Source organism: Apodemus sylvaticus, unplaced genomic scaffold (genome assembly GCF_947179515.1).
Source record: "Apodemus sylvaticus unplaced genomic scaffold, mApoSyl1.1 scaffold_66, whole genome shotgun sequence".
NCBI classification, from domain to species: Eukaryota; Metazoa; Chordata; class Mammalia; order Rodentia; family Muridae; genus Apodemus; species Apodemus sylvaticus.
In genome coordinates, this window is record NW_026263217.1 from 364,772 (window position 1) to 508,950 (window position 144,179).

Consider the following 144,179-nt stretch of genomic DNA (forward strand, 5'->3'; position numbering starts at 1 on the left):
CTCCTATGGGTTCTCATTTGAGACTACACGTTTAGACGTACAGGCCACACCAAATCTTTTTAAGTTACAACATGTTGTTTAGGAGATACAAGCTAATTTTTTTACGATGCATTATTTCTTCTCGTAAAGTTTAAGTTTTTCCAATAAGTATGTATTTGCCTCTACTCTGCAACACTGTATTTCCTTATAACGTGGTATTCTTACATATTATTTCAAGAGAAAACTCTCCTGTGCGTTCTCGGATTTCCTTAAACCGTTGTGTTCTGACAAATTTTGAAGAAAGAAAATTCTCCTGTGGGTTCTCTTATGATGCTACACGTTTAGACATGCACGCCACACCAAATCCTTTCGAGTTACCACGTGTTGTTTAGGAGATACAGGCTAATTTTGTACGATGTGTTATTTCTTCTCGTAAATTGTTTCCAATACGTACGTATTTGTCTTTCTCTGCAACACTGTATTTCCTTATAACGTGGTATTCTTACATATTCTTTCGAGGGAAAACTCTCCTGAGCGTTCTCTTTTGAGGCTACATGTTTAGACATACAAGCAACACCAAAGCTTTTCGAGTTACAACGTGTTGTTTAGGAAAAACTAGATAATTTCGCACGATGCGAGATTTCCATAAACGTGGTTTTGTGAAAAATTTGACAATAGAAAGTTCTCCTGTGGGTTCTCTTTTGAGGCTACATGTTTAGACGTACACGCCACACCAAATCTGTTCGAGTTACAACGTGTTGTTTAGGAGATACAAGCTAATATTTTACAATGTGTTAATTCTTCTCATAAAGTGTTTCCAATACGTACGTATTTGTCTTTACTCTGCAACATTGTATTTCCTTATAACGTGGTATTCTTACATATTCTTTCGATAGAAAACTGTCCTGTGCGTTCCCTTTTGTGGCTACACACTTAGACATACAGGCAACACCAAAGCTATTCAAGTTACAACATGTAGTTTAGGAAAAATTTTGTACGATGCATTATTTCTTCTCGTAAAGTGTTTCCAATACGTACTTATTTGTCTTTACTCTGCAACACTGTATTTCCTTATAACGTGGTATTCTTACATATTCTTTTGAGAGAAAACTCTCCTGTGCATTCTCTTTTGAGGCTACACGCTTAGACAAACACGCAACACCAAAGCTTTTCGAGTTACAACGTGTTGTTTAGGAAAAACAAGATAATTTCACACGATGTGAGATTTCCTTAAAACGTGGTTTCTGACAAATTTTGATGAAAGAAAATTCTCCTGTGGGTTCACTTTGGAGGCTACACGTTTAGACGTACGAGCCACACCAAATCTTTTCGAGTTACAACGTGCTGTTTAGGAAAAACAAGATAATTTCTCAGGATGCGAGATTTCCATAAAACGTGGTTTTCTGAAAAAATTTTGACGTAAGAAAGTTCTCCTGTGGGTTCTCTTATGAGGCTACACGATTACACGTACACGCCGCACCAAATTCTTTCGAGTTACAAGGTGTTGTTTAGGAGATACAAGCTAATTTTGTACCATGCGTTATTTCTTCTCATAAAGTATTTACAATACGTACCTATTTATCTTTAATCTGCAACACTTTATTTCCTTATAACGTGGTATTCTTACATATTCTTTCTTTTTTTTCTTTTTTTTTCTTTTTCTTCTTTTTTTAGGCTTGATACAATTTATTTGCTTTTCTTTAGAATTTTTTTTATTGTTATTTTTTTTATTCGTACGATGCGGGATTTCCTTAAGACGTGGTTTTCTGACAAGTTCTAAGGAAAGAAAATTCTCCTGTGGGTTCTCTTATGAGGCTAAGCATTTAGACCTACACGCCACACCAAATCCTTTCGAGTTACAAGGTGTTGTTTAGGAGATACAAGCTAATTTTGTAACATGCATTAATTCTTCTCATAAAGTATTTACAATCTGTACCTATTTATCTTTACTCTGCAACACTGTATTTACTTATAACGTGGTATTCTTACATATTCTTTCGAGAGAAAACTCTCCTCTGCATTCTCTTTTGAGGCTACACGCGTAGACATACACGCCACACCAAAGCTTTTCGTGTTACAACATTTTGTTTGTGAAAAACAAGATAATTTCGCAGGATGCGAGATTTCCTTAAAACGTGGTTTCTGACAAATTTTGATGAAAGAAAATTCTCCTGTGGGTTCTCTTTTGAGGCTACACGAAGAAATAATGTATCGTTCAAAATTAGCTTGTATCTCCTAAACAACACGTTGTAACTCAAAAAGATTTGGTGTGGCGTGTACATCTAAACGTGTAGCCTCAAAAGAGAACCCACAGGAGAGTTTTCTCTCGAGAGAACATGTAAGAATACCACGTTATAAGGAAATACAGTGTTGCAGAATAAAGACAAATATGTACACATTGTAAACACTTTAGGAGAAGAAATAACGCATCGTACAAAATTAGCTTGTATCTCCTAAACAACACGTTGTAACTCGAAAAGATTTGGTGTGGCATGTACGTCTAAATGTGTAGCCTCAAAAGAGAACCCACAGGAGAATTTTTGTTCGTCAAAATATGTCAGAAAACCACGTTTTAAGGAAATCCCGCATCGTGTGAAATTATCTTGTTTTTCTTAAACAACACGTTGTAACTTGAAAAGATTTGGTGTTGCGTGTATGTCTAAGCATGTAGCATCAAAAGCGAATGCACAGGAGAGTTTTCTCTCGAAAGAAGATGTAAGAATACCACGTTCTAGGAAATACAGTGTTGTAGACTAAAGACAAATACGTACGTATTGGAAACACTTTTAGAGATGAAATAATGCATCGTTCAAAATTAGCTTGTATCTCCTTAACAACACGTTGTAACTCGAAACGATTTGGTGTGGCGTGTACGACTAAACGTGTAGTCTCAAAAGAGAACCCAGAGGAGAATTTTCTTTCTTCAAAATGTTTCAGAAATCACGTTTTTAGGAAATCCCGCATTGTGCGAAATTATCTTGATTTTCCTCAACAACACGTTGTAACTCGAAAAGCTTTGGTGTTACGTGTATGTCTAAGCGTGTAGTCTCAAAAGAGAACGCAGAGGAGAGTTATCTCTCGAAAGAATATGTAAGAATACCACGTTATAAGGAAATACAGTATTGCGGAATAAAGACAAATACGTATGTATTGGAAACACTTTACGAGAAGAAATAAAACATCGTTCAAAATTAGTTTGTATCTCCTAAACAACACGTTGTAACTCGAAAAGATTTGGTGTGGCGTGTATGTCTAAGCGTGTAGCCTCAAAAGAGAACGCACAGGAGAGTTTTCTCTCGAAAGAATATTTAAGAATACCACGTTATAAGGAAATACAGTGTTGCAGAATAAAGACAAATACGTACATATTGGAAACACTTTATGAGAAGAAATAACGCATCGTACAAAATTAGCTTGTATCTCCTAAACAACATATTGTAACTCGAAAAGAGTTGGTGTGGCATGTACGTCTAAATGTGTAGCCTCAAAAGAGAACCCACAGGAGAATTTTCTTTCTTCAAAATATGTCAGAAAACCACGTTTTACGGTAATCCCGCATCGTGTGAAATTATCTTGTTTTTCCTAAACAACACGTTGTAACTTGAAAAGCTTTGGTGTTGCGTGTATGTCTAAGCGTGTATCCTCAAAAGCGAACGTACAGGAGTGTTTTCTCTCGAAATAAGATGTAAGAATACCACGTTCTAAGGAAATACAGCGTTGCAGACTAAAGACAAATAGGTACTTATTGGAAACACTTTTAGAGATGAAATAATGCATCGTTCAAAATTAGCTTGTATCTCCTAAACAACACGTTGTAACTCGAAAAGATTTGGTGTGGCGTGTACGTCTAAATGTGTAGCCTCAAAAGAGAACCCACAGGAGAATTTTCTTTCGTCAAAATTTTTCAGAAATCACGTTTTTAGGAAATCCCGCATTGTGCGAAATTATCTTGTTTTTCCTAAACAACACGTTGTAACTCGAAAAGCTTTGGTGTTACATGTATGTCTAAGCATGTAGCCTCAAAAGAGAACCCACAGGAGAGTTTTCTCTCGAAAGAATATGTAAGAATACCACGTAATAAGGATACGGTGTTGCAGAGAAAAGAGAAATACTTATGTATTGGAAACACTTAATGAGAAGAAATAACGCATGGTACAAAATTAGCTTGTATCTCCTAAACAACACGTTGTAACTCGAAAAGATTTGGTGTGATGTTTACATCTAAACGTGTAGCCTCAAAAGAGAACCCACAAGAGAATTTTCTTTCGTCAAATTTTTTTCAGAAAACCACGTTTTAAGGAAGTCCTGCATCGTGCGAAATCATCTTGTTTTTCCTAAACAACACGTTGTAACTCGAAAAGCTTTGGTGTTGCGTGTATGTCTAAGCGTGTAGCCTCAAAAGAGAAGGCACAGTAGTGTATTCTCTCGAAAGAATATGTAAGAATACCACGTTATAAGGAAATACAGTGTTGCAGACTAAAGACAGATACTTACTTATTGGAAACACTTTACGAGAAGGAATAATACATAGTACAAAATTAGCTTGTATTTCCTAAACAACACGTTGTAACTCGAAGGATTTGGTGTGGCATGTAATTTGAAACTTGTAGCCTCAAAAGAGAACCCACAGGAGAATTTTCTTTTGTCAATATTTGTCAGAAAACCACGTTTTAAGGAAATCCCGCATTGTGCGAAATTATCTTGTTTTTCCTAAACAACACGTTATAACTCGAAAAGCTTTGGTGTTGCGTGTATGTCTAAATGTGTGGCCTCAAAAGAGAACGGACAGGAGAGTTTTCTCTCGAAAGAATATATAAGAATACCACGTTATAAGGAAATACAGTGTTGCAGAGTAAAGACAAATACGTATGTATGGGAAACACTTTACGAGAAGAAATAACACATCGTAAAAAATTAGCTTGTATCTCCTAAACAACACGTGGTAACTCGAAAAGATTCAGTGTGGCGTGTACGTCTAAACCTGTAGCCTCAAATGAGAAGACACAGTAGAATTTTCTTTCGTCAAAATTTGTCAGAAAACCACGTTTTAAGGAAATCCCGCATCGTGCGAAATTATCTTGTTTTTCCTAAACAACACGTTGTAACTCGAAAAGCTTTGGTGTTGCGTGTATGTCTAAGCGTGTAGCCTCTAAAGAGAACTCCCAGGAGAGTTTTCTCTTGAAAGAACATGTAAGAATACAATGTTATAAGGAAATAGAGTGTTGCAGAGTAAAGACAAATGCGTACTTATTGGAAACACTTTAAGAGAAGAAATAACACATAGTACAAAATTAGCTTGTATCTCCTAAACACTTGGTAACTGGAAAGGATTTGGTGTGGCGTGCACGTCTAAACGTGTAGCATCAAAAGAGAACCCACAGGAGAATTTTCTTTCCTCAAAATTTGTCAGAACACAATGGTTTAAGGAAATCCCGCATTGTGCGAAATTATCTTGTTTTTCATAAACAACACGTTGTAATTCGAAAAGCATTGGTGTTGCCTGTATGTCTAAATGTGTAGCCTCAAAAGGGAATGCAAAGGATAGTTTTCTCTCGAAAGAATATGTAAGAATACCATGTTATAAGGAAATACAGTGTTGCAGAGTAAAGACAAATACGTACGTTTTGGAAACACTTTACGAGAAGAATTAACGCATCGTACAAAATTAGCTTGTATCTCCTAAACAACACGTTGTAACTCGAAAAGGTTTGGCGTGGCGTGTACTTCTAAACATGTAGCCTCAAAAGAGAACCCACAGGAGAATTTTCTTTCGTCCAAATTTTTCAGAAAACCACGTTTTAAGGAAATCCTCCATCGTGCGAATTCATCTTCTTTTTCCTAAACAACATGTTGTAACTCGAAAAGCTTTGGTGTTGCGTGTATGTGTAAGCGTGGAGCCTCAAAAGAGAAGGCACAGGAGAGTTTTCTCTCGAAAGAATATGTAAGAATCCCACGTTATAAGGAAATACAATTTTGCAGATTAAAGACAAATAAGTACAGATTGGAAACACTTTACGAGAAGAAAGAATGCATCGTAAAAAATTAGCTTGTATCTCCTAAACAAAATGTTGTAACTCGAAAAGATTTGGTGTGACGTGTACGTCTAAACGTGCAGCCTCAAAAGAGAACCCACAGGAGAATTTTCTTTCTTTCTTTTTTTTTTCCGTTTTTTAAATTAAATATTTTCTTTATTTACATTTTAAATATTATCTGCATTCCTGGTTTCCCCTCTGGAAACACACTATCCCATAACCCCTTCTCCCTGCTCACCAACCCATCCACTCCCACTCCTTTTTTTTTTTTTTTGTCTTATTTTTTTTGTGTTGACTTCTTTTTTATTCGATATAATTTATTTACATTTCAAATGATTTCCCCTTTTCTAGCCCCCCCACTCCCCGAAAGTCCCGAAAGCCCCCTTCTCTTCCCCTGTCCTCCCATCCACCCCTTCCCACTTCCCCGTTCTGGTTTTGCTAAATACTGTTTCACTGAGTCTTTCCATAACCAGGGGCCACTCCTCCTTTCTTCTTGTACCTCATTTGATGTGTGGATTATGTTTTGGGTATTCCAGTTTTCTAGGTTAATATCCACTTATTAATGAGTGCATACCATGATTCACCTTTTGAGTCTGGGTTACCTCACTTAGTATGATATTCTCTAGCTCCATCCATTTGCCTAAGAATTTCATGAATTCATTGTTTCTAATGGCTGAATAGTGCTCCATTGTGTAGATATACCACATTTTTTGCATCCACTCTTCTGTTGAGGGATACCTGGGTTCTTTCCAGCATCTGGCAATTATAAATAGGGCTGCTATGAACATAGTAGAACATGTATCCTTATTACATGGAGGGGAGTCTTCTGGGTATATGCCCAGGAGTGGTATAGCAGGATCTTCTGGAAGTGAGGTGCCCAGTTTTCGGAGGAACCGCCAGACTGATTTCCAGAGTGGTTTTACCAATTTGCAACCCCACCAGCAGTGGAGGAGTGTTCCTCTTTCTCCACACCCTCTCCAACAGCTGCTGTCTCCTGAATTTTTAATCTTAGCCATTCTGACTGGTGTAAGATGAAATCTTAGGGTTGTTTTGATTTGCATTTCCCTGATGACTAATGAAGTTGAGCATTTTTTAAGATGCTTCTCCGCCATCCGAAGTTCTTCAGGTGAGAATTCTTTGTTTAACTCTGTACCCCATTTTTTAATAGGGTTGTTTGGTTTTCTGGAGTCTAACTTCTTGAGTTCTTTATATATATTGGATATTAGCCCTCTATCTGATGTAGGATTGGTGAAGATCTTTTCCCAATTTGTTGGTTGCCGATTTTTCCTCTTGATGGTGTCCTTTGCCTTACAGAAACTGTAATTTCATGAGGTCCCATTTGTCAATTCTTGCTCTTAGAGCATACGCTATTGGTGTTCTGTTCAGAAACTTTCTCCCTGTACCGATGTCCTCAAGGTTCTTCCCCAGTTTCTTTTCTATTAGCTTCAGAGTGTCTGGCTTTATGTGGAGGTCCTTGATCCATTTGGATTTGAGCTTAGTACAAGGAGACAAGGATGGATCAATTCGCATTCTTCTGCATGCTGACCTCCAGTTGAACCAGCACCATTTGTTGAAAAGGCTATCTTTCTTCCATTGGATGTTTTCAGCCTCTTTGTCAAGGATCAAGTGGCCATAGGTGTGTGGGTTCATTTCTAGATCTTCAATCCTGTTCCATTGATCCTCCTGTCTGTCACTGTACCAACACCATGCAGTTTTTAACACTATTGCTCTGTAGTATTGCTTGAGGTCAGGGATACTGATTCCCCCAGATTTTCTTTTGTTGCTGAGAATAGTTTTAGGTATCCTGGGTTTTTTGTTGTTCCAGATGAATTTGATAATTGCTCTTTCTAACTCTGTGAAGAATTGAGTTGGGATTTTGATGGATATTGCATTGAATCTGTATAGTGCTTTAGGCAGAATGGCCATTTTAACTATATTGGTTCTACCGATCCATGAGCATGGGAGGATTTCCCATTTTTTGAGGTCTTCTTCCATTTCCTTCTTCAGAGTCTTGAAGTTCTTGTCATACAGATCTTTCACATGTTTGGTAAGGGTCACCCCAAGATACTTTATACTGTTTGAGGCTATTGTGAAGGGGGTCATTTCCCTAATTTCTTTCTCAGCCTGCTTATCCTTTGAGTATAGGAAGGCCACTGATTTGCTTGAGTTGATTTTATAACCTGCCACTTTGCTGAAGTTGTTTATCAGCTGTAGGAGCTCTCTAGTGGAGTTCTTTGGGTCACTTAGGTAGACGATCATGTCGTCTGTAAATAATGATAGTTTGACTTCTTCCTTTCCAATTTGTATCCCTTTGACCTCCTTATGTTGTCGAATTGCCCGAGCTAGTACCTCAAGTACAATATTGAAAAGATAAGGAGAAAGGGGGCAGCCTTGTCTGGTCCTTGATTTCAGTGGGATTGCTTCAAGTTTCTCTCCATTTAGTTTGATGCTGGCTACCGGTTTGCTGTATATTGCTTTTACTATGTTTAGGTATGGGCCTTGAATTCCTGTTCTCTCCAAGACTTTAAGCATGAAGGGATGCTGAATTTTGTCAAATGCTTTTTCAGCATCCAATGAAATGACCATGTGGTTTTGTTATTTGAGTTTGTTTATGTAGTGGATTGTATTGATGGATTTCCGTATATTGAACCAACCCTGCATTCCCGGGATAAAGCCTACTTGATCATGGTGGATGATCGTTTTGATGTGTTTTGGATTCGGTTAGCAAGAATTTTATTGAGTATTTTTGCATCGATGTTCATAAGGGAAATTGGTCTGAAGTTCTCTTTCTTTGTTGGATCTTTTTGTGGCTTTGGTATCAGCGGAATTGTGGCTTCGTAGAAGGAATTGGGTAGTGTTCCTTCTGTTTCTATTTTGTGGAATAGTTTGAAGAGTATTGGTGTTAACTCTTCTTTGAAGGTCTGGTAGAATTCTTCACTGAAGCCATCTGGTCCTGTGCTTTTTTTGGTTGGAAGACTTTCTATGACTCCTTCTATTTCTTTAGGCATTATGGGATTGTTTAGATGGTCTAGTTGGTCCTGATTTAATTTTGGTATTTGGTATCTGTCAAGGAAATTGTCCATTTCCTCCAGATTCTCCAGTTGTGTTGAGTACAGGCTCTTGTAGTAGGATCTGATGATTTTTTGGATTTCCTCAGTTTCCGTTGTTATATCTCCCTTTTCATTTCTAAGTTTGTTAATTTGGATACTTTCTCTGTGCCCTTTGGTCAGTCTGGCTAAGGGTTTATCTATCTTGTTGATTTTCTCAAAGAACCAGCTCCTGGTTTTGTTGATTTTTTGTATGGTTCTCTTTGTTTCTACTTGATTGATTTCGGCCCTGAGTTTGATGATTTCCTGCCTTCTACTCCTCCTGGGTGAAATAGCTTCTTTTTGTTCTAGGGCTTTCAGGTGTGTCATTAAGCTGGTAATGTATGCTCTCTCCATTTTCTTTTTGGAGGCACTCAGGGCTATGAGTTTTCCTCTTAGCACTGCTTTCATTGTGTCCCATAGATTTGGGTATGTTGTGTTTTCATTTTTATTGTGTTCTAAAAAGTCTTTAATTTCTTTCTTTATTTCTTCCTTGACCAAGGTATCATTGAGTAGAGTATTGTTCAGTTTCCACGTGTATGTGGGTTTTCTGTTGTTTCTGTTGCTATTGAAGACCACTTTTACTCCATAGTGATCAGATAGGAGGCATGGTATTAGTTCTATCTTCTTATATTTGTTGAGGTCTGTCTTGTGACCAATTATATGGTCGATTTTGGAGAAGGTACCATGAGGTGCTGAGAAAAAGGTATATTCTTTTGTTTTAGGATAGAATGTTCTATATATATCTGTTAAATCTAATTGGTCCAAAGCTTCAATTAGTTTCATTGTGTCCCTGTTTAGTTTCTGTTTTCCTGATCGGTCCATTGAGGAAAGTGCAGTGTTGAAGTCACCCACAATTATTGTGTTAGGTGCAATGTGTGCTTTTAGTTTTAATAAAGTTTCTTTTACGAAAGAGGGTGCCCTTGCATTTGGGGCATAGATGTTCAGGATTGACAGTTCTTCTTTTTGTATTTTTCCTTTGACCAGCAAGAAGTGTCCCTCAGGGTCTCTTTTGATGACTTTGGGTTGAAAGTCAATTTTATCTGATATTAAAATGGCTACTCCAGCTTGTTTCCTGAGACCATTTGCTTGTAAAATTGTCTTCCAGCCTTTTACTCTAAGGTAGTGTTTGTCTTTGACCCTGAGGTGTGTTTCCTGTAAGCAGCAAAATGTAGGGTCCTGTTTACGTATCCATTCAGTTAGTCTGTGTCTTTTTGTTGGGGCATTAAGTCCATTGATGTTAAGAGATATTAAGGAATAGTGATTGTTACTTCCTATCATTTTTGACGTTATTTTTTAAATTTGAATGCTTAACTTCTTTTGGGTTTGATGAAAGGTTACTATCTTGCTTTTTCCAGGGTGAAGTTTCCCTCCTTGTATTGGTGTTGTCTTCTTATTATCCTTTTTAGGGCCGGGTTTGTGGATAGATATTGGGTAAACTTGGTTTTGTCATGAAATATCTTAGTTTCTGCATCTATGGTGATTGAGAGTTTTGCTGGATATAGTAGTTTTGGTTGGCATTTGTGTTCCCTTAGAGTCTGCATGAGATCTGCCCAGGACCTTCTAGCCTTCATAGTCTCCGGTGAAAAGTCTGCTGTGATTCTGATAGGTCTTCCTTTATATGTTACTTGGCCTTTTTCTCTTACTGCCTTTAGTATTCTTTCTTTGTTTAGAACATTTGGTGTTTTGATTATTATGTGACGGGAAGTATTTCTGTTCTGGTCCAGTCTGTTTGGAGTTCTGTAGGCTTCTTGTATATTCATGGGCATCTCTCTCTTTAGGTTAGGGAAGTTTTCTTCCATAATTTTATTGAAGATATTTGCTGGCCCTTTAAGTTGTAAATCTTCACTCTCATCTATGCCTATAATCCTTAGGTTTGGTCTTCTCATTGTGTCCTGGATTTCCTGGATATTTTGGGTTACAAGCTTTTTGCATTTTGCATTTTCTTTAACTGTTGAGTCCATGGTTTCTATGGAATCTTCAGCATCTGAGATTCTTTCTTCTATCTCTTGTATACTGTTGTTGATATTTGCATCTCTGTCCCCTGATTTCTTCCCAAGGCTTTCTATCTCAAAAGTTGTCTCCCTTTGAGTTTTCTTAGTTGTTTCTACTTCTGATTTTAGATCCTGGATGGTTTTGCTTAGCTCCTTCACTTGCATGTTTGTGTTTTCCTGTAATTCTTTAAGAGATTTTTGTGTTTCCTCTTTCATGAGCTCAGCCTGTTGACCAAAGTTCTCCTGTATTTCTTTAAGAGATTTTTGTGTTTCGTCTTTCATGACCTCAGCCTGTTGACCAAAGTTCTCCTGTATTTCTTTCAGTGTTTTTTGCATTTCCTCCTTGTTGGCTTTTGTATTCTCCTGGATTTCTTTCAATGATTTTTGTGTTTCCCTTGCAAGGGCTTCTAACTTTTGATCCATTTTCTCCTGAATTTCTTTAAGTATGTCCTTCATGTGTTCCTGTACCAGCATCATGACCAGTGATTTTAAATCCAAATCATGTTTTACTGGTGTGATGGGGTATCCAGGACATGTTGGTAGAGGAGAATTGGGTTCAGATGTTGCCATATTGCCTTGATTTCTGTTAGTGACGTTCCTGCGTTTGCATTTTGCCATCTAGTTCTCACTGGTGTTAGTTTGTCTTGTCAGTGCTGGACTCACCAGTGCAAGCTGCCCCTTCCCCGTTGGCCTCTGGTGCACAGCTTACCTCCTGCACTGCTTGTAGACAGGGTGCTGCTGCCCAGGCTGTTCAGATCCCAAAGCAGGCACCCGAAGGCTCCTGCTGGGGCCCGCTGGATTCACTGGAGCACACTGACTTCTCCCAGCTGGCCGCCCGGAAACCCAGCTAGCCACTTGCAGGACTTGGAGATGTGGTGCTGCCGCCCAGGCTGATCTGGGCAGCAGAACTCCCAACCGGGTTGGTGCACACAAGGCTATCCTAGCTGCTCAGGCCCTGAGTCTAGGCAAAAGCCTGTCAGGCCAATGTCGGTGCAAAGTTCCCCTCAGCTGTGGGTGTTAATTGGGTGTGTCAGGTGGCTAGGATGGTGGCGTGTGCGAGTTCCCTGAGAGTGCTGGGAGAGTCTGCTGGGCTAACAACCTCCTGGCTGGGTCAGCACACAGATGGCCCAACGAGCAGCCCAGGGCCTGGGGGTCAGTCCAGGGCCTGACCGTCTGAGACCCCTGCTATGTCCGCCTCGGGCTATGCCTGTTAGCTGGTTTGGTTTTGCCTGCTAGGTCTCTCTGGCTTCCCGTAGGCAAAATGGTGGTGGTGCGCAAACTGGCCCGGATAAACAACCTCCTGGCCGGGTCGGCACACAGATGGCCCACCGAGCAGCCCAGGGCCTGGGGGCAGTCCAGGGACTGACCGTCTGAGACCCCTGCTATGCCTGTTAGCCGGTTTGGTTTTGCCTGCTAGGTCTCCCTGGCTTCCCCCAGGCAAAATGGTGGTGGTGCGCGCGCCGGCCCTGGAGGAAAAAAACCTCCTGGCCGGGTTTGCACCCCGGTGGACCCCCGATCAGCTCAGGGCCTGGGTGCAGGCCAACGCCCTTCGGGCTTAGACCCCCGCGATGTTGTTCTCGGGTTATATTTGCGTACCTCAGTCTGATTTCTTTGGCGACCGAGAACCAATATGGAGCCCTCGTAACTGACTGGCGGGAGGCAGAGTTCTGATGTGGCTTCCGTGTGGTGAAAGGCACCGTAAATCCGCCGCTGCTTGCAGCCTGGCTGGCCAGCGATGGCCAGTGGTCGTGGGCACCGGGTCTGCCTGGACCCTGTCCGCTTGGTTCTACTGCTGATGGCCCTTCCTCTGGACCAGCCACTGCTGCTGCTACTGCTGCTGCTGCCGCTCCCAGGCCCAAGAATTTTCTTTCATCAAAATTTGTCAGAAACCACGTTTTAAGGAAATCTCGCATCGTGTGAAATTATCTTGTTTTTCATAAACAACACGTTGTAAATCGAAAAGCTTTGGTGTTGCGTGTATGTCTAAGCGTGTAGCCTCAAAAGAGAACGCACAGGAGAGTTTTCTCTCGAAAGAAAATGTAGGAATACCACGTTATAAGGAAATAAAGTGTTGCAGAGTAAAGACAAATACGTACATATTGGAAACACTTTAAGAGAAGAAATAACGCATCGTACAAAATTAGCTTGTATCTCCTAAACAAAGCTTTGTAACTCGAAAAGATTTGGTGTGGCTCATACCTCTACAAGTGTAGCCTCAAAAGAGAACCCACAGGAGGAAATTCGTCCGTTAAAAATTTTCAGAAAACCACGATTTATGGAAATCTCGCATCATGCGAAATTATCTTGTTTTTTCCTAAACAACACGTTGTAACTCGAAAAGCTTTGGTGTTGCGTGTTTGTCTAAGCGTGTAGCCTCGAAAGAGAACGCACAGGAGAGTTTTCCCTCGAAAGAATATGTAAGAATACCACGTTATAAGGAAATACAGTGTTGCAGAGTAAAGACAAATTCGTACGTATTGGAAACACTTTATGAGAAGAATTAACGCATCTTACAAAATTAGCTTGTATCTCCTAAACAAAACGTTGTAACTCGAAAGGATTTGGTGTGGCGTGTACATCTAAACATGTAGCCTCAAAAGAGAACCCACAGGAGAATTTTCTTTCGTCAAAATTTTTCAGAAAACCACGTTTTAAGGAAATCCCGCATCGTGCGAAATTATCTTGTTTTTCCTAAACAACACGTTGTAACTCGAAAAGCTTTGGTGTTGCGTGTATGTCTAAGCGTGTAGCCTCAAAAGAGAAGGCACAGGAGAGTATTCTCTTGAAAGAATATGTAAGAATACCACGTTATAAGGAAATACAGTGTTGCAGAGTAAAGACAGATACTTACTTATTGGAAACACTTTACGAGAAGGAATAATACATCGTAAAAAATTAGCTTGTATTTCCTAAACAACACGTTGTAACTCGAAGGATTTGGTGTGGCGTGTAAGTTGAAACGTGTAGCCTCAAAAGAGAACCCACAGGAGAATTTTCTTTCGTAAAAATTTGTCAGAAAACCACGTTTTAAGGAAATCCCGCATTGTGCGAAATTATCTTGTTTTTCCTAAACAACACGTTGTAATTCGAAAAGCTTTGGTGTTGCGTGTATGTCTAAACGTGTGGCCTCAAAGGAGAACGCACAGGACAGTTTTCTATTGAAAGAATATATAAGAATACCACGTTATAAGGAAATACAATGTTGCAGGGTAAAGACAAATATGTATTTATTGGAAACACTTTATGAGAAGAATTAACGCATTGTAAAAAATTAACTTGTATCTCCTAAACAATACGTTGTAACTCGAACAGATTTGGTGTGGCGTGTACGTCTAAACATGTAGCCTCAAAAGAGAACCCACAGGAGAATTTTCTTTCGTCAAAATTTTTCAGAAAACCACGTGTTAAGGAAATCCCCCATCGTGCGAAATCATCTTCTTTTTCCTAAACAACATGTTGTAACTTGAAAAGCTTTGGTGTTGCGTGTATGTGTAAGCATGGAGCCTCAAAAGAGAAGGCACAGGAGAGTTTTCTCTCGAAAGAATATGTAAGAATACCACGTTATAAGGAAATACAATTTTGCAGAGTAAAGACAAATAAGTACATATTGGAAACACTTTATGAGAAGGAAGAATGGATCGTAAAAAATTAGCTTGTATCTCCTAAACAACACGTTGTAACTCGAAAAGATTTGGTGTGACGTGTATGTCTAAACGTTTAGCCTCAAAAGAGAACCCACAAGAGAATTTTCTTTCATCAAAATTTGTCAGAAACCACGTTTAAAGGATATCTCGCATCGTGCGAAATTATCTTGTTTTTCCTAAACAACACGTTGTAAATCGAAAAGCTTTGGTGTTGCGTGTATGTCTAAGCTTGTAGCCTCAAAAGAGAACGCACAGGAGAGTTTTCTCTTGAAAGAATATGTAGGAAAACCACGTTATAAGGAAATACAGTGTTGCAGAGTAAAGACAACTACGTACGTATTGGAAACACTTTAAGAGAAGAAATAACGCATCGTACAAAATTAGCTTGTATCTCCTAAAGAACACTTTGTAACTCGAAAAGATTTGGTGTGGCTCGTACCTCTAGAAGTGTAGCCTCAAAAGAGAACCCACAGGAGAACTTTCTTTCATCAAAATTTTTCAGAAAACCACGTTTTATGGAAATCTCGCATCGTGCGAAATTATCTTGTTTTTCCTAAACAACACGTTGTAACTCGAAAAGCTTTGGCGTTGCGTGTATGTCTACACGTGTAGCCTCAAAAGAGCACGCACAGGAGCGTTTTCCCTCGAAAGAATATGTAAGAATACCACGTTATATGGAAATACAATGTTGCAGAGTAAAGGCAAATAAGTACATATTGGAAACACTTAGGAGAAGAAATAACGCATCTTACAAAATTTGCTTGTATCTCCTAAACAACACGTTGTAACTCGAAAAGATTTGGTGTGGCTCGTACGTCTACACGTGTACCCTCAAAAGAGAAACCACAGGATAACTTTCTTTCGTCAAAATTTGTCAGAAAACCACGTTTTAAGGAAATCCCGCATCGTGCAAAATTATCTTGTTTTTCATAAACAACATGTTGTAACTCAAAAAGCTTTGGTGTTTCGTGTATGTCTAAGCCTGTAGCCTCTAAAGAGAACGCACAGGAGAGTTTTCTCTCGAAATAACATGTAAGAATACAACGTTATAAGGAAATACAGTGTTGCAGAGTAAAGACAAATACGTAATTATTGGAAACACTTTACGAGAAGAAATAACGCATCGTAGAAAATTAGCTTGTTTCTCCTAAGAAACACGTGGTAACTCGAAAGGATTTGGTGTGGCATGTATGTCTAAACGTGGAGCCTCAAAAGAGAACCCACAGGAGAATTTTCATTCGTCAAAATTTGTCATAAAACCACGTTTTAAAGAAATCCCGCATCCTGCGAAATAATCTTGTTTTTCATAAACAACACGTTGTAACTCTAAAAGCATTGATGTTGCCTGTATGTCTAAGTGTGCAGCCTCAAAAGGGAACGCACAGGATACTTTTCTCTCGAAAGAATATGTAAGAATACCACGTTATAAGGAAATACAGTGTTGCAGAGTAAAGACAAATACGTATGTATTGGAAACACTTTATGAGAAGAATTAACGCATCGTACAAAATTAGCTTGTATCTCCAAAACAACACGTTGTAACTCGAAAAGATTTGGTGTGGCGTGTACATCTAAACATGTAGCCTCAAAAGAGAACCCACAGGAGAATTTTCTTTTGTCAAAATTTTTCAGAAAACCACGTTTTAAGGAAATCCCGCATCGTGCGAAATCATCTTCTTTTTCCTAAACAACATGTTGTAACTCGAAAAGCGTTGGTGTTGCGTGTATGTGTAAGCGTGGAGACTCAAAAGAGAAGGCACAGGAGAGTGTTCTCTTGAAAGAATATGTAAGAATACCACGTTAAAAGGAAATACAATTTTGCAGAGTAAAGACAAATAAGTACATATTGGAAACACTTTACGAGAAGAAATAATGCATCGTAAAAAATGAGCTTGTATCTCCTAAACAACACGTTGTAAATCGAAAAGATTTGGTGTGTCATGTACGTCTAAAAGTGTAGCCTCAAACGAGAACCCACAGGAGAATTTTCTTTCATCAAAATTTGTCTGAAACCACTTTTTAAGGAAATAGCGCATCGTGCGAAATTATCTTGTTTTTCCTAAACAACACGTTGTAACTCGAAAAGCTTTGGTGTTGCATGTATGTCTAAGCATGTAGCCTCAAAAGAGAATGCACAGGAGAGTTTTCTCTCGAAAGAATATGTAAGAATACCACGTTATAAGGAAATACAGTGTTGCAGAATAAAGACAACTACGTACGTATTGGAAACACTTTAAGAGAAGAAATAACGCATTGTACAAAATTAGCTTGTATCTCCTAAACAACACATTGTAACTCGAAAAGATTTGGTGTGGCTCGTACCTCTACACGTGTAGCCTCAAAAGAGAACCCAGAGGAGAACTTTCTTCCGTCAAAATTTGTCTGAAAACCACGTTTTATGGAAATCTCGCATCGTGCGAAATTATCTTCTTTTTCCTAAACAACACGTTGTAACTCGAAAAGCTTTGGCGTGCGTGTTCGTCTAAGCGTGTAGCCTCAAAAGAGCATGCACAGGAGAGTTTTCCCTCGAAAGAATATGTAAGAATACCACGTTATAAGAAAATACAGTGTTGCAGAGTAAAGATAAATAACGACATATTGGAAACAATTTAGGGAAGAAATAACGCATCGTACAAAATTTGCTTGTATCTCCTAAACAACACGTTATAACTCGAAAATATTTGGTGTGGCTCGTACTTCTACACTTGTAGCCTCAAAAGAGAACCAACAGGAGAACTTTTTTTCGTCAAAATTTGTCAAAGAACCACGTTTTAAGGAAATCCCGCATCGTGCAAAATTATCTTGTTTTTCCTAAACAACACGTTGTAACTCGAAAAGCTTTGGTGTTGCGTGTATGTCTGAGCATGTTGCCTCTAAAGACAATGCACAGGAGAGTTTTCTCTCAAAAGAACATGTAATAATACAACGTTAAAAGGAAATACAGTGTTGCAGAGTAAAGACAAATACGTACGTATTGGAAACACTTTACGAGAAGAAATAACGCATCATACAAAATTAGCTTGTATCTCCTAAACAACACGTGGTAACTCTAAAGGATTTGGTGTGGCGTGTACGTCTAAATGTGTAGCCCCAAAAGTGAACTGACAGGAGAATTTTCTTTCGTCAAAATTTGTCAGAAAACCACGTTTTAAGGAAATCCTGCATCGTGCGAAATTATCTTGTTTTTCCTAAACAACATGTTGTAACTCGAAAAGCTTTGGTGTTGCCTGTATGTCTAAGTGTGTAGCCTCAAAAGAGAACGCACAGGATAGTTTTCTCTCGAAATAATATGTAAGAATACCACGTTATAGGAAACACAGTGTTGCAGAGCAGACAAATATGTACATATTGGAAACACTTTACGAGAAGAAGTAACGCATCGTAGAAAATTAGCTTGTATCTCCTAAACAAAACGTTGTAACTCGAAAAGATTTGGTGCGTCGTGTACGTCTAAACGTGTAGCCTCAAAAGAGAACCCACAAGAGAATTTTCTTTCGTAAAAATTTTTCAGAAAACCACGTTTTAAGGAAATCCCGCATCGTGCCAAATCATCTTCTTTTTCCTGAAAAACATGTTGTAACTCGAAAAGCTTTGGAGTTGGGTGTATGTCTAAGCTTGTAGCCTCAAAAGAGAATGCACAGGAGAGTTTTCTCTCGAAAGAATTTGTAAGAATACCATTTTATGAGAAAATACAGTGTTGCAGAATAAAGACAAATACGTACGTATTGGAAACACTTTAAGAGAGGAAATAACACATCGTACAAAATTATCTTGTATCTCCTAAACAACAATTGGAACTCGAAAAGATTTGTTGTGGCTCGTACTTCTACACGTGTAGCCTCAAAAGAGAACCCACAGGAAAACTTTCTTTCGTCAAAATTTTTCAGAAAACCACGTTTTATGGAAATCTCGCATCGTGCGAAATTATCTTGCTTTTCCTAAACAACACATTGTAACTCGAAAATCTTTGCCGTTGCGTGTATGTCTAAGTGTGTAGCCTCTAAAGAGTACGCACAGGAGAGTTTTCTCTCAAAAGAACATGTAAGAATACAACGTTATAAGGGAATACAGTGTTGCAGAGTAAAGACAAATACATACTTGATGGAAACACTTTACGAGAAGAAATAACGCATTGTAAAAAATTAGCTTGTATCTCCTAAACAACACGTGGTAACTCGAAAGGACTTGGTGTGGCGTGTACGTCTAAACGTGTAGCCTGAAAAGAGAACCCATAGGAGAATTTTCTTTCTTCAAAATTTTTCAGAAAATCACGTTTTAACGAAATCCCGCATCCTGCGAAATTATCTTGTTTTTCCTAAACAACAAGTTGTAACTCGAAAAGCTTTGGTGTTGCGTGTATGACTAAGTGTGTAGCCACAAAAGGGAATGCACAGGAGAGTTTTCTCTCGAAAGAATATGTAAGAATACCACGTTATAAGGAAATACAGTGTTGCAGAGTAAAGACAAATACGTACATATTGGAAACACTTTAAAAGAAGAAATATCGCATCATACAAAATTAGCTTGTGTCTCCTAAACAACTCGTTGTAACTCGAAAAGTTTTGGTGTGACGTGTACGTCTCAACGTGTAGCCTCAAAAGAGAACCCACAGGAGAATTTTCTTTCATCAAAATTTGTCAGAAACCACGTTTTAAGGAAATCTCGCATTGTGCGAAATTATCTAGTTTTTCCTAAACAACACGTTGTAACTCGAAAATCTTTGGTGTTGTGTGTATGTCTAAGCATGTAGCCTCAAAAGAGAACACACAGGAGAGTTTTCCCTCAAAAGAATATGTAAGAATATCACATTATAAGGAAATACAGTGTTGCAGAGTAAAGACAAATACGTATGTATTGGAAACACTTTACGAGAAGAACTAATGCATCATACAAAATTAGCTCGTATCTCCTAAACAACCGGTTGTAACTCGAAAGGATTTGGTGTGGCGTGTACGGCTAAACGTGTAGCCTCAAAAGAGAACCCACAGGAGAATTTTCTTTCGTCAAAATATGTGAGAAAACCACGTTTTAAGGAAATCCCTCATCGTGCAAAATTATCTTGTTTTTCCTAAACAACAAGTTGTAACTCGAAAAGCTTTGGTGTTGCGTGTATGTCTAAGCGTGTAGCCTCAAAAAAGAATGTAAAGGAGAGTTTTTTCTCGAAAGAATATTTAAGAATACAACATTATAAGGAAATACATTGTTGCAGTGTAAAGACAAATACGTACATATTGGAAACTCTCTACGAGAAGAAATAACGCATCGTAAAAAATTAACTTGTTTCTCCTAAACAACACGTTGTAACTCGAAAAGATTTGGTGTGGCGTGTACGTCTAAACGTGTAGCCTCAAAAGAGAACCCACAGGACAATTTTCTTTCGTTAAATTTTTTTCAGAAAACCGCGTTTTAAGGAAATCCAGCATCGTGCGAAATCATCTTCTTTTTCCTAAACAACATGTTGTAACTCAAAAAGCTTTGGTGGTGCGTGTATGTCTAAGCGTGGAGCCTCAAAAGCGAAGGCACAGGAGAGTTTTCTCTCGAAAGAATATGTAAGAATAGACGTTATAAAGAAATACAATTTTGCCGAGTAAAGGCAAATAAGTACATATTGGAAACACTTTAGGAGAAGAAATAACGCATCGGACAAAATTAGCTTGTATCTCCTAAACAACACGTGGTAACTCGAAAAGGTTTGGTTTGGCGTGTACGTCTAAACGTGTAGCCGCAAAAGAGAACACAAAGGAGAATTTTCTTTCGTCAAAATTTGTCAGAAAACCACGTTTTAAGGAAATCCCCCATCGTGCAAAATTATCTTGTTTTTCCTAAACAACAACTTGTAACACGAAAAGCATTGGTGTTGCATGTATGTCTCAGTGTGTAGCCTCAAAAGAGAATGCACAGGAGAGTTTTCTCTCGAAAGAACATGTAAGAATACAACGTTATAAGGAAATACAGTGTTGGAGAGTAAAGACAAATACGTACATATTGGAAACACTTTACGAGAAGAAATGACACATCATAAAATATAAGCTTGTATCTCCTAAACAACAAGTGGTAACTCGAAAAGATTTGGTTTGGCGTGTACGTCTAAAAGTGTAGCCTCAAAAGAGACCCCACAGGAGAATTTTCTTTCTTCAAAATTTGTCAGGAAACCACGATATAAAGAAATCCCTCATCATGCAAAATTATCTTGTTTTTCCTAAACAACATGTTGTAACTCGAAAAACTTTGGTGTTGTTTGTATGTCTAAGCGTGTAGCCTCAAAAGAGGATGTAAAGGAGAGTTTTTTCTAGAAAGAATATGTAAGAATACCACGTTATAAGGAAATAGAGTGTTGCAGAGTAAAGACAGATACGTACATATTGGAAACACTTTACGAGAAGAAATAACGCATCGTAAAAAATTAACTTGTATCTCCTAAACAACACGTTGTAACTCGAAAAAATTCGGTGTGGCGTGTACGTCTAAACGTGTTGCCTCAAAAGAGAACCCACAGGACAATTTTCTTTCGTTAAAAATTTTCAGAAAACCACGTTTTAAGGAAATCCCGCATCGTGCGAAATCATCTTCTTTTTCCTAAACAACATGTTGTAACTCAAAAAGCTTTGGTGTTGCGTGTATGTCTAAGCGTGGAGCCTCAAAAGCGAAGTTACAGGAGAGTTTTCTCTCGAAAGAATATGTAAGAATACCACGTTATAAAGAAATACAATTTTGCAGAGTAAAGGCAAATAAGTACATATTGGAAACACTTTAGGAGAAGAAATAACGCATCATAACGCATCGTACAAAATTAGCTTGCATCTCCTAAACAACACGTGGTATCTCGAAAAGATTTGGTTTGGCGTGTACGTCTAAACGTGTAGCCTCAAAAGAGAACCCACAGGACAATTTTCTTTCGTTAATACTTTTCAGAAAACCACGTTTTAAGGAAATCCCGCATCGTGCGAAATTATCTTGTTTTTCCTAAACAACACCATGTAACTCGAAAAGCTTTGGTGTTGCGTGTATGTCTCAGCGTGTAGCCTCAAAAGAGAATGCACAGGAGAGTTTTCTCTCGAAAGATCATGTAAGAATACAACGTTATAAGGAAATACAGTGTTGCAGAGTAAAGACAAATACGTACTTATTGGAAACACTTTACAAGAAGAAATTACGCATCATACAATATTAGCTTGTATGTCCTAAACAAAAAGTGGAAACTCGAAAACATTTGGTTTGGCGTGTACGTCTAAAAGTGTAGCCTCAAAAGAGAACCCACTGGAGAATTTTCTTTCTTCAAAATTTGTCAGAAAACCACGTTTTAACGAAATCCCGCATCCTGCGAAATTATCTTGTTTTTCCTAAACAACAAGTTGTAACTCGAAAAGCTTTGGTGTTGCGTGTATGTCTAAGTGTGTAGCCTCAAAAGGGAATGCACAGGAGAGTTTTCTCTCGAAAGAATATGTAAGAATACCCCGTTATTAGGAAATACAGTGTTGCAGAGTAAAGACAAATACGTACATATTGGAAACACTTTACGAGAAGAATTAACGCATCGTACAAAATTAGCTTGAATCTCCTAAACAACACGTTGTTACTCGAAAAGATTTGGTGTGGCCTGTACGTCTAAACGTGTAGCCTCAAAAGAGATCCCACAGGAGAATTTTCTTTCATCAAAATTTGTCAGAAACCACGTTTTAAGGAAATCTCGCATTGTGCGAAATTATCTAGTTTTTCCTAAACAACACGTTGTAACTCGAAAAGCTCTGGTGTTGCGTGTATGTCTAAGCGTGTAGCCTCAAAAGAGAAAGCACAGGAGAGTTTTCTCTCGAAAGAATATGTAAGAATGCCACGTTATAAGGAAATACAATGTTGCAGAGTAAAGACAAACACATACGTATTGGAAACACTTTACGAGAAGAATTAACGCGTAGTACAAAATTAGCTTGTATCTCCTAAACAACAAGTTGTAACTCGAAAAGATTTGGTGTGGCCTGTACGTCTAAACGTGTAGCCTCAAAGGAGAACCCACAGGAGAATTTTCTTTCATCAAAATTTTTCACAGAACCAAGTTTTAAGGAAATCCCGCATCGTGTGAAACCATCTTCTTTTTCCTAAACAACATATTGTAACTCGAAAACCTTTAGTGTTGCGTGTATGTCTAAGCGTGGAGCCTCAAAAGAGAAGGCACAGGATAGTTTTCTCTCGAGAGAATATGTAAGAATACCACGTTATTAGGAAATACAATTTTGCAGAGTAAAGACAAATAAGTACATATTGGAAACACTTTACGAGAAGAAATAATACATCATACAAACTTACCTTGTATCTCCTAACAACACGTGGTAACTCGAAAAGATTTGGTTTGGCGTGTACGTCTAAACGTGTAGCCTCAAAAGAGAACCAACAGGAGAATTTTCTTTCATCAAAATTAGATAACCACGTTTTAAGGAAATCCCGCATCGTGCAAAATTATCTTGTTTTTCCTAAACAACACGTTGTAACTCGAAAAGCTTTGGTGTTGCGTGTATATCTAAGCGTGTAGCCTCAAAAGAGAATGCACAGGAGAGTTTTCTCTCAAAGGAACATGTAAGACTACAACGTTATAAGGAAATACAGTGTTGCAGAGTAAAGACAAAAACATAAATATTGGAAACACTTTACGAGAAGAAATGACGCATCATAAAATATAAGCTTGTATCTCCTAAACAACAAGTGGTAACTCGAAAAGATTTGGTTTGGCGTGTACATCTAAAAGTGTAGCCTCAAAAAAGACCCCACAGGAGAATTTTCTTTCTTCAAAATTTGTCAGAAAACCACGTTATAAGGAAATCCCGCATCCTGGGAAATTATCTTGTTTTTCCTAAACAACAAGTTGTAACTCGAAAAGCTTTGGTGTTTCATGTATGTTTAAGTGTGGAGCCTCTAAAGGGAATGCCCAGGAGAGTTTTCTATCGAACGAATATGTAAGAATACCACGTTATAAGGAAATACAGTGTTGCAGAGTAAAGACAAATACGTACATATTGGAAACACTTTATGAGAAGAAATAACGCATCGTTCAAAATTAGCTTGTATCTCCTAAACAACACGTTGTAACTCGAAAAGATTTGGTGTGGCCCGTATGTCTACACGTGTAGCCTCAAAAGAGAACCCACAGGAGAATTTTCTTTCGTCAAAATTTGTCAGAAAACCACGTTTTAAGGAAATCCCGCATCGTGAGAAATTATCTTGTTTTTCCTAAACAACACGTTGTAACTCGAAAAGCTTTGGTGTTGCGAGTATGTCTAAGCGTGTAGCCTCTAAAGAGTACACACAGGAGTGTTTTCTCTCGAAAGAACATGTAAGAATACAACGTTATAAGGAATACAGTGTTGCAGAGTAAAGACAAAAACATACTTGTTGGAAACACTTTACGAGAAGAAATAACGCATTGTAAAAAATTAGCTTGTATCTCCTAAACAACACGTGGTAACTCGAAAGGACTTGGTGTGGCGTGTACGTCTAAATGTGTAGCCTCAAAAGAGAACCCATAGGAGAATTTTCTTTCATCAAAATTTGTCAGAAAACACGTTGTATGGAAATCTCGCTTCGTGTGAAATTTTCTAGTTTTTCCTAAACAACACATTGTAACTCGAAAAGCTTTGGTGTTGCGTGTATGTCTAAGCGTGTAGCCTCAAAAGAGAACGCACAGGAGAGTTTTCTCTTGAACGAATATGTAAGAATACCACGTTATAAGGAAATACAGTGTTGCACAGAAAAGACAATTACGTACCATTGGAAACACTTTAAGAGAAGAAATAATGCATCGTACAAAATTAGCTTGTATCTCCTAAACAACACGTTGTAACTCGAAAAGATTTGGTGTGGCTCGTACGTCTACACGTGTAGCCTCAAAAGAGAACCCACAGGATAACTTTCTTTCTTCAAATTTTTTCAGAAAACCACGTTTTAAGTAAATCCCGCATCGTGAAAATTATCTTGTTTTTCCTTAAAAACACGTTGTAACTCGAAAAGCTTTGTTGTTGCGTGTATGTCTAAGCGTGTAGCCTCTAAAGAGTATGCACAGGAGAGTTTTCTCTAGAAAGAACATGTAAGAATACAACGTTATAAGGAAATACAGTGTTGCAGAGTAAAGACAAATACATACTTGTTGGAAACACTTTACAAGAAGAAATAATGCATCGTAAAAAATTAGCTTGTATCTCCTAAACAACACGTGGTAACTCGAAAGGACTTCATGTGGCATGTACGTCTAAACGTGTAGCCTCAAAAGAGAACCAATAGGAGAATTTTCTTTCTTCAAAATTTGTCAGAAAATCACGTTTTAACGAAATCCCGCATCCTGCGAAATTATCTTGTTTTTCCTAAACAACAAGTTGTAACTCGAAAAGCTTTGGTGTTGCGTGTATGTCTACGTGTGTAGCCACAAAAGCGAATGCACAGGAGAGTTTTCTCTCGAAAGAATATGTAAGAATACCACGTTGTAGGAAATACAGTGTTGCAGAGTAAAGACAAATACGTACATATTGGAAACACTTTAAGAGAAGAAATAACGCATCGTACAAAATTAGATTGTATCTCCTAAACATCACGTTGTAACTCGAAAAGATTTGGTGTGATGTATACGTCTAAACGTGTAGCCTTAAAAGAGAACCCACAGGAGAATTTTCTTTCAACAAAATTTGTCAGAAACCACGTTTTAAGGAAATCTCGCATCGTGCGAAATTATCTTGTTTTCCCTAAACAACACGTTGTAACTCGAAAAGCTTTGGTGTTGCATGTATATCTAAGCATGTAGCCTCAAAAGAGAACACACAGGAGAGTTTTCCCTCGAAAGAATATGTAAGAATATCACATTATAAGGAAATACAGAGTTGCAGAGTAAAGACAAATACGTATGTATTGGAAACACTTTACGAGAAGAAATAACGCAACACACATTATTAGCTTGTATCTCCTAAACAACAGGTTGTAACTCGAAAGGATTTGGTGTGGCGTGTACAGCTAAACGTGTAGCCTCAAAAGAGAACCCACAGAAGAATTTTCTTTCGTCAAAATATGTGAGAAAACCACGTTTTAAGGAAATCCCTCATCGTGCAAAATTATCTTGTTTTTCCTAAACAACAAGTTGTAACTCGAAAAGCTTTGGTGTTGCGTGCATGTCTAAGCGTGTAGCCTCAAAAGAGAATGTAAAGGAGAGTTTTTTCTCGAAAGAATATGTAAGAATACCACGTTATAAGGAAAATCAGTGTTGCAGAGTAAAGACAAATACGTACATATTGGAAATACTTTATGAGAAGAAATAACGCATCGTAAAAAATTAACTTGTATCTCCTAAACAACACGTTGTAACTGGAAAAGATTTGGTGTGGCGTGTACGTCTAAACGTGTAGCCTCAAAAGTGAACCCACCGGACAATTTTCTTTCGTTAAATTTTTTCAGAAAACCACGTTTTAAGGAAATCCCGCATCATGCAAAATCATCTTGTTTTTCCTAAACAACATGTTGTAACTCAAAAAGCTTTGGTGTTGCGTGTATGTTTAAGCGTGGAGCCTCAAAAGCGAAGGCACAGGTGAGTTTTCTCTCGAAAGAATATGTAAGAATACCACGTTATAAAGAAATACAATTTTGCAGAGTAAAGGCAAATAAGTACATATTGGAAACACATTAGGAAAAGAAATAACGCATCGTACAAAATTAGCTTGTATCTCCTAAACAACACGTTGTAACATGAAAAGTTTTGGTTTGGCGTGTATGTCTAAACGTGTAGCCTCAAAAGAGAACACAAAGGAGAATTTTCTTTCGTCAAAATTTGTCAGAAAACCACGTTTTAAGGAAATCCCGCATAATGCGAAATTATCTTGTTTTTCCTAAACAACACGTTGTAACTCGAAAAGCTTTGATGTTGCGTGTATGTCTAAGCGTGTAGCCTCAAAAGAGAATGCACAGGAGAATTTTCTCTCAAAAGAACATGTAAGAATACAACGTTATATGGAAATACAGTGTTGCAGAGTAAAGACAAATACGTACATATTGGAAACACTTTACGAGAAGAAATTACGCATCATGAAATATTAGCTTGTATCTCCTAAACAAAAAGTAGAAACTCACAAACATTTCGTTTGGTGTGTATGTCTAAACGTGTAGCCTCAAAAGAGAGCGCACTGGAGAATTTTCTTTCTTCAAAATTTGTCAGAAAACCACGTTTTAACGAAATCCCGCATCCTGCAAAATTATCTTGTTTTTCCTAAACAACAAGTTGTAACTCGAAAAGCTTTGGTGTTGCGTGTATGTCTAAGTGTGTAGCCTCAAAAGGATATGCAAGGAGAGTTTTCTCTCGAAAGAATATGTAAGAATACCACGTTATAAGGAAATACAGTGTTGCAGAGTAAAGACAAATACGTACATATTGGAAACACTTTAAGAGAAGAAATAAAAAATCGTACAAAATTAGCTTGTATCTCCTAAACAACAGGTTGTAACTCGAAAATATTTGGTGTGCCGTGTACGTCTAAACGTGTAGCCTCAAAAGAGAACCGACAGGAGAATTTTTTATCGTCAAAATATGTGAGAAAACCACGTTTTAAGGAAATCCCTCATCGTGCAATATTATCTTGTTTTTCCTAAACAACAAGTTGTAACTCGAAATCTTTGGTGTTGTGTGTATGTCTAAGCGTGTAGCCTCAAAAGAGAATGCAAAGGAGAGTTTTTTCTCGAAAGAATATGTAAGAATACCACGTTATAAGGAAATACAGAGTTGCAGAGTAAAGACAAATACGTACATATTGGAAACACTTTAGAGAAGAAATAACGCATCATACAAAATTAGCTTGTATCTCCTAAACAACACGTTGTAACTCGAAAAGATTTGATGTCGCATGTACGTATAAAAGTGTAGCCTCAAAAGAGAACCCACAGGAGAATTTTCTTTGGTCAAATTTGTCAGAAAACCACATATGAAGGAAATCCTGCATCGTGGGAAATTATCTTGTTTTTCCTAAACAACACGTTGTAACTCGAAAAGATTTGGTGTTGCGTGTTTGTCTCAGTGTGTAGCCTCAAAAGAGAACACACAGTAGAGTTTTCACTAGAAAAAATATGTAAGAATACCAGGTTATAAGGAAATACAGTGTTGCAGAGTAAAGACAAATACGTACTTATTGGAAACACTTTACAAGAAGAAATAACGCATCATACAAAATTAGCTTGTATCTCCTAAACAACAGGTTGTAACTCGAAAGGATTTGGTGTGGCATGTACGTCTAAACGTGTAGCGTCAAAAGAGAACCCACAGGAGAATTTTCTATCGTCAAAATTTGTGAGAAAACCACGTTTTAAGGAAATCCCTCATCGTGAAAAATTATCTTGTTTTTCTTAAACAACATGTTGTAACTCGAAAAGCTTTGGTGTTGCGTGTATGTCTAAGCATGTAGCCTCAAAAGAGAACGCAAAGGAGAGTTCTTTCTCGAAAGAATATATAAGAATACCACGTTATAAGGAAATACAGTGTTGTAGAGTAAAGACAAATACGTACATATTGGAAACACTTTACGAGAAGAAAAAACACATCGTACAAAATTAGCTTGTATCTCCTAAACACACGTTTTAACTCTAAATGATTTGGTGTGGCGTGTACGTCTAAATGTGTAGCCTCAAAAGAGAACCCACAGGAGAATTTTCTTTGGTCAAATTTGTCAGAAAACCACGTATTAAGGAAATCCCGCATCGTGCGAAATTATCTTGTTTTTCCTAAACAACGCGTTGTAACTCGAAAAGCTTTGGTGTTGCGTGTATGTCTAAGCGTGTAGCCTCAAAAGAGAACACACAGGAGAGTTTTCTCTCGAAAGAATATGTAAGAATACCACGTTATAAGGAAGTACACTGTTGCAGAATAATGACAAATACTTACGTATTGGAAACCCTTAAACTTTACGAGATTAAATAAAGCATCGTACAAAATTAGCTTGTATCTCCTAAACAACACGTTGTAACTCGAAAAGATTTGGTGTGGCGTGTACATCTAAACGTGTAGCCTCAAAAGAGAACCACAGAACAATTTTCTTTCGTCAAAATTTGTCAGAAAACCACGTTTTAAGGAAATCCCGCATCGTGAGAAATTATCTTGTTCTTCCTAAAAAACACGTTGTAACTCGAAAAGCTTTGGTGTTGCGTGTATGTCTAAGCATGTAGCCTCAAAAGAGAACGCACAGGAGAGTTTTCTCTCGAAAGAATATGGAAGAATACCACGTTATAAGGAAATACAGTGTTGCAGAGTAAAGACAAATACATACTTATTGGAAACACTTTAAGAGAAGAAATAACGCATCGTTCAAAATTAGCTTGTATCTCCTAAACAACAGGTTGTAACTCGAAAAGATTTGATGTGGCGTGTACGGCTAAACGTGTAGCCTCAAAAGAGAAACCACAAGGAGAATTTTCTTTGGTCAAAATTTGTCAGAAAACCACGTATTAAGGAAACCCCGCATCGTGTGAAATTATCTTGTTCTTCCAAAACAACAAGTTGTAACTCGAAAAGCTTTGGTGTTGCTTGTATGTCTAAGCGTGTAGCCTCAAAAGAGAATGCACAAGAGAGTTTTCTCTCGAAAGAATATGCAAGAATACCACGTTATAAGGAAAACAGTGTTGCAGAGTAAAGGCAAATACGTACGAATTGGAAACACTTAAACTTTACGAGAAGAAATAACGCATCTTAAAAAATTAGCTTGTATCTCCTAAACAACACGTTGTAACTCAAAAAGATTTGGTGTGGCGTGTACGTCTACACGTGTAGCCTCAAAAGAGAACCCACAGAATAACTTTCTTTCTTCAAAATTTTTCAGAAAACCACGTTTTAAGTAAATCCCGCATCGTGAAAATTATCTTGTTTTTCCTTAAAAACACGTTGTAACTCGAAAAGCTTTGTTGTTGCGTGTATGTCTAAGCGTGTAGCCTCAAAAGAGAACGCACAGGGGAGTTTTCTCTCGAAAGAATATGTAAGAATACCACGTTATTAGGAAATAGAGAGTTGCAGAGTAAAGACAAAAACGTATGTATTGGAAACACTTAAACTTTACGAGAAGAAATAACGCATCGTAAAAAAAATTAGCTTGTATCTCCTAAACAGCACGGTGTAACTCAAAAAGATTTGGTGTGGTGTGTACGTCTAAAGGTGTAGCCTCAAAAGAGAACCCACAGGAGTATTTTCTTTCGTCAAAATTTGTCAGAACACCACGTTTAAGGAAATCCTGCATCGTGGGAAATTATCTTGTTCTTCCTAAACAACACGTTGTAACTAGAAAAGCTTTGCTGTTGCGTGTATGTCTAAGCTTGTAGCCTCAAAAGAGAACGCACAGGAGAGTTTTCTCTCAAAAGAATATGAAAGAATACCACGTTATAAGGAAATACAGTGTTGCAGAGTAAAGACAAACACGTATGTATTGGAAACCCTTAAACTTTACGAGATGAAATAAAGCATCGTACAAAATTAGATTGTATCTCCTAAACAACACGTTGTAACTCGAAAAGATTTGGTGTGGCATGTACGTCTAAACGTGTAGCCTCAAAAGAGAACCCACAGGACAATTTTCTTTCGTCAAAATTTTTCAGAAAACCACGTTTTAAGGAAATACCGCATCGTGAGAAATTATCTTGTTCTTCCTAAACAACACGTTTTAACTCGAAAAGCTTTGGTGTTGGGTGTATGTCTAAGCGTGTAGCCCCAAAAGAGAATGCATAGGAGAGTTTTCTCTCGAAAGAATATGTAAGAATACCACGTTATAAGGAAATACAGTGTGGCAGAGTAAAGAAAAATACATACGTACTGGAAACACTTTATGAGAGAAATAACGCATCTTGCAAAATTAGCTTGTATGTCCTAAACAACATGTTGTAACTCGAAAAGATTTGGTGTGGCGTGTACGTCTAAACGTGTATCCTCAAAAGAGAACCCACAGGAGAGTTTTCTTTCGTCAAAATTTGTCAGAAAACCACGTTTTAAGGAAATCCCGCAACGTGCGAAATTATCTTGTTTTTCCTAAACAACACGTTGTAACTCGAAAAGCTTTGGGGTTGCGTGTATGTCTAAGTGTGTAGCCTCTAAAGGGAATGCAAGGAGAGTTTTCTCTCGAAAGAATATGTAAGAATACCACGTTATAAGGAAATACAGTGTTGCAGCGTAAAGACAAATACGTACATATTGTAAACACTTTAAGAGAAGAAATAAAAATTCGTACAAAATTAGCTTGTATCTCATAAACAACACGTTGTAACTCGAAAATATTTGGTGTGACGTGTACGTCTAAACGTGTAGCCTCAAAAGAGAACCGACAGGAGAATTTTTTATCGTCAAAATATGTACGAAAACCACGTTTATTGAAATCCCTCAGCGTGCAAAATTATCTTGTTTTTCCTAAACAACAAGTTGTAACTCGAAAAGTTTTGGTGTTTCGTGTATGTCTAAGCGTGTAGCCTCAAAAGAGAATGCAAAGGAGAGTTTTTTCTCGAAAGAATATGTAAGAATACCACGTTATAAGGAAATACAGTGTTGCAGAGTAAAGACAAATACGTACATATTGGAAACACTTTACGAGAAGAAATAATGCATCATACAAAATTAGCTTGTATCTCCTAAACAACACGTTGTAACTCGAAAAGATTTGATGTGGTGTGTACGTCTAAACGTGTAGCCTCAAAAGAGAACACACAGGAGAATTTTCTTTGGTCAAATTTGTCAGAAAACCACGTATTAAGGAAATCCTGCATTGTGGGAAATTATCTTGTTTTTCCTAAACAACACGTTGTAACTCGAAAAGGTTTGGTGTTGCGTGTTTGTCTCAGTGTGTAGCCTCAAAAGAGAACACACAGGAGAGTTTTCATTAGAAAGAATATGTAAGAATACCAGGTTATAAGGAAATACAGTGTTGCAGAGTAAAGACAAATACGTACTTATTGGAAACACTTTACGAGAAGCAATAACGCACCATACAAAATTAGCTTGTATCTCCTAAACAACAGGTTGTAACTCGAAAGGATTTGGTGGGGCATGTACGTCTAAACGTGTAGCCTCAAAAGCGAACCCACAGGAGAATTTTCTATCGTCAAAATTTGTGAGAAAACTACGTTTTAAGGAAATCCCTCATCGTGCAAAATTATCTTGTTTTTCTTAAACAACACGTTGTAACTCGAAAAGCTTTGGTGTTGCGTGTATGTCTAAGCATGTAGCCTCAAAAGAGAAGGCAAAGGATAGTTCTTTCTCGAAAGAATATATAAGAATACCACGTTATAAGTAAATACAGTGTTGCAGAGTAAAGACAAATACGTACATATTGGAAACACTTTACGAGAAGAAATAATGCATCGTACAAAATTAGCTTGTATCTCGTAAACAACACGTTGTAACTCTAAATGATTTGGTGTGGCATGTACGTCTAAACGTGTAGCCTCAAAAGAGAACCCACAGGAGAAATTTCTTTGGTCAAATTTGTCAGAAAACCACGTATTAAGGAAATCCCGCATCGTGCGAAATTATCTTGTTTTTCCTAAACAACACGTTTTAACTCAAAAAGCTTTGGTGTTGCGTGTATGTCTCAGCATGTAGCCTCAAAAGAGAACACACAGGAGAGTTTTCTCTCAAAAGAATATGTAAGAATACCACGTTATAAGGAAATACAGTGTTTCAGAGTAAAGACAAATAGGTACGTATTGGAAACCCTTAAACTTTACGAGATGAAATAAAGCATCGTACAAAATTAGCTCGTATCTCCTAAACAACACGTTGTAACTCGAAAAGACTTTGTGTGGCGTGTACGTCTAAACGTGTAGCCTCAAGAGAGAACCCATAGGAGAATTTTCTTTCGTCAAATATTCAGAAAACCACGTTTATGAAATCCCGCATCGTGCGAAATTATCTTGTTTTTCCTAAACAAAACCTTGTAACTCGAAAAGCTTAGGTGTTGCATGTATGTTTAAGCGTGTAGACTCAAAAGAGAGCACAGAGGAGAGTTTTCTCTCGAAAGAATGTGTAAGAATACCACGTTATAAGAAAATACAGTGTTGCAGATTAAAGACAAATACGTACTTATTGGAAATACTTTATGAGAAGAAATAACATATCGTAAAAAATTAGCTTGTATCTCCGAAACAACACGTTGAAACTCCAAAAGATTTGGTGTGGCGTGTACGTCTAAACGTGTAGCCTCAAAAGAGAACCCACAGGAGAATTTTCTTTGGTCAAAATTTGTCAGAAAACCACGTATTAAGGAAATCCCGCATCGTGTGAAATTATCTTGTTTTTCCTAAACAACGCGTTGTAACTCGAAAAGCTTTGGTGTTGGGTGTATGTCTAAGCGTGTAGCCTCAAAAGAGAACACACAGGAGAGTTTTCTCTCGAAAGAATATGTAAGAATACCACGTTATAAGGAAGTACACTGTTGCAGAATAATGACAAATACTTTCGTATTGGAAACCCTTAAACTTTACGAGATGAAATAAAGCATCGTACAAAATTAGCTTGTATCTCCTAAACAACACGTTGTAACTCGAAAAGATTTGGTGTGGCGTGTACATCTAAACGTGTAGCCTCAAAGAGAACCACAGGACAAATTTCTTTCGTCAAAATTTGTCAGAAAACCACGTCTTAAGGAAATCCCGCATCGTGAGAAATTATCTTGTTCTTCCTAAAAAACATGTTGTAACTCGAAAAGCTTTGGTGTTGCGTGTATGTCTAAGCATGTAGCCTCAAAAGAGAACGCACAGGAGAGTTTTCTCTCGAAAGAATATGTAAGAATACCACGTTATAAGGAAACACAGTGTTGCAGAGTAAAGACAAATATGTACTTATTGGAAACACTTTACGAGAAGAAATAACGCATCGTAAAAAAATTAGCTTGTATCTCCTAAACAACAGGTTGTAACTCGAAAAGATTTGGTGTGGCGTGTACGGCTAAACGTGTAGCCTCAAAAGAGAACGCACAGGAGAATTTTCTTTGGTCAAAATTTGTCAGAAAACCACGTACTAAGGAAACCCCGCATCGTGCGAAATTATCTTGTTTTTCCTAAACAACACATTGTAACTCGAAAAGCTTTGGTGTTGCGTGTATGTCTAAGCATGTAGCCTCAAGAGAGAACGCACAGGAGAGTTTTCTCTCGAAAGAATAGTTAAGAATACCACTTTATATGGAACTACAGTGTTGCTGAGTAAAGACAAAAGCGTACATATTGGAAACACTTAAACTTTACGAGATGTATTAAAGCATCGTACAAAATTAGCTTGTATCTCCTAAACAACACGTTCTTACTGGAAAAGATTTGGTGTGGCTTGTACGTCTAAACGTGTAGCCCCAAAAGAGAACCCACAGGACAATTTTCTTTCGTCAAAATTTGTCAGCAAACCTCGTTTTAAGGAAATCCCGCATCGTGAGAAATTATCTTGTTCTTCCTAAACAACACGTTGTAACTCGAAAAGTTTTGGTGTTGCATGTATGTCTAAGCGTGTAGCCTCAAAAGAGAACGCACTGGAGAGTTTTCTCTCGAAAGAATATGTAAGAATACCACGTTATTAGGAAAACAGTGTTGCAGAGTAAAGGCAAATACGTACGTATTGGAAACACTTAAACTTTACGAGAAGAAATAACGCATCTTAAAAAATTAGCTTGTATCTCCTAAACAACACGTTGTAACTCGAAAAGATTTGGTGTGGCGTGTACGTCTAAACGTGTAGCCTCAAAAGAGAAACCTCGGGAGTATTTTCTTTCGTCAAAATTTGTCAGAAAACCACGTTTTAAGGAAATCCAGCATCGTGCTAAATTATCTTGTTTTTCCTAAACAACACATTGTAACTCGAAAAGCTGTGGTGTTTCCTGTATGTCTAAGCGTGTAGCCTCAAAAGAGAATGCACAGGGGAGTTTTCTCTCGAAAGAATATGTAAGAATACCACGTTATAAGGAAATACAGAGTTGCAGTGTAAAGACAAAAACGTATGTATTGGAAACACTTAAACTTTATGAGAAGAAATAATGCATCGTAAAAAAAATTAGCTTGTATCTCCTAAACAGCACGGTGTAACTCAAAAAGATTTGGTGTGGTGTGTACGTCTAAAGGTGTAGCCTCAAAAGAGAACCCACAGGAGTATTTTCTTTCATCAAAATTTGTCAGAACACCACGTTTTAAGGAAATCCCGCATCGTGGGAAATTATCTTGTTCTTCCTAAACAACATGTTGTAACTCGAAAGGCTTTGCTGTTGCGTGTATGTCTAAGCTTGTAGCCTCAAAAGAGAATGCACAGGAGAGTTTTCTCTCGAAAGAATATGAAAGAATACCACGTTATAAGGAAATACAGTGTTACAGAGTAAAGACAAACACGTATGTATTGGAAACCCTTAAACTTTACGAGATGAATTAAAGCATCGTACAAAATTAGCTTGTATCTCCTAAACAACACGTTGTAACTCGAAAAGATTTGGTGTGCCATGTACGTCTAAACGTGTAGCCTCAAAAGAGAACCCACAGGACAATTTTCTTTCGTCAAAATTTTTCAGAAAACCACGTTTTAAGGAAATCGCGCATCGTGAGAAATTATCTTGTTCTTCCTAAACAACACGTTTTAACTCGAAAAGCTTTGGTGTTGGGTGTATGTCTAAGCATGTAGCCCCAAAAGAGAACGCATAGGAGAGTTTTCTCTCGAAAGAATATATAAGAATACCACGTTATAAGGAAATACAGTGTGGCAGAGTAAAGACAAATACGTACATACTGGAAACACTTTATGAGAGAAATAACGCATCTTGCAAAATTTGCTTGTATGTCCTAAACAACATGTTGTAACTCGAAAAGATTTGGTGTGGCGTGTACGTCTAAACGTGTATCCTCAAAAGAGAACCCAGAGGAGAGTTTTCTTTCATCAAAATTTGTCAGAAAACCACGTTTTAAGGAAATCCCGCATCGTGTGAAATTATCTTGTTTTTCCTAAACAACACGTTGTAACTCGAAAAGCTTTGGTGTTGCGTGTATGTCTAAGTGTGTAGCCTCTAAAAGGAATGCAAGGAGAGTTTTCTCTCGAAAGAATATGTAAGAATACCACGTTATAAGGAAATACAGTGTTGAAGAGTAAAGACAAATACGTACATATTCTAAAACTTTAAGAGAAGAAATAAAAAATCATACAAAATTAGCTTGTATCTCCTAAACAACACGTTGTAACTCGAAAATATTTGGTGTGATGTGTACTTCTAAATGTGTAGCCTAAAAAGAGAACCGACAGGAGACTTTTTTATCGTCAAAATATGTAAGAAAACCACGTTTTAAGGAAATCCCTTATCGTGCAAAATTATCTTGTTTTTCCTAAACAGTGCGTTGTAACTCGAAAAGCTTTGGAGTTGCGTGTATGTCTAAGCGTGTAGACTCAAAAGAGAGCACACAGGAGAGTTTTCTCTAAAAAGAATATGTAAGAATACCACCTTATAAGGAAATACAGTGTTGCAGAGTAAAGACAAATATGTACTTATTGGAAACACTTTATGAGAAGAAAAAACGCATCGTAAAAAAATTAGCTTGTATCTCCTAAACAACACGTTGTAACTCGAAAAGATTTGGTGTGACCTGTACGTCTAAACGTGTAGCCTCAAAAGAGAACACACAGGAGAATTTTCTTTGGTCAAAATTTGTCAGAAAACCACGTATTAAGGAAATTCCGCATCGTGCGAAATTATCTTGTTTTTCCTAAACAACGCGTTGTAACTCGAAAAGCTTTAGTGTTGCGTGTATGTCTAAGCGTGTAGCCTCAAAAGAGAACACACAGGAGAGTTTTCTCCCGAAAGAATATGTAAGAATACCACATTATAAGGAAGTACACTGTTGCAGAATAATGACAACTACTTTCGTATTGGAAACCCTTAAACTTTACGAGATGAAATAAAGCATCGTACAAAATTAGCTTGTATCTCCTAAACAACACGTTGTAACTCGAAAAGATTTGGTGTGGCGTGTACATCTAAACGTGTAGCCTCAAAGAGAACCACAGGACAAATTTCTTTCGTCAAAATTTGTCAGAAAACCACGTTTTAAGGAAATCCCGCATCGTGAGAAATTACCTTGTTCTTCCTAAAAAACACGTTGTAACTCGAAAAGCTTTGGTGTTGCGTGTATGTCTAAGCATGTAGCCTCAAAAGAGAACGCACAGGAGAGTTTTCTCTCGAAAGAATATGTAAGAATACCACGTTATAAGGAAACACAGTGTTGCAGAGTAAAGACGAATACGTACTTATTGGAAACACTTTACGAGAAGAAATAACGCATCGTAAAAAAATTAGCTTGTATCTCCTAAACAACACGTTGTAACTCGAAAAGATTTGGTGTGGCGTGTACGGCTAAACGTGTAGCCTCAAAAGAGAACCCACAGGAGTATTTTCTTTCATCAAAATTTGTCAGAAAACCACGTTTTAAGGAAATCCCGCATCGTGAGAAATTACCTTGTTCTTCCTAAAAAACACGTTGTAACTCGAAAAGCTTTGGTGTTGCGTGTATGTCTAAGCATGTAGCCTCAAAAGAGAACGCACAGGAGAGTTTTCTCTTGAAAGAATATGTAAGAATACCACGTTATAAGGAAACACAGTGTTGCAGAGTAAAGACAAATACGTACTTATTGGAAACACTTTACGAGAAGAAATAACGCATCGTAAAAAAATTAGCTTGTATCTCCTAAACAACAGGTTGTAACTCGAAAAGATTTGGTGTGGCGTGTACGGCTAAACGTGTAGCCTCAAAAGAGAACCCACAGGAGTATTTTCTTTCATCAAAATTTGTCAGAAAACCACGTTTTAAGGAAATCCCGCATCGTGCTAAATTATCTTGTTTTTCCTAAACAACACATTGTAACTCGAAAAGCTGTGGTGTTGCCTGTATGTCTAAGCGTGTAGCCTCAAAAGAGAACGCACAGGAGAGTTTTCTCTCGAAAGAGTATGTAAGAATACCACGTTATAAGGAAATACAGAGTTGCAGTGTAAAGACAAAAACGTATGTATTGGAAACACTTAAACTTTACAGGAAGAAATAATGCATCGTAAAAAAAATTAGCTTGTATCTCCTAAACAGCACGGTGTAACTCAAAAAGATTTGGTGTGGTGTGTACGTCTAAAGGTGTAGCCTCAAAAGAGAACCCACAGGAGAATTTTCTTTCATCAAATTTTGTCAGAACACCACGTTTTAAGGAAATCCCGCATCGTGGGAAATTACCTTGTTCTTCCTAAACAACATGTTGTAACTCGAAAAGCTTTGCTGTTGCGTGTATGTCTAAGCGTGTAGCCTCAAAAGAGAATGCACAGGAGAGTTTTCTCTCGAAAGAATATGAAAGAATACCACGTTATAAGGAAATACAGTGTTGCAGAGTAAAGACAAACACGTATGTATTGGAAACCCTTAAACTTTATGAGATGAAATAAAGCATAGTACAAAATTAGCTTGTATCTCCTAAACAACACGTTGTAACTCGAAAAGATTTGGTGTGGCATGTACGTCTAAACCTGTAGCCTCAAAAGAGAACCCACAGGACAATTTTCTTTCGTCAAAATTTTTCAGAAATCCACGTTTTAAGGAAATCGCGCATCTTGAGAAATTATCTTGTTCTTTCTAAACAACACGTTTTAACTCGAAAAGCTTTGGTGTTGCGTGTATGTCTAAGCATGTAGCCCCAAAAGAGAATGCATAGGAGAGTTTTCTCTCGAAAGAATATGTAAGAATACCACGTTATAAGGAAATACAGTGTGGCAGAGTAAAGACAAATACGTACATACTGGAAACACTTTATGAGAGAAATAACGCATCTTGCAAAATTAGCTTGTATGTCCTAAACAACATGTTGTAACTCGAAAAGATTTGGTGTGGCGTGTTCGTCTAAACGTGTATCCTCAAAAGAGAACCCACAGGAGAGTTTTCCTTCGTCAAAATTTGTCAGAAAACCACGTTTTAAGGAAATCCCGCATCGTGCGAAATTATCTTGTTTTTCCTAAACAACACGTTGTAACTCGAAAAGCTTTGGGGTTGCGTGTATGTCTAAGTGTGTAGCCTCTAAAGGGAATGCAAGGAGAGTTTTCTCTCGAAAGAATATGTAAGAATACCACGTTATAAGGAAATACAGTGTTGCAGATTAAAGACAAATACGTACATATTGTAAAACTTTAAGTGAAGAAATAAAAAATCGTACAAAATTAGCTTGTATCTCCTAAACAACACGTTGTAACTCGTAAATATTTGGTGTGACGTGTACGTCTAAACGTGAAGCCTCAAAAGAGAACCGACAGGAGAATTTTTTATCGTCAAAATATGTAAGAAAACCACGTTATAAGGAAATCCCTTATCGTGCAAAATTATCTTGTTTTTCCTAAACAGTGCGTTGTAACTCGAAAAGCTTTGGTGTTGCGTGTATGTCTAAGCGTGTAGACTCAAAAGAGAGCGCACAGGAGAGTTTTCTCTAAAAAGAATATGTAAGAATACCACGTTATAAGGAAATACAGTGTTGCAGAGTAAAGACAAATACGTACTTATTGGAAACACTTTATGAGAAGAAATAACGCATCGTAAAAAATTAGCTTGTATCTCCTAAACAACACGTTGTAACTCGAAAAGATTTGGTGTGACCTGTACGTCTAAACGTGTAGCCTCAAAAGAGAACCCACAGGAGAATTTTCTTTGGTCAAAATTTGTCAGAAAACCACATATTAAGGAAATCCCGCATCGTGCGAAATTATCTTGTTTTTCCTAAACAACGCGTTGTAACTCGAAAAGCTTTGGTGTTGCGTGTATGTCTAAGCGTGTAGCCTCAAAAGAGAACACACAGGAGAGTTTTCTCTCGAAAGAATATGTAAGAATACCACGTTATATGGAAGTACACTGTTGCAGAATAATGACAAATACTTTCATATTGGAAACCCTTAAACTTTACGAGATGAAATAAAGCATCGTAAAAAATTAGCTTGTATCTCCTAAACAACACGTTGTAACTCGAAAGGATTTGGTGTGGCGTGTACATCTAAACGTGTAGCCTCAAAGCGAACCACAGGACAAATTTCTTTCGTCAAAATTTGTCAGAAAACCACGTTTTAAGGAAATCCTGCATCGTGAGAAATTATCTTGTTCTTCCTAAAAAAAACGTTGTAACACGAAAAGCTTTGGTGTTGCGTGTATGTCTAAGCGTGTAGCCTCAAAAGAGAACGCACAGGAGAGTTTTCTCTCGAAAGAATATGCAAGAATACCACGTTATAAGGAAAACAGTGTTGCAGAGTAAAGGCAAATACATACGTATTGGAAACACTTAAACTTTACGAGAAGAAATAACGCATCTTAAAAAATTAGCTTGTATCTCCTAAACAACACGTTGTAACTCGAAAAGATTTGGTGTGGCATGTACGTCTAAACGTGTAGCCTCAAAAGAGAACCCTCAGGAGTATTTTCTTTTGTCAATATTTGTCAGAAACCACGTTTTAAGGAAATACTGCATCGTGCGTTATTATCTTGTTTTTCCTAAAAAACACGTTGTAACTCGAAAAGCTGTGGTGTTGCGTTTTTGTCTAAGCGTGTAGCCTCAAAAGAGAACGCACAGGAGAATTTTCTCTCGAAAGAATATGTAAGAATACCACGTTATAAGGAAATACAGAGTTGCAGAGTAAAAACAAAAACGTATGTATTGGGAAAACTTAAACTTTACGAGAAGAAATAACGCATCATAAAAAAAATTTGCTTGTATCTTCTAAACAGCACGGTGTAACTCAAAAAGATTTGGTGTGGTGTGTACGTCTAAAGGTGTAGCCTCAAAAGAGAACCCACAGGTGAATTTTCTTTAATCAAAATTTGTCAGAAACCACGTTTTAAGGAAAACTAGCATCGTGCGAAATTATCTTGTTTTTTCTAAACAACAAGTTGTAACTCGAAAAGCTCTGGAGTTGCGTGTATGTCTAAGCATGTAGCCTCAAAAGAGAATGCACAGGAGAGTTTTCTCTCGAAAGAATATGTAAGAATACCACGTTATAAGGAAATACAGTGTTGCAGAGTAAAGACAAACACGTATGTATTCGAAACACTTTACGTAAAGAATTAACGCATAGTAAAAAATTAGCTTGTATCTCCTAAACAACATGTTGTAACTCGAAAAGATTTGGTGTGGCATGTACGTCTAAACATGTAGCCTTAAAAGAGAACCCACAGGAGAATTTTCTTTCGTTAAAATTTTTCAGAAAACCACGTGTTAAGGAAATCCCGCATCGTGCAAAATCATCTTCTTTTTCCTAAACAACATGTTGTAACTCGAAAAGCTTTGGTGTTACACGTATGTCTAAGCGTGGAGCCTCAAAAGAGAAGGCACAGGAGAGTTTTCTCTCGAAAGAAAATGTAAGAATACCACGTTATAAAGAAATACAATTTTGCAGAGTAAAGGCAAATAAGTACATATTGGAAACACTTTACAAGAAAAAATAACGCATCGTACAAAATAAGCTTGTATCTCCTAAACAACACGTGGTAACTCGAAAAGATTTGATGTGACGTGTACGTCTAAACGTGTAGCCTCAAAAGATAACCCACAGGAGAATTTTCTTTTGTCAAAATTTGTCAGAAAACCACGTTTTAAGGAAATCCCGCATCGTGCGAAATTATCTTTTAATTCATAAACAACATGTTGTAACTTGAAAAGCTTTGGTGTTGCGTGTATGTCTCCGCGTGTAGCCTCAAAAGGGAACGCACAGGATAGTTTTCTCTCGAAAGAATATATAAGAATACCACGTTATAAGGAAATACAGTGTTTCAGAGTAAAGACAAATACTTACGTATTGGAAACACCTTACAAGAAGAATTAACGCATCGTACAAAATTAGCTTGTATCTCCTAAAAAGCACGTTGTAACTCGAAAACATTTGGTGTGGCGTGTACGACTAAATGTGTAGCCTCAAAAGAGAACCCACAGGAGAATTTTCTTTCCTCAAAATTTTTCAGAAAACCACGTCTTAAGGAAATCCCGCATCGTGCGAAATCATCTTCTTTTTCCTAAACAACATGTTGTGACTCGAAAAGCTTTAGTGTTGCGTGTATGTGTAAGCCTGGAGCCTCAAAAGAGAAGGCACAGGAGAGTTTTCTCTTGAAAGAATATGTAAGAATACCACGTTATTAGGAAATACAATTTTGCAGAGTAAATACAAATAAGTATATATTGGGAACACTTTACGAGAAGAAATAACGCATCAAACAAAATTAGCTTATATCTCCTAAACAACACGTGGTAACTCGAAAAGATTTGGTTTGACGTGTATATCTAAAGGTGTAGCCTCAAAGAAGAACAAAAAGGAGAATTTTCTTTCGTCAAAAATTTGTCAGAAAACCACGTTTTAAGGAAATACCGCATCTTGCGAAATTATCTTGTTTTTCCTAAACAACACGTGGTAACTCGAAAAGCTTTGGTGTTGCGTGTTTGTCTAAGCGTGTAGCCTCAAAAGAGAATGCACAGGAGAGTTTTCTCTCGATAGAACATGTAAGAATTCAACGTTATAAGGAAATACAGTGTTGCAGAGTAAAGACAAATACGTACATATTGGAAACACTTTACGAGAAGAAATTAAGCATCATACAATATTAGCTTGTATCTCCTAAACAACAAGTGGAAACTCGAAAATATTTGGTTTGGCGTGTACGTGTAAAAGTTTAGCCTCAAAAGAGAACCCACTGGAGAATTTTCTTTCGTCAAAATTTGTCAGAAAACCACGTTTTAAAGAAATCCCGCATCCTGCGAAATTATCTTGTTTTTCCTAAACAACACGTTGTAACTCGAAAAGCTTTGGTGTTGCGTGTATGTCTCAGTGTGTAGCCTCAAAAGAGACCGTACAGGAGAGTTTTCACTCGAAAGAATATGTAAGAGTACCAGGTTGTAAGGAAATACAGTGTTGCAGAATAAAGACAAATACGTACGTATTGGAAACACTTTACGAGAAGAAATAACGCATCATACAAAATTAGCTGTATCTCCTAAAAAACACGTTGTAACTCGAAAAGATTTGGTGTGGCGTGTACGTCTAAACGTGTAGCCTCAAAAAGAGAACCCACAGGAGAATTTTCTTTGGTCAAATTTGTCAGAAAACCACGTATTAAGGAAATCCTGCATCATGCGAAATTATCTTGTTTTTCCTAAACAACACGTTGTAACTTGAAAAGCTTTGGTGTTGCGTGTATGTCTCAGCGTGTAGCCTCAAAAGAGAACACACAGGAGAGTTTTCTCTCAAAAGAATATGTAAGAATACAACGTTATAAGGAAATACAGTGTTGCAGAGTAAAGACAAATACGTTCATATTGGAAACCCTTAAACTTTACGAGATGAAAGAAAGCATCGTACAAAATGAGCTCGTATCTCCTAAACAACACGTTGTAACTCGAAAGGATTTGGTGTGGCGTGTACGTCTAAATGTGTAGCCTCAAAAGAGAACAGATAGGAGAATTACTTTCGTCAAAATTTTCAGAAAACCACGTTTTAAGGAAATCCCGCATCGTGCGAAATTATCTTGTTTTTCTTAAACAACACGTTGTAATTCGAAAAGCTTTTGTGTTGCGTGTATGTCTCAGCGTGTAGCCTCAAAAGAGAACACACAGGAGAGTTTTCTCTCGAAAGAATATGTAAGAATACCACGTTATAAGGAAATACAATTTTTCAGAATAAAGACAAATGAGTACACATTGGAAACACTTTACGAGAAGAAATAATGCATCATACAAAATTAGCTTGTATCTCCTAAACAACACGTTGTAACTCAAAAGGATTTGGTGTGTCGTATACGTCTAAACATATAGCCTCAAAAGAGAACCCACAGGAGAATTTTCTTAAGTCAAAATTTGTCAAAAAACCACGTTTTAAGGAAATCCCGCATCCTGCGAAATTATCTTGTTTTTCCTAAACAACACGTTTTAACTCGAAAAGCTTTGGTGTTGCGTGTATGTCTAAGCATGTAGCCTCAAAAGAGAATGCACAGGAGAGTTTTCTCTCGAAAGAATATGTACGAATACCATGTTATAAGGAAATACAGTGTTGCAGAGTAAAGACAAATACGTACGTATTGGAAACCCTTAAACTTTATGGGATGAAATAAAGCATCGTACAAAATGAGCTCGTATCTCCTAAACAACATGTTGTAACTCGAAAAGATTTGGTGTGGCATGTACGTCTAAACATGTAACCTCAAAAGGGAACCCACAGGAGAATTTTCTTTCGTCAAAATTTGTCAGAACACCAAGTTTTGAGGAAATCCCGCATCGTGCGAAATTATCTTGTTTTTCATAAACAACACGTTGTAACTTGAAAAGCTTTGGTGTTGCCTGTATGTCTAAGTGTGTAGCCTCAAAAGGGAACGCACAGGATAGTTTTCTCTCGAAAGAATATGTAAGAATACCACGTTATAAGGAAATACAGTGTTGCAGAGTAAAGACAAATACGTACGTATTGGAAACACTTTACGGGAAGAAATAAAGCATCGTACAAAATTAGCCTGTATTTCCTAAACAACACGTGGCAACTCGAAAGGATTAGGTGTGACATGCACGTCGAAACGTGAAGCCTCAAAAGAGAACCAACCGAATAATTTCCTTTCGTCAAAATTTGTCAGAAAACCATGTTTTAAAGAAATCCGGCATCGTGCGAAAGTATCTTGTTTTTTATAAACAAAACGTAGTAACTCAAAAAGCTTTGGTGTTGCCTGTATGTCTAAGTGTTTAGCCTCAAAAGGGAATGCACAGGATAGTTTTCTCTCGAAAGAATATGTAAGAATGCCACGTTGTAAGGAAATACAGTGTTGCAGAGTAAAGACAAATAAGTACGTATTGGAAACACTTTACGAGAATTAACGCATTATAAAAAATTAGCTTGTATCTCCTAAACAACACGTTGTAACTCGAAAAGATTTGGTGTGACGTGTACGTCTAAATATGTAGCCTCAAAAGAGAACCCACAGGAGAATTTTCTTTCGTCAAAATTTTTCAGAAAACCAGGTTTTTAGGAAATCCCGCGTCGTGCGAAATCATCTTCTTTTTCCTAAACAACACGTTGTAACTCGAAAAGCTTTCGTGTTGCGTGTTTGTCTAATCATGTAGCCTCAAAAGAGAATGCACAGGAGAGTTTTCCCTCAAAAGAATATGTAAGAATACCATGTTATAAGGAAATACAGTGTTGCAGAGTAAAGACAAATATGTACGTATTGGAAACACTTTACGAGAAGAAATAACGCATCGTACAATATTTGCTTGTGTCTCCTAAACAACACGTTGTAACTGAAAAATATTTGGTGTGGCTCGTACGTCTACACGTCTAGCCTCAAAAGAGAACCTACAGGAGAACTTTCTTTCGTCAAAATTTGTCAGAAAACCACGTTTTAAGGAAATCCCGCATCGTGCAAAATTATCTTGTTTTTCCTAAACAACACGTTGTAACTCGAAAAGCTTTGGTGTTGCGTGTATGTCTGAGCATGTAGCCTCTAAAGAGAATGCACAGGAGAGTTTTCTCTCGAAAGAACATGTAAGAATACAACGTTATAAGGAAATACAGTGTTGCAGAGTAAAGACAAATACATACGTATTGGAACCACTTTACGAAAAGAAATAACGCATCATACAAAATTAGCTTGTATCTCTTAAACAACACGTTGTAACTCGAAAGGATTTGGTGTGGCGTGCACGTCTAAACGTGTAGCCTCAAAAGAGAAGCCACAGGAGAATTTTCTTTCGTCAAAATTTTTCAGAAAACCACGTTTTAAGGAAATCCCGCATCGTGCAAAATTATCTTGTTTTCCATAAACAACACGTTGTAACTCGAAAAGCTTTGGTGTTGCCTGTATGTCTAAGTGTGTAGCCTCAAAAGGGAACGAACAGGATAGTTTTCTCTCGAAGGAATATGTAAGAATACCACGTTATAAGGAAATATAATGTTGCAGTGTAAAGACAAATATGTACTTATTGGAAACACTTTACGAGAAGAATTAACGCATAGTAAAAAATTAGCTTATATCTCCTAAACAACACGTTGTAATTCGAAAAGATTTGGTGTGACTCGTACCTCTACACGTGTAGCCTCAAAAGAGAACCCACAGGAGAACTTTCTTTCGTCAAAATTTTTCAGAAAACCACGTTTTATGGAAATCTCGCATCGTGCTAAATTATCTTGTTTTTCCTAAACAACACATTGTAACTCGAAAAGCTTTGGCGATGCATGTTTGCTTAAGCGTGTCCCCTCAAAAGAGAACGCACAGGAGAGTTTTCCCTCGAAATAATATGTAAGATTACCATGTTATAAGGAAATACAGTGTTGCAGATTAAAGACAAATAAGTACGTATTGGAAACACTTTACGAGAAGAAATAATGCATCGTACAAAATTAGCTTGTATCTCCTAAACAACACGTGGTAACTTCAAAGGATTTGGGGGGTCGTGTACGTCTAAACGTGTAGCCTCAAAAGAGAACCCACAGGAGAATTTTCTTTATTCAAAATTTTTCAGAAAACCACGTTTTAAGGAAATCCCGCATCGTGCGAAATCATCTTCTTTTTCCTAAACAACATGTTGTAACTCGAAAAGCTATGGTGTTGCGTGTATGTGTAAGCGTGGAGCCTCAAAAGAGAAGGCACTGGAGAGTTTTCTCTCCAAAGAATATGTAAGAATACCACGTTATAAGGAAATACAATTTTGCAGAGTAAAGACAAATAAGTACATATTGGAAAAAAATTTACGAGAAGAAATAACGCATCTTATAAAATTAGCTTGTATCTCCTAAACAACAGGTTGTAACTCGAAAGGATTTGGTGTGACGTGTACGTCTAAAAGTGTAGCCTCAAACGAGAACCCACAGGAGAATTTTCTTTCATAAAAATTTGTCAGAAACCACGTTTTAAGGAAATCTCGCATCGTGGGAAATTATCTTGTTTTTCCTAAACAACACATTGTAACTCGAAAAGCTTTGGTGTTGCGTGTATTTCTAAGCGTGTAGCCTCAAAAGAGAACGCACAGGAGAGGTTTCTCTCGAAAGAATATGTAAGAATACCACGTTATAAGGAAATAAAGTGTTGCAGAGTAAAGACAACTACATACATATTGGAAACACTTTAAGAGAAGAAATAACACATCGTACAAAATTAGCTTGTATCTCCTAAACAACACGTTTTAACTCGAAAAGATTTGGTGTGGCTCGTACCTCTACACGTGTAGCCTCAAAAGAGAACCCACAGGATAACTTTCTTTCGTCAAAATTTTTCAGACAACCACGTTTTATGGAAATCTCGCATTGTGCGAAATTATCTTGTTTCTCCTAAATGACACATTGTAACTCGAAAAGCTTTGGCGTTGCGTGTATGTCTAAGCGTGTAGCCTCTAAAGAGAACACACAGGAGAGTTTTCTCTCGGAAGAATATGTAAGAATACAACGTTATAAGGAAATACAGTGTTGTAGAGAAAAGACAAATAAGTACGTATTGGAAATCTTTACGAGCAGAAGTAACGCATCTTACAAAATTAGCTTGTATCTCCGAAACAACACGTGGTAACTCGAAAAGATTTGGTGTGCCGTGTACGTCTAAACGTGTAGCCTCAAAAGAGAACCCACAGGAGAATTTTCGTTCGTCAAAATTTGTCAGAAAACCACGTTTTAAGGAAATCCCGCATCGTGCAAAATTATCTAGTTTTTCCTAAACAACACGTTGTAACTAGAAAAGCTTTGGTGTTGCGTGTATGTCTAAGCGTGCAGCCTCAAAAGAGAATGCACAGGAGAGTTTTCTCTCGAAAGAATATGTAAGAATACCATGTTATAAGGAAACATATTGCTGCAGAGTAAAGACATACGTACTTATTGGAAACACATTATGAGAAGAAATAACGCATGGTACAAAATTAGCTTGTATCTCCAAAACAACACGTGGTAACTCAAAAAGATTTGGTGTGGCGTGTACGTCTGAACGTGTAGCCTCAAAAGAGAACCCACAGGAGAATTTTCTTACGTCAAAATTTGTCAGAAAACCACGTTTTAAGGAAATCCCGCATCGGTCGAAATTATCTTGTTTTTCCTAATCAACACGTTGTAACTCGAAAAGTTTTGGTGTTGCGTGTATGTCTAAGCATGTAGCCTCCAAAGAGAACGAACAGGATAGTTTTCTCTCAAAAGAATATGTAAGAATACCACGTGATAAGGAAATACAGTGTTGCAGAGTAAAGACAAATACGTACTTATTGGAAACACTTTACGAGAAGAAATAATGCATCATGCAAAATTAGCTTGTATCTCCTAAACAACACGCTGTAACTCCAAAAGATTTGGTGTGGCGTGTACGTCTAAACATGTAGCCTCAATGAGAACCCACAGGAGAATTTTCTTTCGTCAAAATTTGTCAAAAACCACGTTTTAAGGAAATCCCGCATCGTGCGTAATTATCTTGTTTTTCCTAAACAACATGTTGTAACTCGAAAATCTTTGGTGTTGCGTGTATGTCTAAGCGTGTAGCCTTAAAAGAGAATGCACAGGAGAGTTTTTTCCCGAAAGAATATGTAAGAATACCACGTTATAAGTAAATACAGTGTTGCAGAGTAAAGACAAATACATACTTTTTGGAAACACTTAAACTTTACGAGTAGAAATAACACATAGTACAAAATTAGCTTGTATCTCCTAAACAACACGTTATAACTCGAAAGGATTTGGTGTGGCTTGTACATCTAAAGGTGGACCCTCAAAAGAGAACCCACAGGACAATATTCTTTCGTCAAAATTTGTCAGATAACCACGTTTTAAGGAAATCCCGCATCATGCGTAATTATCTTGTTTTTCCTAAACAACACGTTGTAACTCGAAAAGCTTTGGTTTTGCGTGTATGTCTAAGCATGTAGCCTCCAAAGAGAACGCACAGGAGAGTTTTCTCTCGAAAGAATATGTAAGAATACCACGTTATAAAGAAATACAGTGTTGCAGAGTAAAGGCAACTACATACGTATTGGAGACACTTAAACTTTACGAGAAGAAATAACGCATCATAAAAATATTAGCTTGTATCTCCTAAACAACACGTTGAAATTCAAGAAGATTTGGTGTGGCGTGTACAACTAAACGTGTAGCCTCAAAAGAGAACCCACAGGAGAATTTTCTTTGGTCAAAATTTGTCAGAAAACCACGTTTTAAGGAAATCCCGCATCGTGGGAAATTATCTTGTTCTTCCTAAACAACACGTTGTAACTCGAAAAGCGTTGGTGTTGCGTATATCTCTAAGCGTGTAGCCTCAAATGAGAACGCACAGGAGAGTTTTCTCTTGAAAGAATATGTAAGAATACCACGTTATAAGGAAATACAGTGTTGCAGAATAAAGACATATACTAACTTATTGGAAAAACTTTAGGAGAAGAAATAACGCATCGTACAAAATTAGCTTGTATCTCCTAAACAACACGTTGTAACTTAAAAAGATTTGGTGTGGCCTGTACGTCTAAACGTGTAGCCTCAAAAGAGAACCCATAGAGGAATTTTCCTTAATCAAAATTTGTCAGGAAACCACTTATTAAGGAAATCCCGCATCGTGCGTAATTATCTTGTTTTTCCTAAACAACGCGTTGTAACTCGAAAAGCTTTGGTGTTGCGTGTCCGTCTAAGTGCGTAGCCTCAAAGGGGAACGCACAGGAGAGTTTTCTCTTGAAAGAATATGTAAGAATACCACGTTATAAGGAAATACAGTGTTGCAGAGTATAGACAAATACGTACTTATTGGAAACACTTTAGGAGAAGAAATAAAGCATCATGCAAAATTAGCTTGTATCTCCTAAACAACACGTTGTAACTGGAAAAGATTTGGTGTGGTGTGTATGTCTAAACGTGTAGCCTCAAAAGAGAACCCACAGGAGAGTTTTCTTTGGTCATAATTTGTCAAAAACCACGTTTTACGGAAATCCCGCATCGTGCGAAAATATCTTGTTTTTCCTAAACAACACGTTGTAACTCGAAAAGCTTTGGTGTTGCGTGTATTTCTAATCATGTAGCCTCAAAAGAGAATGCACAGGAGAGTTTTCTCCCGAAAGAATATGTAGGAATACCACGTTATAAGGAAATACAGTGTTGCAGAGTAAAGACAAATACATACTTATTGGAAACACTTAAACTTTACGAGAAGAAATAACACATAGTACAAAATTAGCTTGTATCTCCTAAACAACACGTTATAACTCGAAAGGATTTGGTGTGGCGTGTACGTCTAAACGTGTACCCTCAAAAGAGAACCCACAGGAGAATTTTATCCTGTGCGTTCTCTTTTGAGGTTACACCCTTAGACATACACGCAACACCAATGCTTTTTGAGTTACAACGTGTTGTTTAGGAAAAACAAGATAATTTCGCACGATGCGAGATTCCCTTAAAACCTGGTTTCTGACAAATTTTGATGAAAGAAAATTCTCTTGTGGGTTCTCTGTTGAGCCTACACGTTTAGACGTACATGTCACAGCAAATCTTTTCGAGTTACAACGTGTTGTTTAGGAGATACAATCTAATTTTGTACGATGTGTTATTTCTTCTTGTAAAGTGTTTCCAATATGTACCTATTTGTCTTTACTCTGCAAAATTGTATTTCCTTATAACGTGGTATTCTTACATAATCTTTCAAGAGAAAACTCTCCTGTGCCTTCTCTTTTGAGGCTACACGCTTACACATACACGCAACACCAAAGCTTTTCGAGTTATGACATGTTGTTTAGGAAAAAGAAGATGATTTCGCACGATGCGGGATTTCCTTGAAACTTGGTTTTCTGAAAATTTTTGACGAAAGAAAATTCTCCTGTGGGGGCTCTTTTGAGGCTACATGTTTAGACGAACATGCCACACCAAATCTTTTCGAGTTACAACGTGTTGTTTCGGAGATACAAGCTAATTTTGTAGGATGCGTTACTTATTCTCGTAAAGTGTTTCTAATACGTACGTATTTGTCTTTACTCTGCAACACTGTATTGCCTTATAACGTTGTATTCTTACATATTCTTTCCAGAGAAAACTGTCTCGTGCTTTCCCTTTTGCAGCTACACACTTAGACAAACAGGCAACACCAAAGATTTTCGAGTTACAACGTGTTGTTTATGAAAAACAAGATAATTTCGCGCGATGCGGGATTTCCTTAAAATGTAGTTTTCTGAAAAATTTTGACCAAAGAAAATTCTTCAGTGGGTTTTCTTTTGAGGCTACATGTTTAGACGTACACGCCACACCAAATACTTTCGAGTTACCACGTGTTATTTAGGAGATACAAGCTAATTTTGTATGATGCATTATTTCTTCTCGTAAAGTGTTTCCAATATGTACGTATTTGTCTTTACTCTGAAACACTTTATTTCCTCATAACGTTGTATTCTTACATATTCTTTCTAGAAAGAACTCTACTGTGTGTTCTCTTTAGAGGCTACACGCTTAGACATACACGCAACGCCAAAGCTTTTCGAGTTACAATGTGTTGTTTAGGAAAAACAAGATAATTTCGCACGATGCGAGATTTCCATAAAACGTGGTTGTCTGAAAAATGTTGACGAAAGAAAGTTCTCCTGTGGGTTCTCTTTTGAGGCTACACATGTAGAGGTACGAGCCACACCAAATCTTTTCGAGTTACAATGTGTTGTTTAGGAGATACAAGCTAATTTTGTACGATGCATTATTTCTTCTCTTAAAGTGTTTCCAATAGTATTTGTCTTTACTCTGCAACACTGTATTTCCTTATAACGTGGTATTCTTACATATTCTTTCGAGAGAAAACTCTCCTGTGCGTTCTCTTTTGAGGCTACACGCTTAGACATACATGCAACACCAAAGCTTTTCGAGTTACAACGTGTTGTTTAGGAGATACAAGCTAATTTTTTACGATGCGTTAATTCTTCTCGTAAAGTGTTTCCAATACATACGTATTTGTCTTTACTCTGCAACATTGTATTTCCTTATAACGTGGTATTCTTACCTATTCTTTCAAGAGAAAACTATCCTGTGCATTCTCTTTTGAGGTTACACACTTAGACATACACGCAACACCAAAGCTTTTTGAGTTATAACGTGTTATTTAGGAAAAACAAGATAATTTCGCACGATGCGAGATTTCCTTAAAACGTGGTTTCTGACAAATTTTGATGAAAGAAAATTCTCTTGTGGGTTCCCTTTTGAGGCTACACGCTTAGACGTACACGTCACACCAAATCTTTTCGAGTTACAACGTGTTGTTTAGGAGATACAAGCTACTTTTTTACGATGCGTTATTTCTTCTTGTAAAGTGATTCCAATATGTACATATTTGTCTTTATTCTGCAAAATTGTATTTCCTTATAACGTGGTATTCTTATATAATCTTTCGAGAGAAAACTCTCCTGTGCCTTCTCTTTTGAGGCTCCATGGTTACACATACACGCAACACCAAAGCTTTTCGAGTTACAACATGTTGTTTAGAAAAAAGAAGATGATTTCGCACGATGCAGGATTTCCTTAAAACGTGGTTTTCTGAAAAATTTTGACGAAAGAAAATTCTCCTGTGGGTTCTCTTTTGAGGCTACACGTTTAGACGTACACGGCACACCAAATCTTTTCGAGTTACCACGTGTTGTTTCGGAGATACAAGCTAATTTTGTAAGATGCGTTACTTCTGCTCGTAAAGTTTTCCAATACGTACTTATTTGTCTTTTCTCTACAACACTGTATTTCCTTATAACGTTGTATTCTTACATATTCTTTCGAGAGAAAACTCTCCTGTGCGTTCTCTTTAGAGGCTACACGCTTAGACATACACGCAACGCCAAAGATTTTCGAGTTACAATGTGTCGTTTAGGAAAAACAAGATAATTTCGCACAATGCGAGATTTCCATAAAGCGTGGTTTTCTGAAAAATTTTGACGAAAGAAAGTTATCCTGTGGGTTCTCTTTTGAGGCTACACGTGTAGAGGTACGAGCCACACCAAATCTTTTCGAGTTAAAACGTGTTGTTTAGGAGATACAAGCTAATTTTGTACGATGTGTTATTTCTTCTCTTAAAGTGTTTCCAATATGTATGTAGTTGTCTTTACTCTGCAACACTTTATTTCCTTATAACGTGGTATTCTTACATATTCTTTCGAGAGAAACCTCTCCTGTGCATTCTCTTTTGAGGCTACACGCTTAGAAATACACGCAACACCAAAGCTTTTCGAGTTACCACGTGTTGTTTAGGAAAAACAAGATAATTTCCCACGATGCGAGATTTCCTTAAAACGTGGTTTCTGACAAATTTTTATGAAAGAAAATTCTCCTGTGGGTTCTCGTTTGAGGCTACACTTTTAGACGTACACGTCACACCAAATCCTTTCGAGTTACAACCTGTTGTTTAGGAGATACAAGCTAATTTTATAAGATGTGTTATTTCTTCTCGTAAATTTTTTTCCAATATGTACTTATTTGTCTTTACTCTGCAAAATTGTATTTCCTTATAACGTGGTATTCTTACATATTCTTTGGAGAGAAAACTCTCCAGTGCCTTCTCTTTTGAGGCTCCACGCTTACACATACACGCAACACCATAGCTTTTCGAGTTACAACATGTTGTTTAGGAAAAAGAAGATGATTCACACGATGCGGGATTTCCTTAAAACGTGGTTTTCTGAAAAATTTTGAATAAAGAAAATTCTCCTGTGGGTTCTCTTTTGAGGCTACACGTTTAGACGTACACGCCACACCAAATCCTTTCAAGTTACCACGTGTTGTTTAGGAGATACAAGCTAATTTTGTACGATGCATTATTTCTTCTCGTAAAGTGTTTCCAATACGTACTTATTTGTCTTTAATCTGCAACACTGTATTTCCTTATAACATGGTAATCTTACATATTATTTCGAGGGAAAACTCTCCTGTGCGTTCTCTTTTGAGGGGACACGCTTAAGCAAACATGCATCGCCAAAGCTTTTCGAGTTACAATGTGTTGTTTAGGAAAAACAAGATAATTTAGCACGATGCGAGATTTCCATAAAACGTGGTTTTCTGAAAAATTTTGACGAAAGAAAGTTCTCCTGTGGGTTCTCTTTTGAGGCTACACGTGTAGAGGTACGAGCCACACCAAATCTTTTCGAATTACAACGTGTTGTTTAGGAGATATAAGCTAATTTTTTACTATGCGTTAATTCTTCTCGTAAAGTGTTTCCAATAAGTACATATTTGTCTTTACACTGCAACATTATATTTCCTTATAACGTGGTATTCTTACATATTCCTTCGAGAGAAAACTATCCTGTGCGTTCCCTTTTGAGGCTACACACTTAGACATACAGGCAACACCAAAGCTTTTCGAGTTACAACGTGTTGTTTATGGAAAACAAGATAATTTTGCACGATGCGGGATTTCCTTAAAACGTGGTTTTCTGAAAAATTTTGACGAAAGAAAATTCTCCTGTGGCTTCTCTTTTGAGGCTACACGTTTAGACATGCACACCACACCAAATCTTTTCGAGTTACAACGTGTTGTTTAAGAGATACAAGCTAATTTTGTATGATGCGTTATTTCTTTTCGTAAAGTGGTTCCAATACGTATGTATTTGTCTTTACTCTGCAACACTGTATTTCCTTATAACGTTGTATTCTTACATGTTCTTTCGAGAGAAAACTCTCCTGTGCATTCTCTTTAGAGGCTACATGCTCAGACATACACGCAACACCAAAGCTTTTCGAGTTACAATGTGTTGTTTAGGAAAAACAAGATAATTTTGCACGATGCGAGATTTCCTTAAAACGTGGTTTTCTGACAAATTTTGACGAAAGAAAGTTCTCCTGTAGGTTCTCTTTTGAGGCTAGACGTGTAGACGTACGAGCCACACCAAATATTTTTCAGTTACAACGTGTTGTTTAGGAGACACAAGCAAATATTGTACGATGCGTTATTTCTTCTCGTAAAGTGTTTCCAATACGTACATATTTGTCTTTACTCTGCAACACTGTATTTCCTTATAACGTGGTATTCTTACATATTCTTTCGAGAGAAAACTATCCTGTGCGTTCCCTTTTGAGGCTGCACACTTAGACATACAGGCAACACCAAAGCTTTTTGAGTTACAACGTGTTGTTTATAAAAAACAAGATACTTTCGCACGATGCCGGATTTCCTTAAAACATGGTTTTCTGACAAATTTTGACGAAAGGAAATTATTCGGTTGGTTCTCTTTTGAGGCTTCATGTTTCGACGTGCATGTCACACCTAATCCTTTCGAGTTGCCACGTGTTGTTTAGGAAATACAGGCTAATTTTGTACGATGCTTTATTTCTTCTCGTAAAGTGTTTCCAATACGTACGTATTTGTCTTTACTCTGCAACACTGTATTTCCTTATAACGTGGTATTCTTACATATTCTTTCGAGAGAAAAACTATCCTGTGCGTTCCCTTTTGAGGCTACACACTTAGACATACAGGCAACACCAAAGCTTTTCAAGTTACAACGTGTTGTTTATGAAAAACAAGATAATTTCGCACGATGCGGGATTTCCTCAAAACTTGGTGTTCTGACAAATTTTGACGAAAGAAAATTCTCCTGTGGGTTCCCTTTTGAGGCTACACGTTTAGACGTACATGCCACACCAAATCTTTTCGAGTTACAACATGTTGTTTAGGAGATACGAGCTCATTTTGTACGATGCTTTATTTCATCCCATAAAGTTTAAGGGTTTCCAATACGTACGTATTTGTCTTTACTCTGCAACACTGTATTTCCTTATAACATGGTATTCGTACATATTCTTTCGAGAGAAAACTCTCCTGTGCATTCTCTTTTGAGGCTACATGCTTAGACATACACGCAACACCAAAGCTTTTCGAGTTAAAACGTGTTGTTTAGGAAAAACAAGATAATTTCGCAGGATGCGGGATTTCCTTAAAACGTGGTTTTTTGACAAATTTTGACTTAAGAAAATTCTCCTGTGGGTTCCCTTTTGAGGCTATACGTTTAGACATATACGACACACCAAATCCTTTTGAGTTACAACGTGTTGTTTAGGAGATACAAGCTAATTTTGTATGATGCATTATTTCTTCTCGTAAAGTGTTTCCAATGTGTACTCATTTGTCTTTATTCTGAAAAATTGTATTTCCTTATAACGTGGTATTCTTACATATTCTTTCGAGAGAAAACTCTCCTGTGTGTTCTCTTTTGAGGCTACACGCTGAGACATACACGCAACACAAAAGCTTTTCGAATTACAACGTGTTGTTTAAGAAAAACAAGATAATTTTGCACGATGCGGGATTTCCTTAAAACGTGGTTTTCTGAAAATTTTGACGAAAGTAATTCTCCTATCTGTTCTCTTTTGAGGCTACACATTTAGACGTACACGCCACACCAAATCTTTTCGAGTTACAACGTGTTGTTTAGGAGATACGAGCTCATTTTGTACGATGCTTTATTTCATCTCGTAAAGTTTAAGGGTTTCCAATATGTACGTATTTGTCTTTACTCTGCAACACTGTATTTCCTTATAACGTGGTATTCTTACATATTCTTTTGAGAGAAAACTCTCCTGTGTATTCTCTTTTGAGGCTACACGCTGAGACATACACGCAACACCAAAGCTTTTCGAGTTACAACGTGTTGTTTAGGAAAAACAAGATAATTTCGCATGATGCAGGATTTCCTTAATACGTGGTTTTCTGACAAATTTGACCAAAGAAAATTCTCCTGTGGGTTCTCTTTTTGAGGCTACACGTTTAGACGTACACGCCACACCAAATCTTTCGAGTTACAACGTGTATTTTAGGAGATACAGCTAATTTTGTATGATGCGTTATTTCTTCTCGTAAAGTGTTTCCAATACGTATGTATTTGTCTTTATTCTGCAACACTGTATTTCCTTATAACTTGGTACTCTTACATATTCTTTCGAGTGAAAACTCTCCTGTGCGGTCTCTTTTGAGGCTACACACTGAGACATACACGCAACACCAAAGCTTTTCGAGTTACAACGTGTTGTTTAGGAAAAACAAGATAATTTCGCAGGATGCGGGATTTCTTTAAAACGTGGTTTTCTGACAAATTTTGACGAAAGAAAATTCTCCAGTGGGTTCTCTTTTGAGGCTAAACTTTTACACGTACACGCCAAACCAAATATCTTCGAGTTTCCACTTGTTGTTTAGGAGATACAAGCTAATATTGTATGATGCTTAATTTCTTCTCGTAAAGTGTTTCCAATATGTACGTATTTGTCTTTACTCTGCAACACTGTATTTCCTTATAACGTTGAATTCTTACATGTTCTATCGAGAGAAAACTCTCCTGTGCATTCTCTTTTGAGGCTACACGCTTAGACAAACACGCAACACCAAAGCGTTTCGAGTTACCACGTGTTGTTTAGGAAAAACAAGATAATTTCGCAAGATGCGGTGTTTCCTTAAAACGTGGTTTTCTGACAAATTTTTGACGAAAGAAAATTCTCCTTTTTGTTCTTCTTTGAGGCTACACCTTTAGATATACACGTCAAACCAAATCTTTTCGAGTTACCACGTGTTGTTTAGGAGATATAAGCTAATTTTGTTCGATGCGTTATTTCTTCTCGTAAAGTGTTCCCAATATATACTTATTTGTATTTACTCTGCAAATTTGTATTTCCTAATAACGTGGTATTCTTACATATTCTTTCAAGAGAAAACTCTCCTGTGCCTTCTCTTTTGAGGCTCCAGGCTTACACATACACGCAACACTAAAGCTTTTCGAGTCACAACATGTTGTTTAGGAAAAAGAAGATGATTTCGCACGATGCGGGATTTCCTTAAGACGTGGTTTTCTGAAAAATTTTGAGGAAAGAAAATTCTCCTGTGGGTTCTCTTTTGAGGCTACACATTTAGTCGTACACGCCACACCAAATGTTTTCGAGTTACAACGTGCTTTTTAGGAGATACAAGCTAATTTTGTACGATGCGTTAATTCTTCTTGTAAGGTGTTTCCAATACGTAAGTATTTGTCTTTACTCTGAAACACTGTATTTCCTTATAACGTGGTATTCTTATATATTCTTTCGAGAGAAAACTATCCTGTGCGTTCCCTTTTGAGGCTACACGCGGAGACATACACGCAACACCAAAGCTTTTCAAGTTACAACATGTTGTTTATGAATAAAAAGATAATTTCGCACGATGCGGGATTTCCTTAAAACGTGGTTTTCTGACAAATTTTGACAAAAGAAAATTCTCCTGTGGGTTATCTTTTGAGGCTACACGTTTAGACGTACACGTCACATCAAATCTTTTCGAGTTACCACGTGTTGTTTAGGAGATACAAGCTTATTTTGTACGATGCGTTATTTTTTCTTGTAAAGTGTTTCCAATATGTACTTATTTGCCTTTACTCTGCAAAATTGTATTTCTTTATAACGTGGTATTCTTACATTTTCTTTCGAGAGAAAACTCTCTTGTGCCTTCTCTTTTGAGGCTCCACGCTTAGACATACGCGCAACACCAAAGCTTTTCGAGTTACAACATGTTGTTTAGGAAAAAGAAGATGATTTTGCACGATGCGGGATTTCCTTAATACGTGGTTTTCTGAAAAATTTTAACGAAAGAAAATTCTCCTGTGGGTTCTCTTTTAAAGCTACACGTTTAGACGTACATGCCACACCAAATCTTTTTGAGTTACAACATGTTGTTTAGGAGATACAAGCTAATTTTGTACTATGCGTTAATTCTTTACGTAAAGTGTTTCAAATACATACGTGTTTGTCTTTACTCTGCAACACTGTATTTCCTTATAACGTGGTATTCTTACATATTCTTTCGAGAAAAAACTCTCCTGTGCATTCTCTTTTGAGGCTACATGCTTAGACATACACGCAACTCCAGAGCTTTTCGAGTTACAACTTGTTGTTTAGAAAAAACAAGATAATTTCGCACGATGCTAGTTTTCCTTAAAACGTGGTTTCTGACAAATTTTGATGAAAGAAAATTCACCTGTGGGTTCTCTTTTGAGGCTACACCTTTAGACGTACACACCACACCAAATCTTTTTGAGTTACACCGTGCTGTTTAGAAGATACAAGCAAATTTTTTTTACGATGCGTTATTTCTTCTCGTAAAGTTTAAGTTTTTCCAATACATACGTTTTTGTCTTTACTCTGCAACTCTGTATTTCCTTATAACGTGGTATTCTTACATATTCTTTCGAGAGAAAACTCTCTTGTGCGTTCTCTTTTGAGGCTACACGCTTAGACAAAAACGCAACACCACAGCTTTTCGAGTTACAACGTGTTCTTTAGGAAAAACAAGATAATAACGCACGATGCAGTATTTCCTTAAAACGTGGTTTCTGACAAATATTGACAAAAGAAAATATTCCTGAGGGTTCTCTTTTGAGGCTACACGTTTAGACGTACATGCCACACCAAATCTTTTCGAGTTACAACGTGTTGTTTAGGAGATACAAGCTAATTTTTTAAGATGCGTTATTTCTTCTCGTAAAGTTTAAGTGTTTCCATTACGTATGTATTTGCCTTTACTCTGCAACACTGTTTTCCTTATAACGTGGTATTCTTGCATATTCTTTCGAGAGAAAACTCTCCTGTGCGTTCTCTTTTGAGGCTAAACGCTTAGACATACACGCAACACCAAAGCTTTTCGAGTTACAACGTTTTTTTTAGGAAGAACAAGATAATTTCTCACGATGCGGGATTTCCTTAAAACGTGGTTTTCTGACAAATTTTGACGAAAGAAATTTGTCCTGTGGATCTCTTTGAGGCTACACGTTTAGATGTACACGCCACACCAAATCCTTTCGAGTTACAACGTGTTGTTTAGGAGATACAAGCTAATTTTTTACGATGCTTTATTTCATCTCGTAAAGTTTAAGGGTTTCCAATATGAAAGTATTTGCCATTATTCTGCAACAGTGTACTTCCTTATAACGTGGTATTCTTACATATTCTTTCGAGAGAAAACTCTCCTGTGTGTTCTCTTTTGAGGCTACACGCTTAGACATACACGCAACACCAAAGCTTTTCGAGTTACAACGCGTTGTTTAGGAAAAACAAGATAATCTCGCACGATGCGGGATTTCCTTAATATGTGGTTTTCTGACAAATTTTGACCAAAGAAAATTCTCCTGTGGGTTCTCTTTTGAGGCTACACGTTTAGACCTACAGGTCACACCAAATCTTTTCGAGTTACACCGTGTTGTTTAGGAGATACAAGCTAATTTTTTATGATGCGTTATTTCTTCTCATAAAGTGTTTCCAATAAGTACGTATTTGTCTTTACTCTGCAACACTGTATTTCCTTATAACGTGGTATTCTTACATATTCTTTTTAGAGAAAACTCTCCTGTGCGCTCTCTTTTGAGTCTACACGCTTAGACATACACGCAACACCAAAGCTTTTCGAGTTACAACGCATTGTTTAGGAAAAACAAGATAATTTTGCACGATAAGGGATTTCCTTAAAACGTGGTTTTCTTACATATTTTGACGATAAAAAATTCTCCTGTCGGTTCTCTTTTGAGGCTACACGTTTAGACGTACACGTCACACCAAATATTTTCGAGTTACAACGTGTTGTTTAGGAGATACAAGCTAATTTTGTACGATTTTTTATTTCTTCTCTTAAAGTTTTACAATATGTACGTATTTGTCTTTAATCTGCAACACTGTATTTCCTTATAACGTGGTATTCTTACATATTCTTTCGAGAGAAAACTCTCCTTGCATTCCCTTTAGAGGCTACACACTTAGACATACACGCAACCCCAAAGCTTTTCGAGTTACAACGTGTTGTTTAGGAAAAACAAGATAATTTCGCACGATGCGGGATTTCCTTAAAACGTGGTTTTCTGACAAATTTTGACGAAAGAAAACTCTCCTGTGGGTTCTCTTTTGAGGATACACGTTTAGACGTACACGCCACACCAAATCTTTTCGAGTCACAACATGTTGTTTAGGACATACAAGCTAATTTTCCAAGATGCGTTATTTCTCTCATAAAGTGTTTCCAGTATGTACGTATTTGTCTTTACTCTGCCACACTGTATTTCCTTATAACGTGGTATTCTTACATATTCTTTCGAGAGAAAACTCTCCTATGCGTTCTCTTTTGGGGCTACATGCTTAGACATACACCCAACACCAAAGCTTTTCGAGTTAAAACGTGTTGTTTAGGAAGAACAAGATAATTTCTCACGATGCGCGATTTCCATAAAACGTGGTTTTCTGAAAAATTTTGACGAAAGAAAATTGTCCTGTGGGTTCTCTTTTGAGGCTACAGGTTTAGACGTACATGCCACACCAAATCTTTTCGAGTTACAACGTGTTGTTTAGGAGATACAAGCTAATTTTGTACGATGCTTTATTTCATCTCATAAAGTTTAAGGGTTTCCAATACATACGTGTTTGTCTTTACTCTGCAACACTGTATTTCCTTATAACGTGGTATTCTTTCATATTCTTTCGAGAGAAAACTCTCCTGTGCGTTCTCTCTTGAGGCTACACGCTTAGACATACACGCAATAGCAAAGCTTTTCGAGTTACAACATGTTGTTTAGGAAGAACAAGATAATTTCCCACGATGCGGGATTTCCTTAAAACGTGGTGTTCTGACAAATTTTGATGAAAGAAAATTCTCCTGTGTGTTCTCTTTTGAGGCTACACCTTTAGACGTACACACCACACCAAATCTTTTTGAGTTACACCGTGCTGTTTAGGAGATCCAAGCTAATTTTTTTTACGATGCATTATTTCTTCCCGTAAAGTTTAAGTGTTTCCAATACATACGTTTTTGTCTTTACACTGCAACTGTTTTTCCTTATAACGTGGTATTCTTACATACTCTTTCGAGAGAAAACTCTCCTGTGCGTTCTCTTTTGAGGCTACACGCTTAGACATACAGGGAACACCACAGCTTTTCGAGTTACAATGTGTTGTTTAGGAAAAACAAGATAATTTAGCACGATGCGGGATTTCCTTAAAACGTGCTTTTCTGACAAATTTTGACGAAAGAAAATACTCCTGTGGGTTCTCTTTTGAGGCTACACGTTTAGCCGTACACGCCACACCAAATCTTTTCGAGTTACAACCTGTTGTTTAGGAGATACAAGCTAATTTTTTTACGATGCGTTATTTCTTCTCGTAAAGTGTTTCCAATAAGTAAGTATTCGTCTTTACTCTGCAACACTGTGTTTCCTTATAACGTGGTATTCTTACATATTCTTTCGAGAGAAAACTCTCCTGTGCGTTCTCTTTTGAGGCTACATGCTTAGACATACACGCAACACCAAAGCTTTTCGAGTTACAACGTGTTTTTTAGGAAGAACAAGATAATTTCTCACGATGCGGGATTTCTTTAAAACGTGGTTTTCTGACAAATTTTGACGAAAGAAATTTGTCCTGTGGTTCTCTTTGAGGCTACACGTTTAGATGTACACGCCACACCAAATCTTTTCGAGTTACAACGTGTTTTTTAGGAGATACAAGCTAATTTTGTACGATGCTTTATTTCATCTCGTAAAGTTTAAGGGTTTCCAATACGAAAGTATTTGTCATTATTCTGCAACAGTGTACTTCCTTATAATGTGGTATTCTTACATATTCTTTCGAGAGTAAACTCTCCTGTGTGTTCTCTTTTGAGGCTACACGCTTAGATATACATGCAACACCAAAGCTTTTCGAGTTACAACGTGTTGTTTAGGAAAAACAAGATAATTTCGCACGATGCGGGATTTCCTTAAAACGTGGTTTTCTGACAAATTTTGACGAAAGAAAACTCTCCTGTGGGTTCTCTTTTGAGGATACACGTTTAGACGTACACGCCACACCAAATCTTTTCGAGTTACAACATGTTATTTAGGACATACAAGCAAATTTTGCAAGATGCGTTATTTCTCTCATAAAGTGTTTCCAGTATGTATGTATTTGTCTTTACTCTGCCACACTGTATTTCCTTATAACGTGGTATTCTTATATATTCTTTTGAGAGAAAACTCTCCTATGCGTTCTCTTTTGGGGCTACATGCTTAGACATACACCCAACACCAAAGCTTTTCGAGTTAAAACGTGTTGTTTAGGAAGAACAAGATAATTTCTCACGATGCGCGATTTCCTTAAAACGTGGTTTTCTGAAAAATTTTGACGAAAGAAAATTGTCCTGTGGGTTCTCTTTTGAGGCTACACGTTTAGACGTACATGCCACACCAAATCTTTTCGAGTTACAACGTGTTGTTTAGGAGATACAAGCTAATTTTGTACGATGCTTTAATTCATCTCGTAAAGTTTAAGGGTTTCCAATACATACGTATTTGTCTTTACTCTGTAACACTGTATTTCCTTATAACGTGGTATCCTTTCATATTCTTTCGAGAGAAAACTCTCCTGTGCGTTCTCTTTGGAGGCTACACGCTTAGACATACACGCAACAGCAAAGCCTTTCGAGTTACAACATGTTGCTTAGGAAGAACAAGATAATTTCCCACGATGCGGGATTTCCTTAAAACGTGGTGTTCTGACAAATTTTGATGAAAGAAAATACTCCTGTGGGTTCTCTTTTGAGGCTACACCTTTAGACGTACACACCACACCAAATCTTTCTGAGTTACACCGTGCTGTTTAGGAGATACAAGCTAATTTTTTTTTACGATGCGTTATTTCTTCTCATAAAGTTTAAGTGTTTCCAATACATACGTTTTTGTCTTTACACTGCAACTCTGTATTTCCTTATAACGTGGTATTCTTACATATTCTTTCGAGAGAAAACTCTCCTGTGCATTCTCTTTTGAGGCTACACGCTTAGACATACAGGCAACACCACAGCTTTTCGAGTTACAATGTGTTGTTTAGGAAAAACAAGATAATTTAGCACGATGCGGGATTTCCTTAAAACGTGGTTTTCTGACAAATTTTGACGAAAGAAAATACTCCCGAGGTTTCTCTTTTGAGGCTACACGTTTAGACGTACACGCCACACCAAATCTTTTCGAGTTACAACGTGTTGTTTAGGAGATACAAGCTAATTTTTTAAGATGCATTATTTCTTCTCGTAAAGTTTAAGTGTTTCCAATACGTACGTATTTGCCTTTACTCTGCAACACTGTTTTCCTAATAACGTGGTATTCTTACATATTCCTTCGAGAGAAAACTCTCCTGTGCGTTCTCTTTTGAGGCTACACGCTTAGACATACATGCAACACCAAAACTTTTCGAGTTACAACGTGTTGTTTAGGAAGAACAAGATAATTTCTCACGATGCGGGATTTCCTTAAAACGAGGTTTGCTGACAAATTTTGACGAAAGAAAATTGTCCTGTGGGTTCTCTTTTGGGGCTACACGTTTAGACGTACAAGCCACACCAAATCTTTTCCAGTAAAAACGTGTTGTTTAGGAGATACATGCTAATTTTGTACGATGCTTTAATACATCTCGTAAAGTTTAAGTGTTTCCAATATGTACGCTTTCGTCTTTACTCAGCAACACTGTACTTCCTTATAAAGTGGTATTCTTAACTATTCTTTCGAGAGAAAACTCTCCTGTGCGTTCTCTCTTGAGGCTACATGCTTAGACATACACGCAACACCAAAGCTTTTCGAGTTACAATGTGTTGTTTAGGAAAAACAAGATAATTTCGCACGATGCGGGGTTTCCTTAGTACGTGGTTTTCTGACAAATTTTGACCAAAGAAAATTCTCCTGTGCGTTCTCTTTTGAGGCTACACGTTTAGCCGTACACGCCACACCAAATCTTTTCGAGTTACAACCTGTTGTTTAGGAGATACAAGCTAATTTTTTTACGATGCGTTATTTCTTCTCGTAAAGTGTTTCCAATAAGTACGTATTTGTCTTTACTCTGCAACACTGTGTTTCCTTATAACGTGGTATTCTTACATATTCTTTCGAGAGAAAACTCTCCTGTGCGTTCTCTTTTGAGGCTACATGCTTAGACATACACGCAACACCAAAGCTTTTCGAGTTACAACGTGTTTTTTAGGAAGAACAAGATAATTTCTCACGATGCGGGATTTCCTTAAAACATGGTTTTCTGACAAATTTTGACGAAAGAAATTTGTCCTGTGGTTCTCTTTGAGGCTACACGTTTAGATGTACATGCCACACCAAATCTTTTCGAGTTACAACGTGTTGTTTAGGAGATACAAGCTAATTTTGTACGATGCTTTATTTCATCTCGTAAAGTTTAAGGGTTTCCAATACGAAAGTATTTGTCATTATTCTGCAACAGTGTACTTCCTTATAATGTGGTATTCTTACATATTCTTTCGAGAGAAAACTCTCCTGTGTGTTCTCTTTTGAGGCTACACGCTTAGACATACACCCAACACCAAAGCTTTTCGAGTTACAACGCGTTGTTTAGGAAAAACAAGATAATTTCACACGATGCGGGATTTCCTTAATACGTGGTTTTCTGACAAATTTTGACCAAAGAAAATTCTCCTGTGGGTTCTCTTTTGAGGCTACACGTTTAGACGTACACGCCACACCAAATCTTTTGGAGTTTCAATGTGTTGTTTAGGAGATACAAGCTAATTTTTTACGATATGTTATTTCTTCTCATAAAGTATTTCCAATAAGTACGTATTTGTCTTTAATCTGCAACACTGTATTTTCTTATAACGTGGTATTCTTACACATTCTTTCGAGTGAAAACTCTCCTGTGTGCTCTCTTTTGAGTCTACACGCTTAAACATACATGCAACACCAAAGCTTTTCGAGTTACAAGGTTTTGTTTAGGAAAAACAAGATAATTTCGCACGATGCGGGATTTCATAAACGTGGTTTTCTGAATATTTGACGAAAGAAAATTCTCCTATGGGTTCTCTCTTGAGGCTACACGTTTAGACGTACACGTCACACAAAGTCTTTTCGAGTTACAACGTGTTGTTTAGGAGATATGAGCTAATTTTGTACGATGCTTTATTTCATCTCGTAAAGTTTAAGGGTTTCCAATACGTACCTATTTGTCTTTACTCTGAAACACTGTATTTCCTTATAACGTGGTATTCTTACATATTCTTTTGAGAGAAAACTCTCCTGTGTGTTCTCTTTTGAGGCTACATGCTGAGACATACACGCAACACCATAGCTTTTCGAGTTAAAACGTGTTGTTTAGGAAAAACAAGATAATTTCGCACGATGCAGGATTTTCTTAATACGTGGTTTTCTGACAAATTTGACCAAAGAAAATTCTCCTGTGGGTTCTCTTTTGAGGCTACACGTTTAGACGTACATGCCACACCAAATCATTTAGAGTTACAACGTGTTGTTTACGAGATACAAGCTAATTTTGTACGATGCGTTATTTCTTCTCTTAAAGTGTTTCCAATATGTACGTATTTGTCTTTACTCTGCAACACTGTATTTCCTACAACGTGGTATTCTTACATATTCTTTCGAGAGAAAACTCTCCTGTGCATTCGCTTTTGTGGCTACACACTTAGACATACACGCAACACCAAAGCTTTTCGAGTTACAACTTGTTGTTTAGGAAAAACAAGATAATTTCGCAGGATGCGGGATTTCGTTAAAACGTGATTTTCTGACAAATTTTGAAGAAAGAAAATTCTCCTATTGGTTCTCTTTTGAGGCTACACGTTTAGAAGTACACACCACATGAAGTCCTTTCGAGTTACCACGTGTTGTTTAGGAGATACAAGCTAATTTTTTACGATGCATTATTTCTTCTTGTAAAGTGTTTCCAACAAGTATGTATTTGTCTTTACTCTGCAACACTGTATTTCCTTATAACGTTGTATTCTTACATGTTCTTTCTAGAGAAAACTCTCCTGTGCATACTCTTTAGAGGCTACACGCTTAGACATACACGCAACAACAAAGCTTTTCGAGTTACAACGTGTTTTTAAGGAAAAACAAGATAATTTTCACGATGCGGGATTTACTTAAAACGTGGTTTTCTGAAAAATTTTGAAGAAAGAAAGTTATCCTGTGGGTTCTCTTTTGAGGCTACACGTGTAGACGTACGAGCCACACCAAATCTTTTCGAGTTACAACGTGTTGTTTAGGAGATACAAGCTAATTTTGTACGATGCATTATTTCTTCTCTTAAAGTGTTTCCAATGGTATGTAATTGTCTTTTCTGTGCAACACTGTATTTCCTTATAACGTGGTATTCTTACATATTCGTTCAAGAGAAAACTCTCCTGTGCGTTCTCTATTGAGGCTACACGCTTAGACATACACGCAACACCAAAGCTTTTCGAGTTACAATGTGTTGTTTAGGAAAAACTAGAAAATTTCGCACGAAGCGAGATTTCCATACAACGTGTTTTCTGACAAATTTTGATGAAAGAAAATTCTCCTATGGGTTCTCTTTTGAGGCTACACATTTAGATGTACACGCCACACCAAGTCCTTTCGAGTTACCACGTGTTGTTTAGGAGATACAAGCTAATTTTTTACAATGCGTTATTTCTTCTCGTAAAGTGTTTCCAACAAGTATGTTTTTGTCTTTACTCTGCAACACTGTATTCCTTATAACGTTGTATTCTTACATGTTCTTTCGAGAGAAAACACTCCTGTGTGTACTCTTTAGAGGCTACACGCTTAGACATACTCGCAACACCAAAGCTTTTCGAGTTACAACGTGTTGTTTAGGAAAAACAAGATAATTTTGCACGATGCGGGATTTCCTTAAAACGTGGTTTTCTGACAAATTTTGACGAAAGAAAATTCTCCTGTGGGTTCTCTTTTGAGGCTACACGTGTAGACATACGGGCCACACCAAATCTTTTCGAGTTACAACGTGTTGTTTAGGAGATACAAGCTAATTTTGAACGATGCGTTATTTCTTCTCATAAAGTGTTTCCAATATGTATGTATTTGTCTTTACTCTGCAACACTGTATTTCCTTATAACGTGGTATTCTTACATATTCGTTCGATAGAAAACTCTCCTGCGCATTCCCTTTAGAGGCTACACACTTAAACATACATGAAACACCAAAGCTTTTCGAGTTACAACTTGTTGTTTAGGAAAAACAAGATAATTTCGCAGGATGCGGGATTTCCTTATAACGTGGTTTTCTGACAAATTTTGAAGAAAGAAAATTCTCCTGTGGGGTCTCTTTTGAGGCTACACTTTTAGACGTACACGCCAAACCAAATCTTTTCGAGTTACCACTTGTTGTTTAGGAGATACAAGCCTATATTTTATGATGCGTCATTTCTTCTCGTAAAGTGTTTCCAATATTTATGTTTTTGTCTTTACTCTGCAACACTGTATTTCCTTATAACGTTGTAGTCTTACATGTTCCTTTGAGAGAAAACTCTCCTGTGCATTCTCTTTTGAGGCTACACGCTTAGATATACACGCAACACCAAAGCTTTTCGAGTTACAACGTGTTGTTTAGGAAAAACAAGATAATTTTGCACGATGCGGAATTTCCTTAAAACGTGGTTATCTAATTTTGATGAAAGAAAATTCTCCTGTTGGTTCTCTTTTGAGGCTACACGTTTAGACGGACACGCCAAACCAAATCTTTTCGAGTTACCACGTGTTGTTAGGAGATACAAGGTAACTTTGTATGATGTATTATTTCTTCTCGTAAAGTGTTTCCAATATGTACTTATTTGTCTTTACTCTGCAAAATTGTATTTCCTAATAACGTGGTATTCTTACATATTCTCTCGAGAGAAAACTATCCTGTGCCTTCTCTTTTGAGGCTCCACGCTTAGACATACACGCAACACTAAACTTTTCGAGTAACAATATGTTGTTTAGGAAAAAGAAGATGGTTTCACACGATGCGGGATTTCCTTAAAACTTGGTTCTGTGAAAAATTTTGATGAAAGAAAATTCTCCTGTGGGTTCTCCTTTGAGGCTACACGTTTAGACGTACAGGCCACACCAAACCTTTTCGAGTTACAACTTGTTGTTTAGGAGATACAAGCTAATTTTGTACTACGCGTTAATTCTTCTCGTAAAGTGTTTCCAATACGTATGTGTTTGTCTTTACTCTGCAACATTGTATTTCCTTATAACGTGGCATTCTTACATATTCTTTCGAGAGAAAACTCTCCTGTGCTTTCTCTTTTGAGGCTACACGCTTAGACATACACGCAACACCAGAGCTTTTCGAGTTACAACGTGTTGTTTAGGAAAAACTAGATAATTTCGCACAATGCGAGATTTCCTTAAAACGTGGTTTCTGACAAATTTTGATGAAAGAAAATTCTCCTGTGGGATCTCTTTTGAGGCTACACGTTTAGACGTACAGGCCACACCAAATCTTTTCGAGTAACAACGTGTTGTTTAGGAGATTCAAGCTAATTTTGTACGATGCGTTAATTCCTCTCGTAAAGTGTTTCCAATATGTACGTATTTGTCTTTACTCTGCAACACTGTATTTCCTTATAACGGGGTATTCTTACATATTCTTTCGAGAGAAAACTCTCCTGTGCATTCCCTTTTGAGGCTACACACTTAGACATACACGCAACACCAAAGCTTTTCGAGTTACAACTTGTTGTTTAGGAAAAACAAGATAATTTCGCAGGATGCGGGATTTCGTTAAAACGTGGTTTTCTGACAAATTTTGAAGAAAGAAAATTCTCCAGTGGGTTCTCTTTTGAGGCTACACTTTTAGACGTACACGGCAAACCAAATGTTTTCGAGTTTCCACTTTTTGTTTAGGACATACAAGCTAATATTGTATGATGCGTAATTTCTTCTTGTAAAGTGTTTCCAATAAGTACGTATTTGTCTTTACTCTGCAACACTGTATTTCCTTATAACGTTGTATTCTTACATGATATTTCAAGAGAAAACTCTCCTGTGCATTCTCTTTTGAGGCTACACGCTGAGACATACACGCAACACCAAAGCTTTTCGATTTACAAGGTGTTGTTTAGGAATAACAAGATAATTTCGCACGATGCGGGATTTCCTTAAAACGTGGTTTTCTGAAAATTTTGACGAAAGAAAATTCTCCTTTGTGTTCTCTTTTGAGGCTACACGTTTAGACGTACACGCCAAACCAAATCTTTTCGAGTTACCACGTGTTGTTTAGGAGATACAAGCTAATTTTGTACGATGCGTTATGATGCGTTATTTCTTCTCCTAAAGTGTTTACAATATGTACTTATTTGCCTTTACTCTGCAAAATTGTATTTCTTTATAACGTGGTATTCTTACATATTCTTTCGAGAGAAAACTCTCCTGTACCTTTGCTTTTGAGACTCCACGCTTAGACATACACGCAACACCAAAGCTTTTTGAGTTACAACATGTTGTTTAGGAAAAAGAAGATGATTTCGCACGATGCGGGATTTCCTTAAAACGTGGTTTTCTGAAAATTTTTAACGAAAGAAAATTGTCCTGTGGGTTCTCTTTTGAGGCAACACGTTTAGACGTACACGCCACACCGAATTTTTTCGAGTTACAACGTGTTGTTTAGGAGATACAAGTTAATTTTTTTACGATGCGTTATTTCTTCTCGTAAAGTGTTTCCAATATGTACGTATCTGTCTTTACTCTGCAACACTCTATTTCCTTATAACGTGGTATTCTTACATATTCTTTCTAGAAAAAACTCTCCTTTACATTCTCTTTTGAGGCTACACGCTTAGACATACACACAACACCAAAGTTTTTCGAGTTACAACGTGTTGTTTAGGAAAAACAAGATAATTTTGCATGATGAGGGATTTCCTTATATCGTGGTTTTCTGACAAATTTTGAAGAAAGAAAATTCTCCTGTGGGGTCTCTTTTGAGGCTACACTTTTAGACGTACACGCCAAACCAAATCTTTTCGAGTTACCACTTGTTGTTTAGGAGATACAAGCTTATATTTTATGATGTGTCATTTCTTCTCGTAAAGTGTTTCCAATATGTACGTATTTGTCTTTACTCTCCAACACTGTATTTCCTTATAACGTTGTATTCTTACATGTTCTTTCGAGAGAAAACTCTCCTGTGCATTCTCTTTTGAGGCTACACGCTGAGACATACATGCAACACCAAAGCTTTTCGTGTTACAAGTTGTTTAGGAAAAACAAGATAATTTCGCACGATGGGGGATTTCCTTAAAACGTGGTTTTCTGACAAATTTTGACGAAAGAAAATTCTCCTTTGTGTTCTCTTTTGCGGCTACACGTTTAGACGTACACGCCAAACCAAACCTTTTCGAGTTACCACGTGTTGTTTAGGAGATACAAGCTAATTTTGTCCGATGCGTTATTTCTTCTCCTAAAGTGTTTCCAATATGTACTTATTTGCCTTTACTCGGCAAAATTGTATTTCTTTATAACGTCTATTCTTACATATTCTTTCGAGAGAAAACTCTCCTGTGCCTTCGCTTTTGAGGCTCCACGCTTAGACATACACGCAACACCAAAGTTTTTTGAGTTACAACATGTTGTTTAGGAAAAAGAAGATGATTTCGCACGATGCTGGATTTCCTTAAAACGTGGTTTTCTGAAAAATCTAACGAAAGAAAATTGTCCTGTGGGTTCTCTTTTGAGGCTACACGTTTAGACGTACACGCCACACCAAATCTTTTCGAGTTACAACGTGTTGTTTAGGAGAAACAAGTTAATTTTTTACGATGCGTTATTTCTTCTCGTAGAGAGTTTCCAATATGTACGTATTTGTCTTTACTCTGCAACAATGTATTTCCTTATAACGTGGTATTCTTAAATATTCTTTCGAGAAAAAACTCTCCTTTACATTCTCTTTTGAGGCTACACGCTTAGACATACACGCAACACCAAAGCTTTCGAGTTACAACTTGTTGTTTGGGAAAAAAAAGATAATTTTGCACGATGAGGGATTTCCTTAAAACGTGGTTTTCTCACATATTTTGACGAAAGAAAATTCTCCTGTGGGTTCTCTTTTGAGGCTACACGTTTAGCTGTACACGCCACACCAAATCCTTTCGAGTTACAACCGGTTGTTTAGGAGATACGAGCTAATTTTGTATGATGCATTAGTTCTTCTCGTAAAGTGTTTCCAATACATACGTATTTGTCTTTACTCTGCAACACTGTATTTCCTTATAATGTGATATTCTTACATATTCTTTTGAGGGAAAACTCTCCTGTGTGTTCTCTTTTGAGGCTACATGCTTAGACATACACACAACACCAAAGATTTTCGAGTTACAACGTGTTGTTTAGGAAAAACTAGATAATTTCGCACAATGCGAGATTTCCTTAAAACGTGGTTTCTGACAAATTTTGATGAAAGAAAATTCTCCTGTGGGTTCTCTTTTGAGGCTACACGTTGAGACGTACACGTCACACCAAAACTTTTCGAGTTACAACGAGTTGTTTAGGAGACACAAGCTAATTTTGTATGATGCGATATTTCTTCTTTTAAAGTGTTTCCAATATGTACGTATTTGTCTTTACTCTGCAACACTGTATTTCCTTATAACGTGGTATTCTTACATATTCTTTCGAGAGAAAACTCTCCTGTGCATTCCCTTTTGTGGCTACACACTTAGTCATACACGCAACACCAAAGCTTTTCGAGTTACAACTTGTTGTTTAGGAAAAACAAGATAATTTCGCAGGATGCGGGATTTCGTTAAAACGTGATTTTCTGAAAAATTTTGAAGAATGAAAATTCTCCTATGGGTTCTCTTTTCAGGCTACACGTTTAGACGTACACGCCACACCAAGTCCTTTCGAGTTACCACGTGTTGTTTAGGAGATACAAGCTAATTTTTTACAATGCGTTATTTCTTCTCATAAAGTGTTTCCATCAAGTATGTATTTGTCTTTACTCTGCAACACTGTATTCCCTTATAACGTTGTATTCTTACATGTTCTTTCGAGAGAAAACTCTCCTGTGCGTACTCTTTAGAGGCTACACGCTTAAACATACACGCAACGCCAAAGATTTTCGAGTTACAATGTGTTGTTTAGGAAAAGCAAGATAATTTCGCACGATGCGAGATTTCCATAAAACGTGGTTTTCTGAAAAATTTTGACAAAAGAAAGTTTTCCTGTGGGTTCTCTTTTGAGGCTACACGTGTAGAAGTACGAGCCAAAACAAATCTTTTCGAGTTCCAATTGTTGTTTAGGAGATACAAGATAATTTTGTACGATGTGTTATTTCCTCTCTTAAAGTGTTTCCAATACGTATGTATTTGTCTTTATTCTGCAACACTGTATTTTCTCATAACATGGTATTCTTACAAATTCTTTCCAGAGAAAACTCTCCTGTGCATTCTCTTTTGAGGCTACAAGCTTAGACAAACACCCAACTCCAAAGCTTTTCGAGTTACAACATGTTGTTCAGGAAAAAGAAGATGATTTGGCACGATGCGGGATTTCCTTAAAACGTGGTTTTCTGAAAAATTTTGACGAAAGAAAATTCTCCTGTGGGTTCTCTTTTGAGGCTACACGTTTAGACGTACACGCCGCACCAAATCTTTTCGAGTTACAACGTTTTGTTTAGGAGATACAAGCTAATTTTCTACGATGCGTTACTTCTTCTCGTAAAGTGTTTCCAATATGTACATATTTGTCTGCTCTGCAACACTGTATTTCCTTATAACGTGGTATTCTTACATATTATTTCGAGAGAAAACTATCCTGTGCGTTCTCTTTTGAGGCTACACACTTAGACATACAGGCAACACCAAAGCTTTTCGAGTTACAACATGTTGTTTAGGAAAAACAAGATAATTTCGCACGATGCAGGATTTCCTTAAAACGTGGTTTTCTGACAAATTTTGACGAAAGAAAATTCTCCTGTCGGTTCACTTTTGGGGCTACACATTTAGACGTACACGCCACACCAAATCCTTTAGAGTTACCACGTGTTGTTTAGGAGATACAAGCTAATTTTGTATGATGCGTTATTTCTTCTCGTAAAGTGTTTCCAATACGTACGTATTTGTCTTTACTCTGCAACACTGTATTTCCTTTTAACGTTGTATTATTACATGTTCTTTTGAGAGAAAACTCTCCTGTGCATTGTCTTTAGAGGCAACATGCTCAGACATACACGCAACACCAAAGCTTTTCGAGTTACAACGTGTTGTTTAGGAAAAACAAGATAATTTTGCACGATGCGGGATTTCCTTAAAACGTGGTTCTTTGACAAATTTTGACGAAAAAAAGTTCTCCTGTTGGTTCTCTTTTGAGGCTACAAGTGTAGAAGTACGAGCCACACCAAATATTTTCGAGTTATAACGTGTTGTTTAGGAGATACAAGCAAATTTTGTACGATGCGTTATTTCTTCCCTAAATTGTTTCCAATATGTCGTTATTTATCTTTACTCTGCAACACTGTATTTTCTTATAACGTGGTATTCTTACATATTCTTTCGAGGGAAAACTCTCCTGTGCATGCTCTTTTGAGGCTACACGCTTAGACGAACACGCACGCCAAAGCTTTTCGAGTTACAACGTGTTGTTTAGGAAAAAGAAGATAATTTCGCACGATGCGAGATTTCCATAAAACGTGGTTTTCAGACAAATTTTGACGAAAGAAAGTTCTCCTCTGGGTTCTCTTTTGAGGCTACACGTGTAGAGGTACGAGCCACACCAAATCTTTTCGAGTTACAATGTGTTGTTTAGGAGATACAAGCTAATTTTGTACAATGCGCTATTTCTTCTCTTAAAGTGTTTCCAATATGTACGTAGTTGTCTTTATTCTGCAACACTGTATTTCCTTATAACGTGGTATTCTTACATATTCTTTCGAGAGAAAACTCTCCTGTGCATTCTCTTTTGAGGCTACATGCTTAGACATACACGCAACACCAAAGCTTTTCGAGTTACAACGTGTTGTTTAGGAAAAACAAGATAATTTCGCACGATGCGCTATTTCCTTAAAACGTGGTTTCAGACAAATTTTGATGAAAGAAAATTCTCCTGTGGGTTCTCGTTTGAGGCTACACTTTTAGACGTACATGTCACACCAAATCTTTTCGAGTTACAACGTGTTGTTTAGGAGATACAAGCTCATTTTTTACGATGCATTATTTCTTCTCGTAAAGTGTTTCCAATATGTACTTATTTGTCTTTACTCTGCAAAATTGTATTTCCTTTTAACGTGGTATTCTTACATATTCTTTCAAGAGAACACTCTCCTGTGCCTTCTCTTTTGAGTCTCCACGCTTACACATACACGCAACACCAACGCTTTTCGAGTTACAACATGTTGTTTAGGAAAAAGAAGATGATTTCGCACGATGCGGGATTTCCTTAAAACGTGGTTTTCTGAAAAATTTTGACGAAAGAAAATTCTCCTGTGGGTTCTCTTTTGAGGCTACATGTTTAGATGTACACGCCACACCAAATCTTTTCGAGTTACAACGTGTTGTTTTGGAGATACAAGCTAATTTTGTACGATGCGTTAATTCTTCTCATAAAGTGTTTCCAATACATACGTATTTGTCTTTACTCTGCAACACTGTATTTCCTTATAACGTGGTATTCTTACATATTCTTTCGAGAGAAAAGTATCCTGTGCGTTCCCTTTTGAGGCTGCACACTTAGACATACAGGCAACATCAATGCTTTTAGAGTTACAACGTGTTGTTTATGAAAAACAAGATTATTTCGCACGATGCGGGATTTCCTTAAAACGTGGTTTTCTGACAAATTTTGACGAATGAAAATTCTACTGTGGGTTCTCTTTTGAGGCTCCACGTTTAGACATACACGCCACACCAAATCCTTTCGAGTTACCACGTGTTGCTTAGGAGATACAAGCTAATTTTCTACGATGCGTTATTTCTTCTCGTAAAGTGTTTCCAATAATTACGTATTTGTCTTTACTCTGCAACACTGTATTTCCTTATAACGTTGTATTCTTACATGTTATTTCGAGAGAAAACTCTCCTGTGCGTTCTCTTTAGAGGCTACAGGCTTAGACATACACGAAACACCAAAGCTTTTTGAGTTACAACATGTTGTTTATGAAAAACAAGATAATTTTGCACGATGCGAGATTTCCTTAAAACGTGGTTTTCTGACAAATTTTGACGAAAGAAAGTTATCCTGTGGTTTCTCTTTTGAGGGTACACGTGTAGACGTACGAGCCACACCAAATCTTTTCGAGTTACAACGTGTTGTTTAGGAGATACAAGCAAATTTTGTAAGATGCGTTATTTCTTCTCCTAAGTGTTTCCAATATGTCCTTATTTGCCTTTACTCTGCAACATTGTATTTCCATATAACGTGGTATTCTTACATATTCTTTCGAGGGAAAATGCTCCTGTGTGTTCTCTTTTGAGGCTACACGTTTAGACATACACGCAATGCCAAAGCTTTTCGAGTTACAACGTGTTGTTTAGGAAAAACAAGATAATTTCGCAAGATGCGAGATTTCCATAAAACGTGGTTTTCTGAAAAATTTTGATGAAAGAAAGTTCTCCTGTTGGTTCTCTTTTGAGGCTACACTTCTAGAGGTACGAGCCACACTAAATCTTTTCGAGTTACAAAGTGTTCTTTAGGAGATACAAGCTAATTTTGGACGATGCGTTATTTCTTCTCTTAAAGTGTTTCCAATATGTACGTAGTTGTCTTTACTCTGCAACACTGTATTTCCTTATAACATGGTATTCCTACATATTCTTTCAAGAGAAAACTCTCCTGTGCGTTCTCTTTTGAGGCTACAAGCTTAGACATACACGCAACACCAAAGCTTTTCGATTTACAACGTGTTGTTTAGGAAAAACAAGATAATTTCGCACGATGCGAGATTTCCTTTAAACGTGGTTTCTGACAAATTTTGATGAAAGAAAATTCTCCTGTGGGTTCTCTTTTGAGGCTAAACGTTTAGACATACACGTCACACCAAATCTTTTCGAGTTACAACGTGTTGTTTAGGAGATACAAGCTAATTTTTTATGATCCATTCTTCCTTCTCATAAAGTGTTTCCAATATGTACTTATTTGTCTTTACTCTGCAAAATTGTATTTCCTTATAACGTGGTATTCTTACATATTCTTTCGAGAGAAAACTCTCCTGTGCCTTCTCTTTTGAGGCTCCATGCTTACACATACACGCAACACCAAAGCTTTTCAAGTTACAACATGTTGTTTAGGAAAAAGAAGATGATTTCGCACGATGGGGATTTCCTTAACACGTGGTTTTCTGAAAAATTTTGACGAAAGAAAATTCTCCTTTGGGTTCTCTTTTGAGGCTACATGTTTAGACGTACACGCCACACCAAATCTGTTCGAGTTACAACGTATTGTTTAGGAGATACAAGCTAATTTTTTACAATGCGTTAATTCTTCTCATAAAGTGTTTCCAATACATACATATTTGTCTTTACTCTGCAACATTGTATTTCCTTATAACGTGGTATTCTTACATATTCTTTCAATAGAAAACTGTCCTGTGCGTTCTCCTTTGAGGCCACACGTTTAGACATACATGCAACATCAAAGCTTTTCGACTTACAACGTGTTGTTTAGGAAAAACAAGATAATTTCGCACAATGCGAGATTTCCTTAAAACGTGGTTTTCTGACAAATTTTGACGAAAGAAAATTCTCCTGTGGGTTCTCTTTTGAGGCTACACGTTTCAACTTACACGCCACACCAAATCCTTCGAGTTACAACGTGTTGTTTAGGAAATACAAGCTAATTTTTTACGATGTATTATTCCTTCTCGTAAAGTGTTTCCAATAATTTAGTATCTGTCTTTACTCTGCAACACTGTATTTCCTTATAACGTGGTATTCTTACATATTCTTTCGAGAGAATACTCTCCTGTGCCTTCTCTTTTGAGGCTACACGCTTAGACATACACGCAACACCAAAGCTTTTCGAGTTACAACGTGTTGTTTAGGAAGAACAAGATAATTTCGCACGATGCGGGTTTTCCTTAAAACGTGGTTTTCTGAAAAATTTTGACGAAAGAAAATTCTCCTGTGGGTTCTCTTTTGAGGCTACATGTTTAGATGTACACGCCACAACAAATCCTTTCGAGTTACAACGTTTTGTTTAGGAGATACAAGCTAATTTTGTAAGATGCGTTAATTCTTCTCATAAAGTGTTTCCAATACGTACGAATTTGTCTTTACTCTGCAACACTGTATTTCCTTATAACGTGGTATTCTTACATATTCTTTCGAGGGAAAACTCTCCTGTGCGTTCTCTTTCGAGGCTACACGCTTAGACAAACACACAACACCAAAGCTTTTCGAGTTACAACGTGTTGTTTAGGAAAAAACAAGATAATTTCGCATGATGCGAGATTTCCATAAATCGTGGTTTTCTGAAAAATTTTAACGAAAGAATTTCCTCCTGTGGGTTCTCTTTTGAGGCTACACTTGTAGAGGTATGAGCCACACCAAATCTTTTCGAGTTACAAAGTTTTGTTTAGGAGATACAAGCTAATTTTGTACGATGCGTTATTTCTTCTCTTAAAGTGTTTCCAATATGTACGTATTTGTCTTTACTCTGCAACACTGTATTTCCTTATAACGTGGTATTCCTACATTTTCGTTCGAGAGAAAACTCTCCTGTGCGTTCTCTTTTGAGGCTACACGCTTAGACATACACGCAACACCAAAGCTTTTCGATTTACAACCTGTTGTTTATGAAAAACAAGATAATTTCACACGATGCGAGATTTCCTTAAAACGTGGTTTCTGACAAATTTTGATGAAAGAAAATTCTTGGGCCTGGGAGCGGCGGCAGCAGCAGCAGTAGCAGCAGCAGCGGCTGGTCCAGAGGAAGGGCCATCAGCAGTAGAACCAAGCGGACAGGGTCCAGGCAGACCTGGTACCCACGACCACTGGCCATCGCTGGCCAGCCAGGCTGCAAGCAGCGGCGGATTTACGGTGCCTTTCACCACACGGAAGCCACATCAGAACTCTGCCTCCTGCCAGTCAGTTACGTGGGCTCCATATTGGTTCTCGGTCGCCAGAGAAATCAGACTGAGGTACGCAAATATAACCCGAGAACAACATCGCGGGGGTCTAAGCCCGACGGGCGTTGGCAGGCACCCAGGCCCTGAGCTGGTCGGGGGTCCACCGGGGTGCAAACCCGGCCAGGAGGTTTTTTTCCTCCCGGGCCGGCGCGCGCACCACCACCATTTTGCCTGGGGGAAGCCAGGGAGACCTAGCAGGCAAAACCAAACCGGCTAACAGGCATAGCCCGAGGCGGACATAGCAGGGGTCTCAGACGGTCAGTCCCTGGACTTCCCCCAGGCCCTGGGCTGCTCGGTGGGCCATCTGTGTGCTGACCCGGCCAGGAGGTTGTTTATCCGGGCCAGTTTGCGCACCACCACCATTTTGCCTACGGGAAGCCAGAGAGACCTAGCAGGCAAAACCAAACTAGCTAACAGGCATAGCCCGAGGCGGACATAGCAGGGGTCTCAGACGGTCAGGCCCTAGACTGACCCCCAGGCCCTGGGCTGCTCGTTGGGCCATCTGTGTGCTGACCCAGCCAGGAGGTTGTTAGCCCAGCAGACTCTCCCAGCACTCTCAGGGAACTCGCACACGCCACCATCCTAGCCACCTGACACACCCAATTAACACCCACAGCTGAGGGGAACTTTGCACCGACATTGGCCTGCCAGGCTTTTGCCTAGACTCAGGGCCTGAGCAGCTAGGCTAGCCTTGTGTGCACCAACCCGGTTGGGAGTTCTGCTGCCCAGATCAGCCTGGGCGGCAGCACCACATCTCCAAGTCCTGCAAGTGGCTAGCTGGGTTTCCGGGCGGCCAGCTGGGAGAAGTCAGTGTGCTCCAGTGAATCCAGCGGGCCCCAGCAGGAGCCTTCGGGTGCCTGCTTTGGGATCTGAACAGCCTGGGCAGCAGCACCCTGTCTACGAGCAGTGCAGGAGGTAAGCTGTGCACCAGAGGCCAACGGGGAAGGGGCAGCTTGCACTGGTGAGTCCAGCACTGACAAGACAAACTAACACCAGTGAGAACTAGATGGCAAAAGGCAAACGCAGGAACGTCACTAACAGAAATCAAGGCAATATGGCAACATCTGAACCCAATTCTCCTCTACCAACATGTCCTGGATACCCCATCACACCAGTAAAACAAGATTTGGATTTAAAATCACTGGTCATGATGCTGGTACAGGAACACATGAAGGACATACTTAAAGAAATTCAGGAGAAAATGGATCAAAAGTTAGAAGCCCTTGCAAGGGAAACACAAAAATCATTGAAAGAAATCCAGGAGAATACAAAAGCCAACAAGGAGGAAATGCAAAAAACACTTAAAGAAATACAGGAGAACTTTGGTCAACAGGCTGAGGTCATGAAAGACGAAACACAAAAATCTCTTAATGAAATGCAGGAGAACTTTGGTCAACAGGCTGAGCTCATGAAAGAGGAAACACAAAAATCTCTTAAAGAATTACAGGAAAACACAAACATGCAAGTGAAGGAGCTAAGCAAAACCATCCAGGATCAAAAATCAGAAGTAGAAACAACTAAGAAAACTCAAAGGGAGACAACTTTGGAGATAGAAAGCCTTGGGAAGAAATCAGGGGACAGAGATGCAAATATCAACAACAGAATACACGAGATAGAAGAAAGAATCTCAGATGCTGAAGATTCCATAGAAACCATGGACTCAACAGTTAAAGAAAATGCAAAATGCAAAAAGCTTGTAACCCAAAATATCCAGGAAATCCAGGACACAATGAGAAGACCAAACCTAAGGATTATAGGCATAGATGAGAGTGAAGATTTACAACTTAAAGGGCCAGCAAATATCTTCAATAAAATTATGGAAGAAAACTTCCCTAACCTAAAGAGAGAGATGCCCATGAATATACAAGAAGCCTACAGAACTCCAAACAGACTGGACCAGAAGAGAAATACTTCCCGTCACATAATAATCAAAACACCAAATGTTCTAAACAAAGAAAGAATACTAAAGGCAGTAAGAGAAAAAGGCCAAGTAACATGTAAAGGAAGACCTATCAGAATCACAGCAGACTTTTCACCGGAGACTATGAAGGCTAGAAGGTCCTGGGCAGATCTCATGCAGACTCTAAGAGAACACAAATGCCAACGAAAACAACTATATCCAGCAAAACTCTCAATCACCATAGATGGAGAAACTAAGATATTTCATGACAAAACCAAGTTTACCCAATATCTATCCACAAACCCGGCCCTAAAAAGGATAATAGGAAGACAACACCAATACAAGGAGGGAAACTTCACCCTGGAAAAAGCAAGATAGTAACCTTTCATCAAACCCAAAAGAAGTTAAGCATTCAAATTTAAAAAATAACGTCAAAAATGATAGGAAGTAACAATCACTATTCCTTAATATCTCTTAACATCAATGGACTTAATGCCCCAACAAAAAGACACAGACTAACTGAATGGATACGTAAACAGGACCCTACATTTTGCTGCTTACAGGAAACACACCTCAGGTTCAAAGACAATCACTACCTTAGAGTAAAAGTCTGGAAGACAATTTTACAAGCAAATGGTCTCAGGAAACAAGCTGGAGTAGCCATTTTAATATCAGATAAAATTGACTTTCAACCCAAAGTCATCAAAAGAGACCCTGAGGGACACTTCTTGCTGGTCAAAGGAAAAATACAAAAAGAAGAACTGTCAATCCTGAACATCTATGCCCCAAATGCAAGGGCACCCTCTTTCGTAAAAGAAACTTTATTAAAACTAAAAGCACACATTGCACCTAACACAATAATTGTGGGTGACTTCAACACTGCACTTTCCTCAATGGACCGATCAGGAAAACAGAAACTAAACAAGGACACAATGAAACTAATTGAAGCTTTGGACCAATTAGATTTAACAGATATATATAGAACATTCTATCCTAAAACAAAAGAATATACCTTTTTCTCAGCACCTCATGGTACCTTCTCCAAAATCGACCATATAATTGGTCACAAGACAGACCTCAACAAATATAAGAAGATAGAACTAATACCATGCCTCCTATCTGATCACTATGGAGTAAAAGTGGTCTTCAATAGCAACAGAAACAACAGAAAACCCACATACACGTGGAAACTGAACAATACTCTACTCAATGATACCTTGGTCAAGGAAGAAATAAAGAAAGAAATTAAAGACTTTTTAGAACACAATAAAAATGAAAACACAACATACCCAAATCAATGGGACACAATGAAAGCAGTGCTAAGAGGAAAACTCATAGCCCTGAGTGCCTCCAAAAAGAAAATGGAGAGAGCATACATTACCAGCTTAATGACACACCTGAAAGCCCTAGAACAAAAAGAAGCTATTTCACCCAGGAGGAGTAGAAGGCAGGAAATCATCAAACTCAGGGCCGAAATCAATCAAGTAGAAACAAAGAGAACCATACAAAAAATCAACAAAACCAGGAGCTGGTTCTTTGAGAAAATCAACAAGAGAGATAAACCCTTAGCCAGACTGACCAAAGGGCACAGAGAAAGTATCCAAATTAACAAACTTAGAAATGAAAAGGGAGATATAACAACGGAAACTGAGGAAATCCAAAAAATCATCAGATCCTACTACAAGAGCCTGTACTCAACACAACTGGAGAATCTGGAGGAAATGGACAATTTCCTTGACAGATACCAAATACCAAAATTAAATCAGGACCAACTAGACCATCTAAACAGTCCCATAATGCCTAAAGAAATAGAAGGAGTCATAGAAATTCTTCCAACCAAAAAAAGCACAGGACCAGATGGCTTCAGTGCAGAATTCTACAAGACCTTCAAAGAAGAGTTAACACCAATACTCTTCAAACTATTCCACAAAATAGAAACAGAAGGAACACTACCCAATTCCTTCTACGAAGCCACAATTACGCTGATACCAAAGCCACAAAAAGATCCAACAAAGAAAGAGAACTTCAGACCAATTTCCCTTATGAACATCGATGCAAAAATACTCAATAAAATTCTTGCTTACCGAATCCAAGAACACATCAAAACGATCATCCACCATGATCAAGTAGGCTTTATCCCGGGAATGCAGGGTTGGTTCAATATACGGAAATCCATCAATACAATCCACTACATAAACAAACTCAAATAACAAAACCACATGGTCATTTCATTGGATGCTGAAAAAGCATTTGACAAAATTCAGCATCCCTTCATGCTTAAAGTCTTGGAGAGAACAGGAATTCAAGGCCCATACCTAAACATAGTAAAAGCAATATACAGCAAACCGGTAGCCAGCATCAAACTAAATGGAGAGAAACTTGAAGCAATCCCACTGAAATCAAGGACCAGACAAGGCTGCCCCCTTTCTCCTTATCTTTTCAATATTGTACTTGAGGTACTAGCTCGGGCAATTCGACAACATAAGGAGGTCAAAGGGAAACAAATTGGAAAGGAAGAAGTCAAACTATCATTATTTACAGACGACATGATCGTCTACCTAAGTGACCCAAAGAACTCCACTAGAGAGCTCCTACAGCTGATAAACAACTTCAGCAAAGTGGCAGGTTATAAAATCAACTCAAGCAAATCAGTGGCCTTCCTATACTCAAAGGATAAGCAGGCTGAGAAAGAAATTAGGGAAATGACCCCCTTCACAATAGCCTCAAACAGTATAAAGTATCTTGGGGTGACCCTTACCAAACATGTGAAAGATCTGTATGACAAGAACTTCAAGACTCTGAAGAAGGAAATGGAAGAAGACCTCAAAAAATGGGAAAACCTCCCATGCTCATGGATCGGTAGAACCAATATAGTTAAAATGGCCATTCTGCCTAAAGCACTATACAGATTCAATGCAATACCCATCAAAATCCCAACTCAATTCTTCACAGAGTTAGAAAGAGCAATTATCAAATTCATCTGGAACAACAAAAAACCCAGGATAGCTAAAACTATTCTCAGCACAAAAGAAAATCTGGGGGAATCAGTATCCCTGACCTCAAGCAATACTACAGAGCAATAGTGTTAAAAACTGCATGGTGTTGGTACAGTGACAGACAGGAGGATCAATGGAACAGGATTGAAGATCTAGAAATGAACCCACACACCTATGGCCACTTGATCCTTGACAAAGAGGCTGAAAACATCCAATGGAAGAAAGATAGCCTTTTCAACAAATGGTGCTGGTTCAACTGGAGGTCAGCATGCAGAAGAATGCGAATTGATCCATCCTTGTCTCCTTGTACTAAGCTCAAATCCAAATGGATCAAGGACCTCCACATAAAGCCAGACACTCTGAAGCTAATAGAAAAGAAACTGGGGAAGAACCTTGAGGACATCGGTACAGGGAGAAAGTTTCTGAACAGAACACCAATAGCGTATGCTCTAAGAGCAAGAATTGACAAATGGGACCTCATGAAATTACAGTTTCTGTAAGGCAAAGGACACCATCAAGAGGAAAAATCGGCAACCAACAAATTGGGAAAAGATCTTCACCAATCCTACATCAGATAGAGGGCTAATATCCAATATATATAAAGAACTCAAGAAGTTAGACTCCAGAAAACCAAACAACCCTATTAAAAAATGGGGTACAGAGTTAAACAAAGAATTCTCACCTGAAGAACTTCGGATGGCGGAGAAGCATCTTAAAAAATGCTCAACTTCATTAGTCATCAGGGAAATGCAAATCAAAACAACCCTAAGATTTCATCTTACACCAGTCAGAATGGCTAAGATTAAAAATTCAGGAGACAGCAGCTGTTGGAGAGGGTGTGGAGAAAGAGGAACACTCCTCCACTGCTGGTGGGGTTGCAAATTGGTAAAACCACTCTGGAAATCAGTCTGGCGGTTCCTCCGAAAACTGGGCACCTCACTTCCAGAAGATCCTGCTATACCACTCCTGGGCATATACCCAGAAGACTCCCCTCCATGTAATAAGGATACATGTTCTACTATGTTCATAGCAGCCCTATTTATAATTGCCAGATGCTGGAAAGAACCCAGGTATCCCTCAACAGAAGAGTGGATGCAAAAAATGTGGTATATCTACACAATGGAGCACTATTCAGCCATTAGAAACAATGAATTCATGAAATTCTTAGGCAAATGGATGGAGCTAGAGAATATCATACTAAGTGAGGTAACCCAGACTCAAAAGGTGAATCATGGTATGCACTCACTAATAAGTGGATATTAACCTAGAAAACTGGAATACCCAAAACATAATCCACACATCAAATGAGGTACAAGAAGAAAGGAGGAGTGGCCCCTGGTTATGGAAAGACTCAGTGAAACAGTATTCAGCAAAACCAGAACGGGGAAGTGGGAAGGGGTGGATGGGAGGACAGGGGAAGAGAAGGGGGCTTTCGGGACTTTCGGGGAGTGGGGGGGCTAGAAAAGGGGAAATCATTTGAAATGTAAATAAATTATATCGAATAAAAAAGAAGTCAACACAAAAAAAATAAGACAAAAAAAAAAAAAAAGGAGTGGGAGTGGATGGGTTGGTGAGCAGGGAGAAGGGGTTATGGGATAGTGTGTTTCCAGAGGGGAAACCAGGAATGCAGATAATATTTAAAATGTAAATAAAGAAAATATTTAATTTAAAAAACGGAAAAAAAAAAGAAAGAAAGAAAATTCTCCTGTGGGTTCTCTTTTGAGGCTGCACGTTTAGACGTACACGTCACACCAAATCTTTTCGAGTTACAACATTTTGTTTAGGAGATACAAGCTAATTTTTTACGATGCATTCTTTCTTCTCGTAAAGTGTTTCCAATCTGTACTTATTTGTCTTTAATCTGCAAAATTGTATTTCCTTATAACGTGGGATTCTTACATATTCTTTCGAGAGAAAACTCTCCTGTGCCTTCTCTTTTGAGGCTCCACGCTTACACATACACGCAACACCAAAGCTTTTCGAGTTACAACATGTTGTTTAGGAAAAAGAAGATGAATTCGCACGATGGAGGATTTCCTTAAAACGTGGTTTTCTGAAAAATTTGGACGAAAGAAAATTCTCCTGTGGGTTCTCTTTTGAGGCTACATGTTTAGAAGTACACGCCACGCCAAACCTTTTCGAGTTACAACGTGTTGTTTAGGAGATACAAGCTAATTTTGTACGATGCGTTAATTCTTCTCGTAAAGTGTTTCCAAAACGTACGTATTTGTCTTTACTCTGCAACACTGTATTTCCTTATAACATGGTATTCTTACATATTCTTTCGAGAGAAAACTATCCTTTGCATTCCCTTTTGAGGCTACACATTTAGACATACAGGCAACACCAATGCTTTTCGAATTACAACGTGTTGTTTATGAAAAACAAGATAATTTCGCACAATGCGGGATTTCCTTAAACCATTGTGTTCTGACAAATTTTGAGGAAAGAAAATTCTCCTGTGGGTTCTCTTTTGATGCTACAGGTTTAGACGTGCACGCCACACCAAATCCTTTCCAGTTACCAAGTGTTTAGGAGATACAAGCTAATTTTGTACTATGTGTTATTTCTTCTCTTAAAGTGTTTCCAATAAGTACGCATTTGTCTTTACTCTGCAACACTCTATTTCCTTATAACATTGTATTCTTACATGTTCTTTCAAGAGAAAACTCTCCTGGGAGTTCTCTTTAGAGGCTACACGCTTAGACATACACGCAACACCAAAGCTTTTCGAGTTACAACGTGTTGTTTAGGAAAAACAAGATAATTTCGCACGATGCGGGATTTCCTTAAAACGTGGTTTTCTGACAAATTTTGACGAAAGAAAATTCTACTGTGTCTTCTCATTTGAGGCTACAGGTTTAGACGTACACGCCACACTGAATCTTTTCGAGTTACCACGTGTTGTTTAGGAGATACAAGCTAATTTTTTACGATGTGTTATTTCTTCTCGTAAAGTGTTTCCCATACATACGTATTTGTCTTTACTCTGCAACACTGTATTTCCTTATAACGTGGTATTCTTATATATTCTTTCGAGAGAAAACTCTCCTGTCCGTTCTCTTTTGAGGCCACACGTGTATGTCTAAGTGTGTAGCCTCAAAAGAGAAGGCACAGGACAGTTTTCTCTCGAAAGGATATGTAAGAATACCACTTCATAAGGAAATACAGTTTTGCAGAGTAAAGACATATACGTACGCATTGGAAACTCTTTACGAGAAGAAATAACGCATAGTACAAAATTAGCTTGTATCTCCAAAACTACACGTTGTATCTCGAAAAGAATTGTTGTGGCGTGTACGTCTTAACATGTAGCATCTAAAGGGAACCAAAAGGAGAATTTTCTTTCGTCAAAATTTTTCAGAAAATCACGTTTTAAGGAAATCCCGCATCGTGCGAAATTATCTTGTTTTTCCTAAACAACACGTTGTAAGTCGAAAAGCTTTCATGTTGCGTGTATGTCTAAGTGTGTAGCCTCAAAAGAGAAGGCACAGGACAGTTTTCTCTCGAAAGGATATGTAAGAATACCACTTCATAAGGAAATACAGTTTTGCAGAGTAAAGACATATACGTACGCATTGGAAACTCTTTACGAGAAGAAATAACGCATAGTACAAAATTAGCTTGTATCTCCAAAACTACACGTTGTATCTCGAAAAGAATTGTTGTGGCGTGTACGTCTTAACATGTAGCATCTAAAGAGAACCAAAAGGAGAATTTTCTTTCGTCAAATTTTTTCAGAAAATCACGTTTTAAGGAAATCCCGCATCGTGCGAAATTATCTTGTTTTTCCTAAACAACACGTTGTAAGTCGAAAAGCTTTCATGTTGCGTGTATGTCTAAGTGTGTAGCCTCAAAAGAGAAGGCACAGGACAGTTTTCTCTCGAAAGGATATGTAAGAATACCACTTCATAAGGAAATACAGTTTTGCAGAGTAAAGACATATACGTACGCATTGGAAACTCTTTACGAGAAGAAATAACGCATAGTACAAAATTAGCTTGTATCTCCAAAACTACACGTTGTATCTCGAAAAGAATTGTTGTGGCGTGTACGTCTTAACATGTAGCATCTAAAGAGAACCAAAAGGAGAATTTTCTTTCGTCAAAATTTTTCAGAAAATCACGTTTTAAGGAAATCCCGCATCGTGCGAAATTATCTTGTTTTTCCTAAACAACACGTTGTAACTCGAAAAGCTTTGGTGTTGCATGTATATCTAAGTGTGTAGCCTCTAAAAGGAATGCAAGGAGAGTTTTTTCTCGAAAGAATATGCAAGAATACCACGTTATAAGGAAATACAGTGTTGCAGATTAAAGGCAAATATTTACGTAATGGAAACACTTGAACTTTATGAGAAGAAATAACGCTTCGTAAAAAAATTAGCTTGTATCTCCTAAACAACACGATGTAACTCAAAAAGATTTGATGTGGTGTGTACGTCTAAATGTGTAGCCTCCAAAGAGAACCCACAGGAGTATTTTCTTTCGTCAAAATTTGTCAGAAAACCACGTTTTAAGGAAATCCCGCATCTTGCTAAATTATCTTGTTTTTCCTAAACAACACATTGTAACTCGAAATGCTTTGGTGTTGCGTGTATGTCAAAGCATGTAGCCTCAAAAGAGAACGCACAGGAGAGTTTTCTCTCGAAAGAATATGTAAGAATACCACGTTATAAGGAAATACAGTGTTGCAGAGTAAAGACAAATACGTACTTATTGGAAACACTTAAACTTTACGAGAAGAAATAAGGCATCGTAAAAAATTAGTATGTATCTCCTAAACATCACGTTATAACTAGAAAAGATTTGGTGTGGTGTGTAAGTCTAAACGTGTAGCCTCAAACGAGAACCCACAGGAGAATTTTCGTTCATCAAAATTTGTCAGAAAACCACGTTTAAAGAAATCCTGCATCGTGCGAAATTATCTTGTTTTTCCTAAGCAACACGTTGTAACGCGAAAACCTTTGGTGTTGCGTGTATGTCTAAGCGTGTAGCCTCAAAAGAGAATGCAAAGGAGAGTTTTTTTCTCGAAAGAATATATAAGAATACCACGTTATTAGGAAATACAGTGTTGCAGAGTAAAGACAAATATTTACGTATTGGAAAAACTTTACGAGAAGAAATAACGCATCTTACAAAATTAGCTTGTATCACCTAAACAACACGTTGTAACTTAAAAAGATTTGGTGTGCCCTGTACGTCTAATCGTGTAGCCTCAAAAGAGAAACCATAGGAGAATTTTCTTTGGTCAAAATTTGTCAGAAAACCACGTATGAAGGAAATACCGCATCATGCGAAATTATCTTGTTTTTCCTAAACAAAACGTTTTAACTCGAAAAGCTTTGGTGTTGCGTGTATGTCTAAGCGTGTAGCCCCAAAAGAGAACGCACAGGAGAGTTTTCTCTCGAAAGAATATGTAAGAATACCACGTTGTAAGGAAATACAGTGTTGCAGAGTAAAGGAAAATACATATGTATTGGAACGCAACATCAAAGCTTTTCGAGTTACAACGTGTTGTTTAGGAAAAGCAAGATAATTTCGCACGATGAGTGATTTCCTTAAAACATGGTTTTCTGAGAAATATTAACGAAAAAAAATTCTCCTGTGGGTTATCTTTTGAGGCTACACGTTTAGACGTGCATGCCACACCAAATCTTTTCGAGTTACAAACTGTTGTTTAGGAGATACAAGCTAATTTTTTACGATGCTTTATTTCTTCTTGTAAGGTGTTTCCAATAGGTACGTATTTGCCTTTAGTCTGCAACACTGTATTTCCTTATAACGTGGTATTCTTACATATTCTTTCGAGAGAAAACTTTCCTGTGCGTCCTCTTTTGAGGCTACACGCTTAGACATACACGCAATACCAAAGATTTTCGCGTTACAACGTGTTGTTTAGGAAAAACAAGATAATTTCGCACGAAGAGGGATTTCCTTAATACGTGATTTTCTGACAAATTTTGACCAAAGAAAATTCTCCTATGGGTTCTCATTTGAGACTACACGTTTAGACGTACAGGCCACACCAAATCTTTTTAAGTTACAACATGTTGTTCAGGAGATACAAGCTAATTTTTTTACGATGCATTATTTCTTCTCGTAAACTTTAAGTTTTTCCAATAAGTATGTATTTGCCTCTACTCTGCAACACTGTATTTCCTTATAACGTGGTATTCTTACATATTATTTCGAGAGAAAACTCTCCTGTGCGTTCTCGGATTTCCTTATACTGTTGTGTTCTGACAAATTTTGAAGAAAGAAAATTCTCCTGTGGGTTCTCTTATGATGCTACACGTTTAGACATGCACGCCACACCAAATCCTTTCGAGTTACCACGTGTTGTTTAGGAGATACAGGCTAATTTTGTACGATGTGTTATTTCTTCTCGTAAATTGTTTCCAATACGTACGTATTTGTCTTTCTCTGCAACACTGTATTTCCTTATAACGTGGTATTCTTACATATTCTTTCGAGGGAAAACTCTCCTGAGCGTTCTCTTTTGAGGCTACATGTTTAGACATACAAGCAACACCAAAGCTTTTCGAGTTACAACGTGTTGTTTAGGAAAAACTAGATAATTTCGCACGATGCGAGATTTCCATAAACGTGGTTTTGTGAAAAATTTGACAATAGAAAGTTCTCCTGTGGGTTCTCTTTTGAGGCTACATGTTTAGACGTACACGCCACACCAAATCTGTTCGAGTTACAACGTGTTGTTTAGGAGATACAAGCTAATATTTTACAATGTGTTAATTCTTCTCATAAAGTGTTTCCAATACGTACGTATTTGTCTTTACTCTGCAACATTGTATTTCCTTATAACGTGGTATTCTTACATATTCTTTCGATAGAAAACTGTCCTGTGCGTTCCCTTTTGTGGCTACACACTTAGACAAACAGGCAACACCAAAGCTATTCAAGTTACAACATGTAGTTTAGGAAAAATTTTGTACGATGCATTATTTCTTCTTGTAAAGTGTTTCCAATACGTACTTATTTGTCTTTACTCTGCAACACTGTATTTCCTTATAACGTGGTATTCTTACATATTCTTTTGAGAGAAAACTCTCCTGTGCATTCTCTTTTGAGGCTACACGCTTAGACAAACACGCAACACCAAAGCTTTTCGAGTTACAACGTGTTGTTTAGGAAAAACAAGATAATTTCACACGATGTGAGATTTCCTTAAAACGTGGTTTCTGACAAATTTTGATGAAAGAAAATTCTCCTGTGGGTTCACTTTGGAGGCTACACGTTTAGACGTACGAGCCACACCAAATCTTTTCGAGTTACAACGTGCTGTTTAGGAAAAACAAGATAATTTCTCAGGATGCGAGATTTCCATAAAACGTGGTTTTCTGAAAAAATTTTGCCTTAAGAAAGTTCTCCTGTGGGTTCTCTTATGAGGCTACACGTTTACACGTACACGCCACACCAAATTCTTTCGAGTTACAAGGTGTTGTTTAGGAGATACAAGCTAATTTTGTACCATGCGTTATTTCTTCTCATAAAGTATTTACAATACGTACCTATTTATCTTTAATCTGCAACACTTTATTTCCTTATAACGTGGTATTCTTACATATTCTTTCTTTTTTTTTTCTTTTTTTTTTCTTTTTCTTTTTTTTTTAGGCTTGATACAATTTATTTGCTTTTCTTTAGAATTTTTTTTATTGTTATTTTTTTTATTCGTACGATGCGGGATTTCCTTAAGACGTGGTTTTCTGACAAGTTTTAAGGAAAGAAAATTCTCCTGTGGGTTCTCTTATGAGGCTAAGCATTTAGACCTACACGCCACACCAAATCCTTTCGAGTTACAAGGTGTTGTTTAGGAGATACAAGCTAATTTTGTAACATGCATTAATTCTTCTCATAAAGTATTTACAATCTGTACCTATTTATCTTTACTCTGCAACACTGTATTTACTTATAACGTGGTATTCTTACATATTCTTTCGAGAGAAAACTCTCCTCTGCATTCTCTTTTGAGGCTACACGCGTAGATATACACGCCACACCAAAGCTTTTCGTGTTACAACATTTTGTTTGTGAAAAACAAGATAATTTCGCAGGATGCGAGATTTCCTTAAAACGTGGTTTCTGACAAATTTTGATGAAAGAAAATTCTCCTGTGGGTTCTCTTTTGAGGCTACACGAAGAAATAATGCATCGTTCAAAATTAGCTTGTATCTCCTAAACAACACGTTGTAACTCAAAAAGATTTGGTGTGGCGTGTACATCTAAACGTGTAGCCTCAAAAGAGAACCCACAGGAGAGTTTTCTCTCGAGAGAACATGTAAGAATACCACGTTATAAGGAAATACAGTGTTGCAGAATAAAGACAAATATGTACACATTGTAAACACTTTACGAGAAGAAATAACGCATCATACAAAATTAGCTTGTATCTCCTAAACAACACGTTGTAACTCGAAAAGATTTGGTGTGGCATGTACGTCTAAATGTGTAGCCTCAAAAGAGAACCCACAGGAGAATTTTTGTTCGTCAAAATATGTCAGAAAACCACGTTTTAAGGAAATCCCGCATCGTGTGAAATTATCTTGTTTTTCTTAAACAACACGTTGTAACTTGAAAAGATTTGGTGTTGCGTGTATGTCTAAGCATGTAGCCTCAAAAGCGAATGCACAGGAGAGTTTTCTCTCGAAAGAAGATGTAAGAATACCACGTTCTAGGAAATACAGTGTTGTAGACTAAAGACAAATACGTACGTATTGGAAACACTTTTAGAGATGAAATAATGCATCGTTCAAAATTAGCTTGTATCTCCTTAACAACACGTTGTAACTCGAAACGATTTGGTGTGGCGTGTACGACTAAACGTGTAGTCTCAAAAGAGAACCCAGAGGAGAATTTTCTTTCTTCAAAATGTTTCAGAAATCACGTTTTCAGGAAATCCCGCATTGTGGGAAATTATCTTGATTTTCCTAAACAACACGTTGTAACTCGAAAAGCTTTGGTGTTACGTGTATGTCTAAGCGTGTAGTCTCAAAAGAGAACGCAGAGGAGAGTTATCTCTCGAAAGAATATGTAAGAACACCACGTTATAAGGAAATACAGTATTGCGGAATAAAGACAAATACGTATGTATTGGAAACACTTTACGAGAAGAAATAAAACATCGTTCAAAATTAGTTTGTATCTCCTAAACAACACGTTGTAACTCGAAAAGATTTGGTGTGGCGTGTATGTCTAAGCGTGTAGCCTCAAAAGAGAACGCACAGGAGAGTTTTCTCTCGAAAGAATATTTAAGAATACCACGTTATAAGGAAATACAGTGTTGCAGAATAAAGACAAATACGTACATATTGGAAACACTTTATGAGAAGAAATAACGCATCGTACAAAATTAGCTTGTATCTCCTAAACAATACATTGTAACTCGAAAAGAGTTGGTGTGGCATGTACGTCTAAATGTGTAGCCTCAAAAGAGAACCCACAGGAGAATTTTCTTTCGTCAAAATATGTCAGAAAACCACGTTTTACGGTAATCCCGCATCGTGTGAAATTATCTTGTTTTTCCTAAACAACACGTTGTAACTTGAAAAGCTTTGGTGTTGCGTGTATGTCTAAGCGTGTATCCTCAAAAGCGAACGTACAGGAGTGTTTTCTCTCGAAATAAGATGTAAGAATACCACGTTCTAAGGAAATACAGCGTTGCAGACTAAAGACAAATAGGTACTTATTGGAAACACTTTTAGAGATGAAATAACGCATCGTTCAAAATTAGCTTGTATCTCCTAAACAACACGTTGTAACTCGAAAAGATTTGGTGTGGCGTGTACGTCTAAATGTGTAGCCTCAAAAGAGAACCCACAGGAGAATTTTCTTTCGTCAAAATTTTTCAGAAATCACGTTTTTAGGAAATCCCGCATTGTGCGAAATTATCTTGTTTTTCCTAAACAACACGTTGTAACTCGAAAAGCTTTGGTGTTACTTGTATGTCTAAGCATGTAGCCTCAAAAGAGAACCCACAGGAGAGTTTTCTCTCGAAAGAATATGTAAGAATACCACGTAATAAGGATACGGTGTTGCAGAGAAAAGACAAATACTTATGTATTGGAAACACTTAATGAGAAGAAATAACGCATGGTACAAAATTAGTTTGTATCTCCTAAACAACACGTTGTAACTCGAAAAGATTTGGTGTGATGTTTACATCTAAACGTGTAGCCTCAAAAGAAAACCCACAAGAGAATTTTCTTTCGTCAAATTTTTTTCAGAAAACCACGTTTTAAGGAAGTCCTGCATCGTGCGAAATCATCTTGTTTTTCCTAAACAACACGTTGTAACTCGAAAAGCTTTGGTGTTGCGTGTATGTCTAAGCGTGTAGCCTCAAAAGAGAAGGCACAGTAGTGTATTCTCTCGAAAGAATATGTAAGAATACCACGTTATAAGGAAATACAGTGTTGCAGACTAAAGACAGATACTTACTTATTGGAAACACTTTACGAGAAGGAATAATACATAGTACAAAATTAGCTTGTATTTCCTAAACAACACGTTGTAACTCGAAGGATTTGGTGTGGCATGTAATTTGAAACTTGTAGCCTCAAAAGAGAACCCACAGGAGAATTTTCTTTTGTCAATATTTGTCAGAAAACCACGTTTTAAGGAAATCCCGCATTGTGCGAAATTATCTTGTTTTTCCTAAACAACACGTTATAACTCGAAAAGCTTTGGTGTTGCGTGTATGTCTAAACGTGTGGCCTCAAAAGAGAACGGACAGGAGAGTTTTCTCTCGAAAGAATATATAAGAATACCACGTTATAAGGAAATACAGTGTTGCAGAGTAAAGACAAATACGTATGTATGGGAAACACTTTACGAGAAGAAATAACACATCGTAAAAAATTAGCTTGTATCTCCTAAACAACACGTGGTAACTCGAAAAGATTCAGTGTGGCGTGTACGTCTAAACCTGTAGCCTCAAAAAAGAAGACACAGTAGAATTTTCTTTCGTCAAAATTTGTCAGAAAACCACGTTTTAAGGAAATCCCGCATCGTGCGAAATTATCTTGTTTTTCCTAAACAACACGTTGTAACTCGAAAAGCTTTGGTGTTGCGTGTATGTCTAAGCGTGTAGCCTCTAAAGAGAACTCCCAGGAGAGTTTTCTCTTGAAAGAACATGTAAGAATACAATGTTATAAGGAAATAGAGTGTTGCAGAGTAAAGACAAATGCGTACTTATTGGAAACACTTTAAGAGAAGAAATAACACATAGTACAAAATTAGCTTGTATCTCCTAAACACTTGGTAACTGGAAAGGATTTGGTGTGGCGTGCACGTCTAAACGTGTAGCATCAAAAGAGAACCCACAGGAGAATTTTCTTTCCTCAAAATTTGTCAGAACACAATGGTTTAAGGAAATCCCGCATTGTGCGAAATTATCTTCTTTTTCATAAACAACACGTTGTAATTCGAAAAGCATTGGTGTTGCCTGTATGTCTAAATGTGTAGCCTCAAAAGGGAATGCAAAGGATAGTTTTCTCTCGAAAGAATATGTAAGAATACCATGTTATAAGGAAATACAGTGTTGCAGAGTAAAGACAAATACCTACGTTTTGGAAACACTTTACGAGAAGAATTAACGCATCGTACAAAATTAGCTTGTATCTCCTAAACAACACGTTGTAACTCGAAAAGGTTTGGCGTGGCGTGTACTTCTAAACATGTAGCCTCAAAAGAGAACCCACAGGAGAATTTTCTTTCGTCCAAATTTTTCAGAAAACCACGTTTTAAGGAAATCCCCCATCGTGCGAATTCATCTTCTTTTTCCTAAACAACATGTTGTAACTCGAAAAGCTTTGGTGTTGCGTGTATGTGTAAGCGTGGAGCCTCAAAAGAGAAGGCACAGGAGAGTTTTCTCTCGAAAGAATATGTAAGAATCCCACGTTATAAGGAAATACAATTTTGCAGATTAAAGACAAATAAGTACAGATTGGAAACACTTTACGAGAAGAAAGAATGCATCGTAAAAAATTAGCTTGTATCTCCTAAACAACATGTTGTAACTCGAAAAGATTTGGTGTGACGTGTACGTCTAAACGTGTAGCCTCAAAAGAGAACCCACAGGAGAATTTTCTTTCTTTCTTTTTTTTTTTTACGTTTTTTAAATTAAATATTTTCTTTACTTACATTTTAAATATTATCTGCATTCCTGGTTTCCCCTCTGAAAACACACTATCCCATAACCCCTTCTCCCTGCTCACCAACCCATCCACTCCCACTCCTTTTTTTTTTTTTGTCTTATTTTTTTTTAGTGTTAACTTTTTTTTATTCGATATAATTTATTTACATTTCAAATGATTTCCCCTTTTCTAGCCCCCCCACTCCCCGAAAGTCCCGAAAGCCCCCTTCTCTTCCCCTGTCCTCCCATCCACCCCTTCCCACTTCCCCGTTCTGGTTTTGCTAAATACTGTTTCACTGAGTCTTTCCAGAACCAGGGGCCACTCCTCCTTTCTTCTTGTTCCTCATTTGATGTGTGGATTATGTTTTGGGTATTCCAGTTTTCTAGGTTAATATCCACTTATTAGTGAGTGCATACCATGATTCACCTTTTGAGTCTGGGTTACCTCACTTAGTATGATATTCTCTAGCTCCATCCATTTGCCTAAGAATTTCATGAATTCATTGTTTCTAATGGCAGAATAGTGCTCCATTGTGTAGATATACCACATTTTTTGCATCCACTCTTCTGTTGAGGGATACCTGGGTTCTTTCCAGCATCTGGCAATTAAATAGGGCTGCTATGAACATAGTAGAACATGTATCCTTATTACATGGAGGGGAGTCTTCTGGGTATATGCCCAGGAGTGGTATAGCAGGATCTTCTGGAAGTGAGGTGCCCAGTTTTCGGAGGAACCGCCAGACTGATTTCCAGAGTGGTTGTACCAATTTGCAACCCCACCAGCAGTGGAGGAGTGTTCCTCTTTCTCCACACCCTCTCCAACACCTGCTGTCTCCTGAATTTTTAATCTTAGCCATTCTGACTGGTGTAAGATGAAATCTTAGGGTTGTTTTGATTTGCATTTCCCTGATGACTAATGAAGTTGAGCATTTTTTAAGATGCTTCTCCGCCATCCGAAGTTCTTCAGGTGAGAATTCTTTGTTTAACTCTGTACCCCATTTTTTAATAGGGTTGTTTGGTTTTCTGGAGTCTAACTTCTTGAGTTCTTTATATATATTGGATATTAGCCCTCTATATGATGTAGGATTGGTGAAGATCTTTTCCCAATTTGTTGGTTGCCGATTTTTCCTCTTGATGGTGTCCTTTGCCTTACAGAAACTTTGTAATTTCATGAGGTCCCATTTGTCAATTCTTGCTCTTAGAGCATACACTATTGGTGTTCTGTTCAGAAACTTTCTCCCTGTACCGATGTCCTCAAGGTTCTTCCCCAGTTTCTTTTCTATTAGCTTCAGAGTGTCTGGCTTTATGTGGAGGTCCTTGATCCATTTGGATTTGAGCTTAGTACAAGGAGACAAGGATGGATCAATTCGCATTCTTCTGCATGCTGACCTCCAGTTGAACCAGCACCATTTGTTGAAAAGGCTATCTTTTTTCCATTGGATGTTTTCAGCCTCTTTGTCAAGGATCAAGTGGCCATAGGTGTGTGGGTTCATTTCTAGATCTTCAATCCTGTTCCATTGATCCTCCTGTCTGTCACTGTACCAACACCATGCAGTTTTTAACACTATTGCTCTGTAGTATTGCTTGAGGTCAGGGATACTGATTCCCCCAGATTTTCTTTTGTGCTGAGAATAGTTTTAGCTATCCTGGGTTTTTTGTTGTTCCAGATGAATTTGATAATTGCTCTTTCTAATTCTGTGAAGAATTGAGTTGGGATTTTGATGGGTATTGCATTGAATCTGTATAGTGCTTTAGGCAGAATGGCCATTTTAACTATATTGGTTCTACCGATCCATGAGCATGGGAGGTTTTCCCGTTTTTTGAGGTCTTCTTCCATTTCCTTCTTCAGAGTCTTGAAGTTCTTGTCATACAGATCTTTCACATGTTTGGTAAGGGTCACCCCAAGATACTTTATACTGTTTGAGGCTATTGTGAAGGGGGTCATTTCCCTAATTTCTTTCTCAGCCTGCTTATCCTTTGAGTATAGGAAGGCCACTGATTTGCTTGAGTTGATTTTATAACCTGCCACTTTGCTGAAGTTGTTTATCAGCTGTAGGAGCTCTCTAGTGGAGTTCTTTGGGTCACTTAGGTAGACGATCATGTCGTCTGTAAATAATGATAGTTTGACTTCTTCCTTTCCAATTTGTTTCCCTTTGACTTCCTTATGTTGTCGAATTGCCCGAGCTAGTACCTCAAGTACAATATTGAAAAGATAAGGAGAAAGGGGGCAGCCTTGTCTGGTCCTTGATTTCAGTGGGATTGCTTCAAGTTTCTCTCCATTTAGTTTGATGCTGGCTACCGGTTTGCTGTATATTGCTTTTACTATGTTTAGGTATGGGCCTTGAATTCCTGTTCTCTCCAAGACTTTAAGCATGAAGGGATGCTGAATTTTGTCAAATGCTTTTTCAGCATCCAATGAAATGACCATGTGGTTTTGTTATTTGAGTTTGTTTATGTAGTGGATTGTATTGATGGATTTCCGTATATTGAACCAACCCTGCATTCCCGGGATAAAGCCTACTTGATCATGGTGGATGATCGTTTTGATGTGTTCTTGGATTCGGTAAGCAAGAATTTTATTGAGTATTTTTGCATCGATGTTCATAAGGGAAATTGGTCTGAAGTTCTCTTTCTTTGTTGGATCTTTTTGTGGCTTTGGTATCAGCGTAATTGTGGCTTCGTAGAAGGAATTGGGTAGTGTTCCTTCTGTTTCTATTTTGTGGAATAGTTTGAAGAGTATTGGTGTTAACTCTTCTTTGAAGGTCTTGTAGAATTCTGCACTGAAGCCATCTGGTCCTGTGCTTTTTTTGGTTGGAAGACTTTCTATGACTCCTTCTATTTCTTTAGGCATTATGGGACTGTTTAGATGGTCTAGTTGGTCCTGATTTAATTTTGGTATTTGGTATCTGTCAAGGAAATTGTCCATTTCCTCCAGATTCTCCAGTTGTGTTGAGTACAGGCTCTTGTAGTAGGATCTGATGATTTTTTGGATTTCCTCAGTTTCCGTTGTTATATCTCCCTTTTCATTTCTAAGTTTGTTAATTTGGATACTTTCTCTGTGCCCTTTGGTCAGTCTGGCTAAGGGTTTATCTCTCTTGTTGATTTTCTCAAAGAACCAGCTCCTGGTTTTGTTGATTTTTTGTATGGTTCTCTTTGTTTCTACTTGATTGATTTCGGCCCTGAGTTTGATGATTTCCTGCCTTCTACTCCTCCTGGGTGAAATAGCTTCTTTTTGTTCTAGGGCTTTCAGGTGTGTCATTAAGCTGGTAATGTATGCTCTCTCCATTTTCTTTTTGGAGGCACTCAGGGCTATGAGTTTTCCTCTTAGCACTGCTTTCATTGTGTCCCATTGATTTGGGTATGTTGTGTTTTCATTTTTATTGTGTTCTAAAAAGTCTTTAATTTCTTTCTTTATTTCTTCCTTGACCAAGGTATCATTGAGTAGAGTATTGTTCAGTTTCCACGTGTATGTGGGTTTTCTGTTGTTTCTGTTGCTATTGAAGACCACTTTTACTCCATAGTGATCAGATAGGAGGCATGGTATTAGTTCTATCTTCTTATATTTGTTGAGGTCTGTCTTGTGACCAATTATATGGTCGATTTTGGAGAAGGTACCATGAGGTGCTGAGAAAAAGGTATATTCTTTTGTTTTAGGATAGAATGTTCTATATATATCTGTTAAATCTAATTGGTCCAAAGCTTCAATTAGTTTCATTGTGTCCTTGTTTAGTTTCTGTTTTCCTGATCGGTCCATTGAGGAAAGTGCAGTGTTGAAGTCACCCACAATTATTGTGTTAGGTGCAATGTGTGCTTTTAGTTTTAATAAAGTTTCTTTTACGAAAGAGGGTGCCCTTGCATTTGGGGCATAGATGTTCAGGATTGACAGTTCTTCTTTTTGTATTTTTCCTTTGACCAGCAAGAAGTGTCCCTCAGGGTCTCTTTTGATGACTTTGGGTTGAAAGTCAATTTTATCTGATATTAAAATGGCTACTCCAGCTTGTTTCCTGAGACCATTTGCTTGTAAAATTGTCTTCCAGACTTTTACTCTAAGGTAGTGATTGTCTTTGAACCTGAGGTGTGTTTCCTGTAAGCAGCAAAATGTAGGGTCCTGTTTACGTATCCATTCAGTTAGTCTGTGTCTTTTTGTTGGGGCATTAAGTCCATTGATGTTAAGAGATATTAAGGAATAGTGATTGTTACTTCCTATCATTTTTGACGTTATTTTTTAAATTTGAATGCTTAACTTCTTTTGGGTTTGATGAAAGGTTACTATCTTGCTTTTTCCAGGGTGAAGTTTCCCTCCTTGTATTGGTGTTGTCTTCCTATTATCCTTTTTAGGGCCGGGTTTGTGGATAGATATTGGGTAAACTTGGTTTTGTCATGAAATATCTTAGTTTCTCCATCTATGGTGATTGAGAGTTTTGCTGGATATAGTTGTTTTCGTTGGCATTTGTGTTCTCTTAGAGTCTGCATGAGATCTGCCCAGGACCTTCTAGCCTTCATAGTCTCCGGTGAAAAGTCTGCTGTGATTCTGATAGGTCTTCCTTTACATGTTACTTGGCCTTTTTCTCTTACTGCCTTTAGTATTCTTTCTTTGTTTAGAACATTTGGTGTTTTGATTATTATGTGACGGGAAGTATTTCTCTTCTGGTCCAGTCTGTTTGGAGTTCTGTAGGCTTCTTGTATATTCATGGGCATCTCTCTCTTTAGGTTAGGGAAGTTTTCTTCCATAATTTTATTGAAGATATTTGCTGGCCCTTTAAGTTGTAAATCTTCACTCTCATCTATGCCTATAATCCTTAGGTTTGGTCTTCTCATTGTGTCCTGGATTTCCTGGATATTTTGGGTTACAAGCTTTTTGCATTTTGCATTTTCTTTAACTGTTGAGTCCATGGTTTCTATGGAATCTTCAGCATCTGAGATTCTTTCTTCTATCTCGTGTATTCTGTTGTTGATATTTGCATCTCTGTCCCCTGATTTCTTCCCAAGGCTTTCTATCTCCAAAGTTGTCTCCCTTTGAGTTTTCTTAGTTGTTTCTACTTCTGATTTTTGATCCTGGATGGTTTTGCTTAGCTCCTTCACTTGCATGTTTGTGTTTTCCTGTAATTCTTTAAGAGATTTTTGTGTTTCCTCTTTCATGAGCTCAGCCTGTTGACCAAAGTTCTCCTGCATTTCATTAAGAGATTTTTGTGTTTCGTCTTTCATGACCTCAGCCTGTTGACCAAAGTTCTCCTGTATTTCTTTAAGTGTTTTTTGCATTTCCTCCTTGTTGGCTTTTGTATTCTCCTGGATTTCTTTCAATGATTTTTGTGTTTCCCTTGCAAGGGCTTCTAACTTTTGATCCATTTTCTCCTGAATTTCTTTAAGTATGTCCTTCATGTGTTCCTGTACCAGCATCATGACCAGTGATTTTAAATCCAAATCTTGTTTTACTGGTGTGATGGGGTATCCAGGACATGTTGGTAGAGGAGAATTGGGTTCAGATGTTGCCATATTGCCTTGATTTCTGTTAGTGACGTTCCTGCGTTTGCCTTTTGCCATCTAGTTCTCACTGGTGTTAGTTTGTCTTGTCAGTGCTGGACTCACCAGTGCAAGCTGCCCCTTCCCCGTTGGCCTCTGGTGCACAGCTTACCTCCTGCACTGCTCGTAGACAGGGTGCTGCTGCCCAGGCTGTTCAGATCCCAAAGCAGGCACCCGAAGGCTCCTGCTGGGGCCCGCTGGATTCACTGGAGCACACTGACTTCTCCCAGCTGGCCGCCCGGAAACCCAGCTAGCCACTTGCAGGACTTGGAGATGTGGTGCTGCCGCCCAGGCTGATCTGGGCAGCAGAACTCCCAACCGGGTTGGTGCACACAAGGCTAGCCTAGCTGCTCAGGCCCTGAGTCTAGGCAAAAGCCTGGCAGGCCAATGTCGGTGCAAAGTTCCCCTCAGCTGTGGGTGTTAATTGGGTGTGTCAGGTGGCTAGGATGGTGGCGTGTGCGAGTTCCCTGAGAGTGCTGGGAGAGTCTGCTGGGCTAACAACCTCCTGGCTGGGTCAGCACACAGATGGCCCAACGAGCAGCCCAGGGCCTGGGGGTCAGTCTAGGGCCTGACCGTCTGAGACCCCTGCTATGTCCGCCTCGGGCTATGCCTGTTAGCTAGTTTGGTTTTGCCTGCTAGGTCTCTCTGGCTTCCCGTAGGCAAAATGGTGGTGGTGCGCAAACTGGCCCGGATAAACAACCTCCTGGCCGGGTCAGCACACAGATGGCCCACCGAGCAGCCCAGGGCCTGGGGGAAGTCCAGGGACTGACCGTCTGAGACCCCTGCTATGTCCGCCTCGGGCTATGCCTGTTAGCCGGTTTGGTTTTGCCTGCTAGGTCTCCCTGGCTTCCCCCAGGCAAAATGGTGGTGGTGCGCGCGCCGGCCCAGGAGGAAAAAAACCTCCTGGCCGGGTTTGCACCCCGGTGGACCCCCGACCAGCTCAGGGCCTGGGTGCCTGCCAACGCCCGTCGGGCTTAGACCCCCGCGATGTTGTTCTCGGGTTATATTTGCGTACCTCAGTCTGATTTCTCTGGCGACCGAGAACCAATATGGAGCCCACGTAACTGACTGTCAGGAGGCAGAGTTCTGATGTGGCTTCCGTGTGGTGAAAGGCACCGTAAATCCGCCGCTGCTTGCAGCCTGGCTGGCCAGCGATGGCCAGTGGTCGTGGGTACCAGGTCTGCCTGGACCCTGTCCGCTTGGTTCTACTGCTGATGGCCCTTCCTCTGGACCAGCCGCTGCTGCTGCTACTGCTGCTGCTGCCGCCGCTCCCAGGCCCAAGAATTTTCTTTCATCAAAATTTGTCAGAAACCACGTTTTAAGGAAATCTCGCATCGTGTGAAATTATCTTGTTTTTCATAAACAACACGTTGTAAATCGAAAAGCTTTGGTGTTGCGTGTATGTCTAAGCGTGTAGCCTCAAAAGAGAACGCACAGGAGAGTTTTCTCTCGAACGAAAATGTAGGAATACCACGTTATAAGGAAATACAGTGTTGCAGAGTAAAGACAAATACGTACATATTGGAAACACTTTAAGAGAAGAAATAACGCATCGTACAAAATTAGCTTGTATCTCCTAAACAAAACTTTGTAACTCGAAAAGATTTGGTGTGGCTCATACCTCTACAAGTGTAGCCTCAAAAGAGAACCCACAGGAGGAAATTCTTTCGTTAAAATTTTTCAGAAAACCACGATTTATGGAAATCTCGCATCATGCGAAATTATCTTGTTTTTTCCTAAACAACACGTTGTAACTCGAAAAGCTTTGGTGTTGTGTGTTTGTCTAAGCATGTAGCCTCGAAAGAGAACGCACAGGAGAGTTTTCCCTCGAAAGAATATGTAAGAATACCACGTTATAAGGAAATACAGTGTTGCAGAGTAAAGACAAATTCGTACGTATTGGAAACACTTTATGAGAAGAATTAACGCATCTTACAAAATTAGCTTGTATCTCCTAAACAAAACGTTGTAACTCGAAAGGATTTGTTGTGGCGTGTACATCTAAACATGTAGCCTCAAAAGAGAACCCACAGGAGAATTTTCTTTCGTCAAAATTTTTCAGAAAACCACGTTTTAAGGAAAACCCGCATCGTGCGAAATTATCTTGTTCTTCCTAAACAACACGTTGTAACTCGAAAAGCTTTGGTGTTGCGTGTATGTCTAAGCGTGTAGCCTCAAAAGAGAAGGCACAGGAGAGTATTCTCTCGAAAGAATATGTAAGAATACCACGTTATAAGGAAATACAGTGTTGCAGAGTAAAGACAGATACTAAATTATTGGAAACACTTTACGAGAAGGAATAATACATCGTAAAAAATTAGCTTGTATTTCCTAAACAACACGTTGTAACTCGAAGGATTTGGTGTGGCGTGTAAGTTGAAACGTGTAGCCTCAAAAGAGAACCCACAGGAGAATTTTCTTTCGTCAAAATTTGTCAGAAAACCACGTTTTAAGGAAATCTCGCATTGTGCGAAATTATCTTGTTTTTCCTAAACAACACGTTGTAAGTCGAAAAGCTTTGATGTTGCGTGTATGTCTAAACGTGTGGCCTCAAAGGAGAACGCACAGGACAGTTTTCTATTGAAAGAATATGTAAGAATACCACGTTATAAGGAAATACAATGTTGCAGAGTAAAGACAAATATGTATGTATTGGAAACACTTTATGAGAAGAATTAACGCATTGTAAAAAATTAGCTTGTATCTCCTAAACAATACGTTGTAACTCGAACAGATTTGGTGTGGCGTGTACGTCTAAACATGTAGCCTCAAAAGAGAACCCAAAGGAGAATTTTCTTTCGTCAAAATTTTTCAGAAAACCACGTGTTAAGGAAATCCCCATCGTGCGAAATCATCTTCTTTTTCCTAAACAACATGTTGTAACTTGAAAAGCTTTGGTGTTGCGTGTATGTGTAAGCATGGAGCCTCAAAAGAGAAGGCACAGGAGAGTTTTCTCTCGAAAGAATATGTAAGAATACCACGTTATAAGGAAATACAATTTTGCAGAGTAAAGACAAATAAGTACATATTGGAAACACTTTATGAGAAGGAAGAATGGATCATAAAAAATTAGCTTGTATCTCCTAAACAACACGTTGTAACTCGAAAAGATTTGGTGTGACGTGTATGTCTAAACGTTTAGCCTCAAAAGAGAACCCACAGGAGAATTTTCTTTCATCAAAATTTGTCAGAAACCACGTTTAAAGGAAATCTCGCATCGTGCGAAATTATCTTGTTTTTCCTAAACAACACGTTGTAAATCGAAAAGCTTTGGTGTTGCGTGTATGTCTAAGCTTGTAGCCTCAAAAGAGAACGCACAGGAGAGTTTTCTCTTGAAAGAATATGTAGGAATACCATGTTATAAGGAAATACAGTGTTGCAGAGTAAAGACAACTACGTACATATTGGAAACACTTTAAGAGAAGAAATAACGCATCGTCCAAAATTAGCTTGTATCTCCTAAAGAACACTTTGTAACTCGAAAAGATTTAGTGTGGCTCGTACCTCTAGAAGTGTAGCCTCAAAAGAGAACCAACAGGAGAACTTTCTTTCATCAAAATTTTTCAGAAAACCACGTTTTATGGAAATCTCGCATCGTGCGAAATTATCTTGTTTTTCCTAAACAACACGTTGTAACTCGAAAAGCTTTGGCGTTGCGTGTATGTCTAAACGTGTAGCCTCAAAAGAGAACGCACAGGAGCATTTTCCCTCGAAAGAATATGTAAGAATACCACGTTATATGGAAATACAATGTTGCAGAGTAAAGGCAAATAAGGACATATTGGAAACACTTAGGAGAAGAAATAACGCATCTTACAAAATTTGCTTGTATCTCCTAAACAACACGTTGTAACTCGAAAAGATTTGGTGTGGCTCGTACGTCTACACGTGTACCCTCAAAAGAGAAACCACAGGATAACTTTCTTTCGTCAAAATTTGTCAGAAAACCACGTTTTAAGGAAATCTCGCATCGTGCAAAATTATCTTGTTTTTCATAAACAACATGTTGTAACTCAAAAAGCTTTGGTGTTTCGTGTATGTCTAAGCCTGTAGCCTCTAAAGAGAACGCACAGGAGAGTTTTCTCTCGAAATAACATGTAAGAATACAACGTTATAAGGAAATACAGTGTTGCAGAGTAAAGACAAATACGTAATTATTGGAAACACTTTACGAGAAGAAATAACGCATCGTAGAAAATTAGCTTGTATCTCCTAAGCAACACGTGGTAACTCGAAAAGATTTGGTGTGGCGTGTATGTCTAAACGTGGAGCCTCAAAAGAGAACCCACAGGAGAATTTTCATTCGTCAAAATTTGTCAGAAAACCACGTTTTAAGGAAATCCCGCATCGTGCGAAATAATCTTGTTTTTCATAAACAACACGTTGTAACTCTAAAAGCATTGATGTTGCCTGTATGTCTAAGTGTGCAGCCTCAAAAGGGAACGCACAGGATACTTTTCTCTCGAAAGAATATGTAAGAATACCACGTTATAAGGAAATACAGTGTTGCAGAGTAAAGACAAATACGTATGTATTGGAAACACTTTATGAGAAGAATTAACGCATCGTACAAAATTAGCTTGTATCTCCAAAACAACACGTTGTAACTCGAAAAGATTTGGTGTGGCGTGTACATCTAAACATGTAGCCTCAAAAGAGAACCCACAGGAGAATTTTCTTTCGTCAAAATTTTTCAGAAAACCACGTTTTAAGGAAATCCCGCATCGTGCGAAATCATCTTCTTTTTCCTAAACAACATGTTGTAACTCGAAAAGCGTTGGTGTTGCGTGTATGTGTAAGCGTGGAGACGCAAAAGAGAAGGCACAGGAGAGTGTTCTCTTGAAAGAATATGTAAGAATACCACGTTAAAAGGAAATACAATTTTGCAGAGTAAAGACAAATAAGTACATATTGGAAACACTTTACGAGAAGAAATAATGCATCGTAAAAAATGAGCTTGTATCTCCTAAACAACACGTTGTAACTCGAAAAGATTTGGTGTGACATGTATGTCTAAAAGTGTAGCCTCAAACGAGAACCCACAGGAGAATTTTCTTTCATCAAAATTTGTCTGAAACCACGTTTTAAGGAAATAGCGCATCGTGCGAAATTATCTTGTTTTTCCTAAACAACACGTTGTAACTCGAAAAGCTTTGGTGTTGCGTGTATGTCTAAGCATGTAGCCTCAAAAGAGAATGCACAGGAGAGTTTTCTCTCGAAAGAATATGTAAGAATACCACGTTATAAGGAAATACAGTGTTGCAGAATAAAGACAACTACGTACATATTGGAAACACTTTAAGAGAAGAAATAGCGCATTGTACAAAATTAGCTTGTATCTCCTAAACAACACATTGTAACTCGAAAAGATTTGGTGTGGCTCGTACCTCTACACGTGTAGCCTCAAAAGAGAACCCAGAGGAGAACTTTCTTTCGTCAAAATTTGTCTGAAAACCACGTTTTATGGAAATCTCGCATCGTGCGAAATTATCTTCTTTTTCCTAAACAACACGTTGTAACTCGAAAAGCTTTGGCGTGCGTGTTCGTCTAAGCGTGTAGCCTCAAAAGAGCATGCACAGGAGAGTTTTCCCTCGAAAGAATATGTAAGAATACCACGTTATAAGAAAATACAGTGTTGCAGAGTAAAGATAAATAACGACATATTGGAAACAATTTAGGGAAGAAATAACGCATCGTACAAAATTTGCTTGTATCTCCTAAACAACACGTTATAACTCGAAAATATTTGGTGTGGCTCGTACTTCTACACTTGTAGCCTCAAAAGAGAACCAACAGGAGAACTTTTTTTCGTCAAAATTTGTCAAAGAACCACGTTTTAAGGAAATCCCGCATCGTGCAAAATTATCTTGTTTTTCCTAAACAACACGTTGTAACTCGAAAAGCTTTGGTGTTGCGTGTATGTCTGAGCATGTTGCCTCTAAAGACAATGCACAGGAGAGTTTTCTCTCAAAAGAACATGTAATAATACAACGTTAAAAGGAAATACAGTGTTGCAGAGTAAAGACAAATACGTACGTATTGGAAACACTTTACGAGAAGAAATAACGCATCATACAAAATTAGCTTGTATCTCCTAAACAACACGTGGTAACTCTAAAGGATTTGGTGTGGCGTGTACGTCTAAATGTGTAGCACCAAAAGTGAACCGACAGGAGAATTTTCTTTCGTCAAAATTTGTCAGAAAACCACGTTTTAAGGAAATCCTGCATCGTGCGAAATTATCTTGTTTTTCCTAAACAACATGTTGTAACTCGAAAAGCTTTGGTGTTGCCTGTATGTCTAAGTGTGTAGCCTCAAAAGAGAACGCACAGGATAGTTTTCTCTCGAAATAATATGTAAGAATACCATGTTATAAGGAAATACAGTGTTGCAGAGCAGACAAATATGTACATATTGGAAACACTTTACGAGAAGAAGTAACGCATCGTAGAAAATTAGCTTGTATCTCCTAAACAAAACGTTGTAACTCGAAAAGATTTGGTGCGGCGTGTACGTCTAAACGTGTAGCCTCAAAAGAGAACCCACAGGAGAATTTTCTTTCGTCAAAATTTTTCAGAAAACCACGTTTTAAGGAAATCCCGCATCGTGCCAAATCATCTTCTTTTTCCTGAACAACATGTTGTAACTCGAAAAGCTTTGGAGTTGGGTGTTTGTCTAAGCTTGTAGCCTCAAAAGAGAATGCACAGGAGAGTTTTCTCTCGAAAGAATTTGTAAGAATACCATGTTATGAGAAAATACAGTGTTGCAGAATAAAGACAAATATGTACGTATTGGAAACACTTTAAGAGAGGAAATAACACATCGTACAAAATTATCTTGTATCTCCTAAACAACAATTGGAACTCGAAAAGATTTGTTTTGGCTCGTACTTCTACACGTGTAGCCTCAAAAGAGAACCCACAGGAAAACTTTCTTTTGTCAAAATTTTTCAGAAAACCACGTTTTATGGAAATCTCGCATCGTGCGAAATTATCTTGCTTTTCCTAAACAACACATTGTAACTCGAAAATCTTTGGCGTTGCGTGTATGTTTAAGCGTGTAGCCTCTAAAGAGTACGCACAGGAGAGTTTTCTCTCGAAAGAACATGTAAGAATACAACGTTATAAGGGAATACAGTGTTGCAGAGTAAAGACAAATACATACTTGATGGAAACACTTTATGAGAAGAAATAACGCATTGTAAAAAATTAGCTTGTATCTCCTAAACAACACGTGGTAACTCGAAAGGACTTGGTGTGGCGTGTACGTCTAAACGTGTAGCCTGAAAAGAGAACCCATAGGAGAATTTTCATTCTTCAAAATTTTTCAGAAAATCACGTTTTAACGAAATCCCGCATCCTGCGAAATTATCTTGTTTTTCCTAAACAACAAGTTGTAACTCGAAAAGCTTTGGTGTTGCGTGTAAGACTAAGTGTGTAGCCACAAAAGGGAATGCACAGGAGAGTTTTCTCTCGAAAGAATATGTAAGAATACCACGTTATAAGGAAATACAGTGTTGCAGAGTAAAGACAAATACGTACATATTGGAAACACTTTAAAAGAAGAAATATCGCATCATACAAAATTAGCTTGTGTCTCCTAAACAACTCGTTGTAACTCGAAAAGTTTTGGTGTGACGTGTACGTCTCAACGTGTAGCCTCAAAAGAGAACCCACAGGAGAATTTTCTTTCATCAAAATTTGTCAGAAACCACGTTTTAAGGAAATCTCGCATTGTGCGAAATTATCTAGTTTTTCCTAAACAACACGTTGTAACTCGAAAATCTTTGGTGTTGTGTGTATGTCTAAGCATGTAGCCTCAAAAGAGAACACACAGGAGAGTTTTCCCTCAAAAGAATATGTAAGAATATCACATTATAAGGAAATACAGTGTTGCAGAGTAAAGACAAATACGTATGTATTGGAAACACTTTACGAGAAGAACTAATGCATCATACAAAATTAGCTCGTATCTCCTAAACAACCGGTTGTAACTCGAAAGGATTTGGTGTGGCGTGTACGGCTAAACGTGTAGCCTCAAAAGAGAACCCACAGGAGAATTTTCTTTCGTCAAAATATGTGAGAAAACCACGTTTTAAGGAAATCCCTCATCGTGCAAAATTATCTTGTTTTTCCTAAACAACAAGTTGTAACTCGAAAAGCTTTGGTGTTGCGTGTATGTCTAAGCGTGTAGCCTCAAAAAAGAATGTAAAGGAGAGTTTTTTCTCGAAAGAATATTTAAGAATACAACGTTATAAGGAAATACATTGTTGCAGTGTAAAGACAAATACGTACATATTGGAAACTCTCTACGAGAAGAAATAACGCATCGTAAAAAATTAACTTGTTTCTCCTAAACAACACGTTGTAACTCGAAAAGATTTGGTGTGGCGTGTACGTCTAAACGTGTAGCCTCAAAAGAGAACCCACAGGACAATTTTCTTTCGTTAAATTTTTTTCAGAAAACCGCGTTTTAAGGAAATCCATCATCGTGCGAAATCATCTTCTTTTTCCTAAACAACATGTTGTAACTCAAAAAGCTTTGGTGGTGCGTGTATGTCTAAGCGTGGAGCCTCAAAAGCGAAGGCACAGGAGAGTTATCTCTCGAAAGAATATGTAAGAATAGACGTTATAAAGAAATACAATTTTGCCGAGTAAAGGCAAATAAGTACATATTGGAAACACTTTAGGAGAAGAAATAACGCATCGGACAAAATTAGCTTGTATCTCCTAAACAACACGTGGTAACTCGAAAGGATTTGGTGTGGCGTGTACAGCTAAACGTGTAGCCTCAAAAGAGAACCCACAGGAGAATTTTCTTTCGTCAAAATATGTGAGAAAACCACGTTTTAAGGAAATCCCTCATCGTGCAAAATTATCTTTTTTTTCCCAAACAACAAGTTGTAACTCGAAAGCTTTGGTGTTGCGTGTATGTCTAAGCGTGTAGCCTCAAAAGAGAATGTAAAGGAGAGTTTTTTCTCGAAAGAATATTTAAGAATACCACGTTATAAGGAAATACATTGTTGCAGAGTAAAGACAAATACGTACATATTGGAAACTCTCTACGAGAAGAAATAACGCATCGTAAAAAATTAACTTGTTTCTCCTAAACAACACGTTGTAACTCGAAAAGATTTGGTGTGGCGTGTACGTCTAAACGTGTAGCCTCAAAAGAGAACCCACAGGACAATTTTCTTTCGTTAGATTTTTCAGAAAACCACGTTTTAAGGAAATCCAGCATCGTGCGAAATCATCTTCTTTTTCCTAAACAACATGTTGTAACTCAAAAAACTTTGGTGTTGCGTGTATGTCTAAGCGTGGAGCCTCAAAAGCGAAGGCACAGGAGAGTTTTCTCTCGAAAGAATATGTAAGAATAGACGTTATAAAGAAATACAATTTTGCCGAGTAAAGGCAAATAAGTACATATTGGAAACACTTTAGGAGAAGAAATAACGCATCGGACAAAATTAGCTTGTATCTCCTAAACAACACGTGGTAACTCGAAAAGGTTTGGTTTGGCGTGTACGTCTAAACGTGTAGCCGCAAAAGAGAACACAAAGGAGAATTTTCTTTCGTCAAAATTTGTCAGAAAACCACGTTTTAAGGAAATCCCCCATCGTGCGAAATTATCTTGTTTTTCCTAAACAACTTGTAACACGAAAAGCTTTGGTGTTGCATGTATGTCTCAGCGTGTAGCCTCAAAAGAGAATGCACAGGAGAGTTTTCTCTCGAAAGAACATGTAAGAATACAACGTTATAAGGAAATACAGTGTTGGAGAGTAAAGACAAATACGTACATATTGGAAACACTTTACGAGAAGAAATGACACATCATAAAATATAAGCTTGTATCTCCTAAACAACAAGTGGTAACTCGAAAAGATTTGGTTTGGCGTGTACGTCTAAAAGTGTAGCCTCAAAAGAGACCCCACAGGAGAATTTTCTTTCTTCAAAATTTGTCAGAAAACCACGATATAAGGAAATCCCTCATCATGCAAAATTATCTTGTTTTTCCTAAACAACACGTTGTAACTCGAAAAACTTTGGTGTTGTGTGTATGTCTAAGCGTGTAGCCTCAAAAGAGAATGTAAAGGAGAGTTTTTTCTAGAAAGAATATGTAAGAATACCACGTTATAAGGAAATAGAGTGTTGCAGAGTAAAGACAGATACGTACATATTGGAAACACTTTACGAGAAGAAATAACGCATCGTAAAAAAATTAACTTGTATCTCCTAAACAACACGTTGTAACTCGAAAAAATTCGGTGTGGCGTGTACGTCTAAACGTGTTGCCTCAAAAGAGAACCCACAGGACAATTTTCTTTCGTTAAAAATTTTCAGAAAACCACGTTTTAAGGAAATCCCGCATCGTGCGAAATCATCTTCTTTTTCCTAAACAACATGTTGTAACTCAAAAAGCTTTGGTGTTGCGTGTATGTCTAAGCGTGGAGTCTCAAAAGCAAAGGTACAGGAGAGTTTTCTCTCGAAAGAATATGTAAGAATACCACGTTATAAAGAAATACAATTTTGCAGAGTAAAGGCAAATAAGTACATATTGTAAACACTTTAGGAGAAGAAATAACGCATCATAACGCATCGTACAAAATTAGCTTGTATCTCCTAAACAACACGTGGTAACTCGAAAAGATTTGGTTTGGCGTGTACGTCTAAACGTGTAGCCTCAAAAGAGAACACAAAGGAGAATTTTCTTTCGTCAAAATTTTCAGAAAACCACGTTTTAAGGAAATCCCGCATCGTGCGAAATTATCTTGTTATTCCTAAACAACACCTTGTAACTCGAAAAGCTTTGGTGTTGCGTGTATGTCTCAGCGTGTAGCCTCAAAAGAGAATGCACAGGAGAGTTTTCTCTCGAAAGATCATGTAAGAATACAACGTTATAAGGAAATACAGTGTTGCAGAGTAAAGACAAATACGTACTTATTGGAAACATTTTACAAGAAGAAATTACGCATCATACAATATTAGCTTGTATGTCCTAAACAAAAAGTGGAAACTCGAAAACATTTGGTTTGGCGTGTACGTCTAAAAGTGTAGCCTCAAAAGAGAACCCACTGGAGAATTTTCTTTCTTCAAAATTTGTCAGAAAACCACGTTTTAACGAAATCCCGCATCCTGCGAAATTATCTTGTTTTTCCTAAACAACAAGTTGTAACTCGAAAAGCTTTGGTGTTGCGTGTATGTCTAAGTGTGTAGCCTCAAAAGGGAATGCACAGGAGAGTTTTCTCTCGAAAGAATATGTAAGAATACCCCGTTATAAGGAAATACAGTGTTGCAGAGTAAAGACAAATACGTACATATTGGAAACACTTTACGAGAGGAATTAACGCATCGTACAAAATTAGCTTGAATCTCCTAAACAACACGTTGTTACTCGAAAAGATTTGGTGTGGCCTGTACGTCTAAACGTGTAGCCTCAAAAGAGATCCCACAGGAGAATTTTCTTTCATCAAAATTTGTCAGAAACCACGTTTTAAGGAAATCTCGCATTGTGCGAAATTATCTAGTTTTTCCTAAACAACACGTTGTAACTCGAAAAGCTCTGGTGTTGCGTGTATGTCTAAGCGTGTAGCCTCAAAAGAGAAAGCACAGGAGAGTTTTCTCTCGAAAGAATATGTAAGAATGCCACGTTATAAGGAAATACAATGTTGCAGAGTAAAGACAAACACATACGTATTGGAAACACTTTACGAGAAGAATTAACGCGTAGTACAAAATTAGCTTGTATCTCCTAAACAACAAGTTGTAACTCGAAAAGATTTGCTGTGGCCTGTACGTCTAAACGTGTAGCCTCAAAGGAGAACCCACAGGAGAATTTTCTTTCATCAAAATTTTTCACAGAACCAAGTTTTAAGGAAATCCCGCATCGTGTGAAACCATCTTCTTTTTCCTAAACAACATATTGTTACTCGAAAAGTTTAGTGTTGCGTGTATGTCTAAGCGTGGAGCCTCAAAAGAGAAGGCACAGGATAGTTTTCTCTCGAGAGAATATGTAAGAATACCACGTTATTAGGAAATACAATTTTGCAGAGTAAAGACAAATAAGTACATATTGGAAACACTTTACGAGAAGAAATAATACATCATACAAAGTTACCTTGTATCTCCTAACAACACGTGGTAACTCGAAAAGATTTGGTTTGGCGTGTCCGTCTAAACGTGTAGCCTCAAAAGAGAACCAACAGGAGAATTTTCTTTCATCAAAATTAGATAACCACGTTTTAAGGAAATTCCGCATCGTGCAAAATTATCTTGTTTTTCCTAAACAACACGTTGTAACTCGAAAAGCTTTGGTGTTGCGTGTATATCTAAGCGTGTAGCCTCAAAAGAGAATGCACAGGAGAGTTTTCTCTCAAAGGAACATGTAAGACTACAACGTTATAAGGAAATACAGTGTTGCAGAGTAAAGACAAAAACATAAATATTGGAAACACTTTACGAGAAGAAATGACGCATCATAAAATATAAGCTTGTATCTCCTAAACAACAAGTGGTAACTCGAAAAGATTTGGTTTGGCGTGTACGTCTAAAAGTGTAGCCTCAAAAGAGACCCCACAGGAGAATTTTCTTTCTTCAAAATTTGTCAGAAAACCACGTTATAAGGAAATCCCGCATCCTGCGAAATTATCTTGTTTTTCCTAAACAACAAGTTGTAACTCGAAAAGCTTTGGTGTTTCATGTATGTTTAAGTGTGTAGCCTCTAAAGGGAATGCGCAGGAGAGTTTTCTATCGAACGAATATGTAAGAATACCACGTTATAAGGAAATACAGTGTTGCAGAGTAAAGACAAATACATACATATTGGAAACACTTTATGAGAAGAAATAACGCATCGTTCAAAATTAGCTTGTATCTCCTAAACAACACGTTGTAACTCGAAAAGATTTGGTGTGGCCCGTATGTCTACACGTGTAGCCTCAAAAGAGAACCCACAGGAGAATTTTCTTTCGTCAAAATTTGTCAGAAAACCACGTTTTAAGGAAATCCCGCATCGTGCAAAATTATCTTGTTTTTCCTAAACAACACGTTGTAACTCGAAAAGCTTTGGTGTTGCGAGTATGTCTAAGCGTGTAGCCTCTAAAGAGTACACACAGGAGTGTTTTCTCTCGAAAGAACATGTAAGAATACAACGTTATAAGGAATACAGTGTTGCAGAGTAAAGACAAAAACATACTTGTTGGAAACACTTTACGAGAAGAAATAACGCATTGTAAAAAATTAGCTTGTATCTCCTAAACAACACGTGGTAACTCGAAAGGACTTGGTGTGGCGTGTACATCTAAATGTGTAGCCTCAAAAGAGAACCCATAGGAGAATTTTCTTTCATCAAAATTTGTCAGAAAACACGTTGTATGGAAATCTCGCTTCGTGCGAAATTTTCTAGTTTTTCCTAAACAACACATTGTAACTCGAAAAGCTTTGGTGTTGCGTGTATGTCTAAGCGTGTAGCCTCAATAGAGAACGCACAGGAGAGTTTTCTCTTGAACGAATATGTAAGAATACCACGTTATAAGGAAATACAGTGTTGCACAGAAAAGACAATTACATACCATTGGAAACACTTTAAGAGAAGAAATAATGCATCGTACAAAATTAGCTTGTATCTCCTAAACAACACGTTGTAACTCGAAAAGATTTGGTGTGGCTCGTACGTCTACACGTGTAGCCTCAAAAGAGAACCCACAGGATAACTTTCTTTCTTCAAAATTTTTCAGAAAACCACGTTTTAAGTAAATCCCGCATCGTGAAAATTATCTTGTTTTTCCTTAAAAACACGTTGTAACTCGAAAAGCTTTGTTGTTGCGTGTATGTCTAAGCGTGTAGCCTCTAAAGAGTATGCACAGGAGAGTTTTCTCTAGAAAGAACATGTAAGAATACAACGTTATAAGGAAATACAGTGTTGCAGAGTAAAGACAAATACATACTTGTTGGAAACACTTTACAAGAAGAAATAATGCATCGTAAAAAATTAGCTTGTATCTCCTAAACAACACGTGGTAACTCGAAAGGACTTCATGTGGTGTGTACTTCTAAACGTGTAGCCTCAAAAGAGAACCAATAGGAGAATTTTCTTTCTTCAAAATTTGTCAGAAAATCACGTTTTAACGAAATCCCGCATCCTGCGAAATTATCTTGTTTTTCCTAAACAACAAGTTGTAACTCGAAAAGCTTTGGTGTTGCGTGTATGTCTAAGTGTGTAGCCACAAAAGCGAATGCACAGGAGAGTTTTCTCTCGAAAGAATATGTAAGAATACCACGTTGTAGGAAATACAGTGTTGCAGAGTAAAGACAAATACGTACATATTGGAAACACTTTAAGAGAAGAAATAACGCATCGTACAAAATTAGCTTGTATCTCGTAAACAACACGTTGTAACTCTAAATGATTTGGTGTGGCGTGTACGTCTAAACGTGTAGCCTCAAAAGAGAACCCACAGGAGAATTTTCTTTGGTCAAATTTGTCAGAAAACCACGTATTAAGAAAATCCTGCATCGTGCGAAATTATCTTGTTTTTCCTAAACAACACGTTTTAACTTGAAAAGCTATGGTGTTGCGTGTATGTCTCAGCATGTAGCCTCAAAAGAGAACACACAGGAGAGTTTTCTCTCAAAAGAATATGTAAGAATACCACGTTATAAGGAAATACAGTGTTTCAGAGTAAAGACAAATAGGTACGTATTGGAAACCCTTAAACTTTACGAGATGAAATAAAGCATCGTACAAAATTAGCTCATATCTCCTAAACAACACGTTGTAACTCGAAAAGACTTTGTGTGACGTGTACGTCTAAACGTGTAGCCTCAAGAGAGAACCCATAGGAGAATTTTCTTTCGTCAAATATTCAGAAAACCACGTTTATGAAATCCCGCATCGTGCGAAATTATCTTGTTTTTCCTAAACAAAACCTTGTAACTCGAAAAGCTTTGGTGTTGCATGTATGTTTAAGCGTGTAGACTCAAAAGAGAGCACACAGGAGAGTTTTCACTCGAAAGAATGTGTAAGAATACCACGTTATAAGAAAATACAGTGTTGCAGATTAAAGACAAATACGTACTTATTGGAAATACTTTATGAGAAGAAATAACATATCGTAAAAAATTAGCTTGTATCTCCTAAACAACACATTGAAACTCCAAAAGATTTGGTGTGGCGTGTACGTCTAAACGTGTAGCCTCAAAAGAGAACCCACAGGAGAATTTTCTTTGGTCAAAATTTGTCAGAAAACCACGTATTAAGGAAATCCCGCATCGTGTGAAATTATCTTGTTTTTCCTAAACAACGCGTTGTAACTCGAAAAGCTTTGGTGTTGGGTGTATGTCTAAGCGTGTAGCCTCAAAAGAGAACACACAGGAGAGTTTTCTCTCGAAAGAATATGTAAGAATACCACATTATAAGGAAGTACACTGTTGCAGAATAATGACAAATACTTTCGTATTGGAAACCCTTAAACTTTACGAGATGAAATAAAGCATCGTACAAAATTAGCTTGTATCTCCTAAACAACACGTTGTAACTCGAAAAGATTTGGTGTGGCATGTACATCTAAACGTGTAGCCTCAAAGAGAACCACAGGACAAATTTCTTTCGTCAAAATTTGTCAGAAAACCATGTTTTAAGGAAATCCCGCATCGTGAGAAATTATCTTGTTCTTCCTAAAAAACACGTTGTAACTCGAAAAGCTTTGGTGTTGCGTGTATGTCTAAGCATGTAGCCTCAAAAGAGAACGCACAGGAGAGTTTTCTCTCGAAAGAATATGTAAGAATACCACGTTATAAGGAAACACAGTGTTGCAGAGTAAAGACAAATACGTACTTATTGGAAACACTTTACGAGAAGAAATAACGCATCGTAAAAAAATTAGCTTGTATCTCCTAAACAACAGGTTGTAACTCGAAAAGATTTGGTGTGGCGTGTACGGCTAAACGTGTAGCCTCAAAAGAGAACGCACAGGAGAATTTTCTTTGGTCAAAATTTGTCAGAAAACCACGTACTAAGGAAACCCCGCATCGTGCGAAATTATCTTGTTTTTCCTAAACAACACATTGTAACTCGAAAAGCTTTGGTGTTGCGTGTATGTCTAAGCATGTAGCCTCAAGAGAGAACGCACAGGAGAGTTTTCTCTCGAAAGAATAGTTAAGAATACCACTTTATAAGGAAGTACAGTGTTGCTGAGTAAAGACGAAAGCGTACATATTGGAAACACTTAAACTTTACGAGATGTATTAAAGCATCGTACAAAATTAGCATGTATCTCCTAAACAACACGTTTTTACTGGAAAAGATTTGGTGTGGCTTGTACGTCTAAACGTGTAGCCCCAAAAGAGAACCCACAGGACAATTTTCTTTCGTCAAAATTTGTCAGCAAACCTCGTTTTAAGGAAATCCCGCATCGTGAGAAATTATCTTGTTCTTCCTAAACAACACGTTGTAACTCGAAAAGTTTTGGTGTTGCATGTATGTCTAAGCGTGTAGCCTCAAAAGAGAACGCACAGGAGAGTTTTCTCTCGAAGGAATATGTAAGAATACCACGTTATTAGGAAAACAGTGTTGCAGAGTAAAGGCAAATACGTACGTATAGGAAACACTTAAACTTTACGAGAAGAAATAATGCATCTTAAAAAATTAGCTTGTATCTCCTAAACAACACGTTGTAACTCGAAAAGATTTGGTGTGGCGTGTACGTCTAAACGTGTAGCCTCAAAAGAGAAACCTCGGGAGTATTTTCTTTCGTCAAAATTTGTCAGAAAACCACGTTTTAAGGAAATCCCGCATCGTGCTAAATTATCTTGTTTTTCCTAAACAACACATTGTAACTCGAAAAGCTGTGGTGTTGCCTGTATGTCTAAGCGTGTAGCCTCAAAAGAGAATGCACAGGAGAGTTTTCTCTCGAAAGAATATGTAAGAATACCACGTTATAAGGAAATACAGAGTTGCAGTGTAAAGACAAAAACGTATGTATTGGAAACACTTAAACTTTATGAGAAGAAATAACGCATCGTAAAAAAAAATTAGCTTGTATCTCCTAAACAGCACGGTGTAACTCAGAAAGATTTGGTGTGGTGTGTACGTCTAAAGGTGTAGCCTCAAAAGAGAACCCACAGGAGTATTTTCTTTCATCAAAATTTGTCAGAACACCACGTTTTAAGGAAATCCCGCATCGTGGGAAATTATCTTGTTCTTCCTAAGTAACATGTTGTAACTCGAAAGGCTTTGCTGTTGCGTGTATGTCTAAGCGTGTAGCCTCCAAAGAGAACGCACAGGAGAGTTTTCTCTCGAAAGAATATGAAAGGATACCACGTTATAAGGAAATACAGTGTTACAGAGTAAAGACAAATACGTATGTATTGGAAACCCTTAAACTTTACGAGATGAATTAAAGCATCGTACAAAATTAGCTTGTATCTCCTAAACAACACGTTGTAACTCGAAAAGATTTGGTGTGGCATGTACGTCTAAACGTGTAGCCTCAAAAGAGAACCCACAGGACAATTTTCTTTCGTCAAAATTTTTCAGAAAACCACGTTTTAAGGAAATCGCGCATCGTGAGAAATTATCTTGTTCTTCCTAAACAACACGTTTTAACTCTAAAAGCTTTGGTGTTGGGTGTATGTCTAAGCATGTAGCCCCAAAAGAGAACGCATAGGAGAGTTTTCTCTCAAAAGAATATATAAGAATACCATGTTATAAGGAAATACAGTGTGGCAGAGTAAAGACAAATACATACATACTGGAAACACTTTATGAGAGAAATAACGCATCTTGCAAAATTTGCTTGTATGTCCTAAATAACATGTTGTAACTCGAAAAGATTTGGTGTGGCGTGTACGTCTAAACGTGTATCCTCAAAAGAGAACCCACAGGAGAGTTTTCTTTCGTCAAAATTTGTCAGAAAACCACGTTTTAAGGAAATCCCTCATCGTGCGAAATTATCTTGTTTTTCCTAAACAACACGTTGTAACTCGAAAAGCTTTGGTGTTGCATGTATATCTAAGCGTGTAGCCTCAAAAGAGAACACACAGGAGAGTTTTCTCTCGAAAGAATATGTAAGAATACCACATTATAAGGAAGTACACTGTTGCAGAATAATGACAAATACTTTCGTATTGGAAACCCTTAAACTTTACGAGATGAAATAAAGCATCGTACAAAATTAGCTTGTATCTCCTAAACAACACGTTGTAACTCGAAAAGATTTGGTGTGGCGTGTACATCTAAACGTGTAGCCTCAAAGAGAACCACAGGACAAATTTCTTTCGTCAAAATTTGTCAGAAAACCACGTTTTAAAGAAATCCCGCATCGTGAGAAATTATCTTGTTCTTCCTAAAAAACACGTTGTAACTCGAAAAGCTTTGGTGTTGCGTGTATGTCTAAGCATGTAGCCTCAAAAGAGAACGCACAGGAGAGTTTTCTCTCGAAAGAATATGTAAGAATACCACGTTATAAGGAAACACAGTGTTGCAGAGTAAAGACGAATACGTACTTATTGGAAACACTTTACGAGAAGAAATAACGCATCGTAAAAAAATTAGCTTGTATCTCCTAAACAACAGGTTGTAACTCGAAAAGATTTGGTGTGGCGTGTACGGCTAAACGTGTAGCCTCAAAAGAGAACCCACAGGAGTATTTTCTTTCGTCAAAATTTGTCAGAAAAGCACGTTTTAAGGAAATCCCGCATCGTGCTAAATTATCTTGTTTTTCCTAAACAACACATTGTAACTCGAAAAGCTGTGGTGTTCCCTGTATGTCTAAGCGTGTAGCCTCAAAAGAGAACGCACAGGAGAGTTTTCTCTCGAAAGAGTATGTAAGAATACCACGTTATAAGGGAAAACAGTTGCAGTGTAAAGACAAAAACGTATGTATTGGAAACACTTAAACTTTACGGGAAGAAATAATGCATCGTAAAAAAAATTAGCTTGGATCTCCTAAACAGCACGGTGTAACTCAAAAAGATTTGGTGTGGTGTGTACGTCTAAAGGTGTAGCCTCAAAAGAGAACACACAGGAGAATTTTCTTTCATCAAAATTTGTCAGAACACCACGTTTTAAGGAAATCCCGCATCGTGGGAAATTATCTTGTTCTTCCTAAACAACATGTTGTAACTCGAAAAGCTTTGCTATTGCGTGTATGTCTAAGCGTGTAGCCTCAAAAGAGAACGCACAGGAGAGTTTTCTCTCGAAAGAATATGAAAGAATACCACGTTATAAGGAAATACAGTGTTGCAGAGTAAAGACAAACACGTATGTATTGGAAACCCTTAAACTTTATGAGATGAAATAAAGCATCGTACAAAATTAGCTTGTATCTCCTAAACAACACGTTGTAACTCGAAAAGATTTGGTGTGGCATGTACGTCTAAACCTGTAGCCTCAAAAGAGAACCCACAGGACAATTTTCTTTCGTCAAAATTTTTCAGAAAACCACGTTTTATGGAAATCGCGCATCGTGAGAAATTATCTTGTTCTTCCTAAACAACACGTTTTAACTCGAAAAGCTTTGGTGTTGGGTGTATGTCTAAGCATGTAGCCCCAAAAGAGAACGCATAGGAGAGTTTTCTCTCGAAAGAATATGTAAGAATACCACGTTATAAGGAAATACAGTGTGGCAGAGTAAAGACAAATACGTACATACTGGAAACACTTTATGAGAGAAATAACGCATCTTGGAAAATTAGCTTGTATGTCCTAAACAACATGTTGTGACTCGAAAAGATTTGGTGTGGCGTGTACGTCTAAACGTGTATCCTCAAAAGAGAACCCACAGGAGAGTTTTTTTTCGTCAAAATTTGTCAGAAAACCACGTTTTAAGGAAATCCCGCATCGTGCGAAATTATCTTGTTTTTCCTAAACAACACGTTGTAACTCGAAAAGCTTTGGGGTTGCGTGTATGTCTAAGTGTGTAGCCTCTAAAGGGAATGCAAGGAGAGTTTTCTCTCGAAAGAATATGTAAGAATACCACGTTATAAGGAAATACAGTGTTGCAGATTAAAGACAAATACGTACATATTGTAAAACTTTAAGAGAAGAAATAAAAAATCGTACAAAATTAGCTTGTATCTCCTAAACAACACGTTGTAACTCGAAAATATTTGGTGTGACGTGTACGTCTAAACGTGTAGCCTCAAAAGAGAACCGACAGGAGAATTTTTTATCGTCAAAATATGTAAGAAAACCACGTTTTAAGGAAATCCCTTATCGTGCAAAATTATCTTGTTTTTCCTAAACAATGCGTTGTAACTCGAAAAGCTTTGGTGTTGCGTGTATGTCTAAGCGTGTAGACTCAAAAGAGAGCGCACAGGAGAGTTTTCTCTAAAAAGAATATGTAAGAATACCACGTTATAAGGAAATACAGTGTTGCAGAGTAAAGACAAATACGTACTTATTGGAAACACTTTATGAGAAGAAATAACGCATCATAAAAAATTAGCTTGTATCTCCTAAACAACACGTTGTAACTCGAAAAGATTTGGTGTGACCTGTAGGTCTAAACGTGTAGCCTCAAAAGAGAACCCACAGGAGAATTTTCTTTGGTCAAAATTTGTCAGAAAACCACATATTAAGGAAATCCCGCATCGTGCGAGATTATCTTGTTTTTCCTAAACAACGCGTTGTAACTCGAAAAGCTTTGGTGTTGCGTGTATGTCTAAGCGTGTAGCCTCAAAAGAGAACACACAGGAGAGTTTTCTCTCGAAAGAATATGTAAGAATACCACGTTATAAGGAAGTACACTGTTGCAGAATAATGGCAAATACTTTCATATTGGAAACCCTTAAACTTTACGAGATGAAATAAAGCATCGTAAAAAATTAGCTTGTATCTCCTAAACAACACGTTGTAACTCGAAAGGATTTGGTGTGGCGTGTACATCTAAACGTGTAGCCTCAAAGAGAACCACAGGACAAATTTCTTTCGTCAAAATTTGTCAGAAAACCACGTTTTAAGGAAATCCCGCATCGTGAGAAATTATCTTGTTCTTCCTAAAAAAAACGTTGTAACTCGAAAAGCTTTGGTGTTGCGTGTATGTCTAAGCGTTTAGCCTCAAAAGAGAACGCACAGGAGAGTTTTCTCTCGAAAGAATATGCAAGAATACCACGTTATAAGGAAAACAGTGTTGCAGAGTAAAGGCAAATACATACGTAATGGAAACACTTAAACTTTACGAGAAGAAATAACGCATCTTAAAAAATTAGCTTGTATCTCCTAAACAACACGTTGTAACTCGAAAAGATTTGGTGTGGCATGTACGTCTAAACGTGTAGCCTCAAAAGAGAACCCTCAGGAATATTTTCTTTTGTCAATATTTGTCAGAAACCACGTTTTAAGGAAATACTGCATCGTGCGTTATTATCTTGTTTTTCCTAAAAAACACGTTGTAACTCGAAAAGCTGTGGTGTTGCGTTTTTGTCTAAGCGTGTAGCCTCAAAAGAGAACGCACAGGAGAGTTTTCTCTCGAAAGAATATGTAAGAATACCACGTTATAAGGAAATACAGAGTTGCAGAGTAAAGACAAAAACGTATGTATTGGAAAAACTTAAACTTTACGAGAAGAAATAACGCATCGTAAAAAAAATTTGCTTGTATCTTCTAAACAGCACGGTGTAACTCAAAAAGATTTGGTGTGGTGTGTACGTCTAAAGGTGTAGCCTCAAAAGAGAACCCACAGGTGAATTTTCTTTCATCAAAATTTGTCAGAAACCACGTTTTAAGGAAAACTAGCATCGTGCGAAATTATCTTGTTTTTTCTAAACAACAAGTTGTAACTCGAAAAGCTCTGGAGTTGCGTGTATGTCTAAGCATGTAGCCTCAAAAGAGAATGCACAGGAGAGTTTTTTCTCGAAAGAATATGTAAGAATACCACGTTATAAGGAAATACAGTGTTGCAGAGTAAAGACAAACACGTATGTATTCGAAACACTTTACGTAAAGAATTAACGCATAGTACAAAATTAGCTTGTATCTCCTAAACAACATGTTGTAACTCAAAAAGATTTGGTGTGGCATGTACGTCTAAACGTGTAGCTTTAAAAGAGAACCCACAGGAGAATTTTCTTTCGTTAAAATTTTTCAGAAAACCACGTATTAAGGAAATACCGCATCGTGCAAAATCATCTTCTTTTTCCTAAACAACATGTTGTAACTCGAAAAGCTTTGGTGTTGCGCGTATGTCTAAGCGTGGAGCCTCAAAAGAGAAGGCACAGGAGAGTTTTCTCTCGAAAGAAAATGTAAGAATACCACGTTATAAAGAAATACAATTTTGCAGAGTAAAGGCAAATAAGTACATATTGGAAACACTTTACAAGAAAAAATAACGCATCGTACAAAATAAGCTTGTATCTCCTAAACAACACGTGGTAACTCGAAAAGATTTGATGTGACGTGTACGTCTAAACGTGTAGCCTCAAAAGATAACCCACAGGAGAATTTTCTTTTGTCAAAATTTGTCAGAAAACCACGTTTTAAGGAAATCCCGCATCGTGCGAAATTATCTTTTTATTCATAAACAACATGTTGTAACTTGAAAAGCTTTGGTGTTGCGTGTATGTCTCCGCGTGTAGCCTCAAAAGGGAACGCACAGGATAGTTTTCTCTCGAAAGAATATATAAGAATACCACGTTATAAGGAAATACAGTGTTTCAGAGTAAAGACAAATACTTACGTATTGGAAACACCTTACAAGAAGAATTAACGCATCGTACAAAATTAGCTTGTATCTCCTAAAAAGCACGTTGTAACTCGAAAACATTTGGTGTGGCGTGTACGACTAAATGTGTAGCCTCAAAAGAGAACCCACAGGAGAATTTTCTTTCCTCAAAATTTTTCAGAAAACCACGTCTTAAGGAAATCCCGCATCGTGCGAAATCATCTTCTTTTTCCTAAACAACATGTTGTGACTCGAAAAGCTTTAGTGTTGCGTGTATGTGTAAGCCTGGAGCCTCAAAAGAGAAGGCACAGGAGAGTTTTCTCTTGAAAGAATATGTAAGAATACCACGTTATTAGGAAATACAATTTTGCAGAGTAAATACAAATAAGTATATATTGGGAACACTTTACGAGAAGAAATAACGCATCGAACAAAATTAGCTTATATCTCCTAAACAACACGTGGTAACTCGAAAAGATTTGGTTTGACGTGTATATCTAAAGGTGTAGCCTCAAAGAAGAACAAAAAGGAGAATTTTCTTTCGTCAAAAATTTGTCAGAAAACCACGTTTTAAGGAAACACCGCATCTTGCGAAATTATCTTGTTTTTCCTAAACAACACGTGGTAACTCGAAAAGCTTTGGTGTTGCGTGTTTGTCTAAGCGTGTAGCCTCAAAAGAGAATGCACAGGAGAGTTTTCTCTCGAAAGAACATGTAAGAATTCAACGTTATAAGGAAATACAGTGTTGCAGAGTAAGGACAAATACGTACATATTGGAAACACTTTACGAGAAGAAATTAAGCATCATACAATATTAGCTTGTATCTCCTAAACAACAAGTGGAAACTCGAAGATATTTGGTTTGGCGTGTACGTGTAAAAGTTTAGCCTCAAAAGAGAACCCACTGGAGAATTTTCTTTCGTCAAAATTTGTCAGAAAACCACGTTTTAAAGAAATCCCGCATCCTGCGAAATTATCTTGTTTTTCCTAAACAACACGTTGTAACTCGAAAAGCTTTGGTGTTGCGTGTATGTCTCAGTGTGTAGCCTCAAAAGAGACCGCACAGGAGAGTTTTCACTCGAAAGAATATGTAAGAGTACCAAGTTATAAGGAAATACAGTGTTGCAGAATAAAGACAAATACATACGTATTGGAAACACTTTACGAGAAGAAATAACGCATCATACAAAATTAGCTGTATCTCCTAAAATACACGTTGTAACTCGAAAGATTTGGTGTGGCGTGTACGTCTAAACGTGTAGCCTCAAAAAGAGAACCCACAGGAGAATTTTCTTTGGTCAAATTTGTCAGAAAACCACGTATTAAGGAAATCCTGCATCATGCGAAATTATCTTGTTTTTCCTAAACAACACGTTGTAACTCGAAAAGCTTTGGTGTTGCGTGTATGTCTCAGCGTGTAGCCTCAAAAGAGAATACACAGGAGAGTTTTCTCTCAAAAGAATATGTAAGAATACCACGTTATAAGGAAATACAGTGTTGCAGAGTAAAGACAAATACGTACATATTGGAAACCCTTAAACTTTACGAGATGAAATAAAGCATCGTACAAAATGAGCTCGTATCTCCTAAACAACACGTTGTAACTCGAAGAGATTTGGTGTGGCGTGTACGTCTAAATGTGTAGCCTCAAAAGAGAACAGATAGGAGAATTACTTTCGTCAAAATTTTCAGAAAACCACGTTTTAAGGAAATCCCGCATCGTGCAAAATTATCTTGTTTTTCTTAAACAACACGTTGTAATTCGAAAAGCTTTTGTGTTGCGTGTATGTTTCAGCGTGTAGCCTCAAAAGAGAACACACAGGAGAGTTTTCTCTCGAAAGAATATGTAAGAATACCACGTTATAAGGAAATACAATTTTTCAGAATAAAGACAAATGAGTACACATTGGAAACACTTTACGAGAAGAAATAATGCATCATACAAAATTAGCTTGTATCTCCTAAACAACACGTTGTAACTCAAAAGGATTTGGTGTGTCGTATACGTCTAAACGTATAGCCTCAAAAGGGAACCCACAGGAGAATTTTCTTAAGTCAAAATTTGTCAAAAAACCACGTTTTAAGGAAATCCCGCATCCTGCGAAATTATCTTGTTTTTCCTAAACAACACGTTTTAACTCGAAAAGCTTTGGTGTTGCGTGTATGTCTAAGCATGTAGCCTCAAAAGAGAATGCACAGGAGAGTTTTCTCTCGAAAGAATATGTACGAATACCATGTTATAAGGAAATACAGTGTTGCAGAGTAAAGACAAATACGTACGTATTGGAAACCCTTAAACTTTATGGGATGAAATAAAGCATCGTACAAAATGAGCTCGTATCTCCTAAACAACATGTTGTAACTCGAAAAGATTTGGTGTGGCATGTACGTCTAAACGTGTAGCCTCAAAAGGGAACCCACAGGAGAATTTTCTTTCGTCAAAATTTGTCAGAACACCAAGTTTTGAGGAAATCCCGCATCGTGCGAAATTATCTTGTTTTTCATAAACAACACGTTGTAACTTGAAAAGCTTTGGTGTTGCCTGTATGTCTAAGTGTGTAGCCTCAAAAGGGAACGCACAGGATAGTTTTCTCTCGAAAGAATATGTAAGAATACCACGTTATAAGGAAATACAGTGTTGCAGAGTAAAGACAAATACGTACGTATTGGAAACACTTTACGAGAAGAAATAAAGCATCGTACAAAATTAGCCTGTATTTCCTAAACAACACGTGGCAACTCGAAAGGATTAGGTGTGACATGCACGTCGAAACATGAAGCCTCAAAAGAGAACCAACCGAATAATTTCCTTTCGTCAAAATTTGTCAGAAAACCATGTTTTAAGGAAATCCGGCATCGTGCGAAAGTATCTTGTTTTTTATAAACAACACGTTGTAACTCAAAAAGCTTTGGTGTTGCCTGTATGTCTAAGTGTGCAGCCTCAAAAGGGAACGCACAGGATAGTTTTCTCTCGAAAGAATATGTAAGAATACCACGTTATAAGGAAATACAGTGTTGCAGAGTAAAGACAAATATGTACGTATTGGAAACACTTTATGAGAAGAAATAACGCATCGTACAATATTTGCTTGTGTCTCCTAAACAACACGTTGTAACTGAAAAATATTTGGTGTGGCTCGTATGTCTACACGTCTAGCCTCAAAAGAGAACCTACAGGAGAACTTTCTTTCGTCAAAATTTGTCAGAAAACCACGTTTTAAGGAAATCTCGCATCGTGCAAAATTATCTTGTTTTTCCTAAACAACACATTGTAACTCGAAAAGCTTTGGTGTTGCGTGTATGTCTGAGCATGTAGCCTCTAAAGAGAATGCACAGGAGAGTTTTCTCTCGAAAGAACATGTAAGAATACAACGTTATAAGGAAATACAGTGTTGCAGAGTAAAGACAAATACATACGTATTGGAACCACTTTACGAAAAGAAATAACGCATCATACAAAATTAGCTTGTATCTCTTAAACAACACGTTGTAACTCGAAAAGATTTGGTGTGGTGTGCATGTCTAAACGTGTAGCCTCAAAAGAGAAGCCACAGGAGAATTTTCTTTCGTCAAAATTTTTCAGAAAACCACGTTTTAAGGAAATCCCGCATCGTGCAAAATTATCTTGTTTTCCATAAACAACACGTTGTAACTCGAAAAGCTTTGGTGTTGCCTGTATGTCTAAGTGTGTAGCCTCAAAAGGGAACGCACAGGATAGTTTTCTCTCGAAGGAATATGTAAGAATACCACGTTATAAGGAAATATAATGTTGCAGTGTAAAGACAAATATGTACTTATTGGAAACACTTTACGAGAAGAATTAACGCATAGTAAAAAATTAGCTTATATCTCCTAAACAACACGTTGTAATTCGAAAAGATTTGGTGTGGCTCGTACCTCTACACGTGTAGCCTCAAAAGAGAACCCACTGGAGAACTTTCTTTCGTCAAAATTTTTCAGAAAACCACGTTTTATGGAAATCTCGCATCGTGCTAAATTATCTTGTTTTTCCTAAACAACACATTGTAACTCGAAAAGCTTTGGCGATGCATGTTTGCTTAAGCGTGTCCCCTCAAAAGAGAACGCACAGGAGAGTTTTCCCTCGAAATAATATGTAAGATTACCATGTTATAAGGAAATACAGTGTTGCAGATTAAAGACAAATAAGTACGTATTGGAAACACTTTACGAGAAGAAATAATGCATCGTACAAAATTAGCTTGTATCTCCTAAACAACACGTGGTAACTTGAAAGGATTTGGTGTGGCGTGTACGTCTAAACGTGTAGCCTCAAAAGAGAACCCACAGGAGAATTTTCTTTATTCAAAATTTTTCAGAAAACCACGTTTTAAGGAAATCCCGCATCGTGTGTATCATCTTCTTTTTCCTAAACAACATGTTGTAACTCGAAAAGCTATGGTGTTGCGTGTATGTGTAAGCGTGAAGCCTCAAAAGAGAAGGCACTGGAGAGTTTTCTCTCCAAAGAATATGTACGAATACCACGTTATAAGGAAATACAATTTTGCAGAGTAAAGACAAATAAGTACATATTGGAAAAAAATTTACGAGAAGAAATAACACATCTTATAAAATTAGCTTGTATCTCCTAAACAACAGGTTGTAACTCGAAAGGATTTGGTGTGACGTGTACGTCTAAAAGTGTAGCCTCAAACGAGAACCCACAGGAGAATTTTCTTTCATAAAAATTTGTCAGAAACCACGTTTTAAGGAAATCTCGCATCGTGGGAAATTATCTTGTTTTTCCTAAACAACACGTTGTAACTCGAAAAGCTTTGGTGTTGCGTGTATTTCTAAGCGTGTAGCCTCAAAAGAGAATGCACAGGAGAGGTTTCTCTCGAAAGAATATGTAAGAATACCACGTTATAAGGAAATAAAGTGTTGCAGAGTAAAGACAACTACATACATATTGGAAACACTTTAAGAGAAGAAATAACACATCGTACAAAATTAGCTTGTATCTCCTAAACAACACGTTTTAACTCGAAAAGATTTGGTGTGGCTCGTACCTCTACACGTGTAGCCTCAAAAGAGAACCCACAGGATAACTTTCTTTCGTCAAAATTTTTCAGACAACCACGCTTTATGGAAATCTCGCATTGTGCGAAATTATCTTGTTTTTCCTAAACGACACATTGTAACTCGAAAATCTTTGGCGTTGCGTGTATGTCTAAGCGTGTAGCCTCTAAAGAGAACGCACAGGAGAGTTTTCTCTCGAAAGAATATGTAAGAATACAACGTTATAAGGAAATACAGTGTTGTAGAGAAAAGACAAATAAGTACGTATTGGAAAACTTTACGAGCAGAAGTAACGCATCTTACAAAATTAGCTTGTATCTCCGAAACAACACGTGGTAACTCGAAAAGATTTGGTGTGCCGTGTACGTCTAAACGTGTAGCCTCAAAAGAGAACCCACAGGAGAATTTTCTTTCGTCAAAATTTTTCAGAAAACCACGTTTTAAGGAAATCCTGCATCGTGCGAAATCATCTTCTTTTTTCTAAACAACATGTTGTAACTCGAAAAGCTTTGGTGTTGCGTGTATGTGTAACCATGGAGCCTCAAAAGAGAAGGCACAGGAGAGTTTTCTCTCGAAAGATTATATAAGAATACCACGTTATAAGGAAATACAATTTTGCAGAATAAAGACAAATATGTACATATTGGAATCACTTTACAAGAAGAAATAACGCATCGTAAAAAAGTAGCTTGTATCTCCTAAACAACACGTTGTAACTCGAAAAGATTTGGTGTGACGTGTACGTCTAAGCGTGTAGCCTCAAAAGGGAACCCACAAGAGAATTTTCTTTCATCAAAATTTGTCAGAAACCACGTTTTAAGGAAATCTCGCATCGTGCGAAATTATCTTGTTTTTCCTAAATAACACGTTATAACTCAAAAAGCTTTGGTGTTGCGTGTATGTCTAAGTGTGTAACCTCAAAAGAGAATGCACAGGATAGTTTTCTCTTGAAAGAATAGGTAAGAATACCACGTTATAAGGAAATACAATGTTGCAGAGTAAAGACAAATACGTATGTATTGGAAACACTTTACGAGAAGAATTAACGCATCGTAAAAAATTAGCTTGTATCTCCTAAACAACACGTTGTAACTCGAAAAGCTTTGGTGTTGCATGTATGTCTAAGCGTGTAGCCTCAAAAGAGAACGCACAGGAGAGTTTTCTCTCGAAAGAATATGTAAGAATACCACGTTATAAGGAAATACAGTGTTGCAGAGTAAAGACAAATACTATTGGAAACACTTTAAGAGAAGAAATAATGCATCGTACAAAATTAGCTTGTATCTCCTAAACAACACATTGTAACTCGAAAAGATTTGGTGTGGCTCGTACCTCTACATGTGTAGCCTCAAAAGAGAACCCACAGGAGAACTTTCTTTCGTCAACATTTTTCAGACAACCACGTTTTATGGAAATCTCGCATCGTGCGAAATTATCTTGTTTTTCCTAAACAACACATTGTAACTCGAAAAGCTTTGGCGTTGCGTGTATGTCTAAGCGTGTAGCCTCTAAAGAGAACACACAGTAGAGTTCTTTCTAGAAAGAATATGTAAGAATACAACGTTATGAGGAAATAAAGTGTTTCAGAGTAAAGACAAATACGTACATATTGGAAACACTTTACGAGAAGAAATAATGCATCATACAAAATTAGCTTGTATCTCCTAAATAACACGTGGTAACTCGAAAGTATTTGGTGTGGCGTGTACGTCTAAACATGTAGCCTCAAAAGAAAACCCACTGAAGAATTTTCTTTGGTCAAACTTTTCAGAAAACTACATTTTAAGGAAATCCCGCATCGCGCGAAATTATCTTGTTTTTCATAAACAACACGTTGTAACTCGAAAATCTTTGGTGTTGCCTGTTTGTCTAAGTGTGTAGCTGCAAAAGGGAAAGCACGAGACAGTTTTCTCTGGAAAGAATATGTAAGAATACAACGTTATAAGGCAATACAGTGTTGCAGAGTAAAGACAAATACGTACGTATTAGAAACACTTTACGAGAATAAGTAACGCATCCTACAAAATTAGCTTGTATCTCCGAAACAACACGTTGTAACTCGAAAAGATTTGGTGTGGCATGTTCGTCTAAACATGTAGCCTCAAAAGAGCCCCCACAGGAGAATTTTCTTTCGTCAAAAATTTTCAGAAAACCAAGTTTCAAGGAAATCCCGCATCGTGCGAAATCATCTTCTTTTTCCTAAACAACATGTCATAACTCGAAAAGCTTTGGTGTTGCGTGTATGTGTAAGCGTGTAGCCTCAAAAGAGAAGGCACAGGAGAGTTTTCTCTTGAAAGATTATGTAAGAATACCACGTTATAAGGAAATACAATTTTGCAGAGTAAAGACAAATAGGTACATATTGGAAACACTTTACAAGAAGAAATAACACATCGTACAAAATTAGATTGTATCTCCTAAACAACACGTTGTAACTCGAAAAGATTTGCTGTGACATGTACGTCTAAACGTGTAGGCTCAACAGAGAACCCACAAGAGAATTTTCTTTCATCAAAATTTGTCAGAAACCAGGTTTTAAGGGAATCTCGCATCGTGCGAAATTATCTTGTTTTTCCTAAACAACACGTTGTAACTCAAAAAGCATTGGTGTTGCGTGTATGTCTAAGGGTGTAACCTCAAAAGAGAACGCACAGGATAAAATTCTCCTGTGGGTTCTCTTTTGAGGGTACACGTTTAGACGTACACGCCACACCAAATCCTTTCGAGTTATAACGTGTTGTTTAGGAGATACAAGCTAATTTTGTACTATGTGTTATTTCTTCTCGTAAAGTTTAAGTGTTTCCAATAAGTATGTATTTGTCTTTACTCTGCAACACTGTATTTCCTTATAACGTGGTATTCCTACATATTCTTTCGGGAGAAAACTCTCCTGTGCATTCTCTTTTGAGGCTACATGATTAGAAATACACGCAACACCAAAGCTTTTCGAGTTACAACGTGTTGTTTAGGAAAAACAAGATATTTTCGCACGATGCGGGATTTCCGTAAAACGTGGTTTTTGACAAATTATGACCAAAGAAAACTCTCCTGTGGGTTCTCTTTTGAGGCTACACGTTTAGACATACACACCACACCAAATCTTTTCCAGTTACAACGTGTTGTTTAGGAGATACAAGCTAATTTTGCATGATGCTTTATTTCTTCTCCTAAAGTGTTTCCAATAAGTACGTATTTGTCTATACTCTGCAACACTGTATTTCCTTATAACGTGGTATTCTTACATATTCTTTCAAGAGAAAACTCTCCTGTGCGTTCCCGTTTGAGGCTACGCACTTAGACGGACACGCAACACCAAAGCTTTTCGAGTTACAACGCGTTGTTTAGGAAAAACAAGATAATTACGCACGATGCGGGATTTCCTTAATAAGTGGTTTCCTGACAAATTTTGATTAAGGAAAATTCCTCTATGGGTTCTCTTTTGAGGCTACACGTTTAGACGTACAGGCCACACCAAATCTTTTTAAGTTACAACGTGTTGTTTAGGAGATACAAGCTAATTTTGTACGATGCGTTATTTCTTCTCCTAAAGTTTTTCCAATAAGTTAGTATATGTCTTTATTCTGCAACACTGTATTTCCTTATAACGTGGTATTCTTACATATTCTTTCAAGAGAAAACTCTCCTGTGCGTTCTCATTTGAGGCTACACGCTTAGAGATATACGCAACACCAACGCTTTTCGAGTTACAACGTGTTGTTTAGGAAGAACAAGATAATTTCCCACGATGAGGGATTTCCTTAAAACGTGGTTTTCTGACAAATTTTGACCAAAGAAAATTCTCCTGTGGGTTCTCTTTTGAGGCTACACGTTTAGTTGTACACGCCACACCAAATCTTCTTGAATTTCAACGTGTTGTTTAGGAGATACAAGCTAATATTTTTATGATGCGTTATTTCTTCTCGTAAAGTTTAAGTGTCTCCAATACGTATGTAGTTGCCTTTACTCTGCAACACTGTATTTCTTTATAACGTGGTATTCTTACATATTCTTTCGAGAGAAAACTCTCCTGTGCGTTCTCTTTGGAGGCTACATGCTTAGACATACACGCAAAACCACAGCTTTTCGAGTTACAACGTGTTGTTTAGGAAAAACAAGATAATTACGCATGATGCGGGATTTCCTTAAAACGTGGTTATCTGACAAATTTTGACGAAAGAATATTGTCCTGTGGGTTCTCTTTTGAGGGTCCACGTTTAGATGTACAAGCCACACCAAATCCTTTCGAGTTATAACGTGTTGTTTAGGAGATACAAGCTAATTTTGTACTATGTGTTATTTCTACTCGTAAAGTTTAAGTGTTTCCAAAAAGTATGTATTTGTCTTTACTCTGCAACACTGTATTTACTTATAACGTGGTATTCTTACATATTCTTTCGGGAAAAAACTCTCCTGTGCATTCTCTTTTAAGGCTACACGCTTAGACATACACGCAACACCAAAGATTTTCGAGTTACAACATGTTGTTTAGGAAAAACAAGATAATTACGCACGATGCGGGATTTCCTTAAAACGTGGTTTTTGACAAATTTTGACGAAAGAAAATTCTCCTGTGGGTTCTCATTGAGGCTACATGTTTAGACGTACACGCCACACCAAATCTTTTCGAGTTACAGCGTGTTGTTTAGGAGATACAAGCTAATTTTGCATGATGCATTATTTCTTCTCGTAAAGTGTTTCCAATAAGTACGTATTTGTCTTTACTCTGCAACACTGTATTTCCTTATCACGTGGTATTCTTACATATTCTTTTGAGAGAAAACTATCCTGTTCGTTCTCTTTGGAGGCTACATGCTTAGACATACACGCAACACCAAAACTTTTCGAGTTACAACGTGTTGATTAGGAAAAACAAGATAATTTCGACCGATGCGGGATTTCCTTAAAACGTGGTTTTCTGACAAATTTTGACGTAAGAAAATTCTCCTGTGGGTTCTCTTTTGAGGCTACACGTTCAGACGTACACGCCACACCAAATCTTTTTGAGTTACCACGTGTTGTTTTGGAGATACAAGCTAATTTTGTACCATGCGTTATTTCTTCTCATAATGTGTTTCCAATAAGTACGTATGTCTTTACTCTGCAGCAATATGTTTCCTTATAACATGGTATTCTTACATATTCTTTCGAGAGAAAACTCTCCTGTGCATTCTCTTTTGAGGCTGCACGCTTAGACATACACGCAACACCAAAGCTTTTCTAGTTACAACGTGTTGTTTAGGAAAAACAAGATAATTTTGCACGATGCGGGATTTCCTTAAAACGTGGTTTTCTGACAAATTTTGACGAACGAAAATTATCCTGTGGGTTCTCTTTTGAGGCTACACGTTTAGACGTACACGGCACACCAAATCTTTTCGAGTTACCACGTGTTGTTTCGGAGATACAAGCTAATTTTGTAAGATGCGTTACTTCTGCTCGTAAAGATTTCCAATACGTACTTATTTGTCTTTTCTCTACAACACTGTATTTCCTTATAACGTTGTATTCTTACATATTCTTTCGAGAGAAAACTCTCCTGTGTGTTCTCTTTAGAGGCTACACGCTTAGACATACACGCAACGCCAAAGCTTTTCGAGTTACAATGTGTCATTTAGGAGAAACAAGATAATTTCGCACAATGCGAGATTTCCATAAAACGTGGTTGTCTGAAAAATTTTGACGAAAGAAAGTTATCCTGTGGGTTCTCTTTTGAGGCTACACGTGTAGAGGTACGAGCCACACCAAATCTTTTCGAGTTAAAACGTGTTGTTTAGGAGATACAAGCTAATTTTGTACGATGTGTTATTTCTTCTCTTAAAGTGTTTCCAATATGTATGTAGTTGTCTTTACTCTGCAACACTTTATTTCCTTATAACGTGGTATTCTTACATATTCTTTCGAGAGAAACCTCTCCTGTGCGTTCTCTTTTGAGGCTACACGCTTAGAAATACACGCAACACCAAAGCTTTTCGAGTTACAACGTGTTGTTTAGGAAAAACAAGATAATTTCCCACGATGCGAGATTTCCTTAAAACGTGGTTTCTGACAAATTTTTATGAAAGAAAATTCTCCTGTGGGTTCTCGTTTGAGGCTACACTTTTAGACGTACACGTCACACCAAATCCTTTCGAGTTACAACCTGTTGTTTAGGAGATACAAGCTAATTTTATAAGATGCGTTATTTCTTCTCGTAAATTTTTTTCCAATATGTACTTATTTGTCTTTACTCTGCAAAATTGTATTTCCTTATAACGTGGTATTCTTACATATTCTTTGGAGAGAAAACTCTCCAGTGCCTTCTCTTTTGAGGCTCCACGCTTACACATACACGCAACACCATAGCTTTTCGAGTTACAACATGTTGTTTAGGAAAAAGAAGATGATTTCGCACGATGCGGGATTTCCTTAAAACGTGGTTTTCTGAAAAATTTTGAATAAAGAAAATTCTCCTGTGGGTTCTCTTTTGAGGCTACACGTTTAGACGTACACGACCCCCCAAATCCTTTCAAGTTACCACGTGTTGTTTAGGAGATACAAGCTAATTTTGTACGATGCATTATTTCTTCTCGTAAAGTGTTTCCAATACGTACTTATTTGTCTTTAATCTGCAACACTGTATTTCCTTATAACATGGTAATCTTACATATTATTTCGAGGGAAAACTCTCCTGTGCGTTCTCTTTTGAGGGGACACGCTTAAGCAAACATGCATCGCCAAAGCTTTTCGAGTTACAATGTGTTGTTTAGGAAAAACAAGATAATTTAGCACTATGCGAGATTTCCATAAAACGTGGTTTTCTGAAAAATTTTGAGGAAAGAATGTTCTCCTGTGGGTTCTCTTTTGAGGCTACACGTGTAGAGGTACGAGTCACACCAAATCTTTTCGAATTACAACGTGTTGTTTAGGAGATATAAGCTAATTTTTTACTATGCGTTAATTCTTCTCGTAAAGTGTTTCCAATAAGTACATATTTGTCTTTACACTGCAACATTATATTTCCTTATAACGTGGTATTCTTACATATTCCTTCGAGAGAAAACTATCCTGTGCGTTCCCTTTTGAGGCTACACACTTAGACATACAGGCAACACCAAAGCTTTTCGAGTTACAACGTGTTGTTTATGGAAAACAAGATAATTTTGCACGATGCGGGATTTCCTTAAAACGTGGTTTTCTGAAAAATTTTGACGAAAGAAAATTCTCCTGTGGCTTCTCTTTTGAGGCTACACGTTTAGACGTGCACGCCACACCAAATCCTTTCGAGTTACAACGTGTTGTTTAAGAGATACAAGCTAATTTTGTATGATGCGTTATTTCTTTTCGTAAAGTGGTTCCAATACGTATGTATTTGTCTTTACTCTGCAACACTGTATTTCCTTATAACGTTGTATTCTTACATGTTCTTTCGAGAGAAAACTCTCCTGTGCATTCTCTTTAGAGGCTACATGCTCAGACATACACGCAACACCAAAGCTTTTCGAGTTACAACGTGTTGTTTAGGAAAAACAAGATAATTTTGCACGATGCGGGATTTCCTTAAAACGTGGTTTGCTGACAAATTTTGACGAAAGAAAGTTCTCCTGTAGGTTCTCTTTTGAGGCTAGACGTGTAGACGTACGAGCCACACCAAATATTTTTCAGTTACAACGTGTTGTTTAGGAGACACAAGCAAATATTGTACGATGCGTTATTTCTTCTCGTAAAGTGTTTCCAATACGTACATATTTGTCTTTACTCTGCAACACTGTATTTCCTTATAACATGGTATTCTTACATATTCTTTTGAGGGAAAACTCTCCTGTGCATTCTCTTTTGAGGCTACATGATTAGACAAACACGCAACACGAAAGCTTTTTGAGTTACAACGTGTTGTTTAGGAAAAAGAAGATGATTTCGCACGACGCGGGATTTCCTAAAAACCTGGTTTTCTGAAAAATTTTGACGAAAGAAAATTCTCCTGTGGGTTCTCTTTTGAGGCTACATATTTAGACGTACACGTCACACCAAATCTTTTCGAGTTACAACGTGTTGTTTAGGAGATACAAGCTAATTTTTTTATAATGCGTTAATTCTCGTAAAGTGTTTCCAATACGTACTTATTTGTCTTTACTCTGCAACACTGTATTTCCTTACAACGTGGCATTCTTACATATTCTTTCGAGAGAAAACTATCCTGTGCATTCCCTTTTGAGGCTAAACACTTAGACATACAGGCAACACCAAAGCTTTTTGAGTTACTACGTTTTGTTTATAAAAAACAAGATACTTTCGCACGATGCCGGATTTCTTTAAAACATGGTTTTCTGACAAATTTTGACGAAAGGAAATTATTCGGTTGGTTCTCTTTTGAGGCTTCACGTTTCGACGTGCATGTCACACCTAATCCTTTCGAGTTGCCACGTGTTGTTTAGGAAATACAGGCTAATTTTGTACGATGCTTTATTTCTTCTCGTAAAGTGTTTCCAATACGTACGTATTTGTCTTTACTCTGCAACACTGTATTTCCTTATAACGTGGTATTCTTACATATTCTTTCGAGAGAAAACTATCCTGTGCGTTCCCTTTTGAGGCTACACACTTAGACATACAGGCAACACCAAAGCTTTTCAAGTTACAACGTGTTGTTTATGAAAAACAAGATAATTTCGCACGATGCGGGATTTCCTCAAAACTTGGTGTTCTGACAAATTTTGACGAAAGAAAATTCTCCTGTGGGTTCCCTTTTGAGGCTACATGTTTAGACGTACATGCCACACCAAATCTTTTCGAGTTACAACATGTTGTTTAGGAGATACGAGCTCATTTTGTACGATGCTTTATTTCATCCCATAAAGTTTAAGGGTTTCCAATACGTACGTATTTGTCTTTACTCTGCAACACTGTATTTCCTTATAACATGGTATTCGTACATATTCTTTCGAGAGAAAACTCTCCTGTGCATTCTCTTTTGAGGCTACATGCTTAGACATACACGCAACACCAAAGCTTTTCGAGTTAAAACGTGTTGTTTAGGAAAAACAAGATAATTTCGCAGGATGCGGGATTTCCTTAAAACGTGGTTTTTTGACAAATTTTGACTTAAGAAAATTCTCCTGTGGGTTCTCTTTTGAGGCTATACGTTTAGACGTATACGACACACCAAATCCTTTTGAGTTACAACGTGTTGTTTAGGAGATACAAGCTAATTTTGTATGATGCATTATTTCTTCTCGTAAAGTGTTTCCAATGTGTACTCATTTGTCTTTATTCTGAAAAATTGTATTTCCTTATAACGTGGTATTCTTACATATTCTTTCGAGAGAAAACTCTCCTGTGTGTTCTCTTTTGAGGCTACACGCTGAGACATACACGCAACACAAAAGCTTTTCGAATTACAACGTGTTGTTTAAGAAAAACAAGATAATTTCGCACGATGCGGGATTTCCTTAAAACGTGGTTTTCTGAAAATTTTGACGAAAGTAATTCTCCTATCTGTTCTCTTTTGAGGCTATACATTTAGACGTACACGCCACACCAAATCCTTTCGAGTTACAACGTGTTGTTTAGGAGATACGAGCTCATTTTGTACGATGCTTTCTTTCATCTCGTAAAGTTTAAGGGTTTCCAATATGAACGTATTTGTCTTTACTCTGCAACACTGTATTTCCTTATAACGTTGTATTCTTACATATTCTTTTGAGAGAAAACTCTCCTGTGTGTTCTCTTTTGAGGCTACACGCTGAGACATACACGCAACACCAAAGCTTTTCAAGTTACAACGTGTTGTTTAGGAAAAACAAGATAATTTCGCATGATGCAGGATTTCCTTAATACGTGGTTTTCTGACAAATTTGACCAAAGAAAATTCTCCTGTGGGTTCTCTTTTTGAGGCTACACGTTTAGACGTACACGCCACACCAAATCTTTTCGAGTTACAACGTGTTTTTTAGGAGATACAGCTAATTTTGTATGATGCGTTATTTCTTCTCGTAAAGTGTTTCCAATACGTACGTATTTGTCTTTATTCTGCAACACTGTATTTCCTTACAACCTGGTACTCTTACATATTCTTTCGAGTGAAAACTCTCCTGTACGGTCTCTTTTGAGGCTACACACTGAGACATACACGCAACACCAAAGCTTTTCGAGTTACAACGTGTTGTTTAGGAAAAACAAGATAATTTCGCAGGATGCGGGATTTCTTTAAAACGTGGTTTTCTGACAAATTTTGACGAAAGAAAATTCTCCAGTGGGTTCTCTTTTGAGGCTAAACTTTTACACGTACACGCCAAACCAAATATTTTCGAGTTTCCACTTGTTGTTTAGGAGATACAAGCTAATATTGTATGATGCTTAATTTCTTCTCGTAAAGTGTTTCCAATATGTACGTATTTGTCTTTACTCTGCAACACTGTATTTCCTTATAACGTTGAATTCTTACATGTTCTATCGAGAGAAAACTCTCCTGTGCATTCTCTTTTGAGGCTACACGCTTAGACAAACACGCAACACCAAAGCTTTTCGAGTTACCACGTGTTGTTTAGGAAAAACAAGATAATTTCGCAAGATGCGGTATTTCCTTAAAACGTGGTTTTCTGACAAATTTTTGACGAAAGAAAATTCTCCTTTTTGTTCTTCTTTGAGGCTACACCTTTAGATATACACGTCAAACCAAATCTTTTCGAGTTACCACGTGTTGTTTAGGAGATATAAGCTAATTTTGTTCGATGCGTTATTTCTTCTCGTAAAGTGTTCCCAATATATACTTATTTGTATTTACTCTGCAAAATTGTATTTCCTAATAACGTGGTATTCTTACATATTCTTTCAAGAGAAAACTCTCCTGTGCCTTCTCTTTTGAGGCTCCAGGCTTACACATACACGCAACACTAAAGCTTTTCGAGTCACAACATGTTGTTTAGGAAAAAGAACATGATTTCGCACGATGCGGGATTTCCTTAAGACGTGGTTTTCTGAAAAATTTTGAGGAAAGAAAATTCTCCTGTGGGTTCTCTTTTGAGGCTACACATTTAGTCGTACACGCCACACCAAATGTTTTCGAGTTACAACGTGCTTTTTAGGAGATACAAGCTAATTTTGTACGATGCGTTAATTCTTCTTGTAAGGTGTTTCCAATACGTAAGTATTTGTCTTTACTCTGAAACACTGTATTTCCTTATAACGTGGTATTCTTATATATTCTTTCGAGAGAAAACTATCCTGTGCGTTCCCTTTTGAGGCTACACGCGGAGACATACACGCAACACCAAAGCTTTTCAAGTTACAACATGTTGTTTATGAATTAAAAGATAATTTCGCACGATGCGGGATTTCCTTAAAACGTGGTTTTCTGACAAATTTTGACAAAAGAAAATTCTCCTGTGGGTTATCTTTTGAGGCTACACGTTTAGACGTACACGTCACATCAAATCTTTTCGAGTTACCACGTGTTGTTTAGGAGATACAAGCTTATTTTTTACGATGCGTTATTTTTTCTTGTAAAGTGTTTCCAATATGTACTTATTTGCCTTTACTCTGCAAAATTGTATTTCTTTATAACGTGGTATTCTTACATTTTCTTTCGAGAGAAAACTCTCCTGTGCCTTCTCTTTTGAGGCTCCACGCTTAGACATACGTGTAACACCAAAGCTTTTCGAGTTACAACATGTTGTTTAGGAAAAAGAAGATGATTTTGCACGATGCGGGATTTCCTTAACACGTGGTTTTCTGAAAAATTTTAACGAAAGAAAATTCTCCTGTGGGTTCTCTTTTAAGGCTACATGTTTAGACGTACATGCCACACCAAATCTTTTCGAGTTACAACATGTTGTTTAGGAGATACAAGCTAATTTTTTACTATGCGTTAATTCTTTACGTAAAGTGTTTCGAATACATACGTGTTTGTCTTTACTCTGCAACACTGTATTTCCTTATAACGTGGTATTCTTACATATTCTTTCGAGAGAAAACTCTCCTGTGCATTCTCTTTTGAGGCTACATGCTTAGACATACACGCAACTCCAGAGCTTTTCGAGTTACAACTTGTTGTTTAGAAAAAACAAGATAATTTCGCACGATGCTAGTTTTCCTTAAAACGTGGTTTCTGACAAATTTTGATGAAAGAAAATTCACCTGTGGGTTCTCTTTTGAGGCTACACCTTTAGACGTACACACCACACCAAATCTTTTTGAGTTACACCGTGCTGTTTAGAAGATACAAGCAAATTTTTTTTATGATGCGTTATTTCTTCTCATAAGTTTAAGTTTTCCCAATACATACGTTTTTGTTTTTACTCTGCAACTCTGTATTTCCTTATAACGTGGTATTCTTACATATTCTTTCGAGAGAAAATTCTCCTGTGCGTTCTCTTTTGAGGCTACACGCTTAGACAAAAACGCAACACCACAGCTTTTCGAGTTACAACGTGTTTTTTAGGAAAAACAAGATAATAACGCACGATGCAGTATTTCCTTAAAACGTGGTTTCTGACAAATATTGACAAAAGAAAATACTCCTGAGGGTTCTCTTTTGAGGCTACACGTTTAGACGTACATGCCACACCAAATCTTTTCGAGTTACAACGTGTTGTTTAGGAGATACAAGCTAATTTTTTAAGATGCGTTATTTCTTCTCGTAAAGTTTAAGTGTTTCCAATACGTATGTATTTGCCTTTACTCTGCAACACTGTTTTCCTTATAACGTGGTATTCTTGCATATTCTTTCGAGAGAAAACTCTCCTGTGCGTTCTCTTTTGAGGCTAAACGCTTAGACATACACGCAACACCAAAGCTTTTCGTGTTACAACGTTTTTTTTAGGAAGAACAAGATAATTTCTCACGATGCAGGATTTCCTTAAAACGTGGTTTTCTGACAAATTTTGACGAAAGAAATTTGTCCTGTGGTTCTCTTTGAGGCTACACGTTTAGATGTACACGCCACACCAAATCCTTTCGAGTTACAACGTGTTGTTTAGGAGATACAAGCTAATTTTTTACGATGCTTTATTTCATCTCGTAAAGTTTAAGGGTTTCCAATATGAAAGTATTTGTCATTATTCTGCAACAGTGTACTTCCATATAACGTGGTATTCTTACATATTCTTTCGAGAGAAAACTCTCCTGTGTGTTCTCTTTTGAGGCTACACGCTTAGACATACACGCAACACCAAAGCTTTTCGAGTTACAACGCGTTGTTTAGGAAAAACAAGATAATTTCGCACGATGCGGGATTTCCTTAATATGTGGTTTTCTGACAAATTTTGACCAAAGAAAATTCTCCTGTGGGTTCTCTTTTGAGGCTACACGTTTAGACGTACAGGTCACACCAAATCTTTTCGAGTTACAACGTGTTGTTTAGGAGATACAAGCTAATTTTTTACGATGCGTTATTTCTTCTCATAAAGTGTTTCCAATAAGTACGTATTTGTCTTTACTCTGCAACACTGTATTTCCTTATAACGTGGTATTCTTACATATTCTTTTTAGAGAAAACTCTCCTGTGCGCTCTCTTTTGAGTCTACACGCTTAGACATACACGCAACACCAAAGCTTTTCGAGTTACAACGCACTGTTTAGGAAAAACAAGATAATTTTGCACGATAAGGGATTTCCTTATAACGTGGTTTTCTTACATATTTTGACGATAAAAAATTCTCCTGTCGGTTCTCTTTTGAGGCTACACGTTTAGACGTACACCAAATATTTTCGAGTTACAACGTGTTGTTTAGGAGATACAAGCTAATTTTGTACGATTTTTTATTTCTTCTCTTAAAGTTTTACAATATGTACGTATTTGTCTTTAATCTGCAACACTGTATTTCCTTATAACGTGGTATTCTTACATATTCTTTCGAGAGAAAACTCTCCTTGCATTCCCTTTAGAGGCTACACACTTAGACATACACGCAACCCCAAAGCTTTTCGAGTTACAACGTGTTGTTTAGGAAAAACAAGATAATTTCGCACGATGCGGGATTTCCTTAAAACGTGGTTTTCTGACAAATTTTGACGAAGGAAAACTCTCCTGTGGGTTCTCTTTTGAGGATACACGTTTAGACGAACACGCCACACCAAATCTTTTCGAGTTACAACATGTTGTTTAGGACATACAAGCTAATTTTGCAAGATGCGTTATTTCTCTCATAAAGTGTTTCCAGTATGTACGTATTTGTCTTTACTCTGCCACACTGTATTTCCTTATAACGTGGTATTCTTACATATTCTTTCGAGAGAAAACTCTCCTATGCATTCTCTTTTGGGGCTACATGCTTAGACATACACGCAACACCAAAGCTTTTCGAGTTAAAACGTGTTGTTTAGGAAGAACAAGATAATTTCTCACGATGCGCGATTTCCTTAAAACGTGGATTTCTGAAAAATTTTGACGAAAGAAAATTGTCCTGTGGGTTCTCCTTTGAGGCTACAGGTTTAGACGTACATGCCACACCAAATCTTTTCGAGTTACAACGTGTTGTTTAGGAGATACAAGCTAATTTTGTACTATGCTTTATTTCATCTCATAAAGTTTAAGGGTTTCCAATACATACGTGTTTGTCTTTACTCTGCAACACTGTATTTCCTTATAACGTGGTATTCTTTCATATTCTTTCGAGAGAAAACTCTCCTGTGCATTCTCTTTTGAGGCTACACGCTTAGACATACACGCAACAGCAAAGCTTTTCGAGTTACAACATGTTGTTTAGGAAGAACAAGGTAATTTCCCACGATGCGGGATTTCCTTAAAACGTGGTGTTCTGACAAAATTTGATGAAAGAAAATTCTCCTGTGGGTTCTCTTTTGAGGCTACACCTTTAGACGTACACACCACACCAAATCTTTTTGAGTTACACCGTGCTGTTTAGGAGATACAAGCTAATTTTTTTTACGATGCATTATTTCTTCCTGTAAAGTTTAAGTGTTTCCAATACATACGTTTTTGTCTTTACACTGCAACTCTGTATTTCCTTATAACGTGGTATTCTTACATACTCTTTCGAGAGAAAACTCTCCTGTGCGTTCTCTTTTGAGGCTACACGCTTAGACATACAGGCAACACCACAGCTTTTTGAGTTACAATGTGTTGTTTAGGAAAAACAAGATAATTTAGCACGATGCGGGATTTCCTTAAAACGTGGTTTTCTGACAAATTTTGATGAAAGAAAATACTCCTGTGGGTTCTCTTTTGAGGCTACACGTTTAGCCGTACACGCCACACCAAATCTTTTCGAGTTACAACCTGTTGTTTAGGAGATACAAGCTAATTTTTTTACGATGCGTTATTTCTTCTCGTAAAGTGTTTCCAATAAGTACGTATTTGTCTTTACTCTGCAACACTGTGTTTCCTTATAACGTGGTATTCTTACATATTCTTTCGAGAGAAAACTCTCC